Source organism: Quercus robur, chromosome 4 (assembly GCF_932294415.1).
Source record: "Quercus robur chromosome 4, dhQueRobu3.1, whole genome shotgun sequence".
Taxonomy (NCBI): Eukaryota; Viridiplantae; Streptophyta; class Magnoliopsida; order Fagales; family Fagaceae; genus Quercus; species Quercus robur.
This window is the reverse complement of record NC_065537.1, coordinates 85,655,957-85,799,307: the sequence shown is the minus strand read 5'-3', so window position 1 is coordinate 85,799,307 and position 143,351 is coordinate 85,655,957. Positions and strand designations below refer to the sequence as shown.

The following is a 143,351-nucleotide window of genomic DNA, read 5'->3' as shown; positions in this document are numbered from 1 at the left end:
GAAAATATAGGGACCAAAATGTGTTTTTCACCTTCTTTTTTATGTTGATGACATGATTATTACTAGAGATGATTCTGCAAATATCCACTCTCTTCAGCACTTAGTTAACATTTTGAGATGAAAGATCTAGGCACTCTCAGCTATTTTCTTGAGCTTGAGTTTACCTCATCCTTATGGATACTATCTTTCCCAAGCGAAATATGCTTCTGATCTTCTCTTCAAAGCTAGTATCACAGACAACAAGATCGTTTCCACTCCCTTGGAATACAATGCCAAGCTTACACCCTTAGATGGTAAATCTATATCAGATGCTACTCGTTATCATCAGTTGGTTAGAAGTATGATCTATCCCATTATCACTCGCTCGGATATTTCACATGTCATGAGTATGGTTAGTAAATTCATGGATGCCTCTTGTTCTGTCCACTATGCTGCCATTCTTTGGATTCTTTGATATGTCAAAGACACACTTTATCATGGTCTGTTGGGTTCTAAGACTTTATATTTAAATGTATTAGAACATCAATTTGTAATGTTGGCAAACCATGATCAAAATGTTTTAGTCTTTGTTTTAGGCTTTTTCAAAGTGTGTTTAAGTGTAAAGTTGGAATCGAGTGTTCTGCAGGATTTACTGTGTAAATCTGCATGGCTCGATCGATCGAGAATTAGACTCGATTGGTCGAAGCTCGTGTAGATTTTTTTTTGCAGAATTTTCCAACTTAGCCTAAGCTCGTTTGATGTGTAGGGTTTTATGTTTTGTCTTAAGTATAAAAAGGAAAACCCTAACCACGTTTTTGCTTGCTCTTTATGCTGTGTGTGTGAATATTTTGTGAGATTAAGAGGTGGTTGCCTTCACACATACTTAGGGTTTCCAAGATTCAAGATTATGTCAAGAACTTGGTGATCAATTCAGTTGTTGCATTCAAGAGCTTAAAGATACATAAGCAGGTGAGCTTGTGCTTGCTCGGAATTCAAGAAAGAAGTAGTCTGTGGACTCGGAGCTGTCACATTATCGTGGTAGTAAGTTTCCTACTCGAGGTAGCAATAGGATGTTAGTAGTCTAAGTCGCTATTGTGTAAACTTCAATTCTTTCATAGTGAATTTTGTTTTACCTTGAGGATAGCAAGGTTAAATCCTCCCTAGGGTTTTTACCGATTTGGTTTTCTTAGGTCATCATATTTTTGTGTTCTTTATTTTCCGCACTTTACATTAATATTATATATTTGTGTTAACCTAGATTTGTTAATTTACCTAAGTTAATCACTTAGGTAAATAACTAGGTTAATCTGGTTGTGTTTTAAGGAGTCTAAAAACAAACATGGTCTTCACTATTCTTCTTGGTCTTTTCTTGAGCTCCATGCTTATTTAGATGCGAATTGGGCAGGTGATCTGACTGATCGATGCTTCATCACAGGTTTTTGTTTCTTGTTGGGGACTTCTCTTGTCTCATGACATAGCAAGAAGCAGGATGTGGTTTCCTATTCCAGTACCGAGACTGAGAATCATACCCTTACTGACACCACTTGCGAGCTTGTTTGGTTTCGAAGTGCTATCTATATTGCTCATAACGATGTCTTCCATGAACGCACTAAGCACATTGAAATCGACTGTCACATCACTCGCCAACATCTCAAGAAAGGCAATCTCCAATTGCTCTCCATCTCCTTTGCCAACCAACCCATTGATATCTTCACCAAAACTCACTTGCCTGGTCATCTTCGAGATCTTATATCCAAACTTCAATTGGCTTCCTCCTTGCCACCTCAAGTTTGAGGGGGGATGTTAGTATATAGTTTAGTCTAGCTTAGCCCAGTATACCGTACTTGTAGAATACTTATATTAATTGTACATTACACATACTTAGCCTATATAAGGGTCTCTATTGTACAATGTTATACACATAAAATATACATCAATATATAGACTATTCAGTCTTTCTCTCTCTCTCTCTCTTTATATTATTATCAGTACCAATGAGTCCATTAGCTTGTAGAATAAGGGACAGTGACAGACTATGAAAAATGGGAGTGAGTCCAAAGCTTGGAGAGCACAGAGAAGACCAGGTAGAGTAGACTAGGGTGTTGTTTGGATAACGCGTTGCGTTTGCTAGTTTGCACGTTTTGCATTTACCTCCTTTTTTTTTTTTTTTTTTTTGGGTTTTCACGTGTTTCAGGGAATGCGGTTACTGTTCATGCACTGTTTCATGAGCAGTAACCGCAAATGTTGACTTTCCATGGTGTACAGTGCATCTGTGCACTGTTTACGGATCCACAAATTTCACTTTTCAGCAACTTTTTCATTAAAAATGGGTCCTACGGTACTATTCACACATTTAAAAATTATTTTGTTACAGTGTTTTCAATTTCAGCAAAATAAGTTCTATCCAAACAGACCCTAGGTCCCTAAAATGTGCGTTTGTATATTATTCCAAGATGTTTGTCACCAACACCAAGTCTCTCTTGGTTTTGTGGCTGCGCTAGCTTTGACTACAGCTTACAATTAATGCTAATGCAATATTCACGAAAGCACAAATATTATGCTGTGCGGGATGAAATCGTTTTTGACTTGTATAAATTTGGTCCTTATTCCTTAGTCCCTCCCAAAAAAAGCCAACACTGGTTCAAAATACCGTTTTTATGTGGTTGAAATCTCAAAATTGTAATATCGCATACCCAATTGTATTGAAATCAATGATGCAATCGATCCTTCATTGCTTATTGTATGTTAATGCTTATTATTTCAAAAAAATAAAAAAATGCTTACACCTAAGTTATATTGCAACATGATATATTTTTGTTACAAATTATTCACTCCACGCTTCCTCCCCATAATTCCACTCTAAAAAATCATCAAAACAACATGCTAAAGACTACCATGAAAAACCCAAGCCATAGTTGACATTTCAATGATACGACTATTTCCATCTATATTTCTTCGACAAACATGCTCAATTGAAGCATTTTCAATTGGGAAAAGTTTATCTCCATATCAATTTTCTTCCAACTTACCACATAAAAATTGAAAGGACTATCCATGTGCATTATTAGTCATATGATATTTTTCACGAGTCATGTGATTTAAAAAGAAAAAAGAAAAATACATGCAGATAATCTTATAAATCATCATGTAGTGGATTAGAAAATATTCCTTTGAATTGGTTTAGAGGAAAACTTTGTCTACCGGCTGTAGATACCACATAATTTCCAGATTGCAGGGAATAACCATACCATTATACAGCTCAACATCTTGTAGTCATATATATTAGTATATCACTACAACCGGGAGAGGATTGAATTAACTGGGAAGTAGGATACAACAATCGGAGCTCCGGATGGTTTTGATTTTGATTTGCTTTTGGATTTCTCTGATGACTCTGCTTTCATGGCATCATCTGAGACCTGTGACAATGAGGAGGGCACGAAACATTTGAAGAAAGCTGAGAAAAGTGCCATTGCGTTTCCCTTTTTTTTTTTTTTTTTGACTTAGAAGAAGTTTTTGATTGGAGTGAAAGAAGCTAGTAGTTTCTTTGGCAAAGAAAAGTTTGAAATGGATGAGAAATTAATGAAGTGTGATTGATGAGAATTTGAGGAGTAAGGTGCTCTATTTATAATTATAAATCAGAGATGGAAATGGCCAATGATTTAGCTTGAAGAACAAGAGACGGAGTGATATATGATTAATGCATTTTCTATTGCTAGTGAGTCCATGATGCGTGGACAGCAAGGAGAAGACCAAATATTTGTACATTCCTAGATGTTTCTCACTGGTCTTACGGTTTAATTTGTCCCTGCGCTTTGGTCACAGCTCAAAGTTAATTAAATATGTATATGAGATATTGGATACGCAATTCCTTGTGTGTGCCAGAATTTATCTTAAAAAATATTATATAACTAAAAGAAGTTTAGTTAGTGTACATCATCAACTATAGCATTAGCAACAAAAAAAACATATTGTTTGTGCTGCTATCGATGTGGACCGAGTAGCATGCTCAAAGGTGCTCAAATTTAATTTTTCATTATTGATACTAATCTTATTGTTTAATGAAAATATAACAACAGAAATTGATGCAATCAAGTTATTTATGACCGGGTGCCAAGATGACAAACAAGTGCAAGTATATTTAATATTTATATTGTTTTGATTTGTTTTCTTACTTTGACTTTTGAAGGTGGATCAATTGAGTTGATCCTTTGGAGAGAGACATAGGAGAAAAAAATTAGCGTAGAGAGCAAGGAAGAATGTACAAAATAATGTTAATAACCAACTATTGGGATAAAGGCAGTGGCACAGGCTGTTCCCTCGTACTCTATGAGCTGTTTTAAGCTCCCCAACGGACTCTGTGATGAGATGACCGGAATGGTGAGACAATTTTGGTGGGGGCAGGTCAAGAATGAGAAAAAAGTGGCTTGGATGAGCTGGGATCGCATGTGCCTTCCGAAGGAAAATGGGGGTTTGGGATTCAGAGACTTAAAGTCCTTCAATCTGGCTTTACTAGCTAAATAGGGCTGGCGTCTTCAAACGAATTACTCATCCTTGTTTGCGAGGGTTTATAGGGCCAAATACTTCCCCAACGGGAATTTTGTGAATGCTGAGGTTGGAAAGAAAGCGTCCTTTGCTTGGAGGAGCATAATGGCTGCTCAACATCTGGTCAAACGGGGCTTGAGATGGCAAGTTGGAGACGGTCGGAGTATAAGGGTGTGGCAGGACCAGTGGCTTTCTACCCGTAGTACCTACAGGGTTGTCACTCCAGAGAGACCTGGGAACCAAATTGTCATGGTTAAAGAGCTGCTGAGGGAGGACGGTTTGGAATGGGATGCAGAACTGGTGAGGAACCTCTTTTTTCCACAAGACGTGGAGGCAATCCTTAGTATTCCGATTAGTGTGGCGCCTGCAAGGGACAGAATGGTATGGGCTGAAGAGAAGAAAGGAAAGTTTTCTGTTAGGAGTGCATATAGGTTGGCTCGTGAGTGCATGGCAAAGGGGGACAGCTCTGGCTGTTCGGACCAGTCTATGGTGCATGGGGTTTGGAAGGGGGTGTGGAGCATGAAATTGCCAAACAAGATTAAACATTTTGTGTGGAAAGCATGTAACGGTATCTTGCCAACTAAAGATGCTCTCTACCGTAGGAAGATCACGGACACTAAAATTTGTGAGGCTTGTGGTTTGCAAGAGGAAACTGCCATGCATGTGCTCTGTTTTTGCAACCGTGGAACAGAGGTTTGGAAGGAAAGCAAGCTCTCCCTACCCTGCGTTATCCAAAAGTCGTGGAGCTTTGTGGACACCTTTAACAGACTGAGGACTAGCTGGGACGCTCAACCGGGGTTATTGGAGAGATGGGTTTCGATCTGTTGGGGCATTTGGAGGAGTAGAAATGATGTAAGGCACGGGGGAAAAATCAGACCTGGTCGGGTTATTGTGAGGAGCTCTTTGAATGCTCTTGATGATTTCCTTGTAGCTACGGAGAAGACGTGCAGTCCGAATGGCGTTCACCAGGCCAGTGTTGAATGGAAGCCTCCACCACTGGGTTCGTTCAAGGTAAACGTTGATGGCGCTCTGTTCTCAAGATCGAAACAGGTTGGCGTGGGTGTCTTGGTGCGCGACGAGAAAGGTTTGGTGATAGCTGCCATGTCTAGGAAAATGGACCTACCTCTCGGAGCGTTAGAAACAGAGGCGAAAGCTTTGGAGATCGGGGTAAGTTTCGCTGAGGACGTGGGGCTTAGGGATGTGGTGTTCGAGGGGGACTCGCAGCTGGTTATCAACGCCATCCACGGCATTGCTGATGCAGAGGCGTCGGTTCGGAACATCATTCTTGGAGTGCTGAGGAAAGCTCAAGGCTTTAGAACTTTTGATTTCTTACATGTTAAAAGGCAGGGGAATGCCCCTGCCCATTTGCTAGCTCAACATGCACAGAATGTTGAGAATATGGAGGTTTGGCTGGAGGACTGTCCCAGTCAAATAGCACATGCTTGTGCACATGATGTACTAGCCTTACATAGGGTTGAATGAAAGTTTAGTATTTTCCAATCAAAAAAAAAAAAAAAAAAAAAAAAACTATTGGGATAAATCTAAACACGCGCGCTTTGAATCTGCTAAAACCTTAACAAAATTTTGCGGAAAAAATAAAAAATAAATAAATTGATTAAGGAAAAAGAAAATGCACGCACAATGCATACTCATAAGAGTAATAAACTACATTAGAAAAAATAAATAAATAAAAGAGTTAAGGCTTTAACCTTTAATTTTTTTATTGATTAAAAAAAGTGAACATGTGTCATGACCCAAATTCATGGAACATGAATTTAGATGCATGACTAACTTGCTGATCTTACATGACTTAATAAACATAATTAATTTCCAAAATTAATTAAACTCCAAATAAACAATGCTCTTAATAAATCTCTTACAATAACTAAAATCCACAATTTAGAAATAATCTCCGAATACTGTAAAATATTTAGTGAAATAAAAATAACTAAAAATCCTTCAAAGCTTTAAGCATTACTAATTTCGCCTAAAAACTCCCACACTCTACTTTGCACCTTATGAAAAGATCCAAAGTTTCTGTTTTCCAATTAAACTTTAATCTGAAAAATTTCACCTCTAATAAGCAATTATATACAATACATAACAAAATAGAGTCAAGCAAAAGTATTTTGATTTCACAAATTCACTCTATGGTATCAAATATAGTTTTCCAAAACATATAATGAGTCATTTAATACATATGTAATCAAATCTTAAAATCATTCAAAAACACATACAGATAATTGATCAGAGCACAATGTTATATATACACATATCACATATTCTCACATATAACCCTGTGAATGGATACCAATATCTAATCCCTGCTACTGAGGGATCAACACTTATTTTCACATACAACCTGTGAGTGGACTTACACATATATTTGATCAATTCTAAAAACACTTATTTTGAGTCACATATCATGAAAGCAAAGTTTATACAAAATAGAATAATTTACTTAATATGAACAATTATTCCAAATACAGAGGCATGTCGAAACAAGTAATGCAAAAAAACTCTCAAATAAGGATGAAACAAGTCAATACATTATGCTACTATTATGCACACTTCACTGCTAAGAGAGCCCAATTAACAAAAAAAAAGAAAAAAAAATAGAACAGCAAGCACAACATTAAAAGAATCACCTTAAAAAGAAAGTATCAATCTTTTCTTTACTTTCCCAACATTTTATTAGCAACCAAACCGAGAACCAAATAAAATTGTAGCTCAGACACATATACACATATAGATAGATGAAAACGCATAGATATGTATAGATATAATACATAGGTAAGGTGACATGAAAGTTATGTTTGGAAAACCTTATAAAAGCAATGGAATCCTAAAAAGAATGACACTATAAATTTCATATAAAATGCAAAAACATATATTATTATCTATATTAAGAAAATATAGTTGGAAGCCATACCATAACTTCTTCTTGGTATGTTTTTGCGTCACAAGTTATCATTTTCAGATTTTCGTCCCAACCGAATCCACTCTTCTTTCTAAGCTCTTGAATAGTTGCCCACATGGACCTTAGAGTCCGCATCCGGTTCTCCACAAATACAGGGTGGCACTCAACCCCGAAATGGGCCGTTATCTCCTTTGCTACAAGAGCAAAGGAGCCGGCCCTAAAAGTATTAGAGGGCTTATTGCCCTTTCCAGCCTCCTCTGTTAGTATCTTTAGCATCATCTCATGCATAGGTGGCAGCCACCTAAATTGCTTGCTGCCGCTAACTTTTTCCTTACCCTTTGACATTACTACATATGAAAATAGTATAGTGAGAGTAGCATTTAGTAATTACACTCGGAACATGAATAACAAATCAAACACACATACAACCACGCTTATGAATGTGCACAACATAATGGAACATGCTAACTATGGAAATGACAATGTAATACCATCAAATAACAATGTAATGCTAAAAATACTTTTTCATTACATCACCAAAAGTCTATATTACATACATTGTCTTTAAAAAAAACAAAAAGAAAAAACACATTACAATCATAAAAATCTAAATAAAGTACTACTCTCCACTCCTGATATAATCAGACCACATGGCTTGGCATATCTCATCTCTCTTAGCATTCCATGATCTACTATCTTCGACGGACTCCCGATGGGATTGTGTTTCTTGTTGGTGGTCACTAAGCTCTACTTGGTTCATTGCATCTTCCATAATATGGTCATTTGGTTCAACCCCCATAATGTGATTATGAACCACACAACACGCTAACACTACTTTCACTTGGGTTGGGAAAGACCAATATGGTTCTGCATCCAACACTCGAAAACGTTTTTTCACCAGTCCAAACCCTCGCTCAATGGTAGTTCTCAATGAAGAGTGTCGGAGATTGAACAATTCTTGCGCATTCTCAGGAGGACGATCACTAAACTCTTTCAAGTGATATCGTACACTCCGATACGGTGACAATATTCCATTTTTATTACCATACCCAGCATCACCAAGATAAAATTTACCTACATATATTAAAAAAAAAACCAAATCACTACTATGTTTAGGAAAACACATAATATTTATTAAACTAACAAACCAAAAGGGTGAAGTAATCGTGTAATACCATTGGGAATTGAAAATCCCCCTGGCCTAGCAAATGCATCATTTAATACACGTGAATCATGTGCACTGCCTTCCCATCCAGCCAACACATAAGTGAACTTTAAGTCAAAACTAATGGCAGCTAACACATTTTGCGTGGTTCCATCTTTGCGACCACGAAATCTTCCTTGTATTTCAGGTGGCACAGATGCACGAACATGTGTACCATCTATTGCTCCAACACAATCCTAATTTTCGACAAACATAATGGTTTAAAATTACATAAATCTTCACAATTTACAAAAACACACAAGTCGCAATATTTACCTTAAAATATGGGTAAAACCTTCTGCTATTCCTTATCTCTGGAGGAGTATCTTCGCTACGCAGTCTTATTAGAGCTCTATATAATTTCAGGACCCCCCTAAGGACAACTTTGAAGTATCTATGAACAGTCTCAGTTGATCTATAGATCCGACCACCCATTACACGAAACCTTACATTATGACCAATAATGTGCAAGAAAATGAACACTTGCTCCGTAACAGACATGTGAACAGTCGGACGTACGTGCTCCCCCTTAGTGAGGGTGTGACATAAGTGGTGGAAAGCTATAGGCTTCATCCTAAGTTGATTCACACAATGTCTCTCACTTCCATGCAAAACACTATTTATGTATTCCTCTCTCTCGGCGGCATGGTTAACATAAGGCGCCCTAGGCAGATCTCTACGTCTACGTCGTAATTTCTTTAACAATGCAACCCCCACAAGGAGGACAGATGCAACTGAGGCAAGAATTGCGGCTTTGGTTTTTTTCTTCATCTAACAAAATCACAAACATTGTAGTCTAAGAGATATGTAAACAAGTATGCTATTGATTACACCATAAATAAAATCAGCCACAAACATATAACATCCAAACCATCACATTGCATTCTATTTACACTATAACAATACCATCACATTGATAACTGCACATTGATATAGCACAATACCATCACATTACATTCTATTTATAATCACCTATATACCCAAAGCACCTTCAATGAAGGTTTAAACACACACATATTGGTCTGCAAGAACATAATAACACCAAGCATGGGTGAAGCCCCAAAATTTTTACACAGAACCCAACTAACCAAATTCTAATAAAAATCACAGCAAAAACCAATCATGCATAACCAGTCAAGCCCCAAAAGAGCTTAAAAAAAAATTCAGACCACAAAGCAATTAGGAATAACCTGCAATCAGAAAAGCCCCAAAATTGATATATGCATCACCCATAAATACACAGTTTCATAAACAATGGATAATTAAAAAAATTGATAAATAACCTGCAATCAGAAAAGCCCCAAAATTTCATATGCATAATCCACAAATACACAGTTTAATCAACAATGGATAATTGAAAAAATTAATAAACCTGCAATCAGAAAAGTCCCAAAATTTTGATATACATTACCAACAAATACACAGCTATAAACAATGTATAATACAAAAATTAATAAATAAAAACATGTAAATAATTATATAAATATTTATATAAATAAACAACTATGAAATTTATAGTGTGGATCGGCGGTGAGTGGATCGGTGAGGTGAGTGAGTGTGTGAGTTTGATCGGACGTGTAGGTCGGAGGTGAGGTGTGCGCCCTAGGCGGATCGGTGTGAGTTTGAGCAGGTCATTTTCTCACCGTGGGTCTACGGCGTTTGGCGCGGTGGTCGTCTGGCAGAGCTCGGCGTGATCGGTGTGAGGTAGATCGGAGCTCGGCGTGACCGTTGGCTCTCGTTCTTTCTGTGTTTGGTTGGCCGGATCGGAGCTCTGGGTGGCTGGATCGATCGGAGTTCTCGGATCGTTGGCTCTCGTTCAAGCTATAAGCTTCGCTCGTTGGCCGGATCGGAGCTCTGGGTGGCTGGATCGATCGGAGCTCTCGCACTTCGTTGGCTTCGATCTCGCTCGTTGGCGTCGATCTCGTTCGTTGGCGTCGATCTATTCCGCGCTTCGATCTCGTTAGATGGCGTCGATCTCATTCGTTGGCGTCGATCTATTCCGCACTTGATCTCTCTCTCTCGTTCGATTGTTTTTTTTTTGTTCTTTCTCTCTCGCTCTCATTTTCTGTTCTCTGTTTTTTCTCTCTCTCTCTCTCTGCGTTTTGCAAGCCACGGAAATGAATTGAAGGGAAAATGAAGGCAGAAATTCATTTCCGTGGTCAAAGCTTCAAATTTCGGTCAACAGGAAAACGTTTTCCGGAAAATAATATTTTCCGTGACAGCCAAACGCCCTCTTTTCCGGAAATTGATTTCCTGAATTCGTTTGAAGCCGATTCAAACGCACCCTTAGTCATGGGGATTTTCTTCTCTTATATAGCACCCTTCAATTGGTTATGGCCTTATACTTGTTAACCATCTGGGCCTTTACTTGAGTGCCTGTCCCATAGGACATTCTCCTTCTTTTCTATGAGTTACACTGGCCAAGATAATACTGTTCTCCTGTCCCTTCTACATTAATGCGGCTGGAAAAGTAGCTCCTTTGCATTTAATGCGGCAGTTGTGGTTGCCTCCTGAACGTCTAGCATTTTCCTTTGATTTGGGACGATTTCTCATCATGTAAAGGGTGTGAATTGGACTCCCATTTGATGCGTCCAAGGAGACACTCCTCCTCAGACGCCCCTTAAACAAGCCCGGCCCAACAGGATTGGGCTGGGAGTCCTCTGGCCGTGTCTTCACTTTCTGTTATGGCTGGGCTCCGCACATGTTCCAAGGCCCACTGTTGACTGACGAATTTTACCCCCACAATAAGCTTATAGATTACATAGTAAAAAATATCCGATTGGTACAAAATTTGACACAAGTATTAAAAACGTAAAGAACATATAATTCAAATGTTATATTTTTAAAATATGTAGTAATATTATTTTTTTTTAAAGGAAATTGTAGCATTAGGTTACAATTAATTTTGTAACTAAACTTTTTCTTTTTAAATATCAAGGCCATGAAAAATTAAAAAAGAAAAAAGAAAAAAGAAAAAAAAGTTTAGTTACAAATTTGTTTGTAGTTAATGATTATAACAATACTCAATATTTTTTTTATTATATGTGAATTTTGACAAATTCACTATTAGATTACATTATATATATATATATATATATATATATATATATATATCCTCTATTCTTGTAAAATTTCCAGAAGATCAAAAATAAATAATTATATCATCATCAATCAAATGTTTAAATTTTAAGTTTTTGTAGTCTAAAATTATATATATAAAATAAGTTTGTGGATCAAATAGTAAATAATATCTGATTAATATGAAATTTGACCTAAGTGTTAAGAACATAAAAAATGTTCCATTTAATTGTTAGATTTTCAATAAATATAGTCATGTTAATTTTTTTAGTATGTTAATTTTTTGTAGTCAAACTTTATAAGTAACATATATATGGATAATTTATGTATCTTTATAGTCTAACCTTGTCCATATTGTAGCTAAATATAGCCAACTTACCAAACTGGCATGCCTCTTTCTAGGTTCGCCCTGTAATTGATTATCCTTACTGTAAGGGAGACAGTAGAAAAAAAGGCTTTTACAAATTCAATTGAATAAATGATTAATTGATTATCCTTATTGTATGGAGTACAGTGAAAATAATTTTAAAAAAAAAATAGCTTTGAAAAATTCAAATGAATACATAATGAAACATCTTTCTTCATGCTTTATTCCTCCAAAATCATCAAATCAATCTACACCATAAATTAAGACCGAAGCTTAATTTATGGTTTTGTGGTTGCGCTTGACCAAAGCTTACAAATGAATTACGTTATGTAAATGTAGCAGGTGGAAACCGTGGAGTCGTCAACAACTTGACTGGTATAGTCAGTCACGAGTATACTATGCCCTGGTTTGGCCCCTTTTTAAAGTTTATTTACTTATGTGCAAGCAAATCAACAAATAATATAGATGACAATTGAGGAGGATGAGGTTGAATCGGGTATCTTATCTCCGCCTCATCATCCAAAAGGAATGAGAAAAATCTACGTGGGGCAATTAAGTTAGGGTCGGGATGAGTTATGGTAGTGGACCTAGTGGTTAATTTAGGAAATAACTTGAGGGAGTGCAAAAATTACACATAATATTTGAGATCAATTTGAAAAGTACAATTCATATATGCAAATGCTAAGAGGTATATTTGAATGCAAGAAATCTAAAATAAAATAATTTATTTTCTTATATTATATATTTATCCAAAAATTGTCATAGTAAATAAATATTCTAATAGTTATTTTAAATTAAGTACATGATTTCACACTTCTTCAACCAAAAAAAAAAAAAAATCTATATTAATTTTCTCATTAAAGGGGCAGCACGTGCCTTCCACGTGCGACCAACCTAACCTAAAATAAAATTATTATGTATAAATTTTAAAAACTTATGATTTTTTTATCCTTAAAAAAAACTTTGTGACAACCATAATTTTTTTTTAGGCCCAACTTAACTAAACTTTAAATAAAATTTGGCAACAAACTTGGTTGTAAGTTAAAACTACAATTCTATTCAACAATTTTTTTATTGGTTGTAAATTTTAACAAATCCACAATTTAATTACATTTTCTTCTTATATTTTTCATACTTGCAAAATTTCAAGAAGATCAAAGATCAATAGCTATATCATCAGTCAAATATCTAAATTTCGATTTTTTGTAGTCTAAAATTATACATAAAAAATAAGTTTATGAATCGAATAGTAAATAATATCCGATTAACATGAAACTTGACACGTTTTTTAAGAATATAGAAAATATGCAACTTAACGATTAGATTTGCAAAATAGGTAGCAATATTAATTTGTTTAGTGAGAGTTGTAGCCTTGTGCTATAACTTAGTTTGTAACTAAATTTTGTTCTTAAACTTTAGTCCCCTTAACAATATATTTGTTCCTTACATAAAAAAAATCCAAGAAAAATTTTATTTAACTAAAATTTTAAAAGAAATGTAACTTACAACATTGATAATGAGACTATTATATAACAATTTCAAAATAATAAAATTCATAGGAGGAAATTGTAAGATTCTATGTGTTTGCATGTGTGTGTGTGTGTTTTTTTGTCATCAACATATGAAGTTCAATTTTTGTTAGATTTTGTATAATTTATGTTTTTAATGACCACCCTAAAAATAATTCCTGGAGCTACCACTTCTAGCATATGTAATCATAAAGCACAGAAGGCTTGTTCTATTACATGTAGGGTTCTCTTTAAGCTTGTTTCTCTCTATTCGTTTGACCCAAATTTCCTTGCAAGGAGAGTGCCCTGTAGATTGTAGTTGATCCTCTTTTGTTTTGTTTTGTTTTGTTTTTTTTTTTTTTTTTTTTTTTTTTTTTGGACGGTGGGGGGGAATTTTTGCAGAAATTTGTTTTTTTGGTTGAAGGATTGGCAATAATTTTAGGGCATGGTTCTTGCTTCTTATCTAGTTTGATATAGTCAAGAATAGATTTTTCTTTTTAAATTTTATAATTTTTTTTAATATCTTTTTAAGATAGATAAAGAAAAGGAGAAGGGGAGGTGAGATTCAAACTTACCACTAGACTATTACTTGAGCATCATATCTTTATATCAACCACTCTTAGAAATCTAGCTAAAATACAAATTGAATTTGATATATATTGCTTTTCCTTTATTTTCCCATCCTCTTTCGGTAAGATGATATAGTTTTTCATCTCCGAAATTGTTAATTCACATGCATTTAATACTCTTTTAAATAATACTTATATATATTTTTCAAAAAATAAAGTCAAGTTATGCGTAAATATAAAGACAAATAGTCACAATTACAATAAATTTGTGAGTGCAATATAATAAATTATTGAAAAATGCGTATTGTAAATCAAAATTGAATATTATTCTTGCCACAAATTAAATAAATAAATAAATAAATAAATAAAAGCTTTGACAAATTCAGATAAATATACATGGCAACATCTTCTTCATGCTTTATTTATTTACAGATCGCACTCTCAAATGAACAATCTACATACTAAGATGCCCATGAAAATCTCCAATCCATAGTTTACATATTCCCGTGCTTCCAGTCCCAGGAATTAGTTTCAAACACAGTTATAGATACTGCAGACTGCACGGAAATTGGAATAACCATACCATCTTCCAGTTTTAATATACCACTACAAGCGGGAGAGGTTAGAATTAACTGGGAAGTAGGATAGTACAATGGGAGCTCCAGATGATTTTGATTTGTCTTTGCCTTTGGGTTTCTCTGAAGAGTCTGCTTTCATGGCATCATCAGAGACCTGTGACGATGAGGAGGGCACGAAACATTTGAACAAGGCTGAGAAAAGAGCCATTGTGTATTCTTGAAAGTTTAGATCAGGTGAAAAGGCTTGTGGATTCTTTAGCAGAAGTTTGAAATGGATGAGAGTATAGGAAATTAAGATGCTCTATTTATAGTGATACCAATAAGTCCATTATCTTGTAGAGTAAGGGACAGTGGCAGACTATGAAACATCGGAGTGAGTCCAATGCTTAGAGAGCACGGAGAAGACCAGGCAGAGTAGGCTAGGTCCTTGCAATGCGCGTTCGTATATTATTCCAAGATGTTTGTGGTAGCGCTAGCTTTGACCACAGCTTACGATTAATGTTAATGGAATACTTAATTGGTGTACTCACATAAGCTTCATCCTTCTGATTGGTGTAATCATGTAGCTTCATTCTTCACATTAGGTGTTGAATAGTCATTGTTTACTGCTTCATCGGTTGGTCAGTAAAAGTCTCAATCAAAAACTATTCAAAGAAAATTTATTGTCCGCACGTTTTAATTAGGAAACATCAAAGATATAAACATGAACGATGTTCTTTGTTCTATTCAAGTCTACTTTCAATGTTTCTTTATGTTTGAATCAAATGGTCCTAATTCACTAAAGACTAAAAAGAGTGGATAAATGACATGCAGTTTATTAACTTTTTTTTTGGCTAAACGATAGTTTATAACTTTTAAAGCAACCTGATTGGTGTAATTGCATAAGCTTCATCCTTTTAATTGGTGTAATCACGTAGCTTCACTCTACATAGTACGGTATTGAATAGTCATCGTTATTTGTTATTGTTGCCGCTCATTAATAAATTATTATTTGTAAAATTCTTTATATATCTTGTTTTATTCTTTGACACTAGTTCACATTCACTATTTTTCTCTCTCTCTCTCTCTCTCTCACACACACACACACACACATAGGTAAAATTCAGAGAAAATTTAATTAGATTTTAACTAGATTCTCAATTTTATGTTTTGTGTTCTATTTAATTTTTAATTTTGTATAAAGTAAATTATTGAGTGTAAAAATTGAAGTGTCCAAATCCAATTAATTTCTAAATTGAATTTTAATTAGACTTCAATTTTCCACCTCATATTCATCTAAGTTTTTAATTTTTGTGGCAAGTGAATTATTGAGTACAAAAATCGAAGAGTTTAAAATCAATTATATATATATAATAAGAAACCATTACATATTTTAGAAATATATAGTTTAACAAAAGTGTAAGCTAATACCATATATAGTTTGAACTGTATAATTGTGATTATTTTTAATTGTACTAATGTATATACACAAATCTACACACTGATATCCATAATAGATACAATAATATTCACATTTTAACAAGTAAAATTGGATGTAAAAAAATAATGAAAATAGTAGATATATGAGAACGAAAACCGTCTTTCCAACTTCTCGCTAGCTTGCGAAACCGAAACTTGATAGTTATCATATTTTATAAATATTTAGGCCATTGAGCTACTAAAGAAACCCATCTTTTATTACAACGTACAGTGAGGGCATGCATCTCTTGATTGTCACTATGGAATCAATATTTTATTTAGTCGGTCATTAGGACTTTTTTTTTATGAGAATAGTCGGTCATTAGGACTTAAAGAGTACCTTATTACTCATAATCACAAACTAATTAAAGAAAATTTATCAAATGCGTTTTAATTAGTAAACATCAAAGACATAATATTGTGTCCAACTTTTCCAGTGTCATGTTTTTAGCAAACATGAACGTTGTTCTTTGTTCTGTTCATGTCTACTTTCAATGTTCTCTTTATATATGTTTGAATCAGAGTCCTAATCAAAGACGAAAGAGAATGGATATCCAAAAAAGAGTGGATAAATGATGGTTTATAACTTTTAAAGCAATCACATAAATTTTTGGGTGAATTCAAGAGACTTGAGCACCCACCTCTAGTTTTGCAAATGATCTTTATACCCAAATTGTTGAGTTGCATAGCTAGGAGGAATCACATAAAAAAGAAAAAAGGAAAAAAAAAAAAAAAAAAAAGAGAGAGAGAATAAATAAAGCCTCGACAATAGAGTGCTATTAGAAATTTAGAACCACAATTTTGACTAAAATTTTGACGTGACATATTGTTGAGTGTCTATTTATCACTTTCGCATGAACTTACTATCTTTTTTATTTTATTTTAATCATTATTTAGCCACATGAGGGCTGTAACAAAAATTTTGTCAACAAATTTTCTCTTTGCCTTATTGTTCAAAATTTTGCAATACAGTGCTGAAAAAAAATTTTATTATGCGATTTTCAATAATCTCTCTCACGCACACAAATCAGTAGTGCGCTGATTCATCTTCCCAAGCAAGCCGCCATCATAAATTCAGAATTAGCGTGGGAAGGAGTTCCAAGATCAATTTGATGTTGCGATTAGTGCATCCTTTTTGGAGTTCCGATATAATTTGGAGAACAAATATTAGATCAAAGTAGCAACGCTATAGAGCTTGGGAGGCCGTCAGATTGATTTGGCAAGGGATAAAGTTTGGAGAGTGTGTTGAGGTAGCTTCGGTCTCTCTGAAACTTTGTTACCTATTTCTTTGCCTAAATCTTTATTTTTGTCCGTGTATGGTCATGATGGATGATCAGTAGGACTGTTCACAGGTCGGGTCAGCTCAAATTTAGGCCTAACCCGAACCCGACCCACTTGGATCGGGTTGCTGAAAAATTGACCCGTACTCGACCGTGCATATGAGTCAAACCCATCGATTCGGGTCATCGATTGGGGCGGGTCGGATTCAACAGTTTAGCAGGTCTGTACCATGAATTGAGTCAAATTTTTAGATTTTCTTGGATTTTAATTTTTTGGGCCTTTCTGGCCAAAATTGATGGGCTTTCTAAATTACAAGGATTTAAAAGTTTTTGAATCTTGTTATATCATATTGGGCCTCTTTTTTACTTCATTTATTTTAAAATGGGTCTTCAAGCTCTGCTTGAAGCAATATCTGTCGAAATTAATATTTCCTAGTAGGCCAGTACCCTTTAAAATGGGCCATCAAGCTCTGCTTGAAGCAATATTTGTCCAAATTTATACTTCCCAATCCCCACATATTGACAATTGGTAACAAAAAATACACAGAGTAGCATGTAAAACCTGGGCACAGCAGCAAACAAATAAAAACACACAAACTACCATTTTTTTTACCACTTGTTTAACATCAATAGCATGTAAAACCTGGGAAAATATCAAACAAATAAAAATGAACAAATTACCATTTTTTTGCCACCTATTAAACATCCACACAATACAAGTAACAAATATCTTCAAAATTGCCTAAGCCTAAGGGCTTGGGCACTGGGCAGTACCTCAAAATTGCCTCAAGAAAACTCAGGCATATAAAAGTCGATTTGAACACATATTAAACTGGCCAACCATTCCACACATCAAATAATTTTCCAGATCCACACAGCAAGCTTGTCGTTGTTGTTGCTTGATTCAAAACTAGAAAAGACAAAATGAAGGCAATAAATTAAATTTTGCTCAAATATATGACACATTTAATAACACTTAATAGGCAAGAAGTTTGGAAGTTAAACATATTACCTAAGTCATGAAATTCATCTTCCAATGCCTTCCCCTCATCCTTTGATTTGCGAAAAGAAATTGGGACAAGGGCTTGTAGCCAGTTTTGAGTACAAACAAGATTTTGAACCATGAAAGGAGAGAGTGAACTTTGAAATTGATTAAGTATGCATCATCCGGTACTAAATACTGACTTAGAAGCAACCCTAGAAACAGGTACAACTAGCACATCCTTGATAATTTTGGACAACACTTGGTACCTATCTAAATTGGCTTTCCACTAGCCCAAAATCTCAAATTTCACATCCCTACTGCTTTCACAATTTTCAGCCAAAATATTTTTCTATCTTATTGCTACACCTTATAGACTTCTCAATCTCCAAGAAACACTCATATTGAGAATTAACCATTGCATATGGATCAGTACAACCAATTGTATCACTTTCTATGTGTGTCCTCTCACTCCCACTTGGTACTACCACATTTGGTGAATCAACACAAGAGTAATAATCATACAACCTATCTAAGGTCTTCCTCACCAAATCAATCATCTCATCAGCCACTTCATCCCCATACATTTTAGAAAAAGAAAACTTCAGAAACCTCATTTTCTTTCTTGGATCGAGAACCACAGCCACATACAAAAGATAATTAATTTATCCCCTTTCCCCCAATACTTTTCTAATTTATATAGCTTCCATTTTAGTTGTCATGTTTTTCAAGAGATGATTTTGAGATTTAATTTAATGAGTAATATTCTTTTGAATCACAAACATCTCATCAAAGAAGGTATTTGAAATAACATACAAAGAACTGGAGAACTTCTTTGTTACATTGTAAAAAAGTTACAAGAACCCCGCAAATGTCCTACAATTTTGAAAATCAACCCCACTAGAAGATCCCAAACCACCACTATTTTCCTTGTTCATAAAGTATGAAGAATAACTATCATTCTCAAAGTCCATTCGTAGGAACACTTTCTCAAATCTTTCAGTAATATCTAACATGAGGTAGGTAGAGTTCCACCTAGTAGGTACATCTAAACCAAGTAAACACTTGGATTCAATACCTAATCTCTCCATAAAACTCCTAAAAGTTTGATTTCTATTTGGTGAGGATTTCACATACCTCACCGCTTCACATACCTTAGCAATGGATGCACCATTTTCTTTCAAACCATTCCCTATAATCAGATTTAGGATATATGCACAACACCTCATGTGTAGGAACTCATGTTCTAAAACAATCCCCTTCCAATCTTTAGTTACTATTTGTAAAAATTTAATGGTAGCACAATGTGAGGAAGCATTATCCACTATCAAGGTGAATATGCCATTAACACCCCACTCATGCAAACACATCTCAATCTTTCTACTTATAGTCTCCCCCTTATGGTCTTCAATTTGACAAAAATTCAGAATTCTCTTATATAAGTTCCAATCATCATCAATAAAATAGCATGTGAGGGACATATAATTTAGATTTTGAATACTAGTCTATGTGTCTGTAGTAAGGCACACCCTACGACCCTTCAAGGTTTCCCTTAGTTTCTCTCTCTCAACAACATAAATGTCAATCACATCCCTAGCCATAGTTTGATGAGATGGGATATCCCTAGTTCACAACTTAGGTTGTAAGGTTGTTGAATATATTTGAAATTCATACATTTCATCTACTATAATCATTTCAGTGACTTTCTAAAAGACTCAACAATAAAGGCTATTGGTACAAGTTGAAACCTTTCCTCCCCATTTAGTTTGGGTTCAAATGCTAAGGTTTGTTGCCTTTTAAGTGCATCTATATTAGAGTTCTTAACACAATTTGGTACATGATTCAATAAATTAGTAGTACCACGCCCCTTATTATTAGCACGATAAGGTTTTTTGGCAATAATTGTAAACAGCCTTAAAATGACCCTTACTAATCTGTATTTTTTCAAAATGATCTCAAAAAGTAGATTCTTTCCTATTATTACCACAACCAACAGCTATCTCACTCACCTTACCTTTATCTTTAGGTTTAAGTAGAAGTGCCCTAGCATTAGTTGGAGTGGCAGTAGGTTCAACTTGGGCTGTAGGTGTTGTTTGGGAAGGGGGTGTATCACTAGAGGGTTTCATAACCTAAAGACATTGAATTTAAGTATTAACAAACTACCATAACAATAATACTACTAACCCAGTAACAAGAACACACATAAGTGACACAACAATAACAACCGGTCAAAGCAACAACAAAAACAATGACAAAAGTAACAAACAAGCAATAATAAGAAGTTAAAAGAGAAACAACTGAAGAGAACTAATATCTTATAGAACTCCTAACTATTACGGATTCAACCTTGAAAAGGAAGCAAAAAGAGTAGCCTACTTGAACAACTTTCAACTCCTGTATAAAATTAGGGTTTCAATTGTTTAAGTTAGGAAAGTAAAATGAATCAAACAAATGAGCAATAAAATACAATCAGATATAAAAAAAATAAAAAAGTGTTTGGATTTCATCTTTTTAAATTAGGGATTCATCTTCTTTTTTCTTTTTCTTTTTTTAATTTTTAAATTTATATATATATATATATATATATTTACAATGAAGATATAAGTATATTAATCATAAAAAAACAAAACAAGGAATAAAACTAGGTAGATACAAACAGGACCTCCACACGGTCCAGCCTACTCAGGAAAAAAGACGAAGAAAAAGAACTTAAAAAAACTAACTATAATGTCTATAACATGTAAACATGAAAATAAACACAAACGAGCACACTCAGAAAAGTGATAACTCAAGTCTTTGAAAAGTGATAACACAAATGAGCACACTCAAATTAGGGTTAATCTATGAAAAGTGATATCTCAAGTCTTTGACCCAACAAATCAAATCAAAACAATTAGGGTGTCATTTTTTAATCCAATCTCTTGGTCAGTTTTGGTCCCTAATCTTTGGTCCTAATCTTTAAGTTTTAAATCATTTGAACAAGATGATAAATCTATATCACAAAATAGAGAAAAAGAGAGATGAAAAAGGAAGAAAATATACCTGACTTGAGACTAAGAAGTTGAGATTGAAAGGCTAAGAAGGCTTAACCCATGATGGAAAGAAAGTAAGGCGAGGAAGCAGCGCTGTCAGGTGTGGTGTAATGCGGTGGCAACATCAACTAAGGTTTGGTCTGTTTGGAGAGGAATGGGTAGAGTGTGGAGTGAAGAGTTGAGACTAAAGACTAGAGAGAATGGAGATTTCTTTATGAGAGAGTAAGATGATGATTAAGGGTAACTGGCTAAGTCTAAGGAGTAAGGACTCATAAGGGAGTGGAACTGTGGAAGACTCTGATCTTGATTTGAAATTTACCCGTTTTAAATCTTTTGATTTGATTTTGGTTGATTTTGGCTTTTGCATGTAAGTTTTAGTTAGTGTGTAACACTTAAAAAGTCAGTGCTTTAGTCTTATCAATCTTCAGTCTTCACATGTTAACTGAAAAAATAATATATATTTTTTAAAAGTCTAAAACTATTGGTTGGGTTAGGTAATATAGGTTTTTAATTCCTTAACCCACTACCTAAATCGAATAATCGGATTTTGTTAGAGAAAGATTTGAATCCAACAGACCATGGGTTTCGGGTCCACTTGTTGGGCTTCAGGTTTGCCAGACCCGGTCGGTTAGGCGGGTCATTGAACCGCTGGACAACCTTAATGATCACACTTAAGGGTTACCAAATAGTCCATCGCCTAAGGCTCGATCCAGTAGCCCGAAGCCACACCAGGATAATTGATGGCCAGGCTCATTGTTATTGAGGCCCATGGGTAGCCCACTAACCCGGTGGGTTAGGTTGTAGGCCCAACCCATTGTCCAATTTGGTAACTCAAAATGCATAATAAAAAAAATATAGGAGGAATATAGGGAATTGATCTTGACACATTATAGAAGAATTTCTTATGATAACTCTCCTAACTACTAAAATACTTAAAGTAATTTTGTTAAACTTAGTTTACTAACTATATATTTTTAAGTAATTTAGCAACCTTGAATTAATCATTTGACATTTTTTTATATTAAAAGATAATAAAAAAAAAAACCATTTAAAGCCTTAATAAAGAAAAATTTTAAATAGCTTTCCATCTTCAAAACAAAAAATTAAATAGATTTTATTAAATTTAAAATAAGTTTTTTAATTTTTAATCCTTTCATTTAAAAGTAATAGATTGATTCTTGCCTTATAATTAAAAATAATAAAATAAGATGCTAACGTAAGCTCATGAGTAGCCTATTAGGCTTAACACGATAGCCCAGCTTGCTAAAGACGAAATGGGTATTGCCTATGGGTAAGGTCATGAGTTAGGTTTTCTCTTTTTGCCTAATCCAATTTGGCCCATTAACTAATTAACAACTCAGTATGTCTAGCCCATTGTGCCCATGTACCAAGTAAAACTGGGCTGAGACGGCCCTACTTGGCCCATTGTCAACCCTTAATCGCACTATTTTGTAGTACATCTTTGTTGGTCTTGATGAGTGATCACACTATAATATGGTATATTCTCATTGGTCTTGATGGGTGATCAAACTATAATATGGTGCATCATAATATATAAAGAGTGCGTTAGGGAAGCGTGTTTTGCACTTCCCATGTTTGTGTTTTCACGTTTTTCCTTCTTTTTTTTTTTTTTTGGAGCCGTGATTTTTGACTTTTCTTCAGTGCATAGTGCACACCAGTGGGTCCTGTGCACTATTCACGGGACCCACAAACTTCACTTTTCAGCCTTTTTTTTCATTAAAAATGAGTTTTATGGCACTATTCACATATTTAAAAATTATTTTGCTACAGTGTTTTCAGTTTTCAACAAAATAAACTGTATCCAAACGGATCCAAAATATAACCGCAATGAGTTGCTTCATGTATAAAACATTAATTTTTTTTTTTTTTTGCAATGAGTTATATCCTCTGGATAGTGTTATGACTCTTTGGTATAGATATATCTATTTATTAACAGATACATCCTTTCCTAAGCAAGATAGAATATATCACATCTACGATCAACATTTTGAAAAGAACATTTACATGCATCAACAAATTTTTTTAATTTTTTTTTAATGATACTGATAAGCTACTTTACAAGTTTATTTTCAAGAATTGTGTCTATAAATTATTCAAAAACTTCCTTCTTTTTAATGAATGAATGAATTTTAATGAGAATAAGATTACAAGTTACAAAGTCACCCACAAGATTTGTAAGGTAGCTTAGAACCTTATAAATCACTGTTCATCATACGATTTAAATAAATTCTGAACAAGAAAAATGGAAGATGAGTTCCATAATTTCAATTCTAAGAGCTTTCACATATGGTTTATAAAGTTTAGATAAATTTTGAAAGAAAAGTCACTTTTGTTTAAAAAAACATTTTAAGTTTCCTATACTTTTAATATACATCTCACGTCCTACCCTTTAATCTTTATGCTTTATTCTTTCTCTACTCCATATAAATATTCTTTTATTATTATTATTTTATTTATCTGTAATAGTAAAATCAAGCAAAAATAGAATTATCAAACATCCTCCCAAAATAAATATAGGAAGTTCAAACTATTTACTATTTGCTTTGCAACAAACGTCCAATACCAAAATCAAGCAAAATTAAAATTTCTACAACAAAAAGCTCAAGATAATTATAACCCCAATTAAACAAAATTATCAAAAAAATAATTTGGGTGTAATGTGTGGATGGAATGATCTTAAGCCCAAAGGATCCGATTTCAATAGATTCAATTCAAACCCACGTTATCAATAAGGTCACAAAGTGTAGAATTTATCACACAAATGACTCATACTATATGTATAGCCACATCACCAATCCCTTTGAAATGCAAAATGATATGGTTAGGTAAAGTAATTGACAGAAAAGAAAAATAGACAATTTTACAATTAGCCATCCGTAACAAAGAAATTGTTATTAATTTGCAACAGGTACATCATAAACACAGTTGAAATTAAACATTTTTACACCAAACAAGTACTACCTCAAAAGTCTAAAAAAAAAAACCCAAAAATTGCTCCATCAAGGAGATGATATGATATGATACACATCAAACATCTATAATATATATCATTTGTCACGTTAGACTTTATGTAGAGTCCACATCTCAAAAGACTCATAATTTATAGTCATACACCCCTTCTTCCCGAATCAGACTTGGTCAAAGATCTAAGCCTCACCAAGAACTTCACTTTCTTTTCCCACGTAGACCCACCACCACCACACCCACCACTTTCCTTCCTCTTCTTCATCCAACTCTCCGGCGACCCCACCATCAACACGCTCTCCGGCGACCTCCCTGCCGCCACCGCCGCCGCGTCATCACACTCCATCCCCTCCCCATGTCCCAACCCCAATATCTTCGCCTGCATTGCAGCCACAACGTCTCTCAACGCCAAGTCAGCGTCACCTCTGTTCCTCAGCAGTACCTCCCCAACCTGAGCCGGAGTGAGGGCCCCGCCAGACCTCAGGCAACTCTCCACCACCTCGAACACCGGGTGCGAATCCAAACCGAGGTAGTTCTTAACCAAGGCCTTGAAAGCGTGCATCCCGCACGTGCCGAGGCTGACGTGCACGTCCATCCTTCCACACCTCACCAATGCAGGGTCCACATTGTCTCTGTAATTCGTGGTGAACACTATGATCCTCTCTTCTCCGCAACACGACCATAGCCCGTCTGTGAAATTCAGGAGCCCCGATAATGTCACCCGCCCGCTCTCCTCCTGCTCGCCACGCGCCACCATCTCCTTCCTCTTCCTCATCGCCGTCGTCCTCGGTTTCATCGTTCTGTCCACCGTCAGATCCACCGTGCAGTCAATATCCTCTATCACGATAATCGACCTGTTCGTCGTCTGTATCAGCAAAGCTCTCAGCTCAGAATTGTCTGAAACTTTCGTTAGCTCCAAGTCGTACACGTCGTAGCAGAGATAGTTCGCCATGGCGGCGATCAAGCTCGACTTGCCAGACCCAGGTGGACCATGCAGCAAGTACCCACGTTTCCATGCACGCCCAACTCTGTGATAAAAGTCTTTGCCGTTCGCGAACGCCGTCAAGTCCTCCGTGATCTGCTTCTTGAGGTCCGGCTCGAGAGCGAGAGTTTCGAACGTGGAAGGGTGGCGGAAAGGGACGGAGACCCAGCCGGACTCGTAGGAGCCGTGGCCGTTGTTGGTGAAAAGCCGTCTCTCGCGCGAGACTCGCTCGAACTCTTCTGCACGCTTGGTCACGTGGTCGAGGTAAGGTGAGAGGAGGGTGTGTCGGTGGCGTTTCGGGAGCTTGAGAGTGAAGCTTCGCTTCTCTTCGAGAGAGTCCTGGACAGTGTCGACGTGGTGAGTCCAAGAGAGAGTGTGGTTCGAGAACGAGTCGTGGACGGTTTGGTTGGGCGCGACGGTGAAGGAAATGCGGTTGGAGGACTTGGAGCGAGAGAGGGTGAGGCGGCGGCAGGTGGCGGCGGTGGAGGGGTTGTTGACGGAGTTGAGGTAGAGGTTGACTTGGCGGTAGAGGTCGTTGACGTCGACGCCGCAGTAGCCGTTGAACTCTGGGACTTCGAAGTAAGAGTAAGGGGAGAAGAAGTCTTGGAGAGACTCGTAGAAGGAGTGAAGGAGAGAGAGGAGCTGAGTGGGCAAGACGTTTTGGAGGACTGTGAGAAGCCCCAAAAACGACCACATTTGCGACAATATCTCCATCTTGCTTAATTTGGCACTATATTTTGCTTTTGTTGTTTTTGTTGTTGTCTTTGTTCAATTGTGAGTTTGTCTCTGTCTTGAGGGTTTTATTAATGGTTTGTGGGTTTTGTTTATATATATATAGGGAGTGAGGAGAGGAAGATGACAAATTAGCTTTGAAGTGATAGTGTAGTGTAGGTGTGGTGAAGGGTGTTTTGGGTATTTAGGGATATGCTGCCATGTAAAACTTGAAAAGAGAAAGAGAGGCAAAGACACTGTTTTGAGGGTATAAAAAAAAAAAAAAAGCAAGCAGTGGCAAAGATAAAGCTAAAGATGAAGCCGACTGCTCTCTCTTTTGCTTTTCTTTTACATGTGGACGGTTCCAGTTTTGTGTTTTTGCTCCACGCGCACTTTGAAAGTGTGAACCATACAAAACCTATGTTTAACTGTAAGGTGCTATGAGAATGAGAGCATCCATGCAAAGCTACATTGTTTCCAAACAATTTGATAGAGGAGCATCTTATTTCATCATTGAAACGTATGTCTTTATTTGATATAAGGTTTATTAACTTTACATATAACCATAGCTTAAAGAAAAGATTAGAATGAAGATTGAGGAAAGTGTATACCTTTTATGTATGCCAATGAAAGCCAAATCAATGTAAAAAATTATGCAATCAAGAAGTAGTACAACAAAATTATTTCAAAATAAATATCAGTAGTTCATTTTGATTCTTAAAGCATGAGAGTTTTTCTCAATTTAAATTATTTCAAAATCAATCTAAAACTTTATATATAGAGAAAGTTGTGTGCACAATCAAAATTATCAAGAAATATGAATGAAAAAAAAAATGCAGCCTTTGACTCTTGTTTGTGGATGTACATTGTGTGGACAAATCACCTAAAATTCTCATGTGTTGTCTGTTCTTTCTTCTTCAATTTCTATTACTCTATCTTAAATTGAAAATTTTTATTTAATTTGATTGTACGGTTTTTGTCCTCTCACACCCATTGATAGATAATTCGTATACATATTTATAATTTCATGCATGATATTTACCATTTGTTATTTATTTATTGATGTCCATGTTTAGACCATGAAAGAAAATGCATATAAACTAGTACAATAAAGTATGTGAAAGAATCAATGCCCTTGTTTTTACACAGTTTCTTATCATGATTATAATGATTAATTAACTTTGTTATTGCAAAATGCAAACTTAATGAGTAACTTTATAATGCATTTTAAGGATGAATATTATGCTAGGGAAACTTTATATAATGCATGAATGCATAGAGAACATATATTCTACGCGCTTTATATTAGTAGTGTGGTGATAAAGGCCTGAGAAAGAGTAGTAGCTAACTAGCTAGCTAACATATAATATATATGCATGGATGACCGGCACCACTGCAGACAGCGGCGCGCATGTAAGGACACAGAGACACGGATGGCTTTTCACTTTAGTACTGATAATAAATTGGAATTTGCTTCTGCTTCCTTCTTTACCATTACCAATCACCTTTATCTTTTTCTCTCCTCGTAATTTGGGTTCTTGTCAGAGAATGTTCTTCTGAATAATTATGCTCATCATCGTAAGAGGATTAGGATCGATATTGACGTATACAATCATGTCCTGCTGATTATATACATAGCTTACTGTCCCCAAGTGAGCCCCACCTCAGTTAATTTCGGCGTTAATTAAGATCTTAAACTTCAACAAATTAAATAATTCTGAAAGAATAAAACTACAGAGCTTATGTGGTAAATTAATAAGGGTAAAAAATAAATAGTAATGTTAATATAGTATGCTCAAATGATAACTAATAATAGTTTTCGATCTAAATTTTGTTGTAAAATTGTTTTATCCATAGCAATATCAAATTATTACCAATCTTACTACAAACAACTTAAAAACTTGGTGTGAAAATGAATATAATTAGTATCTTTCAACAATATAATAAATAAAATTTTAAAACATTTTTTGATTGGTAATTTCATTAATTTGTATACGATCTTCATTTTCAAAAGTTGTTTATGTTATGTGCAATTGAGATGCTCCATTTCTTAAAGCTGATAATGAGAATTGTAAAAAATATTATAAATTTTACTACATAAAACTTACAATTTGATGTGGCAATAATTGTTATTGATGTATTTCAACTAACTAATAAATAAATGTTTGAATTGTGTTTTTTGGCTATCGGTGATACATTAGTTAGAAATCTTTACATGGTATCCTTAGAATCACCACTTTTAATATGGTATCCTTAGAATCACCACTTTTAATATCGTAGTTGTGACTTGAGAGCATGAAAGGATGGAGGAAAGGGAGGGCAATTTTGGACCATAATCTTTGGTGCAGCTTATGCGGATGAACGTCATGTTTGCTTCAGCGTTTAAAGCTAAATTTTGAAGGAAAATAAGAAAGATATCCTTTATCCCAAAATTAGTTTTTGCACGTTAAAGGGCATTTGGAACTTGGGAAAGGACCTAAGCAAAATTTTTTGGGTCTTTGAGGATTATTTCGCTACAATAAATGGGTTCTTTCCTACAAAATTTTGCTTTTGTATTTCACAAGCCACACACACATCTTTTTTTCATTTTTTTTTTCATTTTCATTGGGGTTGGGGGAGCTGAGAGAGAGAGATAAAATGGCAGCTCATAATATGCCTTCTTTTTTCCTCTTTGCCACTTGCAAATTTATCATCTTTACAGAACTATTCCTTTTAAACAAAGTTAATTTACACTTCTTTTACAACAAAAAAAATCACGTAAAATCCTTTTGAGAAAGTGAGCCCTTGACCATCTTCAATTCAGATTATATGCTCTAGCGGGCCTTCATGGTCTCAAATGCATTTTATTAGCTAGACTCTCTTTTAAATGTCTAGATCTCAGAAATGGTTGAAATTGAATTAAAAAAATAAAAGTAGAAGAGAAAAAGAAAAAGAAAAAGGGTTTAGGTTTGACATGGAAAGCCAAGAGTGAGGAGAGCAAAATTAGAGTATAGGTCAGCCTTGTGAGAAAGCTGAGCTAGCTCAATATGGAGAATCACGAATAAAGCCAAAAAGAAGCTCCACCTCGAATGTCAAAGATCAAATGGCTCAGATTCGGTTTTGGCAGCAGTTTTTGAGATCATTTATAGTACAAAATATTTGGATTTAATTCATCAAGAAAATAAAATCACCTAAAAATAAACAAAACATTTGGAGTTACATATCTATGCGGCAAAAACGAAGGTGACCAATCTAGCAATTGCACATGAGATTTTGGAGTTCAAGTCCATCCACTATTAAATCTTCATTTTGAGGCATAGAATGCTTACAAGAACATTAATAAAAAATATGGAAATGCTTGATTGCACAAACAGAATTTTCATCAAAGTAAACTTTGTCAGTATCTTTTTATCCTAGTCTCTTTTTTGTTCTCCATAGAAATTAAATGATAATAAATCTGAAGTCCAAGATTATCAGCCAGTTTTGGCCTCCAATTTATCATTGTAATTAAGATATCACATTTTATGTTAAGATATCCTTCAGACCTAGGACAAGAAAAACCAACTTGGCAACAAGTTCCTCTGACATAGCACTCAAGGTGGGGGAAACAAAGACTGACAAAGAGATTGGATTTGTTAGGTAAATTGTAAGAAATTACAGGGAATTTGAATTATAAAAGTCTTTTGCAACAACGAACAACCAGTCAAAACAGATAAGTTGAGGTGCTTGAGTAGTGTTGTGGAGTTAGTTAGCTAGGAAGTTCGAGGTGGAGACATTCATGGGCAGTGGGTGAATAAAAGCATGGGAATTGATTCCACTTTAATTTAAGCTTTCCGCTTTTTATAATGTTACGTCGAGAAAAGAAGCCATTAAAGAAGCTTTAGATGGGGGAATTTATCTATTGCATGATTTCTGAACTGAACATGGGAGAGGGTAGCCTAGCTAGCCTGGCCAGGAAAGGGGAAAAGGAATGGGGTGTGGGGGGGAGAGCCGGGGAGGGGGCGTGACTCATGAGAGTTTTCTTCTTTTACAAGGGGGGGTGTCTTTTTTACAAAGTGTATGATTTTAGTGAAGGCAACATAGTTATAATTCACCACAATGAAGATGTAAAGCATTTTAAAAGTAACGAAGTGAAAAACCAATAAAAAACATCTTTAAAGGAAAAATAACTCTAAAAATCCAATCTCATTGAAAATTCACTAGAAACAACAGATTTATAAAACCATTGCATAACTAGATTCTCTCTTGTAATCTCATCGCTTGCCTTCCTGCAGTGGTCCCCAAAGCTTTTGAAATCCTTCTATGTGAACACAAATGACCTTCATCCACAACTTGGAACTCTTGAAATCAACAATGACCCGCTGTTGAAGAATAAACTCGGTGGTTTCAAGGAATCAACAGTTTAGGCTCATGGAGAAACACTCAGAGAAATTCTAAAAGATATCTCATAAGGAAAAAACACTTTCGGAAGAGGGATTTAAAAACTCTATAATTCGCTCAAGGAGGTTTTTCTTTGTCAAGTTATAGATTGACTCAAGTTAATTAATTCAACTATCCAAATTGATTAATTATATCAAATTATATGCAAAATCGTTGAGGCACGAAAAAATCACTAAATAATCTAAAGTGTAGTAGAAATTAAATTTGACACTGTAATTTATTAATTAATGGGGAAAACTTTCACAAGGCAAAAATCTAACCAAGTGATTTTTAGATTACCACTCTCAAAAATACTAATCAAAATTAAGGGATTACAAGTATAAGGAATTTTACCCCAACTTGATCTATCCCAAAGTACTTACTTACAGTGGAATCCTTATGCCAATCTCAAATTGATCTTGATTTTTTAGAGATTTGTTCTCTTTGCACGAATCCCAATATATGACAATTAATGGCAACTTGAAGCTTGTTGTTGGATGTAAAGTTCTTCAATACATTTGAAGAGAATGAAGCACTTGGTCACCAAACCCTAAGGCGCATAAGAACGCAATAATTTCATAATAAGTATATAGATTCTCTGTGTAAGTCTTTGTGTTTAATGACGGCTATAAAATAATCCTTTTATATCATCTAGTAGTTTAGAGAATGAAATCCTAGATAGCCAAGTCACTATGGGCCGAAAAACAGATTTGGAATTTTTGGATCTAGGAAACTCAATAGATTGAATAGTATCAAGATGTATTGGGATTCATCAAGTCTCAATAGCAGCTTCTATCGAGCTTGTGTCAAGGTTCACAATTTTCAGCTTTTCACACTTGTTTCTTTGTGCAGTATTCATGTCTTCAATAATACCATTTGTCTTGTTTATAAAACATACTTTATGATAATCTAGAATCCACCTAAAACTACTCAAATACAAGTACAATGTATTTTGTCAAAGGATATGCCAACTACTGAAAAATATGACTTTAACAGTCTCTTAGCTTTGGTCTTGTATGGTAGCCTCTCACTCTCTCTCTGTATCTAGAGTTGGTATTTATAAGAAAAAAATAATTAAAAAGTTGGTTCTACAAATCTAGTTTATGGTTCACATGTTCTCAGTTGAGTGAGAAAATCACGAACTTTTTATCCAAAATTCACTTATGCCAAAGTGGTTTGGTTCCTGTGTGATTTCGTCAAGGCCATTCCTCTGATACAGTCTAGGCCACCAATGGCACAAAGAAGTAGTATATTATGATCCCCTCCTCCTTCCTCTCCTCTCGTTAAAATTAACTTTGATGGTGCAGTATTCAAAGAAACTGGAAATGCAAGAATTGGAGTGATTATTCGAGATTCACAAGGTCTGGTGATCGAATCCATGACTAAAAAAAATCTCCCTCCCACATTCTGTAGCAGCTATTGAAGCTTTGGTGGCAATAAAGGCTCTAAGTTTTGCTCAGAAACTTAATTTATTATCTATTATCTTGGAAGGAAGGTGATTTGGAGACTGTCATCAAAGCTCTTAAGAGTGAAGATGAATAGTTCTCCTCCCGTGGTCATCTTATTGCAGAGATGAAGATTTCTTTCATTATTTTAGTCTTTCTCATATTTGTAGACAGGGTAATTCTGTGACTCACAACCTTGCTGGACACGCTAGACATGTTAGTGGTCTCCTTGTGTGGATGAAGGATGTTCCTCCATACTTAAATTCTATTCTCTTAGCTAATTTTGGTTAATAATTTTTAATAATCTATATATTATATATAATAGCAGAAGCTGAGAAAGTGGATTTCTACAATTAAGGAGGCAGTGACAAATAGGAAAAGTGCCTATCCAAAATTCAGGCATGTTTCACTTTAAAAAGCGATACATTATATTGTTTTCAAAAGCTTAACACTGTTTGGCTGTGATTGTTTATATTAAAAAAAAAAAAAAAAGAACAGTTTAAAAGAAATAAAAAACGTAGAAACTAAAAAAAAAAAACCTAGCGATCTCTTCTGCTTAACATTTTCTCTCTAAAAAAAAAAACCCTGGCGATACTACAATACAGAGAAAGGGAAAAAGGAAAAAAAACCCTAGCGATCTCTTCTCTTCAGATTCTGCGATCCAGTGGAGATTCGTACGGCCAGACACCGCCATACCCTTCCAGACTTAGACCATCACAACCGACATTCGTCAAAGCTAAATACGATCAAACGTCCCAGAGGTTTTGAGATACGGAGATAGAGATCGGCTCTATTCCGACGAAAGGTACACATCAATTCTATGTGTTCATTCTTTCTCTTTTGGTGCTTTGTTGTGAAAATTGATTCTTACGGCATGGACAATAATGCAGAACCCTAGAATATTGATTCTTCAAATTTCTGTAGTAATTTTTCTGCATAATTTTGTTTTAGAACTATTGTTCGATAAATCTGTGTTGTGATTGATATATGTGATATATTCATTTAAGTTTCGGATACTGTGGCTTGGCATATATATAATTTTATATGGGTACAAACTTGATTCGTAAAAGCTATGGTTACAAATGCACACCGCCAATGAGATTTCTAGGTTTATTCAAATATGATATAACTTCTTTGTTTTATCATATAATAGTTGAAGCACTAGAATCTTTATTATGATTCTGATATATCTATGGAATTATGTGTTTCACATCATTCGTATGCTTTTATATCCTTAGATTAAATGAATATATATATATATATATATATATATATATAGATTCATGTGCGGATATTAACTATTATTTTTTAACTATAGGTTTTTTGATATCAGTTCATGATTATCTTTTTAACTAAGGTCTTTGGGTTAGAATTGATTTTTTTTTGGGTATTTGGGTTAGATTTGATTCTTTTTGGGATTATTTTTTTTTGTTAAAAGAGATTGAAATGGTGTTGAATCGCACGAATCACAGGTTCTTTACAAATACAATTTCTTTGTTTTCAGTAAATATAAATATTTGAATGGGGAAGGAATTCATGAGAGGCGGGCATTAAGAAGTGTAGCAATTTATAAATGAATATTTGATGTGAGATTCAATTCTGATGTATATTTGTGTTGTTAGTTAGATTGGATTGGTGTTTAGTGATCTTCTTCAACCTAACTTAGAAAAGTTTTTTAATAATAATATTAAAACATATTTATTCCGGCTTTTCCTACATCTTCATGCCTACTCTATTATTATGTAGGGTTTCCTTAACAATAAGAACACCATATAATGAAATAAATATGGAACCAAAATAGAGGTTTTCATATCCACTGAATATTTTTTTCAAAGGGTGAACAGAGGCAATATCAGGTCATATGGTGCCAATGTTATTGAATAGTAGTTAACCTCCTAACTTCTAAAATTCTTATTCCTTTTAAGATTGATATTAATCATGATTGAATTATAGTAAAAGCTGACAATTTTTAAAACTGCATTATTAGTCTTTTGAGGAAAATGACTTAGACGTGGTTATCTTGGTTTGATTGATTTTGATTTAGAATTGGCTTGAGAGAGACGGTGAACCTATTTATTTAAATTAGTAAGTTTTATTTAAAATGAGGTATGACTTTGATTTGTATTAGTTTGTATCTGTCAATCATATCTTTGTTCACTCAGAGTAAGACGAGTCATTGAAGTGGGATGATGTGAATAATGAATTAAGCAGTTATGTTAGTGTAAATACTTTCTTTGTTTAATTAAAGCAATTCACATTCAATTTTGTTTTGTTTGTTTAACTGCCTTTTGTTTATTTATTTTTAAAATACTTTCTTTGTTTTCATAATTAAAATTGTTTGTTCAATGTTGTTTAAGATCATCTTTTGTAAGAGCTGAATCTGTTTTCACCAAAATGTATAAATATTGTCTAAATTTGTTGGATTTAAAATATGCAAAGTTTATGGTTCTTTGTTTTGATGTATTGGTGTATTTCTTTCCTAATTGTTTAATTGCACATTTGTTAGTAGAATAGTGACTACATTTATCTGTAAGTTCATGGAATTAAGTTAAAGCACTAAATATATACTAAAATTTAGAAGTTGGCATTTACAATTTACCTTAGGCTATCGGTTGTTGCTGTTATTTTGAATGAGTATAAATATATACTAAGTTTACTTATTCATAAAAGTCACTGGTCATATGACATTGAACTATTATGTTTTATTTACAAAATATTTGAAGGTAAAAGCATTATCATACAAAATTGGTTGATAACTTATTAGCACTTTTGAGTCTGTACTACTTGGTTGTGGCCAAAGCTAATCAGATTTACACCCAGGTTTAATGATTGACATTGGGAAAGAAAGAAGGGAAAATTGATGGTTTTTGTGATTGTACTCTTTTTTGGTAATGAGATTAACCCCCTTTGAGAGAGTTAGAAAGATGAGAAAAAAAAGGATACCATTGGATTGCTTAAAATCTTTATGTATAAGATGAAAACAAAACATAATATTTAACAATGCTTTTACTTGGTTCTCTTTTAGAATAGCGTTTTGTTATTTCCTATTGGCTTTTCTTTTATATATGGCTGTTAGAGCCATTTTTGTGATGCCATCTCTAATCATCTATCTCTAATCACCAATGTTTTGTATTCTATGTTTTGTTAATAGCCATATTTGTAAGATGGATGGTTTAAGATCTGAATGTTTGAGGAGTAAAGTTATTTTGTAATTTTTAGTAAGTAAAATTATTGGTTTTTAATTTTAATTTTACTGTTATTTCCTTATTGATATATGTCTCTAATTTACTAGAATGCTTATTAGACTTTGTTTCTTTTAATTTTTGTACTGCTTAGGCTATTAGGCTCAGTTTATCGACAGGCTTTTTTAAATGTTGTTGTTAGCTTTGTTTATTTTGTTTACTCATTTATATTTTGTTGTGTGTATCTTAGTGTTTTGGATTGAGTGCCTATAGATGCTTTAATTTTATTTATTTATTTTATGAATAGAAGATTACATAATAGTGAGTGAAAAGTTTCATGAATTCCATTACTCGGGTGTGTGTATAATCTAATCTATCTCTGTGTAATTTTGAAGCAAAGCCTAAAAAATTTGAGGAACTTTAATGTAATCAATCTTAATTCTTGTTGTCTTATTGAGTGCTTATGTTTTGGTGCTTTATGTTTGGGCTTTTATGAAAGTGTTAAGAAAAAATTCAAGAGGAAGGAATATTTGATTAAATAAAGGGTTTGTAATATATTTCATTTATATAAACTTGCCATGTTTTCTGAATTTTAAATAATTATAATTAATTTTGTTGCAGCTCATTTTTTACTTTTAAAAAAAATGGAAGATGCAAGAAAAGCGCGATTAAAAAGACGGATGCTAATGTTTGAGAGACGATCCGGCAGAAAATGATTAAAATAAATACATTTTCCCCTATTGTTCTGTTGTTGTAAAGTAAGAAGTATGATGTGTTCAGGTTTGAGTACAAAGTAGATATACCTGTTAGGCTGACTATTATTTTAAGTTATGTGTGTTCAGCTACTGCATCCATCCAAATCTTCAACACTAGTTGATGGTGCCCAATCTGTTTCACCTGCGCTGATTCAAATAAAATCTGCCATTTTAGGCTCTCAAGGGAGTCTTTTACCTCCACAAGCAGTATTTTCTTTAGTTAAAATTGAAGTCTTTTGTTCATTGTGGTTCATAGGAATGGTAGATAACAATATCACATTTTTCAAGTACGTTTTAGATCTGCTGTGATTCAAGTTTATAAATTTTTTTATGAATTTTTTATTTTTATTTTTTAATCTATATTACTTTTTTCCTGTGTACCAATTGCTAATTTGGAACTGTTAACACTTAATTTATGCAAATTACTAAATTTTTCCTGTTGATAGATTTCTTAAATATGAAAGTCCATAGACCCAAATTTAGAACAAGGCTGTCAATAATTGAATATAATATAGTATTCTCTTCTGCATTTTTAGTTGTTGACAGACCAGGTCAGGATCCATGGGCACAGATAGTGTGTGTACGGCTATCTGCATAACCTCATTAGATTAGTGGATATATAAATGATGTTGTATTGAGTCATTTTGGTGAATAAGTACAACATAAGTGAAATTGAATGTTACTATTCTTTTTTTTTTTTTCTTCCTTTGATTTGGTTATGAACTAAGAAATATGAGTTAGTTCTGAGTGTTTTGGTTGGGTTGGTTTTGATTTAAGTTTTTTAGTTGGGTTAGTTGTACAGTGAAAAAACATGTCTGTTTATTTCAATGTAATTTGTTAGGATCCTTTGTAAATACCATCAAAGATTGGGTTGTGATGACTAAGAGTCTTTAGAATGTATAGTATATATTAAAAGCAATCAGCTGTATTTTCTTCTATTTATGAGATTTTAAATGATCCCGCGCATTGCACGGGTTAAACACTAGTATTCATAATATTCCTTCTTTAAAAAAAAAAAAAAAAATACTCTTTGACAAATTTCTAATTAACCTCACTCATATGCATTAATATAAACCCTTTTTCATTCTAATTCTGTCACATAGAATCAACTAACATTTAAAAAAGGGAAAACCAATTTGGGGCCTCAACTTTGGTCTCAATGCCGAAGACCAAATAATCTTGAGATCAAGACCAGGTTAGTCAAGACCTCGAGAATATGTTATTGTGACATATGATATTTTCATTTAAGTAAGAGCTCATTGGCTGTACACCTCCATGATTTCAACTTTAGAGTTTTATTACGCCAGCAATTGGAGTCCAATACTTTCTATAGTGCTCTTTATTAGCTTCTCTTTTGAAGAAAATTTACTGCAAATACTCATATATATCCTCCAAACAACTATATATTATAGACATTTTCTTTTTTCTTTTTTCGTCGATCAAGTACTTAAAAAAAGTTACAGCATTTTTCTTTAAAATAAAGTATAAAATTTAGGAATTTAGGTTATATATATCCAAATTATTATTTCATTAGAAAAAAAGGTTATGCATCCAAATTGCACATCAATATCCCTAGTTGTAAGATTGACAAATTCATGACGTTCAATTAAAAAGAAAAAAAGAGCAAAATTTCTTTACAAATGGGTGGTTATCCAAGTTTTGATGGTGGCTTGAATTATGATATAGCCATCATAGGGCTTTTGGATTATCTTCAATTGAACACTGAAGAGCAGTGGTTATATCATATTCTGATGAACCATGAAGGACGAGATCCATAATATGGGCCAATATTTTAGTCCTATTTCGTGATGGGGAATCCCGCTAGTGAAACTTGCAGGATCATAAATTGGACATTTTAATTTCCATAATGCCCAAGAAGCCCAATCTCCTCACAGTGTACAACTACATCTCATTGGTTTTTATTTATTAAACTTAGACTGATCCCCGGCCCAAAAAGAAAACAGATTTCAGGCAACCAGATATCAACAGTCCTTGATATCTTGATTGTTGGAGAATACAATGATCGACAATATCCCAAACAATGTGCTATGATTTTTATTTAATAACACAATTGTTTTACTCTAGTAAATTGCCTTTGTAACTTGAACCAATTTGCATGCCTTAATAAATTGCCTGCTCAAATGGAGCCATAAGCCATAAAACTTTCCAAAGTTCATCACTAGTTCACAAGTCTGAGAGTACATATATAAATTATCCTCCTAAGGTTTTCAATATTTTAAGAACTATATGTTATAATTAGCCAAAATTTGTCCTAAGGAAAGGTCTATTAGTTTTGTCTGTTGAGTGAGTAATAATATCTTTTATTAGAGACTTGATCGGCCAGAGGATGAGCCACACTCTCCCTCAACCATGTATCTTGCCAGTGGGTTTGGATAAGAACCTAAAATTATGAATCTTCATTTAAAAATTTTTTTTCCTACAACTCATTTTCACAATCCAATTGAGTTTCCCACTTGGTTTTTAATATAGAGTCCAAATGTACAATTAGTTTTACCAAACTCTATTGTTAAGATCACACTTAGGGCTACTTTGCTTACTAAAGTCAATAACCTAACCCTAAAACCCAAAATTCATTGAAGGTTTTTTATCATCCCAAAGTCAATAACCTAACCCTAAAACCCAAAATTCATCAAAATATCAAGGTATACCTCCTCAATATTTTGCTTAGATCATCCTAATCATGAAAGATCCCCAAACTTCAAATACCTAGAGAATACAATTGAACAAAAATAAAAATATTAGGAAAAAAATTCTTGGCTGCAGATGACTTTGATTGATTTGTATCAAAATTCAACTTCAATATTTAGGAACTCTCTCTTTCTCTAGAACTCTCTCACAACTTACGTTAGTTTTATTAGAGCATTTCCAGCAGACTCCAAATTTTTGTACTGTTTGGAGAGTAAACAGTTATATATACCTACTTACTTTTTCAAATACATTTTCCAATAGACTATTTATCTTTTCTCTATCTCATTTAAATATTATTTCTTCGTTCATTGTTTATTCTATCTTTAATCTATCTTTATTCTTTTTTTAATCTTTTTTTATTTATTCCCAACTATATTTTTATTTTCTAACTCTCAATGAATAAAAATTTTAAAATTGTGTTTGGTCTTTTTTTTTTTTTTTTTTTTCAATGGTTCTCTTGAAGCACTTGAGATAACAAATAATATAGTCATGAGTTAGTTTTTTTTATTCATTCCTTATTATTCACAAGCCTTTTTTTTTTTAAATAAAAAAAGTGATATATCTACAATATTTTTATAACAAATCACATGTAGTAAGTTCTTATTAGTTCTAATTTAAATCATAACTTAAATTACTTTTTTGCCTATTCATAACAACCAATAACAACCTATAATTTAAAATTTATTATAAAAATATTGAGAAAATATTATGAACATAACATCCCAAAAAAATATATATCTAATCATAAAATTTTTGTAATTATCATTAACCCAATTCTCCACCACACACGTACACACTTTTTACAACCCATTGTTTCCACCACACAAACTCCACTACAATCACAAACCAATTCTCCACCACATACCAAAAGTCAGAATAAAAAATATCTTCCTATGCGTTTGGATACGCGTTTGTCCATGCTGCATTTGTATTATCCCTTTTTTTTTTAATTGAGGTTTGCGTTTCACGTCGAACACGATACCGTTAGTAGGTCTCGTACACTGTATATAAAACTCATTACCTATTTGACTGGTAAATATTTTACAAGAATGTGTAACATTAGTAGATCCTTGAGATTCACAAATCTCTTTTTTAGCAATTTTTTTATTAAAAATAGACCTCATAATACTATTCACATAATGTTTTCAGTTTTCTTTTTGTTACAATATTTTTAATTTTCAGCAAAATAAACTGTTTGAGACAGTACTATTTTTTGTTATAGTGTTTTTAATTTTCAGCAAAATAAACTGTATTCAAACGAAACCTTCATCTTAAACTCAAAAACTCAAACACACAGAATTTTAGCCAAAAAAAAAACCAAAGAGAGGAAGACCAGGCAACAAAGATGGCGAGGAAGACGATCGTGGAGATCGAGTGCCAGAGGAGGCTGAGAAAGAGGATGAGGAGCGTGCAGTTCATAAAAATAAGAAAATAGATACTATGTGAGCGTTTGCTTTGGACGTTTTGCTGCTGAAACGCGTCTGCGTTTTGGACATGGGACCCACGCTGAAACGCGTCTGCGTTTTGGACATGGGACCCACGCTACAGAGTAACACAGTAAACGCGTCCCTTTTTCTTTTTTTTCTTTTTTTTTTTTTCTCACGTTTCAGGAGTGATTAGCCGTATATGTTGACTTTTCCACTATAAACAGTGCATTTATGCACTGTTTACGAATCCATAAATTCCATTTTTCACAATTTTTTTATTAAAAATAGATCCCACGATACTATTCACACATTTAAAAAATATTTCACTACAGTGTTTTTAGTTTCAGTTTTCAGTAAAAATAAGCTCAATTCAAACGGACCCTATGTACTATCTATAAAGCTAAATATTTAAAAGACTTTGACCTCCTTATAATATGCTTCTCTTCCAACTATGCATTGGAAAAAAGGGGACCTTTTTTTTTTTTTTTTTTTTTTTTTTTTTCCTGAAATTTGTAGTTATCTTACGGCCAAATGTTGCGTACACGTCTTTACCAGAATTAGGTGAAATTTGAAATTCTTAGCTCAAGAAAAATACACGGTCATCATTTCTTAAACAAAATGTCAATAGGTTAGAAAAAACTTAAAAACTACTTTTCCTTCAAAGACCCTGACCAACAATTCACAACCTGAAATATGCTTTGTAAATATAATTAAGTAAGTTGCAGCACATTAAACACGGCACTTTGATTCATCATCCATTACCAATAAGTCACGGGTTTGCAAACGCTATAAACTAATTAACTTTGGTTCACTGAAAAACCTTTTGTAAATTAGGCAGCATGCGTCCACTGAGCCGTAAATGGCCAATAAAATGTGATTTGGGACTGAATTAGATCAAAGTAGGATTGGGGCACCATTAGTGACAATCTCAAACTTAATTCACTAAACAAAAAAAATAAGATGGTTTCATATGAGCAGAGAACTAGGGCTTCTGTCTAGACCAGTGGGTAAAATTATTTGGAAACTCGGGTAATTACTGAATATTTGATTTAACCAATGTCTGTATCTGTATTAGGAATTTAGAACGGTACAGTGTTTCTACTTTCTAGGTATCACGGAGGCCACTTTCTTCCGTAACATTGGTGGACTGTGTAGATCATAATTGGCAAGCAAATAAATTGATGAGACAATTTGGAGCAACAAAATTTGATTCTATTAACAACACAGCTATTATACTATTATTATAGTAATATCTATACTATAAATTTCTCAATACTACCATATAGCTAAAATCTGGTAGCTCATGAAAACCAACTTACAATTTTTACATACAAAATCAAAACCACATATATACATCTCATTAACTAAACGCAAATTTCATCTGGGATACCACTAAACTAGTATATATTTATCTGTTAAGCAGAGGAAACCAACTTTCTTTAAAGTAAGACTGGTAAGAAATCATGAAGCAGAGAAGGACAAGCGCAAATCCAAGGCCCCAAGGAGTTCCCCCAGCTCTATGGAATGAGTCTCTCTCTGGCAGAGGAATGAATTGGTAAAAAGGGCTCCGTTCACTGTTGGAGAGGAAGTGCGCAACTAATAAAAGCAACAAGGGGGACACGATGAGAAAAAGCTTGAAATTACCAAACACGCTCTCTAGCACAGGCTCGTAGTTGATGTACCATGAAAAGCCAAGGAACATGAGCAGTATGAGGAAGACGAAAAGTAGATGTAAGGGCAAAGGAGACTGATGAGAGCTGGAAGAAGAAGATGAGTAACCTTGATCAGCCATGTGTATGTGCCTCAAAAACAAACCCTGGTATATTCCTAATACAATACAAATGTAGCTAAAAGGGTGTAATATGTGGTTGTGGAGTACATTGATTACGTAGTGGAGATGGTTTATATATATAGAATGTTAATTATGATATTTTTGCATTGTGAAGAAAGGGAAAGCGTTACTTTTTGACAATCTAGCCAGAGCCGAGGATAATTCCAAGGACAGGTGAGTTTTCTATGGCGGAGATTCACGTTATAGAAAGGTAACTCGTGAGGAGCTGACACGTACGACCGACATGGACCAAATATTGAGGTGACTAGTGATAAAAGTAATTAATTAATAAGACCAGATTCATTTTTTATTATTCCAGGCTTAGATCATGGTCAGGTCGGCCACATCAATCGTCAAGCTTCTTGTATATTCTAGTCATTTTGATATCATTTCAATGTCCCATCAAAAATAAAAATATCATTTCACTGTTAAAGAAGGTCCTAGTTCTATCTACTAAATTAATCTGTAAATCTAACCCCAAAAAAAAGGAAAAAACTTTAAAGGTTCTAAATTTTTTTTCCGACACAATCAAATGTCATTCAGTTAATACTAAACAAGAACTGAATGCCATTAATATTAAATTTAGAGGCATGATCTTTTTACAAAGGATATCGATTATTAAAAAAAAAAAATTGTGTTTTTACTTTTTACCATTACTCTTAAGTAAATAAATATTTATTCTGGTTGGAATAAATAAATATTTTATTTAAAAATAAAAATAAAAATGAAGGCAATTAATTTAAAGAATATTATAGTTGTATAAGGCGAATATCCATAATTGAAAATGGAATGTCTTTTAGTAACTCAGAATTTTGACTTGGTTTAAACGATGTATAGCTAAATGATGATTCTTGAATCGCCTGATGCATTGCAAGAATATTACTTATCCCTAAAACGACGCTTACATCCATATAAAATATATATAAAAAAAAAGCAATAGTGTTAACAAATTAATATTGATTAATTTCTCTCTTTCTACTAATTTATTAGTTAAAAACTCAAAGTTCACCCAAAGTGAATGAAAGTGGGATCCCACTCAAAGTAATGCCTACTGGTACTCTGATATCTTCAGAGCTGCACTCCACTCATTAGTGTTTTTTGGTACTGGTCTCTCACTTTTTACATGCATACATACATGCACACTCAACTGTGATAATCTTGCATGTGACAACCATGCACACTGATGACTCGGTCTTAATTCTTAAAGGAGTTAATATAATATAATATATTTACCCTATTTATTTTATAAAAGGATCTCAAATCTTAAAGTTTAAAGCATTTCATGCAGGCAGATGCAGTGGCGCCAATGGCCGGGAGGAAGGAAGGACTATCTTTTTAGGCTTTTAGCTTTTAGTCATTACATAATAAGACCAAGAGAGAACGTCCCACAGAAATAATTGAAGGTTTATATATCCACAGTAAAAAAGATGAATAAAAATACATAGAGGGAATCAATATAAGTGCCCCCAAACGGCTCTAAAATCACTAGGATAATCTAATCCGCATCAATATAACTCATTTATTCAGCACAAAAAAAAAGAAAAAAGAAAAAAGAGAAAAAAGAAAAAGATAAAGATAAAGACTAACAGTTTGATTGGGAGAATGAAAAAGTGAGATGATAGAAAATAGAGGAAGGATGAAAAAGTGGAAGGATAGAAAAATTTTTAGTTTTCTTCATTTGTGTTTGGTTGAGAGAGTGGAAAAGTGGAGGGATGAAATTTTTTTTGGTTTGGTTGAAAATAAGATTTGTATAAATTTATTATTATGTCCCTCTTAAATAAAGCAAAAAGTAATATGTAGGGACACGATTCTCAAGCGGCCCAGCGATGACGTTGGGCTCGCGCGTGATGGATCCCTCACAATAAAATTTGTAGAGAGTGGGCTTGAAAGGCTAGCGTTGGGTCATGGGGCGTCCATATAGGCCGGACCTTAGAGAATCCTCGACTAGAAAAGGTTTTCATCTGGATATTCAGGCCCAATAACTATATAAACCGAGGAATTGGACTCCTCGGATCATGTCCGAGGAGCACTAATGTACCTTTCCGGTTACCCGTCGATGGGTTTTCCGTGGTGGAGCGCGTATTTTATCCGGGCATCCTCCTTCTTGGAGATTTTTCCCAGGAAGCAAGATGGGGATCCTCAACTTTGTCACCTTACATTTTCTTTTATACTAGCCTACGTTCGTTGTCCTTCGTCCACGTGTAGGGTCAGTTTTTCCAAGACTGATATCTGTCCCGTCAATCCCATCCCAGCATTGTTGAGCATGGTTAATAAAGCCTAAGAATCCGGATCTGTTAGGTGTAGTGTTATGTCAAGGAAGGGTGTTAAGGACTATTTCCATGAGATATTTTCTGACCTCTCAAGCTCGCCTGTATCCCATTTTCGTCAGTGGGGTTCTGGGCTTTCCGAGGACGAAGTGGTCCTCGGACGTGTCTTTGAGCCATATCGAGCTCACTACTTTCGGGCTTGGGCCCTGGCCTCCTTTAGTTTGGGGGCCTGTGGACTCCCTATAAGTGAGCGAGCCGGGCCCGTAGATTCTTGGGCCCCACATAATATATTATACTTTTAAAAACAATTGTGTATAGATGAAAGTGGACATTTCAAAAAATAGCATAAAAATCATCCAAAAGTGTTTTCTTAAAAAAGTAATTAAAAAAAAAAGGAAAAGAATAAGAACCGGCGACGTCCTAACAAAACCAAAGTAAGAAAAAAAAAAATACAAAAAGCTAGCATTACTAGAGAAAGGAAAAATCAAAAGAAAAAAAAGAGATCTAGAAACGTTAAAAAAGGTGGGGGCAATTTTATCCAAATATTTTTCTCACTTTTCACTCCAATTTAGAGAGATTGTATTTTGAAGGGAGAAAACTTGTGGGCCCCACCACTTTTCTCTCCCCCATCCCCCTCTCAACCAAACACCATTCCCACTCATTTTCACTCCTATTTTCCACTTTTTTTTTTTTTTTTAATTCTCCCTAAAATCCACCTAACCAAACATACCAAGGGTGAAACAAATAAGTATGTCCAATTATACATACACATATAAAGGTCACTTATTTGATTAACGAACTAGCTAGGGGTAATATTATTGAGTACTCCAAAAGTACCATAAATACATATTTCCTATTCTCACATAACTATGAATTCCACTAATTAAATTTATGGTAGGACTCACAATTCATGTAAGAGAGGGGAGTATGCATTTATGGAACTCTCGGAGTATTCAATAATTTTCCACGAACTAGATGTTCATTATTAGCTAATCATGTATACAAAATTATGACAAACTTAAAAGGGTTTTATTAACTGATACTCTTAAAGAATTTGTTAATGAGTTATTTTAAGAAAGTTTTGATACTATTTTTCATGAAAAATATAAAAAAAAATTGTCAAAAAATCAATTACTTTTCTTTTTCCATAAATTTCTAAAAAAATTTCCTAAACTAATGTCTTTAAGACATCGGTTAACTTTTTCCAACTTTTAAAGATAAGTAAAAAAAAAAAAAAAAAAGATTTGTGATTTTATTGGTTTAGAATATTACACTAGCTGTATAGTAAACTAAACTACAATGTCATACATATATAAAATAAAAAAATAAAAAAAATAAAAAAATAAAAAAACATTTTGAAAATGAGAAGCTAAGACCTAGCCCCGGCCTTGTACCTTCATGATCATGATGATAAATTCAGTTGAAGGAAGGCCGATGATGATATTGATCATAGACTAGTTATGGATCATTATTTAGGTTTGGGCTAAAGCTAGCACCAGATACTTGTTTTCTGGTTCTGCTCCTCTTTGGGTACAAGTCTGTCCAACTGGAGGATGCAGTGGCCCAAACAGAAGATAGAGAATGCTGGCCCAAGATGTGCAAGAGAAAATAAAAATGAGGTGCACTGGTTTATGATATTGATGTCATTAAGAACGGTGAATGATATCATGATTTCAAAGCCATAGGCATCATCATTGTCACTGACTTGTCCTTTGGTTGGGGTAGGTGAAGTGACCCACTATATGTTATCCAAAGTCTTGTTTTAAGTTTTAAGTTGACCTTGGAGAACTTCTGCGATCTTCTATTTCTTTACACATGTTATCTTATCTCAGGTCTGTATTACTAGCAAGTAGAAACTATGACTAAAGAAAGAAAAGGTGCTTTAGTAGATTTCATCATGTGCATTTAGAGGAATGAAGTTCTAGTTACTTTTCTTGCATCCTGCTGCAATCATAGAATGCCACATCTAGTAAGATAGCAATTGTTGAGATATTCTTAAAGAGTGCACTACATATCATTCGATGTGGAATGTTATCAACAAGTAATAATTCAAAAGTAGTGCTAAACTTGGTGATTGTAATAATAAAAGTAGTCACAACCGAGGACAAAGCAGATGAAATGATAGACTCCACTACCACCTAGCTCATTTTAAATAGCCTAAGCATAAATTGAGTTTGGACCCCTCTTTCTGTGTGTGTAAACAAAATGGCAATAGCCTTACACTTGAGCACTTTGATACTTCCATTCCTATTAGTGCTAATGTCATTTATGGTTAGCTATACAATGGCAGATGCAGCCAAAGACAGAGAGGAGTGTGCACAACAACTAGTAGGACTGGCTACATGTCTGCCTTACGTTGGTGGTCAAGCAAAAGCACCTACACCAGACTGTTGTAGTGGTCTTAAACAAGTCCTAAAGGACAACAAGAAATGCTTGTGTGTCATCATCAGAGATCGTAATGATCCTGAATTAGGACTACAGATTAATGTTACACTTGCTTTGGGCCTGCCTTCTGTTTGCAATGCCCCTGCTAATGTCTCCCAGTGTCCTGGTATGCATTCAGCTATAAGAGTTGTTTTGTTCTAGCTAATTGTTTTTTTTTTTTTATGAAATTCGATGTAAGAAGTAAATGGTGAATGCTATAGAACTATATTGGTTTTACACTTCTTTAAAAAGAAGGATAAATGTCACTAGAAGTGGCTAATATTTGACACACTGATTTGATTTGTTGGGATGGTCATGGATGCAGCTCTTCTACACTTGGATCCTAATTCACCAGAAGCTCAAGTTTTCTACCAATTGGGAAGGAGTTCTAATCAAAGTGATGGTAGTCCTGCTCCTAGTCCTAGTGGTAATGTAACCAACATACATGAGTCTTCTTTTTCATTTCATTTTTTTTTTGATATTGTAGAAATCTTCTTAAATTTGTGGGTAATTTCTTTGGCTACAGGTGGAGGGAGTTCCGCGAGTGCCAAAAGTGAGGGGACTAGTGGTCAGGACAAGAATGAAGGTTGTTATGGTCAAAAGAGATGGTTTGGAATAGAGATTGTTATTGGCGGGGTCTTAACATGGTGTTTCATTAGTTCACACTTGTTCATATAGGCACTTGGACTGTCACCATTCAGTAACTTTGGCCTTGACTGCTGTTTTGTAATTGTTATACTCATGTTAAGTTCTTTTCATTTATTAATACTCCCTACCTCTATTTATCTCAAAATAATAATAAAAACCTTCCAACTCTCCCTTTTGAACTATGTTTATCTTATAAATTAGGGTATTGTATTAGTTGCCTCTTTGGACATTTAACTAATGGAAGCTATGATTGTTGTGAAAAACTGCCAGTATAAATGTACATGATCAAAGATTGAAGCACATACATTAACAGTATGCATCAAGTTCTGTTGCTATTATCTTTGTAGAAAGAATTGCTTCACAAAAAAAAAAAAAAAATAGTGTTAACTATATTATTTAGTCTGTCATAACTACAACAATAATTAACAGATTTTTGGATCTCGAGTTTTATAATATATCATAATTAGTATTATGAAACATATGCCAGAGATTTTTTTTAACCTTTTTCTTTCCCAAGAAACCTATAATATTTAAATTTATAGTGAGAAAAATATTGTAGTTTGCTGTTTCGGTAATGATGAGTCAGAAATTTATCATCGTCACTAAGCAGAGATCATCATTGACTCAGAGAAAACATTACGCATTTATTACGCTCATTAATGACGAAAAGTAACAAACGAAACAATGGTCATAGAATCAGCTGTTAACTTCAGACAAAGATTCGGTAACGCATTAGCCGTTGAACATAAATACAACAATTCATTGCCCATTGATTAGACACACAACTATAAAAGAGAAGGTAATAGAAGTTAAAGGTACACACAAATACTCTATGAAATCACTCTCTACTCATTTTTTCTCTAGAATCTTTCTCCCTTATTGACTTAAGCATCGGAGGCGGTTTGGCTGACACCACCCGGGCGTGTTACTCTTCCACCCCATTTATTCTTGCAAGTCCTAGTAAAACAGTGATGACCCAAATCACAATTTCGTCCATCCGCTATGACGAGGATCTCAACTGCTGATTTTTTGCATCATTAGTTTGGCGTTGTCTGTGGGGACGCTAATTATTCAAGCCATCTTTCTCAGTGACAAAAGAGTTCCTTGAAGTACGAGATGAAAGTAGAGACTGCACCTCAACAACAATCGCGATAAGAAGAAGGAGACACGAAGTGTTGGGCAGACCACAGGGAAAAAGAAGGAACTTCCAGATAGGAAACCCAAGTTCACTAACTTCACTCCTCTAATAATGCCAATTGAGTAGGTCATTATGCAGATAGAAGACGATCCTTCCCTGCAATGGCTGAAGCCAATTAGCACTCAAGTAGAAAGAAGAGACAAAAGCAAGTACTGTAGGTTCCACCAAGACCACGGGCATCGTATTGATGAGTGCAAGAATTTGAAAGATTAGGTGGAGACTTTAGTCTAGCAAGGGAAGTTATAGAAGTACTTCAGAAAGACAGAGCCCCACAGGTACCAATGAAAGGACAATCAGGACAGAGCTCCGGAAGTAGGAGATAGCAAACCTCCAGTAGGAGAGATAAAGACAATCTCAGGAGGACTAACAGCAGATGGAACACTGAAGTCCCTGAAAAAAGTACATGGGAGAGAAATAAACAACGTCCATTCACAGCTCCCTCCAATGAAGATGTCAAAGAATGACGAGCCTGATATTGTCTTCTCAGAGAGAGACAGTCGCGGCATCAGGCAACCTTATGACAATCCATTGGTGATCATGCTTAGGGTAGAAGAGTTCAACATCCACTGGGTGCTCATTGACAACAGAAGCTCAACAGATATCATCTACTTGCCTGCGTTTCAGTAGATGAAACTGGATAAGAAAAGGATCAGGCCTTTAACCTCGCCTTTGGTAAGCTTCACAGGGGATAGAATCATCCTTAGAGGCATCATCACTCTAACTATAATTGTAGGAACTTATCCAGCATAGGTCACCATGGAAATTGATTTCCTAATAGTTGATTGCCCTCCAACATATAACATCTTCTTGGGAAGACCTGCACTCAACAGACTAAGAGCAACAACGTCAACATATTACTTGAAGGTGAAGTTTCCAACAGCCCATAGGGTAGGAGAAATTAGAGGAGACCAAGTTCTAGCAATAGAATGCTATCAAGCTGCCTTAGCATCTAGAAAGAACCAAACATGGGTGATCAATGAGCTAGAGCCCATTCCCGAACCGTCATAAACACAACAAGAAGTTGAGATCGTCCCAGGAGATTCGACGAAAGTATTGAAGATCGGAACAACACTCCCAACTTCAGAGAAAGAGAAAATAATTTCCTTCTTAAGGGCAAACCAAGATGTTTTCGCCTAGAAACACGAGGATATGCCTGGAATTGATAGGAAGATCATACAGCATCGTCTTAACGTCAACCCAGAATGCAAACCTATACAGCAGAAGCGAAGAATATTTGCACCAGAACACAACAAAGCTGTAACTGAAGAAGTAGAGAAGCTACTAGAAGCTGATTTCATCAGGGAAGTCTTCTATCTAGATTGGCTAGCAAACGTGGTCATCGTAAAGAAGAGTAATGGCAAGTGGAGAATGTGTGTCGACTTCACAGACTTGAACAAAGCTTGCCCAAAAGATAGCTTCTCTTTGCCGAGGATTGACCAATTGGTAGACTCAACTGCTAGACATAAACTCTTGAGTTTTATGGACGCATTCTCTGGATACAACCAGATTCTTAAGGACGAAGATGATCAAAAGAAGACCTCATTTGTTACCAGCCAAGGCTTGTATTACTACAAGGTTATGCCCTTTGGAGTAAAGAACACAGGAGCTACATACCAAAGATTGGTAAACCGCATGTTCTCTCACCAGATTGGAATGAATGTGGAGGTGTACATAGACGATATGCTGGTGAAAAGCAAGGATGAAGCCAATCACTTGGATGATCTAAAAGAAACCTTCAACACACTACGTAAGTACAATATGAAATTAAACCCTACAAAGTGTGTTTTTGCTGTTGCTTCAGGTAAGTTCTTGGGATTCATGGTGTCCCAATGAGGTATGGAGGCAAATCCAGACAAAGTAAAGGCAATAATCGAGGTTAAGTCACCAAAAACAGTGAAGTAGGTGCAAAGCTTGATAGGAAAAGTTACAGCCCTAAATAGATTTGTCTCTAGGGCAACGGATAAGTGCATGCCATTCTTCAAGGTATTGAAAAAAGCTTTTCAATGGACTGATGAATGCGAGGAAGCTCTTACCAAGTTAAAGGAGTACTTGACGAAGCCACCTCTATTAAGCCCCTCGGTGATGGGAGAGAAGCTGTACCTCTACTTAGCAATATCCAACACTGCAATAAGTTTGGCACTGATTAGAGAAGAAGGGAACGTCTAGAAGCTAGTCTACTATACCAGTCACGCATTCCAAGGAGCAGAGGCAAGTTACCCAAGGATGGAAAAGATAGCTTTTGCATTATTGTTGCCTTCAGAAAACTTCGTCCTTATTTCCAAGCACACCCTATCATCGTTATGACAAACCAACCCATAAGAAAGACGATGAACAAGATAGATGCAACAGGACGACTCATTCAATGGGCGATTGAATTGGGCCAATTTGACATTGAATATTGGCCTCGAGTAGCAATCAAAGCCCAAGTGCTAGCAGACTTCATTGCAGAATTCACTTACCCCTATAAGGAAGAAGAACCTCCTATGGAAACATGGACGGTCCAAATAGATGGGTCTACCACGAAGAAAGTAGGAGGAGCAGGAGTAGTGCTTATATCTCTAGAAAAAGAAACATTAAAGTATGCAGTTATATTGCAATTCACAACAACAAATAACGAGGCAGAATGCGAAGCATTGCTAACAGAGTTGCAAAAGCTCTAAGTGTAAAGAATCTTATTGTCCAAGCTGATTCTTAGCTAATAATTGGACAAATGAAGGGAGATTACGAAGCCAAAGAAGAAAGGGTGCTAAAGTACTTGAAGATGATCCAACGACTCTCACAGTACTTTGACAACCTAGACTTTGTGCAAATCCCAAGAACTAAAAACACAAAAGTTGACATCCTAGCAAGATTGGCCTCATCAGACGACTACAATGCAACCTTCGAACTATGTATAAAGATAAGGGGGCAGTCAAGCACAGAAGGTGAGCAAGTTCTAAAGATAAAAGAACAAGACAAGTGGATGACTCCCATCATCTGTTACTTGAAAGAATGATGGCTTCCTGAAGATAAGATAGAAGCAAGGAAGATACAGATCAAAGCAGCTCGCTTCTTCATTAATGACAACGTACTGTACAGACAAGGATACTCACTCCAGTATCTAAGATGAGCCAGCTCAGAAGAAGCAGATTATGTGCTCCGCGAGATACATGAGGGAGTTTGCAGAAATCACACTAGGGCAAGATCCTTAGTAGGAAAGGTGCTCAGAGCAAGATATTACTGGCCAACCCTACAGAAAGACGCATACAACATCGTCAGAACATGCGATAAGTGTCAACGCTTTGCAAATGTCCAAACGAGACCAGGAGAGACAATGACACCCATATCCTCACCATGGCCCTTCACCCAATGCGGAATTGATATTATGGGTCCACTACCTCTAGGGAAGAAGCAACTCAGATTTCTAATCGTTGCGATTGATTACTTCACAAAATGGGTAGAAGTAGAACCAATGACAATGATAATAAAGGCTAAAGTCATAAGTTTTGTGTGAAAAAACATCATATGTAGGTTTGGAGTCCCACATGTCATAATATCAGACAATGGAAAGTAGTTTGACAATCCCAAGTTTCGAAAATTTTGCTAAGACTTAGGAGTCAAGAATCACTACTCTTCTCCAAGACACCATCAGGCCAACGACCAGACAGAAGTAACAAATAGAAGCTTGCTCAAAATTATCAAAACTCAACTTGAGGTGGCAAAGGGGACTTGGCTTGAAGAACTACAAAATGTCCTTTGGGCATATAGGACGATCACAAGAGTTCCAATAGGAGAAATACCATTTAGACTGACATTTGGCACTGAGGTCATCATACCAGTAGAAGTAGCACTGACGAGCTTCCGAGTCAAAACTTATGAAGACCAGAAGAACCAGCAGGAGCTTAACAGCAATCTGGACCTAATTGATGAAGTCAGAAAAGAAGTTATGAAGCGAATGGCTAAACATAAGGAAGAAATGGCCAGATACTATAACAGAAAGGTTAAGGCAAGAAGATTCAACACGGGAGACCTCGTCCTTAAAAAGGTATCACAGGCGCTCTTACTACCTAAAGTCTCTAGACGGCCGAGAATCGCCTCGACCATGGAACATAGAACACTTGAAGAAATACTACCAGTAAGGAATGCTTTACATTTCAAGTTGCCTAATCTTCTTATCAATATGTACGGTAGTTATTACTTTTGTCATTCATAGATCAATAATACATGAAAGCATTATCCATGCGTATTTATCAATGATTATTCATGAGTTATATGTCAATGAAAATATGTGCAACACTTAGGGGTCATCCTTGGGAGACGTCTCAAGGGCCTCCATCATTAAAATTCTAAATCAAAAGTTGTTGACACATAGCCACCAAAGTCGACTAAATCAGAGTTGTTTAAACACAACCAATATGATTGTCATCCAAGCACGAATAGACAAAAAAAAAAAATGGTTAACCTAAAGACGCTCCAATACCATGACTTTAAGTCACGAGTACAGTGCAACATTGTCATTCAAACATTACTCAATTAAGAGCTATTCAAACGCAGCTACAAAATACTAAGTTGTTCAAACATAACTAAGATTGTCATTCAAACATGACTCAATAAAAAGCTATTCAAACACAACTACAAAATACTAAGTTGTTCAAACACAACTAAGGTCATCATTCAAACATGACTCAATAAAAAGTTGTTCAAAGACAGCTAAAAAATACTAAGTTGTTCAAAACACAACTAAGGTCGTTATTCAAATGTGACTTAATAGAAAGTTGTTCAAACACAGCTAAAAAATATTAAGTTGTTCAAACACAACTAGGATCATCATTCAAACATGACTCAATAAAAAGTTGTTCAAACATAGCTAAAAAATACTAAGTTGTTCAAACACAACTAAGGTCGTCATTTGAACATGACTCAATAAAAAGTTGTTCAAACATGGCTAAAAAATACCAAGTTGTTCAAACACAACTAAGGACATCATTCAAACATGACTCAATAAAAAACTGTTCAAACATGGCTGAAAAATACTAAGTTGTTCAAACACAACTAAGGTCGTCATTCAAACATGACTAGAAAGCTATCCAAACACAACTTTCTAGTTGAGAAATCCAAGCAACGGAACTCTCCAACCAACCCTTGTTCAATGAATTCTTACTAGTTGAGAAGTCCAAGAATCATTCACCATGAAATGAAGCTATCCTTAAAAGCATGGTCTTCATTCACGGGAACCTATTAGACCAATGTTTAAGAAATAAATTTAAAGGAGAATAAGTGAAAAACTAAAAATATATCTACCATGCCATGCATATTGCCAAAAAATGAAGAGAAAAGATAAATTAAAAACAGAATGTAGAAAGTAATACCTTTTCTACCATATTTCAAGAAAAAGAAAATTCAAAAATTGAAACCTAATCTATGAGGTAAGATTTAATTAGGTAAGGAAAGAGATACTTACCATTATTTTTCATAGTTTTTGCATACTTTTTGTACCATAGATTTAGAAAAACATGCACTACTAAACTCTTGTCTACTGTATTATCAATTATCCTCAGGCTTTTGCATATAGAACTCAATAACTAATGAACTCCTATACTTGAAACCAAAGGGAAAAGCTGAGAGAGAACAAATCTGGTAATAAATTAATTTGAAGGGAATTGAGAATGGAGATGTATGCACCTGTAGACACGGGTAAAATCCTTCTGAAATAAATTTTGAACCTAGGGATGTGAAAAGCTTAGTCCACTCTTGACCAATTTCCACCTGGATTTTTTTTACTAAATAAGTGAGAAAAGGTATAAAAAAAAAAAAGAAAAAAAAATCCAAACAAATGGTTCACATTATTTAGGTCCATGAAAATGAAATTCCTCCTTTAAAATGAGAATTCATTAGGAATTATTTATTCTCTACTAGAAATATATTTTCCCTACACCTTTTTAACTCAACATATAAAGTTTAAACTATCTTCAAATAACAATTCTAATGAATGCATAATAATACTTATAAACAGATACAACCATGACAAGTAAAAAATTGCAAACTCAATGTACTGGAATGCCTAAGCAATTGTTAAACCATTACTAATTCAAATACATAGGCTCACCTCTTGCAGGAGTCATGAGGTTATTTGCATACTTTGTCAAAGTAATTAGTAGAACACAAACATTGAATTGAATTGGAATGGATTATTCAGCAAAAAAAAAAAAAAAAATTGGAATGGGTTATGATGTAAACAAAATTTTTAACCTTTTTATTTATTTATTTATGGATTTGAACTTGTATTTGAAAATTGAAAGTGGTGTAATGCGGTGAGTGGGTTTTATTTTATGTATTTATCTCCAAGTTTTGTCATGGCTTAAATTTAGGGTGTAAGGATATTTTTGAACCACATAAAAGTCTAGTCTAAAGAAGGGAATCCTATTATAGATAGTACTTGCCTCTACACATGCTCCTCATGGTTTTAGACTCATCACACGCACTTTGCATGCGCAATAACGTTCTTTTTTTTTTTTTTGGTTTAGTGTTATAATTTTTAAAAGTGATATATTAATAACTGTTTGTAATAATTTTATTTATTTTTTAAATAAAGAGGTAAGGTAGTGTAGAATAATGTTTAAAAATGAGGTAGAGATTGTGTACTAAGTTTTAGGCTAAATGGAGAAGATAAAGGAAAAGGCCTAAAACTTAGGAATAGTAAATTACTCTTTTAACTTGTTTGTGTTTTAATTTGTGTGAGGGTTTTTAGTATGCAAAATATTGAAACCCAAATAGGGAATCCTGTTATTAATAGTATAGATATATATATATATATACACACACTAGACTCATCACATGCGCTTTGCACATGCAATTATGGATACTTCTTTATGTTATTTATTTATTTTAGGTTTAGTGAAATAATGTTTGAAAGTGAGATAAAGATAGTTTCCTAATTTTGACGATTTTGATAAAAGTTTGAAAGACTAAAACCTAGGAACTCTTTTAAAAATAGTAAATTACTTTTTTAACCAGTTTGCGTTTTTAAATTTAAAATGATTAAACTAATAGATATGGGTATTTTAGATAGTTTAAGAATTTGTGTGAGAGTATTTTAGTACACAAAATGTTGAAAACCAAATAGAAAATCCTGTTATTAATAGTATAAATATATATATATATATATATATATATAGTTTTATTTCACAATTAAAATTAAGATATGGTACAAGATAATTGTATGGTATTGATGAAGATAATTGCAACTTCTTTTAAAAAAATGAAAAAAAGCAATCATCCCTGCATCTCAACGTACATTGAGATTAAAAGCATGACATCACTTCGACATGGGGTCCTATATTTACTCTCCACTTCTTGTCTTTTACCAATGATTGTGAAATACAATAAAACGAGAATTGACGTTAGTATGGGAATGAAAGCATTGTTAGTATGTGAATGAAATCATCAAATGATAGACAATCATTAATTATACTCACATCTTGAAGATGTGAAATAAGAAACGAAAAAAAAAAGTGTTAGGGTCATATTTTATGTAATTGGCTAATCCTTTAACAAAATGCACTTTGCTTGTAATTGGGTAGATCAAAGTTAGGTTTAATACATCAAGAAATATGTTGTTCAAGCATATCAAGTGTTCGTGTTAAAGACATGAAGATTGATCCAAGAAGCAAGTGAAGAAAAACTGTTTTACTAAACCTCGACAAATAGCTCGACAAATGGCATCTATCGAGATTTACTGGGCAAGCTCCACACCAGCTCAATCTATCGAGAATTACAATTTCAAAATTTCTAGGTCTGAAATTCGTCACAAGCTTATGTATTTGTTTTGGGTTTCTTTTCTCACAACCCTAGACATATATAAGGCTTATTTTAAGAGCCGCCATATACGGATACAGAGAATAAGAGATTTATCTTTTTTGAGAAAAGCTACTACATTTGTACACCATAGGGTTTTGTAACCAAATGTTTCGTAACCAAGTGTTTCCTGATCTTCATTGTCGATGAAGTGAAGAAATTTGCAGCCAACATCATTCAAGTTACTGGAATTAGTCACATACTGGGTTCCGTGCAAAGGGTTAGTCACAGATTGGAGATTTGTGCATCAAGGAAAGAAGGTTGCTACAAGATCAAGTTCAATTGGATATTGAAACAAAGATTCAAATGTAGGTTGGTATTTTGGGATAAGCCAAGGTAGTGGAAAGATTCCTTATACTTGTAACCACTTGATTGTTGATTAGTAGATTCTTGGGAGTGGTGGCCTTAAAATCACCCGATGGAGTTTTTGCCTTGTAAGAGGTTTTTCCCATTTGTCAACAAATCACCATGTCAATTTAAATTCCATTGCATTTAGTTCATTTGGTGATTTGTTGGTGCCTTCATGATTTGCATGCAATTGAACTTAGTTAATTAACTTCGGTAATTGAATTAATTAACTGGGGTCAAGCTATCTTAAACCAACAAGTGGTATCAGAGCGGACATACTTTGATTAGGTTTTAATCTTTGCTGTGTGATCCATTGAACCTTGTTTTCATGGAATCGAATTGCATGAAAAGATCTTTTTCTTCAAATATCTCTTGTGTTTCTAACATTAATATGCTCAAGGTTCTTAGGACATGCAAGTCAAAAAGATATTTGAAATTAATCATGATGATTATAGAAATAGGTATATCTGTGAATAGAAGAAGTGTAAACTGTCTCCAAATGTATCTCCACAAAGGTGTACTCCTCAGAAAGATAAAGGCAGGGATAAAACCGCTTGGTGATCAAATCAAAGAAAAGACCATGTCTTATGACATGACAAGTAAGCACGAAGTAGGCTTCATGATGCACTCTACTTTCAAAGTGATGAACACGTGTCTATGGTATCTTAACAGTAGTTGCTCAAGACACATGATTGGAGACCGCACTCTCTTTAAGAAATTTGAATCCGAGAAAGGTGGTAATGTCACTTTTGGTGATGGAAGCAAATCTCAGATAAAGGGAAAGGGAATCATATTTCTACTTGGGTTATCGGACATTGCTAATGTGTTGTATGTGGAAGGGCTGAGAGTGAATCTATTAAGCATAATTCAAATATGTGATCAAGACTTTATGGTGCTGTTTTCAAAAGGAAAATATTTGGTTTTAAATGAGTCAGGTGAGCAACTCATAAGTGGGATTCAGACACTAGACAATTGCTATAGTCTACTTCCTGAGGCTGAGTGTGTATGCAACAACATTCGAATGCCAAATGAAGATTTATGGCATCAAAGGATGGAACACGCTAGCTACAAGCAACTGTCAATTGTGTCAAAGTATGAAGCCGTCCTAGGGATGCCTAAACTCAATAAAGTGGTAAATATTGTATGTGGACCTTGTCAACTTGGAAAACAAACAAAAGCTTAACATCATGGCACTTTGACCACAGCCACTACAAAAGCTCTCGATCTTCTCCACATTGACCTTATGGGTCAAACAAGTATAGAATCTCTTGGAGGAAAGAAATACATCATGGTGGTGGTAGATGACTTCACCAAATTCACCTGGGTCATTTTGCTAAGATCAAAGTTTGAAGCTCCTCAACACATAGAGACATTGTGTAAAAGGTTGCAGATTGAAAAAGGGCTAAAAGTTAATCAAATTCAAAGTGATCATGGCAAAGAATTTGAGAACTCTCAACTGGAGTCCTTCTGCACAGAGGCTAGCATATCTAAAGAATTCTCAACCCCCATCACTTCTTAATAGAATGGTGTAGTTGAAAGGAAGAATAGAGTTATTCAGGAGATGACCAGAGCTATGATACACAACAAGGATGTGGCAAAAGACCTATGGGGTGAGGTAGTTAACATTGCATGTCACATTGTGAATAGAGTGTAGTTTAGACCAAGTACAAAGAAGACTCCATATAAGCTGTGGAGAGGAAGAAAACCAAATGTAAAGTGATTTAGAATATTTGGTAGCACTTGCTTCATTCTAAAGGACAAAGAGAATGTGGGAAAGTTTGACACCTAAAGCGATGAAGGGATTTTTCTCGGATATTCCTCCACTAGCAAAGCATACAAAATGCTAAACAAAAGAACTAGAAAGGTCATGGAAACTGTTAATGTTGTGATAGATGAAGCATCAACTTCAAAGTCTTCAGAAGATGTTGATCAAACAAAGTCCATTCTCCCTTTGACTCTTGAAGATGATCAAGAAGTAGGTGATTAAGACTCTCCTTCTCTTGCCTCACCTAGTACCACACAGATCTCAGAAGATGCTTTTACATCACTTCAGCCTGATGATCATTTGGAAAAAGAACCTTCATCCAGGATTAGACTGAATCATCCTCTAGAAGTGATCATGGAAAACATGAATGAACTAACCTTGAGAAAGTGTGCAATTGATAAATATGTGACTAACTTTGTTTCTTATTCATGTTACTTGTTTTAGGTTGAACCTACTAAGGTTAAAGATGCTCTTCAAGATGAAAGCTGGGTAGAAGCCATGCATGATGAACTTCATCAATTTCAAAGAAATGATGTCTGGACACTGGTACCTAGACCGGAAAGGGTGAATATCATTAGCACCAAATGAATATTTTGTAATAAGACTAGTGAGAAAGGGAACGTCATTCATAACAAAACTAGACTTGTGGCTCAAGGTTACACTCAAGTTGAAGGAGTAGACTTTGATGAAACGTTTTCTCCTATTGCTCGCATTAAGTCCATACGAGTATTACTTGCTTTGGCCTGTCACTTGAAGTTCAAGTTATATCAAATGGATGTGAAGAGTGCTTTTCTGAATGGATTTCTCAACGAGGAAGTCTATGTAGGACAGTCCAAGGGATTTGTTGATCCACACTTTCCAAATCATGTGCTTTATCTTAAGAACGCACTTTATGGATTGAAGTAAGCACCTAGAGCATGGTATGATCGTCTCACTAAATATTTGGTGTCAAATAAGTTGATCGAACATTGTTCATCAAGAAAGTTGAAGGAGAACTAGTCGTAGCTCAAGTCTTTATGGATGATAACATCTTTGGATCTACGAAAGATTACCTAGCTCATTCCTTCTCAAGCATGATGCAGACCGAATTCGAGATGAGCATGGTTGGAGAACTAAACTACTTCCTAGGTTTGCAAATTTGACAAAGTGACTCAAGTATTTTCATCTCTCAATATAAATATGTTAAAAATCTTGTGAAGAAGTTTGGTCTAGAGTCTGTTAGCTTTGTTAGAACTCCTATGAGTCCAAATGTGAAACTCAGTGTTGATTTGTAAGGAAAAAGTGTTGATCCTTCTCTCTATAGAAGCATGATAGGTAGTCTTCTTTACCAATCTAGTAAACCCGACATTAGTTACAATGTAGGAGTGTGTGCTAGATATCAAGCTAATCCTAAAGAATTTCACATTACTGTGGTAAAGCGTATTATCAAATACATTAAATCCACTAGTAATTTTGGAGTTTGGTATGATAAGGATACTAATGATGTTTTAGTTAGATATTTTGATGCGGATTGAGCAGGGAATGCTGATGATCATAAAAGCACCTTTGGTGGGCGTTTTTATCTAGGCAATAATTTTGTCTCATGGATGAGTAAGAAGCAGAATTTCATCTCTCTCTCTATTGCTGAGACAGAATACATCACTGCTAGTAGTTGCTGCACTCAACTTTTTTGGATGCAAAAACATCTTGTTATGGTATTTGTCAAAAACATCTCACTATATATTGTGACAGTACCAGTGCCATTAACATCTCTAAAAATTCTGTTCAACATTCTCGAACCAAACACATTGAGATCTAACATCACTTTATTCATGAGTTGGTTGAAGATGACATTCTCACTCTTGAGTTCATTCACACTGATGATCAAAAGGTTGATCTTTTCATAAAACACTTGGATTGTAGAAACTTTGAATTCCTACACCAAAACCTTGGTGTTGTCTCCTTGGAATGATTCTCTTCTCTTCCTTCTTCAAGCATATGGACTTCTAGTTTTTGGTTGTTTGTTTTAATGCTTCATTTTATGTCTCATGTTTCTTTAAAAAAAAGGGAAATTTTGAAAAATACAAAAATAGTGTGTTTGTGTATACTAGTACTTGTCTACCTTGGACGGCCTTTGAAATAAGGTTTTTTAACTTTGTATGTCTTATAGCTTAGGTAAGCATTCTCATGCACAACTAAGCAATGTGAGCTTTGTGGCTCGTTTATGTGATTTGTATGAATTAGTTAATCTTTTATCATTCATATTTTTATCACTCTTTTTGACTGGAAGGACTAAAATAATCTTAAGAGAAAGGCATAAATAACTATCTCACCACTAAAACTCATCAATCATAAAACATCTGCGTGTAATTCATAAAAGCCGCTTGGTAAGGTGTAGCACTTGGATAGCAAAAATAAGATGTTTGGCTTACATAATTGGGTAATTCTTTTCTCTCTTATATACCCATGCATGTTATGTCATTTTATGCTTAAAAGAAAAAATATGAAAAGAAAATGAAAAGCAAAAGGAATCAAAATATTTTTAAATATGGTTGCAAGCATGTTTCTAGGAAATGTGAGTTATATGATGTAGCTCAAAGGTAATGGTCCCCATCAAACAGTTATGATTGTGTGTGGATGTATTTGATTCTCTCATGTCATTAATCTTCACATAGTCTCTTATGCTTTCTTGTAGAAGTTTCATGCACAACATGCATACTTTTTGCTACTCTTGATACTATTGTATAGGTACGATGTGATTTGGCCATCACAAGGAATACATGTGGTAGTATAAGCTTACTTAACTGTCTTAACTTGTTTATGAAAATAAAATTGGCTAGACTTGTTTAGTGAGTGCTTTGATCTAGGAATACTTTGCATCTAGAGTGTTTGAGTGATCAACATGCTTCTTTGTTGTTTGGCTTGGTGTCTCTCTTGTTTGCTTTTATCCCATGTTGTTTTTCCTCCTTGAAAAAACTCTTTTTTGGATTCTCAATTGCAACTCGATACCTCCTCAATCTATCAAGAATTTTTGGGTTTTTTTCGATACCTCTTGATAGATAGCCTGATCCATCAAGCCTCTTCTCTAACGTCTCTGTCTGCTCAATAAATAGCTTGACACCTCCTTGATCTATCAAGCTAGTTTTGCTGTTGATACCTCTTTGATCTATTGAGCTTTAGTTCTCGACAGCTGTTCGATACCTTCTCAATCTATCAAGGTGCTTATTTCTATATATATTTAAGGTTCGACCTAGTTTTCTCTTCACTCAAATATCTCGATCCTTATCTCTTCTCTCTCGATCCAAACAATTTTCCTTCTAAAAAATCTTCCTTCCCACCAAGATTTCAGCCCATTCCAAGCTTCAATCCTTTGGTATGTGCTCTAAATCCTCTCTTTCTCTCTTTGTTCATGCATTTAGACATAGGTTTCCTATTTTTAGGAAATTTTTGGGGTTTTTAAATTATTTGTGAAATTTTTGGGTTGGGTTTTATTGATTTGTTATCATATGATCATGCATTGCTTTTTCCTTCATCTATTTCACATGTTCATGTTGTAGTTTGGATTGAGTTTTTGCTAATGATGCAATCTATTTTTGCACATAACATATTCATGCATTATCATGCATTGCACCTCTCTTTTCCTTCTTTCCTGAGCTTTGTCTTCTACTGTGTTTTTCTTTTCTTTTCTTATCCTCTTAGTTTCCTAACTATGGCACCTAAAAATTCAGTTCCTTCTAAAAACCCGATCATACGTCGTGGTTCTTCTTCTACTTCTTCGTCTTCTCTTTTTGTCCCTAATAGAGTGAGGTTTCATGATGCGAACTCCCAAAAGGATTTCGTTGAGAACTTTTGTGATCGGGAGATTCATTCGGAATGCTAGGTCATTCTGTTTGATTTCCCAGACACTCCTCTTCCCGATATGTATAGCTCTTGGGGTTGGGAATCTCTCTATGAGAAACCCATGAGGTGTCGTTGTGTGTTCATACAAGAGTTCTACTCCAACATGTATGCCATCGATACCTCTGTCCCTCCACTTACTACAATATTCATAGGCACGCATATCGTAGTTACTTCGAACCTTCTTTCCAGAATACTACGTGTCCTTAAGGTAGATCGTTTAGACTATCCTAGTCACCCTCGTCTACATAACATTCCTCGTGATGAGTTAGCCTTGCTTTTCTTGTGAGAAGGTCATGGTGTGGGGAGATACTCTTAATTTCTCCACAACCGAGTTTGCTAAGGGTCTAAGGATCCTTAATATGGTGATGACCTTCATTCTCACACCATGGTCACACTATAACACTATCATTGAGCCTCATGCTTGTTTCCTTGTTTCTCTCTCAGAAGATCTTTCTATATATTTTCCTTCACATATGATAGTATCTATAACAGATATTTATTGAGACACTGCTACACATGATAAGCTCATCTTTCCTTCTACTATCACACACATTCTTACACACTTGCTTGTCACCATTCCTTCTTCCCCTTTCTTTTACACCATGGGTGCCATTAGCAACAAATCTATTAGGAAGAGTGACACGCAGCTGGTGACCAAGCAGCCATGTGTAGAGCCTACTCCTAGTCAGTAGGATGAGGCTGCTTTCAGTGCTGTTTAGGATGCTGCCTATGCTTCTCGACCCTCTTTTTCATCTGCTCCATCCTTTTCTTTTGGAGTAAAGGCATCTTTTGTTGCCATCATAGATCAGCTTTAGCTTCTGCGTGCTAATTTTGGTAGTCATCTTAACCACATTTCTGATGAGATGTGTCAGATGAACACTAGAATTGGTTGCATAGCTCACTGACAGTCTCGTCTTGGCGGCTTTTCTCCTTCTCCCTCCCCCAAGCCTGCTAAAGATCTTTCAGATGGTGGAGACGATGATGATGATGCTTCTGGCTCTGAGTATGATTATGAGTTGACTGCTTCTCAATGATTCACCCTTTGTCACTCGTGACAAAAAGGGGGAGTAGTTTTGTATATGAAAGTAGTCATGGTGTTAGGGGGAGAGCTTGCGTAGGGATAGACTTGTTAGGGGGAGAGTTTATTGAGTGATGTAGTGAGGTGTTGTTGGATATTTTCTCATTACATGTACCATGGTCTTGACAATCAACCAAATTGTCATACAACTAATGACGATTTGCTATGAATTCAGTATAAGTTGACCTAGAGCTATGTTTAAACGGTGGGGGGGCTCCATTATGAACAGGTGGATGGGAAACTTGAGGTTGCTAAAAAATGCTACCTCATAAAAACAGATCTCACCATGGGCAAAGGCGCAAGCCTTTTCATTTGGACAAGGAAGACAGATTCTAGTATTGTTTGGAAATTGAAACCTATTCCTAAACCTAAATAATGTATCTGCGTCTAGACCACATGACTCTTTTAAGGGAAGGTCCTAACCTTAGTGGAAGAGGGTTTTGAAGACGAGGGTCTCGAAGCAGCTGTATCTACCTTTGTTTCCACAGGTTTATCACTTGTTGACGAACCCATCTCCAGCTCACTCAACCTAATGACGTCTCTCTCTTTCTCTTCCAAAGACATGTCGCACAACAAATGGTACCAGTTGTTGAGGTCTAAAAAGTTATAATACTGTACCAAGGCCCAGAGTGGCATAGTAAGTCAAACTTGATAAAAAATATAATAAAAGGCTTAAGCGCATAACAAGGAAAAAAGGGATGGTAGGCCCAAATCCATTAAAAAAGGATTTAAGCCCAAAACCCATGAAGGGATAGGCCTTAGAAACGAAAGAAGCAAGGAAGAAGCCCAGCTTGTCAAAATCAAAAAAATCAAAAACATCAAAAGGGAGTCCAGTGATAAGAACTAGGCCAAGATACCTAAGGACTGCTAGGGGCTTGGGATCCTTGAGAGATACAACAAAGCTGGGATGAGATTAAGACAGCTAAAAAAGAAGTGCCCAGAAACACGAGGAACGAAGAACAGATACATCCTTATTAGCCACCCAATGATTCAGAAAAGAATCAGAGAGCTTGGGGACTAACAATTCATGAACAAAGGGTTGGTAACTCGAGGAACCAAGAAAGAAGAACCACGAAGAGAAGCAGTTGGAAAAACTTTCAACCTTGGCAGAGATGGAATCAGCTCATTCGGGAAAAATGACAAAAGGAAAGGTAACCAAAAAGCTGAATTTGAAAAGGTGAGGTGTAGAAGCCTTGAAGGAAGAGAGATTAAGGGTCAGCTTTCTAGGGACACCCCAGAACAGAAAGTCAGCAAGAGGCTTTTGGGAAAAAACACCAAAAGAAAAAAGTTATGAAAAAAAAGGAAGGGACCAGCCGCCAAAGTTGTTGGCACAATATGGGCTCTGGTACCCAGGGGAGCGAAGGAGGGGAATCAGTGGTACCCCGGAACCCTAAGATGACATTATAAAAGGGGAAGCATCCAACAGTGGAGGGGCATTCAGAAATAGTTAATTAGAATAAAATCGTTGAGAAAACTCTATCAAAAAACTCAAAGAAAGTAGTAAAAGAAAGAGAAATATCACTCGGTATCCCAAAACAGCCACTATAGAACATACTTGAATTCAAAGGGATTCAAACTTTGCAAGTCTTAGAGGCTTGGAGAGCCATCTAAGTCTGTAATTTTTGAGCTTATTTGGACCTTGTAACACATCTTAGTAAGCACATTGTAATTCATAATTAAGAAAAATAATGAAATATCTCACATAATTTTAAGGATCCCTAGCATTTATTTTGCATCTTTCTTTATTACATTGCTCCTTTACTGTTTCTTACTATTCCACACATATATATTTCTTGTTTGCTAATATGTATGTATTGTAGGATTCTTGATTTGTGCACCACTTGGTTTGTAATAAGCTCATTTAGCTGCAGTGAACCAAGCTCAGTCCCTTGAAACAACAACTAAAAGGCCTAGGGTCCTTACTTTACTTAGGCCTGGACACTGTCTAAAAAAGGACCCTCACATTTTGGCGACTTCACTGGGGACTAGGTAAAGGAAAAGGAAGACACAGTCCCTTCGCAGAGCATGGCTCCAAGACCAAGGAACAAAAAAGGTACCAATGCCTCACCTGCAGCCTCTAAGCCCGTAGGAGAAAATGAAGTGGCTTCCAAACAGAGGAACGAGGTACCTCTGGTAGAACAGGAGGTCGTATCAGGACAGAGGTGCCCAAGATAGGAGCCAGACCCTGTGGCTCGAATGGTAGAAATGCTGAAAGATTTGCAGCAAGAGATTCACCTCCTCAAGGAAGGCAGGACTTAGGAAATCAGGGATAACGTCCCCCCAATGGTCAACTAGGACAAAGAAGGAGGGGGAGCCAACCCCTAGTATCTAACGATAGCAGATATCAATGCCCTTTTGGAGCAGGAAAGGGAAAAAATCTCGGGGATCCCCAAGCAATTTTCTCGGGACCCCCCATTCCCGCCATAGCTCCTTGGCAAGCCATGTCCCAAAGGATATGAACCCCCGAAGTTTCATCCTTTTAATGGAATGCAGGAGACAGGGAGCTATATCTAAGGGAGTTTGCTAAGTCCCTAGTGGACAGAGCATATACATGGTACACCACCATGAGGCCTAGGTCCATCAAGACCTGGGACAAAATGATGGAGATGTTCTGTGCAAAATATTACCCAGGTGAGGACAAGGTCACCTTCCAAAGCCTTTAGATGGTAAGGAAAAGGCCCAAAGATGATCTTGTCCAGTTCATTAAAAGGTTCGAAGACATTTCCTAGGACTGTTATGGAGACAATGAAGAAAAGGAGCTCGTGAAGACCTGTATCTCTAACAAGCTCTTTGACTACAAGCTTAACCTCAAAAATCTATATGTTACCCAGTTTGCTGACCTGTTACAAAGAACTAGAAGGACCGCATTAACCATAAGGACACCAACTTAGGAAGAAAGGAAGAATCCCTTATTTTGCAGGATTCATAACTATGTCAAGCACTCTACCAAGGACTGTTGGACCCTCCGTAGGCTTTTTCATAAGATGCTTAGGGAGGGAACCTTGAAGCTCACTCAAAAGGAACCCGAAATGCAAAGGAACCCTCTACCCAACCACAAGGAAAAGGGAGTGGTGGCTGTAGTGATCCATGGGAACCCAGTAGAAGCAGAAGAATCTAAAGCATCCTTCCATCCAAGCACAGTCAGGACCCTTCAAAAGAACCCTAAGTTTAGATTGCTATTCAACCAGTTGGGATTTGGGCCAAAAGCAAAAAGGGTGGCCATAGAATCCCTCATGAGTATAGCAGCAGATTTGAGGATGGAATGTTTCACAGCAGAATCCCATGCTAGTCGAGCTTACTTGGAGACAACCAATGCAATAACCTTCACTAATGAGGACATGAAGGTTGAACATCCAAATCATCGCAGACCCCTTTACCTGATGGCCACCATAAATGATGTTCAAGTCAGAAGAGTATTAGTAGATATAGAGGCATCACTTAACCTCATAACCCTGAGTACCCTAGAAGCCGTGGGCCTGACTGGCACAAGGATCCTAGGGGCTCCCATGGAGATAACAGGATTTGGAGGATCAGCAGCATCAATTGAGGGATATATGCAGTTGGCCTTAAGGGTAGGTCCAATAGTAGCCCTGACCAAATTTCATGTGATCAACTCAGAAGTTTCCTACCATGTTTTGTTAGGATGCCTATGGCTCCATAAGCACCGCCTTATTCCTTCCACGTACTATCAATGTGTTAAAGGGAGATTGAATGGAAGGCCCATAAGGATCCCTGCCAACCATAACCCTTTTAGCCAAGGAGAAGTGAACTTTGTGGAAACAATATTTTACAATGAGTTGGAACCAGATGATGAGAGCCCCATGCCGGGGACCCTAGGAGCACATATCCTTAAAGAAGAAGAAGGAGGGGGTACCCATGACATGAGAAACCTCTTAGACAGAAAAGGGCAAAAGAGGGAGCCTAGCTCCTCAGGATCTCTGGAATGTGTGGTAGTACGAGAACCAGGAGGAAGGTTAATTTATCATCTATGAAGGTGTGCGGGGCTTGAATGCATCATGCAGGAGGGTCCCGGACCATCGGATTGTATGATGGCTTAAGAAGAAATCCTACAGGACCTAATCAAGGAAGCACAAATTTAGCCCGAGGAAGAATTGGGAGAGATAAACTTATGGGCTAAGCTAAGATCCCAGAAACATGTTTTCATTAGTAGTTAGTTGACAGCATAAGAGAAGGAGCAATTAGTGGAATTACTCAAAAAATGTGGATGTGTTCGCATGGACCTATGATGAGATGCCTGGTCTGGATCCAAGACTGGGTCCATTTTCTCAATGGAGATCTAGGAGTCAAGCTAGTAGTTCAACCAGCCAGGGTCTTTCACACTAATGTGGAAGCTCAAATAACTCAACAAGTCAAGAAGCTACTAGCACTTTTTGCTTAACGCAGGCTCAGTCGTGGGCTTTAGTGACACAATTTTGGTAGGACTGAGAGTCTCAATGGCTAGGGATCTTGGGAAACAGGAGGCTGAGAAGCTTCAAGGTCCTGGGCAGTCAAGGGAATAGAAGACAGAATGGGTTGGACAATCTACATTGGTTGCCCAACCTCCTCAATCACACCACTACTAGGGGGCTCCTTTTCCATGCCTAGAGGAATGGCGGAGGGAGCTGTTGTCACTTCTTTCACCAGAGTCCCACCAGTCATGGGAGGAGGTACCTCCACCTGCAAAAGAAAAAGAAAAGCAAGTGGCAGAACATCACGAAACACATAAGTACACAGCACCAGAAAAAAATGGAAGCAAAAAGAAAAGGCACAAACAGAAGAAGGCTATACCACATCATCACCAGATGACTGGCTCTTACCTTTCTTGGGGTCTGACTTGCAATTGGATTGCCAAAAAAAAAAAAACCATTCATCAGTTGAAAGAAAAAGGGAGAGACACAGTAACAGTAATGAATTACTGCAAAATAAAAGAAAGAAGAAGGAAAGAGGCCTTGCCCTTCTCTTTCCCTCTACAAATTCTCCAATGATCTTTTGTTTACTATGGATACACCCAGGGGGTCCTAAGGGAGACTGGGGTCTAAAATCAAAGGACCTCGAAGAAACCTGGGCTGAAGAACTCATAAGAACCTGAGAGAGAGAAGACTCTATCTTAGTCTTCACTCAACTCTTGGGAATTAAGGGATGGCCAAGTTTCTTTCCAACTGTAAGGGGGCTCACTCTATCGGGTTCCTTAGAAATTACTAACTATTTCTAGGATCTTGCAGTCTTCCTCTTCTTAGTCTCAGTACCCTCAGTACTTTCTGCAAACTCAGCTCTTTTAACATTTTCCTGTTTGATCTTCTTCTCTGTACCTTTGCCTATTGGAATGGCAGCACCAATTGCTTCTACTACCCCTCTCTTAATTGGCACACCAGAAGAGGTACTAACAATAAGATCACACCCTGACCAAGTTTCCAGGAAATTTTGCGCATAACACACCCAACCACCCCTAGAAGCATGCCATTCCACAAATCCTGTCTAGTTACTTATGGCAGCAGATACAATGCTAGCAGCAGGGGGGGACAGGCGTCTGTTGGAGGTAGGAGCAGAGAGAGTATTAGGATCGGGAGCCCTCCTAATCTTGCCTGAACCAATGTAGTCAGAAAAGGACTCCTGGGCTCTTCTCCATAACCAACAAAACCACTGAGGCAAAGACTGCCCTCTAGAAGTTGGGCACAACAAACTAAGAACTCTTTCGTGACCAATAAGAAAAGGCTTGAGCCCTTAGGAATGGATCAAGAGAAGGAAGAGAAGGTACTATATCTTTAAACACTGGTGGGATGTCCAGATCAAAACCGAATTGCTGGAGTACTCGGTGTGCTGAGTAGTGGGTGTACCTGGGACCACTTGAGGAGGGCACTGAAAGCCATGAGAGACTAATACAAGCCAAGTAGGCCAAGCTGCCTTCATCACCAGGACATAGGTCAAAGGTATTCCCTGGAGAGTTGAGAAAAGAAGCCAATACAGAATCACAGGCAAACCTGAGGCTGAACTCCCGGGGAGAACACCAACTCAAGTGTCTTGCTTGATCAAATAACTCAACCAAATTGAGGCTACCACCTTTCAAATTAGCCCAACGAAAAATGGTGGGGTGGCTGTTAGTAGAACTACCACACTGACCCTTAATCATATCAGGAGATCCCTGGAACTTATCTTTTACAAATTTCAAATTTATACACTTTGCCAAAGTAACAGAAGAGCGGTCCCACATGAATACCTGGAGAATGACACAGTGAAGAGACAAAGTGATAACATAATAAGAATCGCCCTCGACTTCATCTCCATGGAGCAAATCCAATTGGGAGTAAACATGGCCCAATAACATGGGGCTAGAGGATACTGAGCACCCTGGACCAGTCTAATTGCCAAAGGGAAAAAAACAGACTTAACTTCATACCCAAGGAACTCACTAAACAAAAACTTACTGAGCCAGAGCGCTAGAAACCCAACTCGCCTAACTGCCTTATCTTTCTCTCGCGAAAGGTTCATGACCCATTTGCCCATTTTGGCTGGTTTCCCACTAGGAGAAGCAGTACGCCCACCAAAATGATTAAATAGCTTGTCCTCCACTTCGAGATCCTCATTGGAAAGATTGATGTCGAAAGGATTCTCTTCTCCAAACATCGGGAGGAGGAAGTTATTGACCACATCGTCCAAGGTGATAGTGAGCTCACCAACAGAAAAGAAGAAAGTATGAAGATAAGGGCATCAATGGCGTACCAAGTGTCTAAGTCCCTTGGTGTTTCTAAAATCTTCAAGGTTCCTGGAAATTGCCACTGCTTTCAGGATTCTGGCGCACTCCAGACAACCAACAAATTCCCCGTCAAAAAGTTCCCTGTCCACCCAAATGGGCCAATTGGTGATCTTCCCAGGAACGAAGTCAAAGAAAATAGGAACCGCCTCTTGAGATCCTCGCCTAATTTAGAGATCTAGAACCTTTCTTGGATCTGGAACCTGGGCAGAACTGGCAAAACTAGACTAACCAGAGAACACCCAGGTATGAGGGGAAGGAGGGGCCTCACCATGAGACACTAGAGGAAAAAATAGGCTAGGGGTGTGCCAGGGGTCCCGTAAAGGGAAAGCTGGGCGCTTCGTGACCCCCTGTGATTCGCCCTAAGCAGACCTAGAAGAACTCTCACCCTCAGAAGGACTGGAAGTACGCTCCCTCCTTTTTCGTGAGGAAGAAGAAGCCATAGAACAACAAATGTATTGGGAGAATAGGAAAGTCAAAGGAGTGAAGATCAGAAGAAGAAAGCAGAGAAGCAGATTAATTGGAAGGAAGAAGGTAAGCTTGGGAATAGAGGACTCTGGAAAGTGAAAATATGATTGACTGCAATAATGGCACAAAGAGCAGTTGGAGAAGATGATGTATGGAAAGGCATGCCAATTGCCAAAATTTAATTTTAAAGAGGAGAGTTATTGGCAGTTATTAATGGGAGGTACGGGGAACGTGGAAAGTGGGCAGGGGAAGTCTTTCACTCCAACATTCAAATGCCACGTCTCGCGTAAAGAGGGAGTTACAAAAGGAGAGAAGTGCAACACACAAAGAAAACTAGGATACCCGAAAGTAATGGGAAAGACAGGACCCTAAAGAAAGAAAAGGGGGAGTCCTGAGGTTAATTAAGATAATGAAGAAGGAATTCCTATAGGAATTAAGGCTCTAGTCTACTCACGCGTGGGCGTTAGGCAACCCACGAGCTCAGGGGGCTAAATGTTGAGGTCTAAAAAGTTATAATACTGTACCAAGGCCCAGAGTGGCATAGTAGGTCAAAGTCCATAAAAAATATAATAAAAGTTTTGAGCTCACAACAAGGAAAAAATGGATGGTAGGCCCAAATCCATTAAAAAAGGATTTAAGCCCAAAACCCACGAAGGGATAGGCCTTAGAAACGAAGGGAAGAAAGGAAGAAGCCCAACCTATCAAAATCAGAAAAATCAAAAGGGAGTCCATTGATAAGAATTGGGTCAAGATACCCAGGGACTACCAGGGGCCTGGGGTCCTTTGGACATACAGCAAAGCTGGGATGAGATTAAGACAACTAAAAAAGAAGTGCCCAAAAACACAAGAAATGAAGAACATATACATCCTTATCAGCCATCCAATGATGTAGAAAGGAATTAGAGAGCTTGGGGACTAACAATTCATGAACAAAGGGCTGGTACCTCTGGGAACCCAGAAAGAAGAACCACGAAGAGAAGTAGTTGGAAAAACTTTCAACCTGGCAGAGATAGAATCAGCTCACTCGGGAAAAATGACAAAAGGAAAGGTAGCCAAAAAGTTGAATTTGAAAAGGTGAGGTATAGAAGCCTTGAAGGAAGAGAGATTAGAGGTCAGCTCTCTAGGGACACCCTAGAACGGAAAGTCAGCAAGAGGCTTTTGGGGAAAAAGCACCAAAAGAAGAAAACTATGAGAAACAAGGAAGGGACCAGTCACCAAAGTTGCTGGCACAATATGGGCTCTGGTACCCAAGGGAGCGAAGGAGGGGAATCAGTGGTACCCCAGAACCTTAAGATGACACTATAAAATGGGAAGCATCCAACAGTGGAGGGGCATTCAGAAACGGTTAATCAGAATAGAATTGCTGAGAAAACTCTATCAAAAAACTCAAAGAAAGTAGTAAAAGAAAGAGAAATATCGCCCGGTATCCCAAAAACAACCACTATAGAACATACTTGGATTCAAAGGGATTCAAACTTTGCAAGTCTTAGAGGCTTGGAGAACCATCTAAGTCTGTAATTTTTGAGCTTATTTAGACCTTGTAACATGTCTTAGTGAGCACATTGTAATTCACAATTAAGAAAAATAATGAAATATCTCACATAATTTTAAGGATCCCTAGCATTTATTTTGCGTCTTTCTTTATTACATTGCTCCTTTACTGTTTCTTGCTATTCCATACATATATATTTCTTCTTTGCTAGTATGTATGTATTGTAGGATTCTTACTCTATGCACCACTTGGTTTGTAATCAGCCCATTTAGCTGCAGTGAACCAAGCCCAGTCCCTTGAAACAACAACTAAAAGGCCCAGGGTCCTTACTTTACTTGGGCCTGGACACTATCTGAAAAAGTTGTAGAGAAAAATGGAGAAAAAGAAAGAAGAAAGAGGAAGAAGAAGGAAAAGGAGGTTATAAATACTTCCCACCAACCAAAGCAAGGGAAAACGAGGAGTCTTATCGAGAGGAACGCCCACGTTCAGCCTATCAGCACACGACACATGGCGATGATGCATACGGTGCCGTCACAATGCATTAAATGCTACAGGTACGTATCTCAAGAGTCACATCCAGCGTAAAACGACCCTTCATATTCCTAAGTTTGTTAACACAGGTGTTGAAGATCACGAAATAGGGGGCAACTAATGGACAAGCTAAATTCCCATCGTCCAAAAGGTGCCTATGGATGAACATTAGACCGGCTAATTCACATTTAATGCTAGGATTGTTATAAGCGAAAATACCGGAGGACAAGACCATTGGGATGCCTTCGAGTCACCTCATTAAATCACCAGAAACATTACTAAGGGGTACTAAAACCACCATTAAGGACCCCAACGGCTAGGAAAGCAAAGGCCTATAGAAGTCATCCTAAAACCTAAGCAAAGGTACACATATACATCTACATTGATACTCAAATATCTCTTTAGCTCTCTCCAATTTGATATAGAACATGTGGATTTTTTTTTTTTTTTTTTTTTTACAAGTCCCAGGTCATGAACCAAGCAGACCCCTTTTGTCAAGTACTCGGCTAGGTATCCCAAACATTTACTTATGCCCATGGTCCCAGGTCATGTACTTTGAACTAACTGTGATGTGAGTCTTGGGTCATGTGCTAAGGTTATCATTTTTTTTTTTTTTTTTTTTTGCATTGGCCCAGGTACCCCCCAAATTTGCCCATATTTGGGTTATGTAATGTTTCGCAATTGTTTATTTTAGCTATAGCTTAAAGGAAAATAAGAAAAAGAGATTTCATTGAATCAAAGCAAAGTTACCATCTAAGGAACACAAAAAGGTGGTCAAAGATAGTAGGGATCACAGAATGTCCTTCTACCATGGGTTCCTACACAAAAGGTACTTCAACAAAATTCATAACAAAAGTAAAGAATGATGAAACACTTAATAGGTTGGAGAGTTGGCAAAAAGGTCTCGATGTACTGAGGTCTCTCCCCCTCTTTTTTTTATGCGTAGTACTATTTCAGCCACTTCCTATTTATGGGATCTGTTAGGACCGTCCCATCTTCCTTTGTGAGGTAGTAGTACCCACTATCATGGGCTTTTCTGATGATGTAGCGCCCTTCCCATTTTGGGGCAAATTTGGAGGGTCCTGGGAGATTTTTTCTTACGTGCTCTGCTGTTCTAAACACTAGCTGCCCCTTAGTGAAGGGCCTTGGGTGTACAGTCTGTGCATATGCCTTAGCCATCCTCTACTGGTGCCTCTAGCTTTTTCTTCTGGCCACTTCTCTTTCTTCCTCTAACCCCTCTAGGTCTGCCAATCTTCTTTCATTATTTGTGTCCTCGGTGCCTTCTTGGTTTTCTTCAAGCACTACTTTTAGCGTTGGGACGACTAACTCTACGGAGTTGATGGTTTCTGTCCCATAAACTAAGGAGATCCTGTGGCTGTCTTCACAGAGCTCCTGCATGCCCAGAGTGCATTTACCAAGTGGTCACTCTATTTTCCCCCATACTCATATTTCATTTTTTTAAGGATCTTCAGCATCATCCTATTAGTGGCTTCAGCCTGACCATTTCCTTGTAGGTAGTATGGTGTAGACCTTCCATGCTTGATGTAATATGCCTCAATCAGGTTGTTCATGTCTTTGTTTATGAATGGGGTCTCATTGTCACTAATCAATCTCCTAAGGACCCCATACCTTGTAATGATGTGTTCTCAAATGAAGTTTGCCACGACTACTCCAGTGTCTTTTTTTTTTAAAGGGATAGCTTCTACCCATTTTTTAAAGTGCTCGGTGGCTGCCAGGATCCATATGTAACCATTGGAAGGAGGGTTTATAGGACCTATAAGATCAAGCCCCCAAGTGTGGAAAGGCCACGGTATTGTCATATCTTGCAATACATTTGGATAAATGTAGATTGCATCTCCAATTACTTGGCATGCATGACATGTTTTAACCAACTCCTCGGAGTCTTTTTTCATTGTTGGCCAAAAGTACCTAACAGTAACAACTGTTTATAGAGTTTTCATTTCCATGGGTGACTTCCACAATCACTAGAATGGACTTCCTTAACTACTTCTCTGGCTTCCCTTGGCCCCAGGCATCTTAGGAGATCCTCGCTGTATCCTTTTTTGAATAGGATCCCATTTTGTAAGAAATATCTGACTACCAGTTTCTTAAGTTGGTGGGCTAATATCCTATCAGTTGGTAGGATCCCTTGAGCCAAGTATTCCATGAATGGAGTCCTCCAATCTTCCGTAACAAATACAGCATAACTTTCTTCCTTATCTACTAAAAGTTGACATCTTTGACATCTCTCCTGTACAGTTGAAGCCTCTTTGTTCATATTTGGCCATGCACTTCATCCTTCTGTATAGGCTGATTTTTTCTGCAACCCCACAGACCTAGCTGTGTAGTTCTTCCAATCTCAGCTTTCCTCCTTTCTCATTTATACATTTGGAAAGGATCCCTCCGGGCAGTCTCCTGTACAGCTCCCCTCCTATCAGAGTGTAATCCCTCAGCTCCTTGATACTTCCTCCATATCCTGCCTCTTTTATTTTTTCTTTGACCTCATTCCTCCAATCCTGCCACTCTGGTTCTTTAGAGAACATCTTTTTGAGGATCCCTATGATGGAATGTTCCTGCTTACTTACTCTTATCAAAGTGTCTCTTCCTTTAAATGGTACTTGGGATCCCAGGGTGGCTAGTGCATTAGCAAATCTGTTCTCACTCCTTTGAGTGTACTCTACGCTAAAGGTCGCGCTTTGCGCGTATGATGAGTCTAGTATATATATAGTTCTATTTCACAATTAAAATTAAGTTATGGTACAAGATAATTTTATGGTATTGATGAAGATAATTGCAACTTCATTTTTAAAAAAAATGAAAAAAAAAAAGCAATCCAAAATATTAGTAATCTGTTGTTTTTTTTTTTTTTTTTTTTTTTTCATAAGATATCTGTACAATTACAATTAAGAGATGATAACTACAAAATTTAATAAATTGTGAGAATCAATTTAATGACTTCCAAAATTTGAAGTTTATTCTTTCATACCTTCTTTTCTAGGTAGTGTTGATTATGCAGCTCTCTCATGAAATGGCTCTGGCAAAAAATCTACATGAGTTGTGTTTTTTTCCTTTCCAAAAAAAAAAAAAAAAAATATTAGTGCAACCAAACTTTAATGATGATTACCAATATTTAAGGTTTACTGTTACATACATTCCTTTTGCCTTCCATTCAAGCAGTATTGATTATGCAGATCTATCCCAAAATGGCTTTAGCAAAAAAACTGCATAAACAAAAAACAAAAGTGCATAATTGTCTATAAAGATGATGAAATGATCAATTTTGTAAAGAACGTACTAGAAGAGGGTGGGTGCTCCTAGTTACTGAGGGCCCTCCTAAAGCAGACTTTTCTCCAAATTTTTTATTTCTGTACTAGTTGTTTAGCAAACATTTCAAAAATTAATAGTGAAATGAGATTAAAAAAAAAAAAAAAGATGAACGTGATATTTATTTTTTATTTTTTAAACAAAAAGATAAACTTTAGAGATAAGGAAAAAATGTAATTTCTTTTTCGAATGTGTGTTTTAAAGTGGTGTGGTGATATAGAGAAAAGATTGGAATAAGGATAAGTAATTCTTTCTTAAACGAGTATTATGTTTTTTTTTTTTTAATTAAAAAAAGTGGAGGTACTTTATTTGGAATTAGGACTTCTTGAGACATGAGAATTTTTTTTTTTTTTTTTTAAGATGAACGTGATATTTTTTTCTTCAAACAAATAAAAATGATAAACTTTAGAAATAAGCAGTAACTATGATTATTTTTGAAAGTGTGTTTGAAAGTGGTGTAGTGATATAGAGAAAAGGTTGGGCAGGAAAAAAAAAAAGATGAACGTGGGGAAAGAAGGCTAAATTTTAGGAGTTCTCTTAGGTTTTTTTATTTATTTATTTTTAACTAGAAGTGTTTTATTCAGATAAAATAAATTAATAAAAAATGGCTAAAGTTTAGGGAATAAAAAGATGAACATGAAGGAAAAAAAAAACCTAAATATTTATGAGTTCTCTTTTTTAATTCAAAATGATAGTAGCTGTAAGTGTTGTAAAAAGTATAGATAAATTTGTTATTTATTTGACATTTATGACTCTATTTCGAAGAGAAGTTATAATTCGAGATGTTAACACTCCCAAAATTTGGGTTGATGCCTACCAACCCCGAAATTTGGGCTAATAGCAACCAAACTTTGGTGTGTTTACTGCATTTTACCATTTTTATAAAATCAAAATAGAACTACAAATCTACAGCCACACTATAAAAAGGGCTAAAGTTTAGGGAATAAAAAGATGAACATGAAGGGAAAAAACGAAAACCTAAATTTTATGAGTTCTCTTCTTGAATTCAAAATGATAGTAGCTGTAGGTGTTCTAGAAAGTATAGATAAATTTGATATTTATTTGACATTTATGACCCTATTTTTAAGAGAAGTTATCCTTCGGGTCGTTGACACTTTCAAAAACCCTAAAATTTGGGCTAATAACAACCAAACTTTGTTGTGCTAACTGCATTTTGCCAATTTTATAAAAGAAAACTAGAACTACAAATCTACAGCCACACTATAAATAAATGACATATTAATAACTCTATTTTGCACCCACTAGTTATACATTTTTAGACAAACAAAATGAGTCCTTTGAATAAAAACATATCAAAATTGTTGCTGCTTGCATTGTTTATAATTGTTACTACTTTCTCTATGAATGTAGAAGCTGACGAAGTTGAAATCTATAATTACGCAACTAACACCACGACAATTAGAGCCTATTGTTCAAACTCAATTCGTAATTTTGCTCCCTATCCCAAAGAAATGGCCTATGCTGTAGACAAATTCCTTCTCACTCTTGATGATACTCTAACTGTCACATGCGTTTTCAAATGGGTAGGGGAACAGACATTCTTCACGTTCGAGATCTACAACACTCAGAGGGACATATGCGTTACTTGTATTTGGTTTATTAGAGCTAATGGTCCATGTTTTCAAGACAAATTGTTAGGTGGTGAAAAGTGTTATACTTGGCCTTAAATGTATGCTTTTCCATGGTTTTTTGTAATAAAGAAGATTCATCGGATGAATAATAATAATAATATTTGGGATATTATGAATGTATGGTCTTTTCAAACAACAATTTCAAGAAGACCTTTATAAATATGTATGTTTGAGTTTGGATGAATGATATGAATAAGTATGAGGCCTTAAATAATCGGTTGGGATTATGCCTCATGAAATAGGTGTCACTAATTTGAGTTTGAGATGACTAATGCATCTGCATCTAATTCTTGTTATTGCCATGCTACATTAGTGGTCTCAGATAATGCACCCTCTAGAGCAATTATTGTTGGGCTTACTGACCTTGTACAAGACTTGCATTGAAAAAACAAATGATGTTAGGACATATGTGATTCACTTGTTAGGAATATATGTCACTATTTTATGTAATTGGCTTATCTTTTGACAAAACACACTTTACTTGTATTTGGGTAGATCTAGGATGTATTTAATACTTCAAGAAACTGTATTTCAAGTTCAAGTGTTGAAGATATGCAAGTTTGTCCAAGATTCAAGTTGAAGAAGTGCTGTTTATTAAAACTCGACAACTAGCTCGACAGCTAGCTATCCATCGAGCTTAAGAAACTGTTCCAGCCCCGAGGCTCGACAGCTGCTCGACAACACCTCGACAGACAGCTATCTGTCGAGCTTTATGAAAAACAGAATTCCAGTTCTGTTTTGACTCTAATCCGTGATTATGTGTTTAAGCCTTCTTTTCTTCTAACCCTAGACATATAAAATGATTATTTTAAGGGCCGTCAAAGTGTACACAAGTTGCACAAGTGTTGAGCAAAGTTTGTTCAAGTAATTTGTAACTGGAGATAAAGTTTTGCCCTAGTTCATCATTCTTGTGAAGAAGTTGTTGTGTATATATACCGTAGGGTTTTGTGACCAAGCATCTTCTTGATCTTCATTGTTGGGATGAACTGAAGAACTTTGCAGCCAATAACCTTCTTTAGTTGGTGATTGAAGTCGCATACTGGGATCCGCGCATTGGTTAGTCACGTACTTGGGAGCCATGCAGCGAAAAGGGAAATTGTCACTACAAGTCCAATTAGGTATTAGGGTAAGGGTTCAACTGTAGGTTGGTATAAGGTACTAGGATTCCTTTACTTGTAACCGCTTGTTGTGATAATAGTGGAATTTCGGGAGTGGTGACCTGAAAATCACCCGGTGGGGTTTTTGTCGTTAGGTTTCCCCATTCGTAAACAAATCACCGTGTCATTTATTTTCCGCTACATATTTAGTTATTTGGTGATTTGTTTGTGCTACCACACGTTTGCATGTTAATTAACTTAATTAATTCACTTGGCTAAATTAATTGGTTAATTTATCACAAGGGGTCAATTCGTTTTTGGCCTATGAAGTGGTATTAGAGTAGGCAAACTCTAATTAGGGTTTAATCTTTGCTGTATTGATCCATTGACCCCTGTTTGTCATGGATAGAGGACAGTCGTTAATCAGACCTCCTTTATTTGATGGCACTAACTATGCATACTAGAAAGTACGCATGAGAGCTTTCTTGCAGTCTTTAGATGAGAAAGTGTGGCAAGCTATTGAGATAGGCTGGACCAAGTCGAAGGAAGCCGGCCGACTGGGATGATGCCAAGATCATCAAAAATCTACTTCTGATCGAACAGGTTTAGGGTATGGTTTCTCTTCCTCTAATACTGCTTCTACTAGTAGTACTGTTTTTGTTCCTCCTAGCAATAATGTTGAAATTGAGAACAATAATGTTAAAACTATTTTAGTTAGTGAGAACTTAGACAAGGGAAAATCTATCTTAGGTGCACCCCCTAACCAAGATAAGAAGGAAACTAAGAATCCCGGGGCTAAGAAGGCTAACTCTCAAAAGCCTAAACAAAAGAAGTAGCATCTCTGTCATCATTGTGAAGTTGCTGGTCATACTCAACCAAATTGCTATAAGTGGCTTGCCACTCAACAGAGTAACGACATGATAGCATCTGGAAGCCAGAATTAGCTTCAATCCTCTCTTGCTCCCCTTGGAGATCTTCTCAAAGCCCTCATGTTCCTTTCGAACTTAAACGATTTTAATTCTTCCCCCTCATCGCCATTTCAAGGGTTTAATCAAAGGAAAGGTTCTTCCAGGGTGTGGAAGGAAAAGGGCTCCAAGTGATTCTATCACTTTTCTCTCTCTCTTTCTCTTCTTGTTTTTGTGTGTGCATTACTTGTGTGTTTTGCTTTCAAGTTTTGAGTCAGTCTAGTTTTTATATTTTGCATTGTTTAACTTGTTTTTGTTTGTTTTCAGTTTTGATTATTTTTTTAATATAAAAATAAAAAAATTGAAAAATCAGAAAAATACAAAAACAGTGTGTGTTATGTGTAAATTGGTACTTGTGTACCTTGGATGGCCATTGAAACAAAGTTTTCTAAACTTTGTATCTCTTGTAGCTTAGATGAGCATCTCTATGCACAACTAAGCAAGTGAGCTTTGTGGCTCTTGTTTGTAATGAGTAAGATTAAGTTATCTCTTGTACTTAACACTTCTTATAACTCTTTTTGACAAGAAGAACTAGAAAATCCTAAGAGAAAGGGATAAATAACTATCTCACCACTGTTCCCTACTAATTGTAATATGACACATGTATGCTTCGGCGTAGTAAAAGTGCAATGTCAATGACATTTGTGTGCTTCGGCATATCAAAATTGGAATGTCAAATGCTTACCATCATTGGGTATTTCTTTTCTCTCTCTTATATGCCCATGCATGATTTGCTTAAATAAAATATGCAAAGAAAATGAAAAGAAAAAAAATATCAAAATGCTTTAAATATGATTACAAGTGTGTATTCTAGGAGATGTGGGAGTTATATGATATACCTCGAAGGTGATAGTCCCCATCAAACAGTTATGATTGTGTGTGAGTTAGAGTGATTTTCTCATATTTCAAATCGTCATAACATATATACACTTATGCAATCTTGTGATGTTTTTCACACACAACACGCAACATTCTTTGCTACTTTTGATACATGTGCAGGTATAATGTGATTTGGCCATCACAAGGTTTTACATGTGTTAATGTATGCTCATTAAATTGTCTTGACTTGTTTTTGAAATATAAAATTGGTTAGACTTGTTTAGTGTGTGTTGTGTGTTGTGTGTTTTTGGGATCATTGTGCTTAAAATTTTTGTTGAGAGATAATTTTGAGAGCTTAAAATGTTGATTGGATCTTTGGTTGAGTTGCATACTTGATTGCATTCATATCTGTGTTTTTCCCTTCTTGAAAAACAATTTTTAAGCAATCTCGACACCTAGCTATCTGTCGAGCTCTTAAGGTATTTTCTTATGGCAATCTCGACAAATCCTCGACAGCTGATGGATCGAACAAGAAAGTTCCTGGATCCTTGCTAGCTTCTCGATAGCTGGTGGATCGATCGAGCTTGTTTTCTTGTGTCTTTGCTTTGTTTCTCGACACTTGTATCTGTCGACGTTGTTTTTCTCGACACCTACCTCGACAGATGGCTTGACACCTCTATCTGTTGAGAATTACTAAGGAGCTATATATTCTCTCTTCGCGATCCGGTTCTCACTTCTTCAATCTCTCTCAACCTGTCCGCACTTGTTCCTCTCCCAAACACCATCTTTCTCACTCCAAACCTCTTCCCAAGTGTTTTTTTTTTTTCAAGATTTTTCAAGTTTTCCTTCACTTGGTAAGCTTCTAATCTCCTTCATTTACATGCATTCATGTTTTGAAACCTAGGTTTTGGGGTTTTTGAAAAAATTTGGGGGTTTTCAAAATTGATGAGTTATTATTGAAATTTTGGGATGGGTTTTTACTTAAATGAGTTTCAAATCTCATGCATTGCATCACACTAGCATAATAACAGTATTATCATGCATTTAGATGTGTGCAAATTAATTGTGTGCTAGTAAGATTGGATTGGGCTGAGCCCTTGATGCAATTTCTTTTGCATATCACATGTTCATGCATTCTCCATGCATACATACTTTCTTTTCAATATACTTGTTATATTTGAACTGCTTTGGAGCTTTTCTTATTGTCTTTCTTTCTTTCCCCCCTCCTTTTGTTTACATTAGTCATGTCTATGGCACCTAAGCGTAAGTCAGCTCCGTCCCAGAACCCTTTGCGTTCTAAGACATCGTCTTCTTCTGATCCTACTCCTTCTCATATTTGGTTCTGTGATGAGGATACGCGAAAGGACTTCTTGGAGAACTTTTTTCAACGAGGTGTTCATTCGTAATGCCAAGTCATTTTGGCGGACTTTGCCAACACTGACCTTCCCACTATCATTCATAGGCGGGGATGGGAGTCACTGTGTGACCTCCCAGTCACTTGTCCGACCGTGTTGATCTAGAAGTTTTACTCCAACATGCATGGTTTCGATTTTTCAATACCTTTCTTTTCTACTCGGGTTCGAGGTACGCGCATTGTAGTCACACCGCAATTTGTTGCGGATGTGCTTCATGTTCCGAGGGTAGAGCATCCCGACTATCCCGGTTGTGAGTTTCTACGGACTGTGTCCAAAGACGAGATGATTTTCACTTTCTGTGAGCGTCCCGCAGATTGGAGTGTGGTGTACTGTCGCAGGCAACCAAAAATAAAACCTATACTCCTAAAAATATATGTAGTAGTGCGAGTAAGGATTGTTCCCACAAAGAGTATCTAGCCTAGTTTTATGCTACGTGAACAAGGAGGGGGGGGGGTTTGAGTATAATGAAAACGATTTTAAGAAAAACAATTAAGGAACAATTCAAATTAAAGTATCGAAATCAATCAAGAGAACAAACCTTGGTCCAAGTCAATATCCACCATCGGAATATTACAACTGATCATCGATGCAAGTATATATCAATTCACACTTTGAATATTCACCGTTGGAACTATTTTCCTATCTCTCCTTAGTCGTAGTTAATTAGAAAATAAGCAATCTAATAAACCTTAACTACCAAACAACCCAAGACAAGTGCTAAAGGTTTAATCTAGTAGCAGCCTTAAGAACTAGAGAGATTGATGAAGCTAAACAATACAAACACAAGCAGTTGCATTTAATTTAGTCGAGCATTCTTCCTAAGATCTAATAATTTATGATGCAGCAAATCATTAAATCTTGGTTGCTTCACAAGTTAGAGAGATCAAACAATTACGAATTTGATATCTAACCTAGCAGTAGATTGCAAAGAATAATAAACTAGTAAACCACCTAGTAATTAAACGAGACAATCAAGAAAATAAGCCTAGAAGAACATCCGATATTCAAAGCATAAATCAAACAATAAAAACAAATTAGATCTCACAGTTTTATTGATTTCAAGGCTTCAGTTTCCTTCGACCAAGTATAAAAGTTTAGCCACGCAAGGCCATGATGAAAACTCAAAGGAAAAAAATCAGAGAAGAGAGGAGAGAGAGGTGTGTGTGTGTGTAATTCCCCCTTTCCCAAGCCTACAAAATCTCCTAAAAATATTCTCAATAATAATATCCAAATCTAACTAATTAAGGAAAAATATTAAAAAGAAAACAAAGTCCTAATACAACTAGGAAAGTGGTGCTTTTCAGCTGGAAATTTCATGCACCAGATCTGGAGGCTTCCAAAAATAAACCACATCAGATACGCGTATTAGAATTCCAGGCAAAGGAACATTCCAGAACGTCAGCAGTGCAGGTGCAGCAACTTCAAGCCCGATTTCGACCTTGATGCATCCCATATCTCTCAAAACTCAAAACATGAAAATTGTAGAGCTTTGTCTTGGCGTTCCATAGCATCTTAAATCATCTCAATCGGAGCTTGGATTAGAGAGTTATGCCCAGATTACGAAGCAATGTCAAAGCAGTCTAGAATCACCCAATTAGCTACGTTTTGCACTTAATGCCTCCATTTGCATCCTAAATAAAAATATAATAATAATGAGTACATTTAGGCACCAAATAAATATAAAAGACTAAATATTAAGGGAGAAAAATATGACAATTTGCATTCTCATCAGGGTGATCTTCAGTTCACACCATGTCGACCTTTTGCTAAAGGTCCTAGATTCATGAACATGGTGATGACTTTTGTTTTGCACCCACTCTCTCACCATAACTCTATCACAGAGCCTCGTGCTCGATTTTTGCTTTCTTTATTAGAGCACCTCACTATAGATTTTCCTTCACATTTCATTCTTTCTATCTTAGATGTGTATAGGGATACGACTACCCGTGATAAGCTCATTTTCCCTTCGGCTATCACGTGGATTCTATGCCATCTTATACATCAGATTCTATTACTTTACACTTGAAAGGTATTTTTTATTTCAGTCATTATAAATATATTATAGTTAGTGTTTATTTCTACAATAGTACTTTTTTATATACATCAAGTTCTACGATAGTGTTATATGTAGTGTTTATTATAGTAGTATTTACATTAGGTTCTATTGCTACAATAGTGTTTATTTCGGTCAATTTGTATCTCAAAAGGCAAGAAAAATATATTTCAAATGAAATATATTATAATATAAAAATATTAAATTAATATTTATTTAATTAATACATAAATATAAAAAAAATGCCCCATTTTAATTCTCGCCTAAGGCTCCGAAATGTCTAGGGCCGGCCCATGATGCACTACTACTATAGTTTTTAACTTCTACCTATCTTTTAAAACCTTTGTCGACAAGAAATTATATACTATTTCTTCTCCTTTGATGCCTTCGGAAAAAGATTATTCCTATCTTCCAAATGTTCTAATATCTTTCTATCTCTAAAGGTAAGAAAAATATATTTTAAATGAAATATATTATAATATAAAAATATTAAATAAATATTAATTTAATTAATACATAAATATAAAAAAGACCCCATTTTAATTCTCTCCTAAGGCTCCAAAATGTCTAAGGTCAGCCCATGATGCACTACTACTGTAGTTTTTAACTTCTGCATATATTTCAAAACCTTTGCTGACCAAAAATTATATACTATTTCTTCTCCTTTGATGCCTTCGGAAAAAGATTATTCCTATCTTCCAAATGGATGTTCTAATATCTTTGTCACAGGGATGGACGTAGGATTTTTAACTAGCGGGGGGGGGAGTATAAAGAAGAAAAAAAAAAAAAAAACATCAATATAGTATTAAAAAAATTATAAATACATAAAATCATTATTTCTAAATACATTAAGATGCAATCATTTACCAACAAAGACAAAGACAAAAACAAAAACAAAATTTTTTTTTTTAATACTAGGTTGGCTAGGATTTTTGTTGTTAAAGTTAGTGCATTTTCAATGGTGGTGCTAAAATTTTTAGCTTTTAACACTTCAAAAAAACTACTTTATCTATTTTACCATTTCACTTTACAATACACCCAATATCAGATGTTCTATTTTTTTTTTAATCACTCTATTTAAAATAATATTAAAAAATTCATTAAAATAATAAAGGAAGAGAGAATTTGAGTTTTTTAATTGAAGGAACTGATATAATCTTAATAAAATATTGTATTTTACTTTTAACAACTTGGTACAGTCAATTGGTATTTATATCAATTTACTATAGTTGTAATAAATTTAGTTTTAATTTATCCAATAACACATGATTTTTTGGTTCTTTGGTGGTAAAATAGTTTTTTTTTTTTTTTTTTTTTTTGCTAAAATACAATCACCATTTGGAATGTTTTCATTGTTTTTGTTAAATTTTTGGGTTGTATAGTTACTATTTGGATAAGGCTAGTTAGACTTATTGACGAGAAAGGGGGCCTAACAACAAAAATGAAATACACACACACACACACACACATATATATATATATATATATATAATAACTAAAAAAAAAAAAAAATCGAACCCGGGGGGCTCGGGCCCCCACCTACGTCCATTCCCTGCTTTGTCATTCATTTAGCTACACTTCCTTTATTGGTTGTTTTTTTTTTTAATTTTTTTTTTAAAAAAGATGATGTGCCTAGAAATAGAAAATAATAATTGTTCATATGGAATCTTCATTTCTCTCTTCTTCTTCTTTTTTTTTTTTTTTTTTAATTTATTAAAGTGATAGAGTGTGATTAGTATAACACCACTTTTCACTTTCACATATGATCATTATTGATATTTTATAGTATACATTAATTACAATTCATTGTCTACAGTTATAAAAAAAAAAAAAAATTGTGAAATTGTTGTGTCATTAGACATACTGATTCTAAAATGGTTCTAAGATCTAGCAAATTGGATTGATTTACCAATTTGATGGATCTCCTTTTTTGTTATAAAGTTGAACAACAAAGCTTGCCATAAATTCAACCACTTAATATCAAAAAATAACAGAGAAATCAAAATTGCATTCAAAAAGGCTAGTACCTATCTTTATTAGGATCAGCTTATTTTTCCGCTGAAAAAAAGAAATTTATAAGGAGAATGACCGATAGAGTATAGAGGTATCATCTCTTTCCAAAGGTTGATAAATTTGACATGATAAATAGACCTCTTTCATATAATACAATATTATTCAGAATTATAAAAATAGACTAAAATAAAAATAAAAATTTCTCTAATAATGAAATAATAGACTCAAATAAAAATGATATCCATTGATAAATTGAATGAATGCTAATCTTTGCGAGAACTGAGAACTAGAGATAGGATAAGAGTATGAATGCTAGAACAATTTGTGACAGTGGGATGGACTATGCTTTAATGGAATAAAAAGAAAAGAGCCAGCTTTTAGAGTGCTTCGATCGGTGATAGTAAAACACGTAGATGCGAATAAAATTTAAACAAAGCATAGTTCCCAAACTTTGCATCAAATGATTCAAAGCAAGGCAAAGTAATCAACAATTTGGCCCTCAGCAGCACAGAAAGAAACCGTGTGGACCACAAAAAAAAATAGATTCAGAAAGGGAAAAAAAGTTTCACATATAAATATGATAATATCCACTTTCTTCTTTGAGGAAAGAGTTTGCACCTGAGTTTTCCACCCTTCAAGTCAGTTTCCACATTTTAAGACAGTTTTGCACGTCATTTTTGTGCCCTAATAATACGTGAGTTTAGTAAATTAAATAAGATGAATATATGCACTAAATTTGGCTTGCTTATTGAAAGCTCGAAAATATGTCAAAAAAAAAACACAAGAGCTGTTTAGACCCCCCCAAATAAAAGTTACGGCTCGATAGACTTTACACTAGCTTAATTCTAAGTGCAGAATAGTGTAAATGCGAGCGGAAAAAAAAAAAAGCTACTCTAACACATATTCATATAATCACATTGGTAAAATGAAATGCAAAAGAGTAGGGAAGAAGAAAGCAAATACAGATAACATGCCGATGTGTTATCGAAGAGGAAACCGAAGAACTCGGCGAAAAACCTCTCCGCCGCCCTCCAAGCGGTAATCGATCTACTAGACAATCAGTTGGGATACATGGGTTATCAAAAGACCCTTCAAGCCTAATCTACCCGTTGTACCTAAGCCCTCCAAGCTCCTACTCCAACAAGGCTTTTCGGAACCGTGTCTTGTCTAGCTCTCCAGATCCGGCAACAAGCTCCATGTTGCATCTGCCATCCTTGGCTTCTTCCAATACTTCCCAGCAGCACCAAAACCTCATTTGACACTCTGAAAGTGTGTGGTAAGTGTTTGAGCTATCAACCTCTCAATGGTATGGAAATGGAGAGGTAGGAGTTGAGGAAATCCACAAGCTTATGTGTAGAGATATATGGGTATGATAATCTCTAACTCTCAAGGTGTTTGGCTAGGGTTTTCTCTCAGAAGCACTCCTTAACATTTGTAGGTAATGTGAGTATATATAGTGTGGGTACAGAAAGTGTGTATCAGATAGTACAGTCTGGCAGAATAGAATGTTTTGCGAGTCTCCCCCTTTGGCTATTCCGTGACAAAACCCTAAAACAAACTCTACACTTAAATATGTGAGTTGGGAACAGTTGCCAAAACTCACTCACACCTAATTCTAGATATGTGAAACTCTTGAACCATACGAACAAGTTTCCTGAAAACAATATCGCAAAATGCAATCATTAAGTTCATTGTAAGCGGAAATCTTAGAAAGCATGTGGAGCAAGCACAATACAATTAAGCAAGAATGAATATGATAATGAAGCATAACTTGACCATACAAGAATAATCACTATAAATAGTGACTACAATGGGTTTGTATTTGTGATAGAGAACTATTTGGGTTTATTTGGGATTTGAGTTTGTGAGAGTGAATCTACGCCAATCCATATTATCCTAAATTTGATATAGTGAAATTCTTCGTCGTCGTTCATGGATGTAGGCTATTGCTGAACCACGTAATTCTTTTTGTTTTGTGTCTATTTTTTTTTTTTAATTAATTTTCTTTGTTCTATTGTTTGTTTGGAGTTCTTTTTTAAGCCTAAAATATTTCACAATCAATCTTGATAATTTTAGCTTCCGCTATTTTACAACAAGTAGATTATTACTCGAAGCTAACTAGACAATAAAAGCATGCTTTGGGATGGACAAATTAAACCGGATCACTTTACAACATTCCACTACCTGAGATTTGTCTCTAATCTCCTGAAAATTTTCCTAAAACCGAAGTTAACCATATGGCTTTGTGTTCATCTTTGAGCTCTTATAACCATAATTGACTCTGAATATTAAGAAGATCCTCTGACCTGAGCATAGAGTACTAGTTTGGCTTGAAAGTTGCTAGCTAGCTGCATCATAGATGATTTTATAGCCATGCTTTGGGAATACAGCTCCATCAGGATGCCAGTGATCATGCTAAAAAAACATTCTCTTCCCATCACCATGCCTCAAACCTAACAAGTCTTCTAGCTTCATTCCTCAGCTTTATTAAAGATCTCCATCCCATGAGCAATCCTGTGAAATGTATCTAGAAACTTCTCTCCTTTATGAGGATTTCGACTCATTAATTCCATAGAGTTTTTCCTAGAACTCATATATGAAAATAGCGCGTGTTTGAATCAATTTTAACAAAAGGTGCTGCAAAGGTGATTTTTCATTTTATTTTTTCATTCAACTATCTAGTGTGTATATAAGTTATGAATAACATTAGTGATACAAAGAACTCTTTACAACTATTAACATAGTCTGCTGTGATTGAAATAATATTTTTTTGATACAAGATAGAAGTCTAATCTAGCCTAATCTAAGTGTATATGTGTGTGAAGCTCCCTCCTAGAGACTTGAACCCCGACCCTTGCCTTCTACACTCCACAAACACTTATACTTGTGCATGACCATCACACCAAGGGTGTGCGATGATAATATTACTAATACAATGTTTATTATGCATCAATTACAATAAGTCATGCCAACAATTATAAAAACTAGGCGAAAATACCATTTTGATCCATATATTTTGCCGTCATTGTTAATTTGGTTCCTACATTTTAGTAGTAATCAATTTGACCCCTATTATTTTTAACTTGTAATCAATTTAGTTTTTACCGTGAACTTACTAACAAAAATTGACTGCAAATTAAAAACAACAATGACCAAATTAACTGCTATCAAAACGTAGGAACTAAATTAACGAGGGCTCCAAAATATACGAATCAAAATGATATTTTTGCCTTAAAAACTACTATGTTCCAACTCCTTTAATAGTTACAACAAAAAAATTTCTCTACCAAAGAAATAACAAAAATTTATAACAATTTCACAATATGACCAAATTTGCCTATTGTTTCACGCGTGGGTCATTCAAAAAAATTTTAAATTGTACTGATACAATGTAAAAGAAAATATATATATATATATATATATTGTTAAATTTTGTTGTGACCCAAATTAATTAATTACGGTAATTATAGATTTACATTGTACTAATCTAAAATATAAAATTTACATTGCTAGTACAATGTATATTATTCATACTTGAACATAGAACACCCATCATGAAGAAGAAGAAGAAGAAGAAGATCACCGTGAACGGTGATACAAGGAGCTATAAAAGAAAATTAATAATAAATAAAAAAGGAATTGCAAAATTTTGCAGCATGTTACTCTTGACAGTGCCGCACTCCGAGGACTGCATTTTGTCCTAGACGACTCCTCCTCCACGAGCACTAATCCTGCATTAAAATAAAAACGTTGATTTACGTAGATGCGTCTTAGTACTTTTTTTTTGAGATCAAACTGAATACTTTCATTCATAAAACAAAGAAAATATACACTGAAGAAAACAGAGCACAAGCTACAAGGAAACAGAGCATAACAGAAAACAAAGAAACAGCAACAACATAGACCACAGTACACAGGCAAAATTACATCATTCCTTCAGCTCTCGCCATGTCTTCAATCCAGTCTGGAAAATTTGAAATCCAGACCTGTTCCTCAGCAGAAAATTTTGCAATCTGTGCAAGCTCGTGGGCTATTTTGTTGCCCTCCCTACTAATATGTCTGATTCTTGCCTCCTGGAAGCTTGGAAGGATTTGCAGACAGCTTTTCACAATGTGGCCAGTCACACTTCTTACATCCTTAAACTCAATAGCTTGAATTGTCTGCAATGAGTCCCCTTCAAAAATGGTCCTTCCCAACCCCAAGTTTTTTGCTAAGATCATACCTTGCTCCATAGCAATTGCTTCTGTTTCCCCCACAGCTGTTCGACCCGATAGAGGAAGGCTTTTTGCTGCTACCACCTTTCTTTCCCAATCTCTAATTACAATACCCACTCCAGAATGGCCATCAACAGAGGGAACAGCCCCATCTACATTTATTTTGAAGAAACCCACAGGAGGCGGAGTCCATACTTTCTCACTTCTCTGAGGACTATTTAACTCCCAGCCCTTTATTCCTTTGAACTCCTTTATCATTTGGTTTGCTGTCTCCCAAATGTGCTCCTCCGACACACCATTTCCTTCATGAACAATTTGGTTTCTATTATACCAAATCATCCAAGCAACACCAAAAAAGATCTCCAAATCCCTCTGTGTTCCTTTTTCTAGTAAACATAAGGCCAAGTCCACAATCTCCATGTTGGCATCTTTCAAGCAGATTGGGCATTCTTCCCATTTGCTCCACACTCTTTTAGCAGCAGCACAATAGATGATTGCATGCTCAGTTGACTCAGGTTCCCCACAACAAACAGGGCAGGTAGGATCCACTTGAATTCCTCTATTCCTCATATTTAACATAGATGGGATGGCCTTCATGCAAAGTCTCCAAGCAAAGACTCTCACTTTTGCCGGAATGTTTAAGTGCCACAACTTTTTCCAAAGTGGGGCACATACATCTCCCACTGAGGATTCACCTCTTTCATGCATATCTACAATTTCCTTAGCTAAAAAATAGGCACTTTTCACCGTGAAGACTCCTTTTTTATTTCCCACCCATATTAGTTGATCCTCTTGTGGGCAGTGAGGGATTGGGATACTTAGGATTTTCTCCACTTCAAAACCAAGAAAGACTCTATCAAGGATGTCCTTTCTCCAACTTCTAGTGTCTTGATCAATCAAGGCTGATACCATGGGGAAGTCTCCAAAATCTTTCCTTGGGGAAATGGCTTTATAAGTCGTTGGGGTTGGTAACCACCTATCATCCCATATATGGATTGTCTTCCCATCTCCAACTCTCCATCTTGTTCCTTTTTGCAAAATCTCTATGCTCTTATGAATGCTTCTCCAAGCATAAGATGGGTTGCTGCCTATGCTTGCATTTAAAACATCCCCATTGGGGAAGTACCTTGCTTTATACATGCGCGCCATAAGCGATGAGGGATTTTCCAACATCCTCCATCCCTGCTTTGCCAGCATAGCCAAATTGAATGCATAAAGATCCCGGAACCCCATTCCCCCTTCTGACTTTGAACTACACATTCTTGACCAACTAACCCACGCCATTTTTGCTTCTTGGTTCTTCTGCCCCCACCAAAAGTTCCTCATCATCCCCTCAATGTCTTCACAAAGACCTTTGGGAAGTAAAAAACACCCCATTGTGTACGTGGGGACAGCCTGAGCAACCGCTTTAATAAGGATTTCTCTTCCTCCAATCGATAGCAATTTCTCCTTCCAACCGGTCATCTTTTTCCCCACTCTCTCCCTGACTTCATTGAAAATTTGTTTCTTTGATCTCCCAATCATCGAAGGTAGGCCCAAGTATTTTCCTGGCTGTACATTCTGCATTGACCCCAGCACATTCTTCACCCCTTCTCTTGTTTCTTCCTTAGTATTTTTACTAAAGAATACCGATGACTTTTCTGTATTTACTTTTTGGCCTGCTGCTTCCTCGTATTTATGCAGAATTGTGCATAGCTCTCTGCATTCTTGCTCCGATGCCTTGCAATAGACCACACTATCATCGGCAAATAAGAGGTGTGTAATTTTTGGGCTGCCCCTGCATATAGATATGCCAGAAATCTGCCTTCTCTTTTCTGCCTCCACAATCAAAGCCGTTAGTCCTTCTGTACATAACAGAAACATGTAGGGAGATAAGGGGTCACCCTGGCGTAGCCCCCTTGTAGGGGTAATACAACCATGAGCCTCACCATTTATAAGAATAGAAAAAGAAACAGAGGTAATACAGCTCATAATCAAATTAACCCATTTATTATCAAAGCCCATTTTCGACATAATTTTTTCAAGAAAACACCATTCTACTCTGTCATAGGCTTTACTCATATCTAATTTAATAGCCATATACCCCTCTTTCCCATCCTTTCTTTTCTTTAGATAATGCATTATTTCAAAAGCAACCAGGACGTTATCAGTAATTAGCCTACCGGGGACAAAAGCACTTTGGCTTTCGGAGATGATTGAGGGGAGGAATGGTTTCAGCCTATTTGCAAGAATCTTTGACACAATTTTATATGAAACATTACAAAGGCTAATTGGTCGGAATTCCCCTATCTTTGTTGGATTATTTATTTTAGGGATAAGAGCTATATTTGTCTTGTTAAGCTCAGCTATAGGGGCATTGAAATTAAGAATATTAAGAATAGTTTTTATCACATCATCCCCAATTACATCCCAATACTTTTGATAAAAGATAGCAGACATACCGTCCGGACCCGGTGCTTTTGTTGGGTGCATTTGTCGGATAGCTTGAAGAACCTCCTCCTTCTGGAATTCTTTTGTTAATTCTTCATTCATCTCCCTGGTCACTCTTCTCGGTATCAAATCTGCTACTTCCATTGCTCTGGTTGGGAATGAAGTAGAATACAGCTCTTTGAAGTAACTCACAGCAATGTTTGCTATGTCTATTTTCTCTTCGCACCACTTCCCTTCTTCATTCAGCAAGCCCCGGATTTCATTCTTCTTCCGTCTCTGAGAAGCTTTGTAGTGGAAATATTTTGTGTTTCTATCACCAAGGGCCAGCCATTGGATTCTGGATCTTTGACTCCACTTGACTTCTTCATCATCTAACATATCATTTATTTCCTTCCTTACTGCATTAATTTCTTCTCCTCTACTTCCATCCCTGTCATTCTGGATTAAATCTTGCAGCTTCTTTCTCTTCTCTTTTATCATTCTAGCATCATGCCTAAGGTCTGAATTGTTCCATCTTGTTAAGCCCTCAGCACACACTCTCAGACCCTCAGCAAAATCACTTGCTGTTTGAAAGCCTGAATGAAGCTTCCAGGCATCTTGAATTATCTCCTTGCATCTATCATGTCTAATCCAAGCTGCCTCAAATTGGAATCTTCTCATTCCCCTTCCTTGGATATTTCTTTGGTTAGTTAAAACCAAAGCACAGTGATCTGAGGTTGAATCCACTACATGGAGGACCCTAGCATCTTTGTAATGCTCTTTCCAATCTATTGTAGCCAGCACCCTATCAAGTCTTAGCCGAATTCTTTCCCCAGCAGACCTTTGGTTACACCAAGTGAACTCTGGGCCCTCATATCCAAGGTCTACAAAACCACAAGCATTTACTACTCTTCTAAAACCCTCCATCTGCTGTTGGGGTCTCTCTGGACCTCCCCATTTCTCAACATTTGATAAAATTTCGTTAAAATCCCCCAAACAAACCCATGGCATCTGAAATTGCGCATTTAGAAAATGTAGTAACTCCCAAGACTCCTTCCTTCTATTTGTATCCGGATTTCCATAGAACCCTGTGATTCTCCATTTGAAACCAGATGTAGGGTCAGTCACTACTGCATCTATATGATACCTAGTATAACTTCTAAGCTCCACAGATAGTTCCCTTTCCCATAACATGGCTATTCCACCACTTCTTCCTTTGCTAGGCACAATTACTCCATTTAATAAACCAGTCCTCACCATTATTCTTCTCATTCTACTTATTCCAGCTTTTGTCTCCATCAAAAAAACCAACTTGGGGCACCATCGTTGCACCATATCGCGCAACGCTCGAACTGACCGGGGGTTCCCCAGCCCCCGGCAGTTCCAGCTTAAGGCATTCATGGCTCCCGGCGGTGCTGCTCAGCAGACACCGCCGATAGCTCAAATGGTATTGTGTTACTGCCACAGAACTTTTTCTGCCTTCCTCCATCAACCATTTCCTCATCTGCCCAGAGAGTTCTCTTTACTCCTACTATATTACTAGCTTCCTCCCTTCCCACTTCAAACTCTTTGTTCTGACCACGGGCCAGCTTCTTTAGTTTCCCCTTTTTTTTCTGTGTTTTATTTTCCACATCCCTATTTTCCTTTTCTAGAGTAAGCCCAATATCCATTTTAACTGGGCTATTAACTTCCTGAAACTCTATATTTTTTCCTTCTACCCGGCCCATGTGGGTTATCCCACTTACCCCATTTTCACATTCTACTGTTGACATAAAGGTTTGGGCCGGCCCCATATTTTGGTTAATTTCTTTTCCCTCTTCACCGTAGATATATTCCTTTTTTTTCCTTGCTTCTATCTCATCATGTCTACTATTTTGAATTTGAAATTGAGATTGACATACCTCTTGCGTGGCGTGCTCACCTTCCTCTGACGTCATTGAAACAGTACTTCCTCTTTTTGCATTTCCAAGGTTGTCCCCGGATTGTGCACCGCCACGGGAATAGGAGTAGCCCCCGTCTTCCGCCCCAGACTGCATCCTTTCTTGCATTGCCGTGTCATTAGCTTGCTGGTTTAGAGGACTCCTTCTTTGTTCTTCTTTTGCCGATTTTGCTTTTCCTGCACCTTGAGCCCTTAACCATTCACCATATTGCAGAGCTTGATTTTGTTGGTCACTTCTCTTGCAATGTCGCTCATCATGCCCCATTACTCCACATCTAAAGCAGAAAACCGGCAGCCTTTCATACCGAAATTGAATGCAAAAGCTTTCCCCCTCTGGACTAGCAACCTTTCCACATCTTCTTAGGGGTTTTTCCAGCGGAAGATTCACCTTCACTCTCATGAACTTGGCTTGCTCTGCCATCCATGATCTTGTATCTACTGACATAAAAATCCCCAAATTACTGCCTATCTCCTTTCCTATCTTCTCTGTCATCATATCAAAAGGCAAACCCCAAATTTGTACCCAAAAAGGAGAATGGGTAAAAGAGATATTACTTGCCGTCATTCCCCTCTCCCATCTTTTGAGCAATAGAAGGTTATTTTCAAAGTTCCATGGCCCGTTTGTTTCAACCCACCTTAGCTGATATTCATTGGCAAACTTGAATTGAAGGATATCACTTCCAACTTCCACAATCCTTAAATCCTGGCCAATCTTCCAAACATTCCTTAGAGTATTCTTCAGAGCACGAAGGTTTTGCTTTCTGTCCGTCAACAGCTTTCCCATCAAACTCTGAGAACACTCCTCTATTACCTGTGCTCTGCCTTCTTCCGAAACTGAGATCTGCAACTCTTCTTCTTCCGTTAGCTGCATATTCTTCAAGACATCTATCAGCTCTTTCTCCATGATTCTGAACTTTACCGTGAAATTTGGATCCTTTCAAAGAAATTAGGCCACCTAATCAGAACTAAAAGCTCCGAAATAGGGCCTTAGAGATCGTTCCTATCAAGGAAAGGGAAAGAACACTCGAGAAAAAGTGAAAGAAAGTACTCGAGAGAGGAAACACTCCAACGTGGGAGAGAGAGTGATGCGTCTTAGTACTACACGCAATATATCTTTAAGACTTGATGGCAGAATCAAATTAAGGATAGAGGCAATACATTACTAGTCCTTTTTCTGAATAATTTTCAAGAAGAGGGATCAACTTACACTAGGAAGACAAGTAATCTTGAACCACTTCACAATTTCTCGTGGGATTCAGTACTTTTTTAGCAAACGAATTGCTGTTTCTAACTTTTTTACTCACTCAATTCATGCTTATGATATATATATTTCGATAGATGAATCTATCTAATCTAATCTAATCACTTAATAATAGCACAATTTTTGAGGTATGATATATATCAAATTCGGCGTACTTGGTGTACGTTCATTGAGACTGATGGTCCTTCATAGGACTGAACACGGGGTATAAAGGTTGACCAAAAGGATCACTTGATCTCAACCTTAAGTTTAGAAGGCTGCCGAGTTGTGAGATGCACTTGGCTGTTTCCTCCGTTGATTCTGAATGGCACGTGAGTTCCAGTCTCCTAAGGCTAGTGAACTTTTCCAAGCCACAATCCTTGGGATCATTGGAACCGATAAAAAGCCCCATTAAGGTCTGAAGTTGGTTTGTTGAAGACGCTACTCTTGATGGTTTCTGAATGGACACCTCATTCATATAGAGATGTCGAAGTTTCTTTGCCTTCCAGATAGAACTCGGCAAAGTGGTTATATTAGTATACTTCAAATCGATGGTCTCCAGGCACGGTAGATCCCCAATTGACGCGGGACAGGAGTCAAGACATGTCCATCTCAAGCCTAAGTACTTTAGGTTCCTCAACTCACCGAGTTTCTTAAGTAGCTGAGGTTTGTAGACACCCTCGAGATCAAGCACCTTCAGCAGGACACGATCTCTTCCTTTGACAATTTTTTTAAGCAACGAACCAATTTCACTATTGGACGTACCTTGTTTTTCAGCTTTGAAAGAAATATACGCACATAGGTTTTCCGATATGAGATTTCGAGACACCGAATTGATCTGCGAGCCTCTGAACCTTAAATATTTATGAATCTACAGATGTACATTCTGACCTGCAATGGTGGACGTGTAGAAATCCCTCCTCCTCAGCTATTTGGCAAGAAGAAGCCATATCTAGACACTAGTTCCTCCAAATATATCTTGGCCTTATCTTCAATGGGGACGCTAGCCTCATCAGGTGACAATTGAACAAATCCCTCCGCAAGCCACAACTGCAACAGCCTTCATTTGGGGATCTCATATGCCTTGGGAAAGAGAGCCAAATAAAGGAAACATGGCTTTAACGCAAATGGAAGTTCATTATAGCTCATCAAAGCTACAATATTTAAGAGAGCTGATTTATCTTCACCAAATTGTAAACGATCAATTACTCTTGACCAGTCACTTAATTCTATGGTTGACAATAGTCCTCCCAGTAGGAGGATTGCCGGAGGCAAACCCTGACATATTCCCAAAATTCCTTCCCTAAAGTTGTTTAAGTCTGAACTATTTTCTGGTGATCTACGGCTGCCTACATTCTTCAAGAACAATACCCAACTCTCCTCTTCAGTTAACTGCTTCAGGTTCAATGGACAACTCCATGGGTCAGCTTCTGATGCTACATTAAAATGGCAAGTAGTAAGGATGACCCTGCTTCCATTTGTGGCGTCTGCAAAGGGACGTAAAAGGTTGAACCACATATCCTTCGTGCACACGTCATCCAACACCATTATATACCTGAACTTCATTAAAGTCTGGAAAACCTATTGACGTAGCTCCTTCTCGCTCATAAGCTATATGTCCTTCAACAAGCATATCGGAATCTATTTGAGTATGATGAGCAAGAGATCCTTATATGCAAACTCTTCACGGACATGGACCCAGAGACGGCATTGGAAGTGCTGCCGAATGTCTAGTATCTTATAAACATGCCTTTGCGAGAGCTGTCTTGCCAACTGCTTCTTCACTCACTAGTGAAATCATACTGAGGTTTTCCTCAGTGCCGTCCCAAAGTCGAGATACTAGCTCCCTTTCGGCATCTTCACATCCAACAAAGTGCTGAAACTTCACTGGTTGGATAAAGGGGGTCGCCTTGCATCTCCGCAAATGCCCTGGATACAGCACTAAAAGAATGTTTGAAAGAGAGAGGAAAGGGAAGGGTATAAAAAAGAAAAGAAAAATAAATAAAAGACTTCGTTTCCATTGTTTGGTTTATGTCCAGGAAAGTTTTATATAAATGGATGCTCCTTAACATTTATTCATTAATAAGATGGACTCCAAGTCCTGCTTGGCGTTGATACCCATTTTTGCAAATTCATACCCAAAAGTTCATGAAGAGAAAAGCCCAAGAAAACCGCAAGAGATGGGTCAAGGCATGAGCAAAGAAATAGCAATTGGGTCATATTCCAAAGACCCGAAGAAAGAAGAAATTAAAAGGGTCAGTAGGCGCTCAATGCAACAAGGGGACAAGGATAAACTCCAAATTCTACAAGGCTAACACGGTGAAATAATGCCAAGCCATAGCAGCAGAAATAAGACAAAGCCACAGCAACAAGAAACGCACAAAGAAATAAGACAAAGCCATAGTGGCAAGACACGCATGAAGAAGAAATAAGACAAAGTCACAGTGGCAGGAAATGTATGAAAAAATAAAACAAAACCATAGCGACAAGAAACGCGTGAAAAAAAAAAAAAAAAAAAAAAAAAAAAAAAAAAAAAAAGAGAGAGAGAGAGAGAGAGAGAGAGAGAGAAACATAGCAAGGCTAGGAGCTCTATCGTCTTGCAACCCAGCCAATGTAAGAGAGGCAAGGCTCATGACTAAAGAGAAATAGAGGTGTGGTTTGATGGAGGGAGGAAATGACCTAGATTTGGTATCCCATCGAGACCACTTTTGAAAATATGCCTTGTTGGGAAGGAATCTTTACCAAAAATGGAAGAAGGTAGCTAGGTGAGAACCATCTGATGCATGCTAGAGAATGAAGACAAAGAGACTTAATGAGAGAGACAGAGACAGAGAAGGTTGTTGTGGCCAGTTGGCCGTTACCCAAAAAGACAAAGAAGTTTGTCGTAAAGCCAAGGTAATAGAATTTAACCCACTACTAGCAGCCAGAAGGTAGTGGAATTGAACCCACCTACACATGGCTAGAATACTGCGTTGTGGGTATTGGCTAAATGCCCACGGCAGAGAAAATGGTTGGTGAAAACAAGGGTAAAGAAGGAAAATCACCTAGGTTTGATCTTGGGTATAAAAGGAACAGTACCCATGAATGTGGGAACTACGACAAGAAGAATGAGAGAAAGGGGAAGAGTAGGAACAACAATAATAGTAAGCTGGGCAATTAGAAAAGTAAAAGGAGATAGTTAAAGAAGAGAAAGAAACACTTGAGAGAAAAAGAGAGAGTACACACGGGAAGAGAGTATAGCATGCATCAATAGGGTTCCTTTCCCTCCCTCAAACATAAAACCATACTCTTTGCAATCTCTTATGGATGGCTATTTTTACTCACATTCCAAACCACTCAACTTTGTAGCCTAATTGGGTAACAAGGTTGTGTGAGTTGGATTTAAGCTATTTTAGTCAATATCCTGCTGAGAACATCTTTTCTTTGGATTCATGATTATGTTGGCATAAACTTTATATATTGTTTTCTAACACGTGTATTAGTGTGTTTAGCTTTAAGTAATTCCGCCATACATGTATATATATATATGTATATATATAAATTGTAGTTCATATCCTATTGAAGATATTTTCATTTTATCATTATTTCTGCTATCATTAATATTCATTACTACGGCTAGCTCTACTTTGGACTAACTGTTATTCTACCACGAATTCATGTCTTGTTTGGAGTGCTTTGTCTTGTGCACAGGCTAGTTCCAAAGGAATCTCGCGAAGAGAGCCAAGCCCAACTCCCTTACCCTCTATAGAAAGCCTTAGCCCAAAAGCACAATAGATGATTGCACTTATTTATGCATGGTGAAACAAGAAAGAAGGCTTCATATTGGGAACTCAATAGCCATGGCTGCAAATATTTATGCAATTTTAACCAAAATTGATAATGGAATAGTACTAGCTGTGGAGGTGATTTGGTTAAAAATAAAATAGTAAATTAGAAAGTACGCCCCTAAAGTTTGACATTGGTTGAATTTTATACCTGAAGTTTACCTATATTAGCAAAAGGATCCACTCCATCAATATAATTGGATTTTAATTATTTTATTCCATCATTAAAATAATTGCACGAAATTGCAATCCCTTGATTGCCTCGAGGCTTTACTTTAGCTTTTTAAGAGCAATTGTTTAATGCACTTCAGAGCATTTCACAATGCTTAAGTTCCAATGCCTTTGTAATATTTACCTTGTGCGGTTGTTTATTTATTATATATATATATATATATATATATATATTTTTTTTTTTTTTTTTTTTTTTGGGTGGGGAAAATTTATCTATTTGAGATCAAGGATATTTTTTACCTTTGGTGCAGTGAAAGAAGCAATGAGGGCTTGACTAGTGCATGAAAGCTTGGGAGATGGGGATTATAGATGAAATTTTTGAGGGAGACTCTCAAGTCATGGTAAACTCTCTCTACTAGACATGACCACTCCTCCACTAAGCATCTCTAATAGCATTACATTTACAGGGCCTTTACCACCAAGATTTTTAGACCCGGACCGTTCATTGAACCGTAAAAGGAAGAGGTTCAAGGTTTTTGAGGTCGAACCGTGATGATGTCATAATTAATTTAATAATTAATTAAAGCCTAAATATAGATATTAAATTTATAAAACTAGCAAAATTAACAATATATCTATATATGTGAGGGAAATTTAATGATTTTCAAACATATATTTAATAATTAAATAAGAAAGTTAATAAAATAAAATAATAACCATGAAAACATTAAAATTTATGATTAATTTTTGAAGTAAAGTTGAATACCTTTGAAAGATTTTAATTATAATTTTTTTTATTCCTTGTAAGAGATGGATAATTTAATTAAGTAGAATAAAATTGTATTAAGATTTTTTTTTTTTTTTAAATGCTAAAGGGTTGGACTGCACGGTTCTCACCGGTTTGTGCAGTCCAACCTCGGTTTAGAGGTTCACGGAATTAACAAAAAATCCGGTTCTTTAGGCTTAAAAAACTGGTTTTCATCCCGATTTTCGGTTTTCACATTTCGACCTCCCGGTCCGGTTCGGTTCTGAAAACCTTGTTTACCACAACTCTAGCAGTTCGATAGGACTAACTCTCTTTCGTTTCACGGGATGGCAATAAGGCTGTGCATGGACTAGCTCAATGTGCTAGAGGTCTTTCAAACTTTAGTGCTTGGATAGAGGAAACACTATTTATTATTGAGCATTTGGTCACTCAAGACGTACTGTTTTTATCCTCATCTGAATAAAATAAAAAGTGAATGATAAAGTTAGGTAGGATAGGATATCACAAGCATGATGAAAATTATCTCCAGTGTATTGCTTTCGAGTTTAAGTATATATAGGCACTTGTCTACCTTCCTTGCGTCTTTATAATTTTTTTTTTTTTGGAAACATAAATCTCTTGTAATTAGTTTATTTCTTTAAAGGATGTTTTGTATATCCAGGGACTATATTCTAACGAAAAGATCGAAGTATTCAACAGAGGTTAGAAATTGGTGGTAGCTAGTATGTATTTTCACAGCACAAAACTGGAATATTAGATATACTCAAAAATACAAAGATGGAATTTATTAAACTGTATGAATTTAGATGAAAGAAAGTTCACATATTGAAAAGATATAAATTAAAGAATGAGAATATTATGAGTAAGTAATATTCTCATAATATTTTGAGTTAAACAATTAAACAATTCCATTCCTCTTAGTGCTAATGTCAGTTATGGTTAGCTATGCAATGGCAGATGCAGCCAAAGACAGAATAGTGTGCAAAGCAACAGGTTGGGCTGGCTACATGTCTGCCTTGCATTGGTGGTCAAGCAAAAGCACCTACACCCAAACTGTGGTACTGGTCTCAAACAAGTCTAAGGGCAACAAGAAGTGCTTACGCATCATCATCAGAGTGATAGTAGTCCTGCTCCTTCTAATCAAAGTGATAGTAGTCCTGCTCCTGCCCCTAGTCCTAGTGGTAATGTAAATACATGAGTCTTCTTTTTCATTTCAATTTAATTACTGTTCTTTTGATATTGTTGAAAACTATTTAAATTTGTGGTAATTTCTTTGGCTACAGGTGGAGGGAGTTCCACGGGTGCCAAAAGTGAGCGGACTAGTGGTCAGGACTAGATGTGGTTTGCAATGGAAATCGTCATTGGTGGGGCCCTAACATGGTGTATCTTCAGTTCACACCTGTTCCTATCTATTGGAAGTAACTTGTCCATGAATCGTTCTAAGTTTTTACTCTTGTTTTATGTTTCTGCCCTCTCTTGGGTATAAGTTTGTCATGTCGTGGTCCAAATTTTAACTCATGTCTAAAAGGAATTGAGGCCCAAATAATACGAGAGAATGCTGGCCCAAGAAGTGTAAAAGAAAAACAAAAATGAAGGACAGGCAGGGGTCATTTTGTGATGTTGATGTCACTAAAAATGGTGCATAATACCATAATTTCAATCTGAATCTATATAATATGAATATCTAAAAGTGTAATATTTATTATCACTACGCTCATGAGTGCCCACATTTGTATAGCATTTTGGTCCATTTTAGTTTCATTTGATACATTTTTGTCAACTTCTATTCATTTCGGTGTCCAGTTTGAAGAATGATAAATTTGAAATTTATAATTTTTAGTAGTGCCAAGAGAAATTAGGAAAATAAAATGCACTATAAAAATAATTAAAAGAATATGAACCAATTCAAAAAATAATAAAATCAATGAAAAGCACCAAAAATAATAATTTTATATATTTGTAAAGACAGAAAGATAAAAATTACTTTTAGAAATTGTTTAATTTTTAGGGAGAACAAATTATCTACAATAAAATTTTGAGAATAAATTATACATTATACTATAATTTGGAAGTACATATAATAATTATGGAACTTGGCTCACCACATCATGTACTGACTCGTTGCGGTCGGTGGGGTTGGTGACTATGACCTCAGGGAAACTTCTGTGATCTTCTATTTCTTTACATAGCATCACCTATGCCCCAATCGAACAGTGTTACTAGCAACTGTGACTAAAGAAAGAAAAGATGTTTGGTAGATTTCATATTGTGCGTTTATTAGAGGAATGGAATTTTAGTTACTTTTCTTGCAACCTGCCGCAATAATAGAATGCCACATCGAATTAGATAGCAATTGTTGAGCTATCCTTAAGAGTGTATATCGTTCAATGTGAAATGTTTTCGACAAGTAGTGACTACTGAGGGCAAATGCAATGATACAAAATGGCAATAGCCTTACACCCAAGCACTTTGATACTTCGGTTCCTTTCAGTGCTAATGTCAGTTATGGTTAGCTATACAATGGCAGATGCAGCCAAAGACAGAGAGGAATGTGCACAGCAACTAGTAGGACTGGCTACATGTCTGCCTTACGTTGATGGTCAAGCAGAAGCACCTACACCAGATTATTGCACTGGTCTTAAACAAGTCCTAAAAGACAACAAGAAGTGCTTGTGTGTTATTCATTCAGTTAGAATGATATCTAAATTGTTTTCGTTCTACATCACTATCACATTGAAAGCCAACTTGTGCCCAAATAATTATGTGTGTATAATCTTATCAATAGAATGAAACTTCTGTACACATATACTCAATTCCAGGATTCACTACTTCAAGGATCCTACCTAAGAACAAAACATGACGAAAAAAATAAAAATAAATGAAAAACATACATATTCAAATATCCAATCTGTGCCAAGACTATATTTACAAATTTTTTTTTGGAATCTCAACTATTGGAAATATAATTACCTGATATTTTACAGGTTTCCTATTTCGAAATGTCTATAACTTCATGATATGGTAAACAACCTTGAGAAAAAGTGCAAAGACTTCATGGTATGGTAAGCAACCTTGAGAAATTAGTGCAAAGATGAAATCAAATGTCTTATTTATGATTTTACAACACTCACCAAACAATCCTTTTGTTCATGGAACTCATCAAGTTAAGAAGTCCAAGAATCACTTGAGAAAGCCACATATTGTTGTAGAAAGCTGGCTATACAAATGTACTTGATAAAAGCCTGAAACACCTGCATTAAAATGATGCATCAGGTTCTACTATTACTATCAGCAGAAAACATAGCTCCAAAAAAATAAGGATTTGTCTTGACTGCAATATTTAGTCTGTAATGACAATAACAATAATTAATAGGCGCTTGATCTCTATAAAGTATAGTTTGTGTTATAAAACATGTCAGAGGTAGAAACTTTTTTTAGCTCAAACCAACCAACAATATTAAATCAACAAAGTGAGAAAACTTATTTTGTTGTTTAGGTAACATATAGTAATATTTTCCTTACAAATATCAAGCAACTTTTCACAATAAAACCATGATGATTGAAAATTATATTTTATTATAAAGCATGATCCCATAATGATTTAATTTTAGATAACAAATTGGGATACATGGTATTATCCGTAAACATAACAAAAAATTGTAAGCTTATATATAAAAAGGAATTGAAGCAAAGGGAATACCTGTACAATAAGGTGATTCCTACGGCATGGTTACCGGATTCAATTCCCCAAGTAATATTACCTTGTGCCAATTTGACTCTATTTGCACAACAGGTAAAAAAAAGCACATCAAATAGATCGCGATTGAAAATACAAAGATGGAATTTATTCAAATTTAAGAAATTAGATGAAAGAAAATTTCTTTTGCTTAACATGCAAAGATATAAGTCAAAGAATGAGAATATTATGAGCAGATAAAGGGGGAAAAGAAAAGAAAAGAAAGGTGATAGTACCAGTGAGTGAGTTATTGAGTTGTTGAACAATTGCAGCACCCAAAAGCTTTAATTAAGTCCCACTTCTTAAGAGTAGGTTTCTTTGGTTCTTCATCTGAAATTTCTTCGTTTGAAATTTCATCATATAAAATGAAAAACATAAAGATTCAAATATCCAATCTATGCCAAGAACATATTTACAAATTTATTTGGAACTCAAACAGTTGGAAATAATATTCCCTGACATTTTACAGGTTTCCTATCTCAAAATGTGTCTATAACATCATGGTATGGTAAGCAACATTGAGAAATTAGAGCTAAGATGAAAGCAAATGTCTTGTTTACGATTTTACAAAATTCACCAAACAATCCTTTTGTTCATGGAACTAATCAAGTTAAGAATTATCTAAGTGCCAACAATCTTCATATATGAGAACCTATTAGATCAACGTTTAAGAAATAAATTTAGAGAATAAGTGAGAAAGTAACAAATTTTCAACCAATCCATGCTTATTGCCAAGAAAATGAAGAAGAGAAAGATAAATTAAAAAGAGAAGGTAGAAAGAAATACTTTTTCTACCATATTTATGAGTGCCAGGAGGTGGGGCAGTCCAGCACAAAGCTGGGTTGGATTTCAGCTGAAATGCAGTTGATAAGGGCACCTTTGTAGTCCTTTACAGTTCTCCTAGCAGTTTCCCATATTTGGATGGGAAGTGATGAGCTTGACTCATGTACAATCTGATTCTGGTTGTACCAAATAGGCCAGGCTGTGACAAAAAAAAGTTTCCAAGTCTTGAGTGGTGCCATTGGTGATGAACTGAAATGCTAGATCAGTAAAATCCCCAGAATTTGTCTCCTAATCCACTGGACAGTTTAGACAACTGCTCCACACCTCTTTGGGAGTGTCACACTGTATGAGGGCATGCAGAGTACTTTCAGGGCACAAGTCACAAACAGGACAAATACCATATGTGCTTACTCCTCTGGTTCTTATGCAATGCATAGTGGGGAGGGCATTCATGCAGGCACACCAGGCGAAGATTCTGATCTTTTCTGGGATGTTGAGGTGCCACATCCTTTTCCAAAGAGGGGAGCGAGGATCATCTCTTGAGCTTTCACCCTCATTAGATGGATGAATGATTGGAAGTGCTATATAATAAACACTTTTGACAAAGAGTTCACCTTTCTTGCTTCCAATTCATATGATTTGATCATCTGGGAGGGTGTAGTTGAGAGGGATGTTTAGGATGATGTCTGCTTCAAAGGTAGGAAGGTTATTCTAACAAAATCAACCTTCCAACACCTTTTATCTTCATCAATGAGCGCCAAGACCCTGGGGAAATATCTTCAAATAACAATTCTGATGCATGCATAATAATACTTAGAAACAGATACAAGCATGACGCAAAAATTTACAAACTTAATGTACTGGAATACAAAAGCAACTGTTCAACCATTACTAATTCAGATACGTAGGCTACCTCTCACAGGAGTCATGAGTTTATTTACGTACTTTGTCAAAGCAATTATCATGTATCTCAATGTAAGTATGGAATTAGAAAGCACTACATCACCTTATACATGGGTTATCATTTACTCTACACTTCTCATCATATTAGCACGTGAAATGGAACAAATCAAGAATAGATATTACTATACTAGTACATAAACTGACAACAAGAAGTCATATGGAATGACAAACAATCTACAAGTAAAAATCAAGTCTTAAAGTGGTGAAAGAAGAAACGAAGGGGAAATGACAAAAAGGACTAGAGATAGAAATTAGGATATTGTATGAGTTGCCTCTTTGGATGGTTCACTAAAGGAAGCTATGGATTTTTGTGAAAAACAGCCAATATAAATGTACATGATCAGAGCTTGAAGTGCACACATTAAAATGATGCATGAAGTTCTATTGCTAATATCTCTGTAGAAAGGATTTCTTCACAAAAAAATAGTACTAACTATATTATTTATTCTGTCATAGCAACACCAATAATTAAAATATTTTTGGATCTCTAGTTTTATAATATATGATAATTAGTGTTATGAAACAAATGCCAGAGATTTTTTTTTTTGTTCTTTTTCTTTCCCAAGCAACCTATAATATAAAAATTGATAGTGACAAAAATATAGTAGTTCGCTGTTTCGATAACATAAAGGAACATTTTTCATTTTATTGGAATTTATCAAATGATTTAAAAAATTGAGCTGTGTTTTCAAAGAAGACCAAGCTACTAGAAAAAATTGCAAGTCATTATTATTATTATGATTTTGATTTGAAGATATAACAGCAAGTTAGGTGCTTACATATAAAAAGGATTTGAAGCAGCAAAATTCCTATACAATGAGCTAATTCCAGCAGCATGGTTGCAAGATTTAATTCTCCTTGCAATATTACCTCAATATCACCCTGAGCCAAATTTTACTCTGTTTAAATAATAGTTGAAGCACATCAAATACATCATCCCGTCAACTCAATTTGAGAAACAAAGATGCAATTTATCAGAAAGAATAAAATGATGAAGGAAAAGTCACAAATTTTTTTTTATTAATATGCAAGTCATAAATTAAAGATCGAAAATCCTAAGAGCAGATAAAGGGTAAAAAAAGGAAATGCGAAAAATACCAGTGAGTTAAATCAAATAAGCCTTGGTATCCATTCCAACACCCCAGGACCACAAAGAGAGGAAGTTCATGTTTTAAAAGCATCAGTCTTTCTCATTTAGGTGAACAGTCTTGCCTTCACCTTGAAAGCCAACTTCTGCCCAGAAGAGAATTTACTTATACAACATAATTGGAATTTTTTTACAAAAAATGAGGAAGAAGGGTTCAATTTGTGTAAAGACCTTATAATTTTACTTTGGAACTCAAATTGTTGGAAATAAAATCATTTGTTCCCTTCTGTCTGATAGCTTTTGTTGTCTAGTATTCAATTTAAAAGCCATTAGAAAAGTTAGGAACTCCTGTTCTTGAGAATAGAAGTTGCTAGATTTTATTTTATTTTATTTTTGGATAATGAGGCAGAAATTTCATTGAAACCAAGCCGAAAACTAGCAACACATATACGACAGCAAGTCTGAACCAGCAAACAGAGCACTAAGACAATTACAACTCAGGACAACAAAAGAATGACACTTGACAACAGCAACACAAATATACCAGCAAGCATGAACATATCAGGCAGAGCACTAAACAAAAAATTCCAACAAGGTGCTAGATTCATATGATATTTCACAGGTGCCATATCTCTAACATAACTCCATGGTATGCTAAGCAACCTTAAGAAATTAATCCAAAGATGAAAGGAATGCCTTCGTTATGAAGCAACAGAACTCTCCAAGCAATCCTTGTTCAATGAAGTCTTACTGGTTGAGAAGTCCAAGAATCATTCGCCATGAAATTAAGCTATCCTTAAAAGCAAAGAATACTTTGAGTGGTAACACCAAGCTAGAGCTTTCATCCATGATAACCTATCAGACCAAAGTTTGAGAAATAAAAAAGTGAATTAAGTGAGTGAAGTAATAAGTATTCTACCATGTTGCAAAAAAATGAAAAAGTTTTGAGAGGAAATGAGAATCCATAGCTGACCTTTGTGACTATCGCTTTGTTATTGTTATGGCCTATCATATTGCAAGAAAAACAACAAAAATAAAGAACATTCACTCCAAGTTTCTGTGTGGAAAGCATTAATTAGGTAAGGAACGAGATAGTTACCATAATTCTCTCCAAGTTTGTGTAAATTTCGTATAGGCTAGTTGGAAAAGAAAAACATTCACTCTTAAACTCTTGCCTGCTTTAGTATTCAATTCTCCCCAGGCTTTTGCATATAGAATCCAATAAATGATAAACTCATCAACCTGAAACCAAAGGATAAAATTAAGAGAGAACTAGATTAGTATTTGATAAATTTGGTTCTGTAGTAACTAGCTATATATTCGGACCTTATTTTTTAGTTTAATTAATACTTACATCTTTACTGAGAAACCTGTAGAAACACTGGAGTTAAAATCCTTCCAAAAGAAATTCCAATGTCTGGGATGGGATGTGAGCATCATAGTGCACTCTTGACCTATATCCTCCTGCATTTTTCAAATATTTGAGAGAAGATATACAAACAAGTTTCCAATCATATGTTTCTTATTATTTTGGTTCACAGGAATTAAAATCCTCCTCTTCCTCTCCCTTTCCCATTCAACCGATAAAGCAGAATTTCTTCAAACAAGCACTATGATGCATGCATATCTCTTTTGCTATACAAACTGGTGAAACAGCTCCCGCATTACTGGGTAAATATCTTTGGATATTTAGAAGGAAAAAAAAATGTACAAAATATCAAACAGGAGAAGTAAAAGTTGCAAATCTAAAGTCCTAAAATATACAAAAGCAGTGGTTAAAAGTTATAGCCATTATGATTTTAGATACGTTTGCTCACATTTCATAGGAGTCTTGAGGCTATTTGCACACTTTATGAAAGCAATCATCCCTGTATCTCAATGTACTTTGAGATTAAAAGCACTACATCACTTATACATGGGGTCCTATATATTTACTCTTTACTTCTAGTCCTGTACCAATGTATGTGAAATACAAGAAAACAAGAATTGATAATTCAGATCTTGAAGATGTGAAAGAAGAAATGAAAGAAAAAAAGGACAAAGAACACTAGATAGGGAGGTTAGGATATTGTATAAGCTACCTCCAAAGATAATTCACATGAGAAAGCCACTTAGTTGTAAAAAGCTGGCCATACAAATGTACATGATAAAATCCTGAAACACCCGCATTAAAATGATGCATCAGGTTCTGCTAGTACTATTAGCAGAAAAAAATGGCTTAAAAAAAAGGATGTCTCGACTACAATAATTAGTTTGTAATGACAATAACAATAATTAATAGGTGCTTGATATTTGATGTTATAAATAATATCAGAGGTAGAATTCTTTTCTTTTAGCTCAAACCAACCAACAATATTAAAATCAACAAAGTGAGAAAACTTTTAGTTAGTTCATTGTTTTGGTAGCATTTTCTTTCTAAATATCAAGATACTTTTGAAAAATAAAACCATGATGCTTAAAAATTATACTTTATTATAAAGCATGATGTCATAGTGATTTAACTTAGATAACAAATTGTGATACATGGTATTATCTGTAGACATAACAGAAAATTGGAAGGTTATATATAAAAATGAATTAAAGAACAGAATACCTGTACAATGAGCTGGTTCCTATGGCTTGGTTACCAGATTCTAGTGCCAAATGCAACTTTGCCTTTATTCAATTCTCCTACTAATATTAACTTGTGCCAATCTTGAATCTGTTTAAACAACGAGAAACAAAGCACATCAAATACATCACCTCTTCATCAACCCAGTTGAAAATACAAAGATGGAATTTATTAGAATGTAAGAAACTGGATGAAGGAAAATTGAGCAGATAAAGGGGGAAAAGGAAAAGAAAAGAAAGGAGATAGTACCAGTTAGTGAGTTGTTGAGTTTTTGAACAATTGCAGCACCCAAAAGCTTTAATTAAGTCCCAATTCTTAAGAGAAGGTTTCTTTGCTTCTTCATTTGGTTCTTCTTCATCTGAAATTTCTTCATTTGGTTCTTCTTCATCTGAAATTTAATCACCAAGAAATACAGACGTTGAGAGAGAATAATGGAGAAGAAGAATTGGGCTTTTGGATTTTTTTTAATCGAAGGTTGGGAATAAAATGGTGACTTTTATATACCTGGCTCTTCTTCTTGCGTAGACAGATCTCCTTCCAAATTGGGAATGCGAGAAATTTTATGCCAATCTTCCCCGATTTGCTTCTTGCATCTTTTCAGTAAGATGGGACATCCTCCAATTTCTAGTGTTTGCAAAGAGGTAAGGGCACCGATTCCTTCTGGCAATGATTCCAATTTAGGGCAATACCAATTTGTGTAAAGACCTTATAGTTTTATTTTGGAACTCAAATCGCTGGAAATAAAATCATTTATTCTCTTCTGTCTGATAGCTGTTGTTGTCTAGTATTCAATTTAAAAGCCATTAGAAAGGTTATGAACTCCTGTTCTTGAGAATAGAAGGTGCTAGATTTTATTTTTGGATAATCAGGCAGAAATTATATTGAAACCAAGCCGAAAACCAGCAACTCAAATACAACAGCAAGGCTGAAGCAGCAGACAGAGCACTAAGACAATTGCAACTCAGGACAACAAAAGAATGACTCTTTACAGCAGCAATACAAATACACCAGCAAGCTTGCACCTATCTGACAGAGCACTAAACAAAAAATTCCAACAAGGTGTATCTCGGCTAATAGAATTATATTGATCTATTTGTTCTACGACATCAGGAAATCAAATCTTGAGTTTGATCTTATTGTATCTCGGCTAATTACAATTTAATTATCTTAAATCCCCATCCCACCCCTTCATAAAAAAAGTATCACTACCCCACCACACAAACACAAAATATAAAAGAGAAGGGAATATCTGGATAAAATGTCTTTCCTCAAGCTAAAATGTCTCAAAAAAAGTACTATGATGCAAACACATCTTGTTTGCTATACAAACTAGTGAAACAGCTCCCACATTACTAGGGGAAGTATCACTGGATATTTAGAGGGGGAAAAAAGGGACACACAAAAATTATACCAAGAAACAGAATTAGACAGGATAAGTAAAAGTTGCAAATATAAAATACTAAAATATACAAAAGCAGTACTTAAACCATTACGATTTTAGATAAGTAGGCTTACCTTTCACAGGAGTCTTGAGGCTATATGCAAACTGTATGAAAGCAATCATCTCTGTATCTCAATGTACTTCGAGATCAAAAGCACTACATCACTTACACATGGGGCCCTATATTTATTCTCTACTTCTTGTCTTGTGCTGATGCATGTGAAATACAGTAAAACAAGAATTGATGTTAGTATCTGAAGATGCAAAGATGTGAAAGAAGAAACTAAAGAAGTAAGGACAAAGGACACTTGAGAGAGAGGTTAGGATATTGTATATGAGTTACCTACATTGATAAATCACTTGAGAAAGCCACATATTGTTGTTGAAAGCTAGCTATATAAATGTACATGATAAAAGCCTGCAGCACTTGCATTAAAATGATGCATCAGGTCCTACTGTTACTATCAGTAAAAAACCTAGCTATAAAAAAATAAAAAATGAAAACAAGGATTTGTCTTGACTGCAGAATTTAGTCTGTAATGACAATAAAAATAATGAATCGGTGCTTGATCTCTATAAAATATATTTAGTGTTATAATTTATAAAACAGGTCAGTGGTAGAATTCATGTTTTTTTAGCTCAAACCAGACAACAATATTAAAATCAAAAAACTGAGAAAACTTAGATAGTTCGATGTTTCGGTAACATATAGTAACATTTTCCTTGTAAATATCAACTTATCAAAAGCTACATTTCAAAATAAAACCATGATGCTTGAAAATTATATTTTGCTACAAAGCATGATCCCATAGTGATTTAACTTAGATAACAAATTGTGATAAATGGCATTATCTGTAGACATAACAGAAAATTGGAAGCTTATATATTTAAAAAGGAATTGAATACCTGTACAATGAGCTGAATCCTATGGCACGGATGCCCAGTTCAATTCTCCTAGCAATATTGACTCTGTTTACACAATGGGTAATGAAAGAAAGCTCACATTAATTTTTTTCCAAAACATAATTTAAAAAATGAGAATATTATAAGCAGATAAAGGTGGAAAAGGCAAAAGAAAAGAAAGGAGATAGTACCAGTGAGTGAGTGAGTTGTGTTGTTGAACAATTGCAGCACCCAAAAGCTTTAATTAAGTCCCAATTCTGACAAGCAGGTTTCTTTGCTTCTTCGTTTGGTTCTTCTTCATCTGAAATTTAATCACCAAGAAATACAGCCGTTGAAAGAGAACAATGGAGAAGAAGAATTGGGCTTTTGGATTTTTTTTAATCGAAGGTTGGGAATAAAATGGTGACTTTTACATACCTGGCTCTCTTTCTTGCCGAGACAGACCTCCATGCAAATTGGGAATGTGAGAAATTTTATGCCAATCTTCCCCGATTTGCTTCTTGCATCTTTTCAGTAAGATGGGACATTCTCCAATACCTAGTGTTTGCAAAGAGGTAAGGGCACCGATTCCTTCTGGCAATGATTCCAAATTAGGGCAGTCCCAAATTAGAAGTGATTGAAGAGATATAAGTTTGCAGATCCACTCCGGTATAGCTATCAAACTAGGACAGAACTTAATTTCGAGATTTTGTAGAGAGCTGACATATTGAAGCCCCGTTGGGAGAGAGACCAACTTCGGAAGTCGACGGAATTCCAAAGAGAGAAGGGTCGTAAGTCCTTGCCATTCCATCTCATCCCAATCATTGGATAAATCAACCGCCTCAGAGTTCCAAACATGCAGATGTTGAAGTGCCGTAAGATATCGAATGCCTTGAGGAAGAGGACATTTGTCTAGATACAGAGTACGGAGAGAAATGAGATTTCGTAGGCACTCCTCTGGCAAAGCTTCTTCCGTGTTCCCTATACTCATGAAACTTAATTTGGATAGAGGGGCAACAATTGTAGAAGAAGAAGAAGAAGAAGCAATTGATGGTAGATTCCCTGAAGAAGTCTTGTTGTTTATCATCATCCTCTCTAATGACTGCTTCAAGCTACAATTAACTAGGTTCAAACTTTCGAGATATGGAAACAAAGGAAAGGAAGTCAGCTGAGGGCAATCCCTGATATCTAAATCAGAAAGACGAGGAAATGAAGGAAGAGAATCCCTCCTTCCCCGCCACCATCCCTTTAAATTAGGGCAATACCAAATATGGAGTGTCTCCAAAGATGGGTAGAATAAAGAATCACTGTTATCTCTCTCTGAATCTGATATGTGCTCTAAACAATCCAATCTGTACAAATGGATAATTTTGAGAGAAGGCAATTGGTCCAACGGTGGAAGATATTGGCATTTTTTACATGAATATAATTTAAATTGGACAAGATTTCTGAGGGACAGAAACCAATGTGGAAATCTCACTCCCCCGTACCGCTCTAAACTCAATGCTTTGAGATTTATATGTGGTTGCAAGGCTTCCAGTGACATGTCATCATCACCAGCACCCGCCTCATCAATGTCTTCTTCTACCCAATTTAAGTACAAGCTATCAAGACGTTGTTTCTCTTTCAAATTTGCATCCTTATACTCTAATGCGGCATCTTTTCCGTGTTTGAGATTTTCAATAGACAGATTTCCTCTTAGCTCATTTAGCCTGTTAAGTTCCTTCAATCCACCGTTACTCCTAGGCACTGAATCAATCCTACCCTTACTCGTCACAAATCTTGTCAATGTTTGTAGATTAGTCAATTGGCCCAGTCCATTTGGCATATGAGTCAAACCCGAACACTCATCAATCTCAAGAAATCTGAGGTTGACTAATTTGTTAATATCTCTTGGCAATTCTTTAAGTTTAGAACACAAAGAGAGTTTAAGTGTTTGTAAATTGTACAACTTGACAATAGAGTTAGGAAGCATCTCAATGTCTCTATTCCCATAAAGATCAAGAAATCTGAGGTTGACTAATTTGTTAATATCTCTTGGCAATTCTTTAAGTTTAGAACACAAAGAGAGTTTAAGTGTTTGTAAATTGTACAACTTGACAATAGAGTTAGGAAGCATCTCAATGTCTCTATTCCCAGAAAGATCAAGAAATCTGAGGTTGACTAATTTGTTAATATCTCTTGGCAATTCTTTAAGTTTAGAACACAAAGAGAGTTTAAGTGTTTGTAAATTGTACAACTTGACAATAGAGTTAGGAAGCATCTCAATGTCTCTATTCCCAGAAAGATCAAGATATCTTAGATGCTTCAAATTTTTTATAGAACTTGGAATAGTTTTAATCCCCGTCTTATGCAAATCCAATAAGCGTATGAACTTAAAACTAGCCACAATTGCACTATAAGTTGAACTATCCAAATTTGAAGCAACATAGCTTTGTTGACATGGCAAAAGAAATGTTCTTATCTTACTTGCTTTGAATAATGAGATTGGGATCTCCAATGATGAGTACAACATATCCCCAAATGACGCATGACGAATTTTCTCATCAATGACTTTCTCTTTTGAATAAATGGTGGTGCTCTCTGATCCTATTACTTGTATTGCCATATCATGCATGAGATCATGCATTTTGAATTTTGATATATTGCCAAGTTCATCTTCTTCAACATCTTGAAAGAATGATCTCCAAAGCAAATCCATAAAATACTCATGCCCAACATCTTCTGGACATTGCTTTTCGTTATACAATTTGATGAATCCTTGTGCCATCCACATATAAATCAAACTTTCCTTTTCAATCTCATAATCCTTTGGAAATAGACTACAATAAGCAAAGCATTGCTTCAAGTGTGAGGGGAGATGATTGTAACTCAACTTTAGTGTTGGTAAAATGTCATCTTCATTCTGAGGTATTTTCGAAAGTTCATTGTCTTTGAATGATAACCACTCTCTTTCAGATTTTTTAAAGTACAATAAACCTCCTATTGTTCTAATTGCAAGCGGCACCCCTACACAGATTTTTAAAATATCCTTCCCAATATTTACAAAACTTGCTTCCTTCGGTTCTTCCCCCTCTTCAAACGCCATCTTCTTAAATAAAGACCAAGCATGTTGTTCCTCTAAACCCTGTAACACGTGTGGTTGACTAGTTCGTGAAATCTTTGCCACTTTTACACTCCGTGTAGTCACTAAGATTCTACTGCCTTGTGCACCACCCATTAAAATTTGTTTCAATTCACTCCATTTTTCATGATCCTCATTCCACACATCGTCCAACACAAGCATATATCTCTTTCCATTAATTTCTTTTTGAAGATTATTGACTAACATGTTCTTTTCAAGGTCTTTTGGTTTCTCATTTTTTACACACTCCAAGATTTTCTGAACAATTATTTTCACGTCAAAATTCTCAGATACACACACCCACAATTTTAGCTCAAAATGGTTCTTGACTTTTTCATCATTGAAGACAAGTTGAGCAAGTGTGGTCTTTCCTAGTCCTCCGATACCAACTATCGCAAGGACAGAAACATTCTCCTTAACATTGGGATCCAACAGAGATCCAATAATGTCCTTCTTATCCTCCTCCCTCCCAATAACATCTTCAGCACTTACAAGGGAATGAGTCTGCCTTCTTGACTCATTCCTGACTTGTATCTCCAAGTGAAACTGCCTTTCCGCAGGCTCTGCATCTAAAGCAACTAGCCTCTCCCTCATCTCCTTAACCTTATGACCCATTCTAACACCATATGCAAGCTGGTTATATTTGGAAAAGAAGATGCGTACCTCTCTGGCCTTCTTGTCACGGGTCATCACTTCCCGTCGCAGGGCCTCAGTGGAGATTTCATCCAGCAAGTCATCCGCATCACACATGGCATCCTTAAGCCTTTTCAGCCACTCTTTGATCACTTCACTGCCGTGCTGCTTCGCCTCTGCATCCAAAATCACAGCACTGATTTTGGAAACTGTCTCCTTGAGTTTGTTGATCTCGTCTTTGACACCCCAGATGAGCGCAACCTCTTTGAGTGCCAGGTCGCCCGCCTTCCCAATGATTTCCTTAGCAATGTCGAACAGAACTCCTTCCGCCATTTCTTGAATTAGAGAGAATTGAATGAATGCAAATTCTGTCTTTGTGAGAACAGAGAACTGGAGGGTAAGAGTAAAACCAGAACAATCTGTGAGAGTGGGTGGGAATGGACAATTCAGGTGCAATAAAAGAAAAAGACCATGCTTTTTGAGTGCTTCGATGAAAGTAAAACGCGTAGATGAAGGATGCGTAGAAAAAAAGCATAGTTCAAAGAGTAACTCCATAAAATCGTCATATACACATGCACTACTGACTACTGGCCGGCTCAACAAATTTGGGCCTTTGATTATTTCGGAAAACTAAACCCAAAATATTCTCTATTTTAAAGTGTAACTCCATAAAATAGGTTGTTATTCATTTTTCAATGGATTTTTTATATCATAATTTTATTTTTGCTCATGAATAGTAACTCGTCAAAGCTAATAAATTACTGTTTATTTTTCAAATATTTTTTTTCTTTCGTAATAATAAGATATTAAATAAAAAAATATTAGAAAATATATAATTATTAAAAAATAAATAAATAATACGTAAAAAAATAATATTTAAATAAGATAAAGAGTAGGTTGAAAAATACATTTGAAAAGATAATTAAGAGTTTCTGTTTATTTTTCAAACGTATAAAAATTTGTCTAATAAGCTGGAAATACTCTTAAGCAAAAATTTTAGCGAGTTTTTTAATTTTTTTAAATATTAATTAGATAATATTTATTTAACTTTAAATTTTTTATATATTTAGAATCTACTTATCATTTTCTTTGAGATACAAAATTAAACATTTATAATTAAAATAAAACATGATCAGTAATAGAAAAATTATTAATTTTTTGGAATAAAAAATTATTTATCACATAACTTAACAAATTAATTTTAATACAAAATATATTATCCTAAACTTATATTTTTATTAAATAAAGACAACACTCTACATATAACAAATTAATGACTTTATAAATGGATGGAAAAAAAAAAAAAGCTAAAAAATAATAATAATCACTGGATAGTCTTTGATGTTGGTTGAAAATAGAAGCACTAATGGAATGCTTGATGTAAACGTGTAACTATAGTCTTGATGTAAACGTGTAACTGTAGTCTGTAATTGACATGGGTTCTGACTTTTGATAACTCTTGCAGATCGACATGATAACTCATAGCATAGAAAAAAGTGGAATGCTTCCCAGCAATAAACGTGTACAACTTGTAATTTAGAGAAAAATATTAAAATTTTTAAAAGTCTAGTAAAAAGACTTGGGTGGTGACTATGACTAGAGAGTGTTTAGTTCTAGTTCCTTAAAAAAAATAAAATATAAAAATAAAAAGAGAGAGAGAGAAAGAGAAAGACCCAAATCAGTGAAACTCGGCAACAAGTAAAAAAAAAAAAAAAACTTGCAGCAAGAAGAATAAAGAGAAAGGAAGAGCAAATAGAAGCAAACCTGAAGAATGAAGAGTAGCTAGCCAACAACGAAGAATGCTATAAAGAAAGAATCAAGATGGAGACTAGAGAGATGCAAGGTGGGCAGGGAACTGGAGGGTAAGAGTAAGACTAGAATGATCTGTGTGATTAGGGATGGAGTAGCAGATTGACCAAAAAAAGAGACCCTGCTTTTTGAATGCTTGGATGATAGTAAAACACGTAGTTGTAGGGTACAAAAAATGCACAGTTCCCCAACTGGCAGCAATAATCGAAAGGAGACAAAACACCTCCACTGGCCCTTTGAGCAGAAAGAAAACCGTGTGGACCACAAGTGTTCCCACCTATGCCATTATTGACGCAACCGACACAACCTTTTTGGCACGCAGTGGTTCTAGTATAGATTGTTCGAAGTCGCAAGGCCCAGTTGGGTTGATTTAGGAAGGGCAAAAGCCTAGTCCAAAACATCTCTTAATGGGCTTGAGAGTTTTTGTTGAAAGGCTTTTCACCTGAGTTTTCCACGCTTGTTTTGGTAGTACCAAGATAATCCACTCGGCAGTTTCTCAACTTGCCATTAGTAAAGAAAACCGTGTGGACCTCAGCACCGAAAGAAAACCGTGTGGACCACAAGTGTTTCCTTTTCACTCTTCGCCATTATTAAAGCAACCTTTGTCAAATTGTCATATACACATGCACTACGACTGTAGTTTTTGACTTCTATCTTTCTTTTCAAACCTTTTCTGAGTTCGCACAGAAATTATATACTGTTCTTGTTGTTGATGTGCACTAGCTAGGTTGTCCGAAATTTCAAGGCCCACTAATTGGAGTTGATTCGGGAAGGGTAAAAGCTTAGTCTAAAACTTATCTTGATGGGCTTCAGTGAGGCCTATGACTTTTTTAAGGGTTAAGTAATGCCCATGGCTGAATTGGGGATGGGGAAGATGATTCATGATAGCCTTTTTCACGTAATGATGATATCCACTTCCTTCTTTCGGGAAAGAGTTTTCACCTGAGTTTTCCACACTACTTGTTTTTATAGAACCAAGATAACTGACTCAAGGCAGTTTTGAGTTTTCACATTTCAACATAGTTTTGCATATCATTTTGTTTACTACTAATAACTTTGTTTATCAAATTAGATAGGTGAATATGTGTACTAAATTTGGCTTGCTTATATATATAAATATAATAAATATAATAATTTATACATATCTAATGTATTGTAAGTTTTTAACGTTGAAAAATTAATTTCATAGATATTATATCACAAATAAAATTAACAACTTGTTTTTATCAACCAAAAAAAAAAAAAATTAACAACTTGACTTGCCAATACACTAATAACCCAATGATATTCTACCCTTGGTTTTTTTTTTTTTTTTTTTTGCTGTTGATAATTTTATAGTTTGGAGAGCATGAGAATTTAAATCTTGGATGTATCAATCAGAAACATTAGGAATTGCCAACTAATTGAATTACAAAACATTACATCCTTGTTGATAGCTATTGTTTGTGGATTTGATCCCGTTTGTAGAAGAGTACGTAGTTAATTAAGGATTAAAAAAATATATATTGTTGCCAATGAAGTATGGACAATGAAAGTAGCCTTTGTGCTATGCTGAGTTTATTTTCCAATTTATTTACTTTATTTTTTAAGCAAAATAAGTTAATCCAATGAAACTAAACTCATCAACAATCCTTAAATAAGTCAATTAAAAGCTTCTTGCTTAAGTTATATGTTGGTTTTAAGGAATACAAATCCTCTTTACCACCTTTTGAGTTCCACCATTTGCAACTTGCCATTTATTTTTTTCACTTTTTATATAAAATAATCAAAATTAAAAAAAAAAAAATCAAAACACATGGCATGCGTACCATGATTGGTGGGAAAAAAAAGTGGAATACAAAAAGTGATACAAAATATTTTTTTTCGATTTCAAATAATATCAATCAACAATTTTATAATGCATTAAACATCTTTGATTACAAATTTACGATTAAAAGGAACAATCTCAAATAAACCAAGATCAAATTTAGGGTAATTTCTTCCAAACGAATATTCCAATATCTTTTTGTCATTTATTTATCCACACTTCCTTTCTTTCTTTGTTTTTTGTTTTTTGTTTATATAAAAAAGGAGAGAGAGACGAGATGCCCTAAAGTAGAAATAAATAATTTTTTTATGGAACTTGAAAGCTCGGATTTGTGTTAAAACACAAGAGCGCGCTTGTTTAGACTCCAAAAAAAAAAATTACCGCTAAATTGCTTTTACTCTAACTTAGACTAAGTGCAGAACAAGAGTGAATGAGCGCAATGAATCGATAACTCTACCCTAAGCCATATTTATCCATCATCAACAATAAAATGAAAGTTTAAAGAGTAGGAAAGAGAGATGCAAACACAAGATAACACCGAGACGTGTTATCGAAGAGGAAACCAAAGAACTCAGTGAAAAACCTCTCCGTGATCCTCTAAGTAGAAATCGATCCACTAGAGAATAAAGTTGGAGCACACGAATAAAAAAAGGCCCTCTAAGCCTAGTCTACTCCATGTACAATTGAACCCTCCAAGCTTCTGCTACCAACTGACTTCTCGGAGTCTTGTCTTCTCTAACTTTCTAGATCTCGCAATTCAGCCCGATGAATGGCTCCTTCCAATACTTCCCAACAACACCAAAATATCACTTTACACTTAGTATGGGTGTGATAAGTATTTGGACTAGCAACCTCTCAAAAATCTAGAGATAGAGAGGTAGGAGTAGAGGAAAACTATAAGGAAATGTGTAGATAATTGTGGGCATAACAATCTCTAACTCTCAAGTGAATTTTCTAGGGTTTTCTCTCTGAAAAACATTTCTTACAATTTGTGGGTTATGAGGGTATATATAGTATGGATAAAGACTTAGTAAAGCAAAACACAACTTTTTGCCAAACAGAGACTTTTGCGGGTTGGCCTTTCCAGCGAGATAGTTGTGAAAATGACAACCTAACACAACTCTTCATCTTCCAGTCATGTGCTCTACACGTGGCTCTTTCTCGGGTTGCTTCTCGCGATACAGTCACAAGCCAGTTGTGAAATCCACTTGTTCAACTTTTGAAACTTGATTCTTCACTAATCTCTCACACTCATCCTTTACAATTAAAACCACATACATATAGGGAAAAATAATTGAAGAAATTACAATCAAATTTGACACGGAATTTAAACTAACACAATATAATTGGAAATCACAACTTTACAAAGCCTTCATTTCTCTTTTTTTTCACGACTTACTAAAGTGATAGAATGCGATTAGTATAACATCGCTTTTACATGTGATTATCACTAATATTACTTTTAGTGTACATTAATCATAATCCATCATCTATAGTTATAAAAAAGTTGTGAAATTTATTGTGTCATTATTAGATATATTGATAAATAGTTCTATGATCTCGCAAATTGGATTGATTTACCTATTTGATGGATCTCCTTATTTATAAAGTTGAACAACAGAGCTTGCCATAAATTCAACCACTTAACGTCAAGCATAGTTCCCCAACTTGCATCAATGATTCAAAGCAGAGAAAACACCCATTGGACCTCAGCACCGAAACCGTGTGGACCACAAGTGTTTCCTTTCCACCCTTCCCATTATTAAAGCAACCTTTGTCAATTGTCATATACACATGCCCTACTGACTACTGTAGTTTTTAACTTCTATCTCTTTTTAAACCTTTTCTGGGTCCACACAGAAATTATATACTGTTCTTGACTAGCAAGGTTGTCCGAAATTTCAAGGCCGACTAATTGGAGTTGATTCGGGAAGGGTAAAAGCTTAGTGTATGTTTGGATCCACGTTTTCTTGCGTTTGCTGCGTTTTCTTTTTTTTTTTTTTTTTTTTTTTTTTTTTTTTTTTTTTTTTTTTTTGTTTTCACGCGTTTTGAGGATTGCGGTTACTGTTCAATGAACAGTAACCGCAAAAGTGGACTTTCTGCCGTGAACAGTGCACATATGCACTGTTTACGGACCCACAAATTTCATTTTTTATCAATTTTTTCATTAAAAATGGGTCCCACAGCACTATTCACATATTTAAAAATTATTTTGCTACAGTGTTTTCAGTTTTCAGTTTTTAGTTTCAGCAAAATAAGTTCTATCCAAACACACCCTAAGGGGATGGGCTTCAGTGAGGCCTATGACTTTTTTAAGGGTTAAGTAAGGCCCATGGCTGAATTGGGGATGGGGATGATGATTTCATAATAGCCTTTTTCACATAATGATAATATCCACTTTCTTCTTTGGGGAAAGAGTAGCACCTGAGTTTTCCACACTTATTGTTTTTGTAGAACCAAGATAACCGACTCAAGGCAGTTTTGAGTTTTCACATTTTAACACAGTTTTGCATATCATTTTGTTTACTAATTATACCTTTGTTTATCAAATTAGATAAGATGAATATGTGCACTAAATTTGGCTTGCTTATATACACAAATATAATTTTCAAGGAGAGTGATGGCAGACAAAAATCTTACAACAATTTATACATATCTAATGTATTATAAGTTTTTGACGGTGAAAAATTAATTTCATAGATATCATATTGTATCACAAATAAAATTAACAACTTGTTTTTATGAACAAAAAAATAATAATAATAATAACTTGACTTGCCAATACACTAATAACCCAACTACATTCTATCCTTGTTTTTTTTTTTTTTTTGATAATTTTATAGTTTGGAGAGCGTGAGAATTTAAATCTTGGATGTATCAATCACAAACATTAGGAATTACCAACTAATTGAATTACAAGACATTACATCCTTGTTGATAGCTATTGTTTGCGGATTTGATCCCGTTTGTAGAAGAGTACATAGTTAATTAAGGATTAAAATATATATATATATATATATATATATATATTATTGCCAATGAAGTGTGGACAATGAAAGTAGTCTTTGTGCTGCACTGAGTTTATTTTCCAATTTATTTACCTTGTTTTTTAAGCAAAATAAATTAATCCAATGAAACTAAACTCATCAACAATCCTAAAATAAGTCAATTAAAAGCTTCTTGCTTAAGTTATATGTTGGTGTTAAGGAATACAAATCCTCTTTACCATCTTTTGAGTTCCATCATTCACAATTTGCTATTTATTTGTTTCACTTTTTATATAAAATAATCAAAATTTAAAAAAAAAAAATCAAAACACATGGCATACATACCATGATTGGTGGAAAAAAAAGTGGAACACAAAAAGTGATACAAAATATTTTTATTCGATTTCAAATAATATCAATCAACAATTTTATAATGCTTTAAACATCTTTGATTACGAATTTACGATTAAAAGGAACAGTCTCAAACAAACCAGGATCAAATTTCGGGTAATTTCTTCCAAATTGATGTTCCAATATCTTTTTGTCATTTATTTATCCATACTTCCTTTCTTTTTTAATTTTTTTTATATATATAAAAAAAAAAAGAGAGAGACGAGATGCCCTAAAATAGAAAATAAATAATTTATTTTATAGAACCTTCGTTTCCCTTTTTTTTTCACAACTTATTAAATTGATAGAATGCGATTAGTATAACATCGCTTTTACATGTGATTATCACTAATATTACTTTTGGTATACATTAAACATAATCCATCGTCTATAGTTATTAAAAAAATTATGAAATTTGTTGTGTCATTTTTAGATATATTGATAAATAGTTCTAAGATCTTGCAAATTGGATCGATTTACCTATTTGATGGAACTCCTTGTTTATAAAGTTGAACAACAAAGCTTGCCATAAATTCAACCACTTAACGTCAAAAAATAGGACAAACCAAAATTGCATCCAAAAGGTTAATACCTATCATTATTAGAATCAACTTTTTTTTTTTTTGGCTGAATAACAAAAAAAAAAAAAAAAGAGAGAACAAACAAACTTTATAACGAGAGAACAATAGAGGTATCATCTCTTTCCAAAGGTTAGTTAATTTGGCACGATAATTAGACCTCTTTCATATGATACATTATTATTAAACAATTTGAGAGCAAAACTCATTTCATAGTACATACCCAAATTGTCATAAAGTAAAAACATACAAATGTCCACAGGAGGACCGTAAAAAACAATTAAATCCTAGTCAAGATCTGAACCTTTTTTTAGTTAGAGCATCAATGCATTTATTTGCTTCACGAAAACAGAAATTCATCTTCAATTAAAGAATTTGACTTGCGAGAGTATTGCAATCCAAAATAAGAGAATCATGAAAGAAGACATCACACCCAAGGCTTTCCTCTTTTCATATTCATCCAGTGAGCATGGTCCACAAAATCTACCAGTCCAAACTTTTAGCTTGGTTCAGACATGGGAGCAAGGAATGGTAGTTTTTTAGAATCTTTATTAGGGGTTGGAATCAGAGGTAGTGGGACCCTTCAAAGTCCTAGATAAGGAGAGAGATGGGCTCAATTTGAAGCCTTCAAAAGCGCTCTACATCTTCTTGATTCCAACAATATATAACGGACAAACAAGGCACACCCAGATGCACCTCCCACTCCTATTCCTTAGTCAATCATCCTCTACTAAAAGACAAACATACCCCCCGATATTTTCATCGAAGAAATGTTCTTACATGGACAGCACTGTCTTTTGGTCTTCTTATTCTGAGTCTGAGAGTCCGTAGCTCACAGACTCTCACAGTCGGTGATATTGATGACGCACATTCTCCAAACAAAGGAAAAAGAAACAGAAAATAGAAAGAAAAAAAAAAAAAAAGAGAACAAACAAACAAACAAGATTGCTTTAGACGTTTCTCAAAAAAAAAAGATTGCTTTAGACGACAGAAAAGGAATATAGTAGTATCATATTTATTGGTCTACTTAGATTCTTTTTTTTTTTTTTTGCTGAATATTGGTCTACTTAGATTCAGTTATATATATTCACACAGTTGACAAACAACGTCGGTTTCTCTTTTGGGTAACCAACGAAGGTTGTTCTGCTAACGTTTTGAGGGGCTCTCGTTGATGGGTTCTGCTTAGCTTATCTCCTGTGTCTGTATGTTCCTTCTGACCCTTTTTCGTTTTTTTCCAGTTATGTAGAATTCGAATTCCATCTGGGTTTTATAGTTTTTCTGTTATTATATATATAGTTTGTATCTGGGTTTTTTTTTGGTGCGATAGATGAAGGGCATGTTTGGTTGATGATTATTATTGGTTTTTAAGCTATTGAAGTTGTAAATTTAATAGCTTTCCGCTTTGGGTGTTATAAGGGTACAGTCAGTTTTTCTTTTGCTTATTAGACTGTTGAATTTTACATGAGGATTTTTATGTGGGTAATGCTTCTTTTCCTGAATTGGGGTTGGATGAGGCTCAGAGGGTTGCATAGTTAGGATTTAAACAACACTATACTTTAAAAGTTTTTGTCTTTTGGGGCTGTCCAATATAGTCTGGACTCTGGAGGGAAGGGGGTTACTTTGATGGCACTATGAAAGTTATTCAGAAAGTTTCCTAGGTTCTTCACTGGATATGATTAAGCTATTAGCGTATATGAGGAACATTATATGAATATAACAAGTAAAAGCTTTGTTAAATTTGAGAACCCTGTGTTCACCAAATTCAATAGAAATGGTTCCTTCATTGTTTTCAATTCTCTAAATTTGATATTTCAGATTTTGTTGAGTTAATTGGAGTCCATATGTTCTGTATCTGTATCTGGTTCAACGCTGTGTGGAGCTTTAATTGGTCAAATCCATTTCTTACATTATTCATGTGTTGTGAAAAATTATGCATTTGAGTATTTGAGCTTCCTGTCCTATATGTAAATCATGCAAAAAGAAAGTAAAATAATTTATCTGTTAGCTAGGCTGGACAACAGGGGAATTTCTTTGATTTGCCAAAAGACTTGCCCAACATTACATCAATGTATCAAATTAGTTGTTAGCAAAATGAAGGGCAGGTTGTTAGCAAATTGAAGACCAAGTGAACGACTTTTATTTTGGGCGTAGATTAGGAACAAGATGGCATGTCTTGTTTTTTTAAACATATGAGATGGGATGTAGCTGAATTTGAGGAGAGGAATGCTGGAAAAAAGATAGGAACAGGATTCGGTCCCTTTGTTAAGATTATTTTAATTTTGTCCTCTCTTGCAATTCATTAGTCTCAAATGATATCAAAAATATTTCTTATAGTTGGTAACAGAGCATCATTGTTAGTATGTTTAATTGGCAAGAGTGTCCTGAAAGATATAGAGGCTTGAACATAAGCCATGAAGGGGACGACTTGTTGGCGTTCACATGTAAGTGTTGAGTTTGAGAGATTGATTTAATAGTTAATCCCCAAACAAAATAGCCTAAGATTTTGAAATGAAGTTGTATCCAATGTGCGTATCAAGGCGTCATTGAAAGGCTATCCAAAGTGTCAATCTTCCCATATCTCCTGCAATGCTAGTACTTAATGCAGGACTATGTGGCATTCACATACTTGAATGGTCTAGATTTATTCTATTTCTGCATCATGCTTAGCATCTTGTATGTTAGGAAGACCATTCCCCAAAAGAAAGGCCAAAACGTTTATTCCCACCCCCTACCCCCAAAAAAAGAAAAAGAAAAAGTTAAACTGCAACGATATGAAGGGCGCTTCACCAATTCCAATGTAGCCCTCGCTCTAGCACTGCTACCCTTAAAGGGTAGGGGTGGTTAGTGACTCCTTGGGTTTGCAAGCATGTATACTTTCATTACCCCTTGAGTCTGCTCTCCTTGTATGTTGGCATGTTTTTTTATTATGGTAACCCGTGTTACCTTCAACTTGGCTTAGCAACAACTATGTTTGGAATATTTAGGGCATTTAAGAATTTTGCTGGGTATGGTAAAATTCTCATAAACTCATTGCATGGATGACAAAGTATAATCATCTGTAAACCTAGTTCTGATTTGTTGGAAATAAAGGAGAGATATTACTTGAGTTTTCTTGAAATTCGCACAAAATGAAATTACCAATAAACAATTATTAATGAAATAAACTTTAGAGATAAATTCTCTCTTTATTGCTTATACTAGTGAGATCTCCAATAAGAAAGAAGTCTAACAAATAGCAACATTATTCGCTTGCTTAAAAAAAGTACCTTTTTTATTTTTAAATTTCCTTTAGGCAGCTGGACATGTAAATGTTATAGACACATTATGGATCCGGTAGCACATTGAATTATATAAACGGAAATATCATAGTTTGTTTAATTGTTAAATTTGTTTAAAGACATTAACTTCAGCCAATTAAGGTAATGGTTAAAAGCAATGAATTAAGATTGAACAATAGAAATTCATCACTAAAGCTCAGTAAGTAGCTAAGCCTGTCAACTTATATGAGAAAGTCAAATGACAATTAATTTATGAATATATTATTTCTAGAGTTGATGTGAATGATCATTTATTTTAAATTAGAATAAAATTAATAATTTTTTTATATAAAAAAAAATACTCCAACATGATTACTCTGCTAAATTGCTATTTATGCTTGTTCTCTCAAGCTTCAGTTCATATTTTGCAGGTTCCCATTTGTTAAAAAAAATATCATGATGGGAAATAGTATTGAAGATGATGATGATGATTCGTTCACTAAGCCCCTTGGAAGACGGTCCGTCATTTATTATGGCATGGGTCACATGCTCAATGATATCACTGCTGCCTGTTGGTTCACTTACCTCTTATTGTTCTTGACAGATATTGGACTTTCTCCGAGGTATATATCTTATTACCTGGCCAGCAGTTTATAAATCACATTACAGTTGTTAAAGATGTTTTCTGTTGAAATTTTGTTCACATTATGTTGAAAAAGAACAATACATGGAAGGAAAGTGGTGTTTATCCTGGGTAATGTTGAATTTGGTAATAAGGGATTTATCAGGTACAAGTTTTATATGTTATTTGGGAAAAGTAAATCTGGTGATATTCTACCAGAGTCAAACTCTTATTCTTTGCAGCATGATGAGATTTTAGTTTTGAGATATAGTGAAGTCAGTAAACAATTTATATCAAGCACACACTAAGGACACTACCTAGAACTTCTTGATTTCCTTATGTCATCAAAATTGTTCTTGACTAAAGTTTTTTGTCTGTTGCTGCATTGAGTTCTGTTTACCTCATGGTATAAATGAATTGTTGAGCTCCTATAATTTCTTTTTTTGACATTGCTGTTTCATTTTATAGGGATGCTGCTATGGTTATGCTTTCAGGTCAAGTAGCTGATGGATTTACAACCATATTGGCTGGTGAACTGGTACATATTTATATTTTTTTTCTGTTTTTTTTTTTTTTTTACTCACAAATTGATATGCTAAACATACATATCTAGATACTGTAAAATTAAAACAGTAGAATATTATATCTATCTAGTCCATTTTTTGTTTTGTTTTGAATGCTTTTTAATATCCATCATTGTTTTTTCCTTTCTTCGATTTTCTTTTTTGTTATTTAATTCATTGGAGCCTTCACAATGGTGCTCAAGTTTGAGTCTAGTGACAAGTTAACATGTGTTTCTTATACTTCTTACATGTGAGTGTTTGATTCATTTTGCATTGCTTGCTTCTAGTATAAAGTGAAAGAAAAATAAAGGAAATAGCAAGCACTTTCTCTAATTTGTGATTGGGTTTACAAGAGGGTTTTACACATGTGAAACCTTTTAAAAAAAAATGTCTAATATACACTAACAATATTGAACAAAAGGAATTAAATTCTATATGTTCTTCAAATCAGTTTTTTTAGACCTCATTTACTAGCTCTATATAGGCAAATGGTTTCAGAAGAAAGTACAAATGCAGATGTCATGTCTGATTGATATGTTTTCATGTCCTACACAAGATTGTATGCACGTATTATGATTGCCTAGGGCTAGGTTTTAATATCCAGTTATTCTGTCTCCTAAATGATTGAAATTCATTTACAAAATTTTTGTTAAATACATAAGCTCCTATTTTTGGTTGTTTGGGTGATTTTGAGGGGGGGTAGGGGTGGGAATTGTGACCTTAGCTTGCTGGAAATAATTCTGCTTCCTATTGTTTCCATGATAGATTGACAGGTTTGGACATTTCAAAATATGGCATGCTGCAGGCTCTGTTCTGGTTGCCGTTTCATTTTCTTCTGTTTTTGGTGGTTGCGTACCTTGTAAGATCTTTGGTACTTCTTCATCAACATTGGAAACTGTTGGCTACAGCTTGTTTGCAGCAATCTTCAATGTTGGTTGGGCTGCTACTCAGGTTTCACACATGTAATAACCTTCTCAATCTACAATTTCCAGTTGAAACATGCAAATCATCATTTCTATTTTTTTATCCTATATAAGAACAAGGGAAAAGGCACTGCTGCCACTCCTTTAAGTGGTTATTATTCTGTGAACACTCATAATTTTTTGGGCATTTAATTGAAGCCTTATTGGTAACAAATGGCTATTTTGTTTTATTTCTGAATTTTTGTCTATGCGGAGGGACTAGCCTGAAAGTTTGATAATTTAACAAAAGGATGATCACATAAAACAGGGGGTCCTTATGGAAATTCCTTAAAGCATGGGGCACCAGTGAACCCCTTCACCTGGCCCCTCCACATTGATGGAAAAGATAAAAGGAAGAAACACGTGTCATTGGCTTTGGAAGTATTTTTCACTTATGCTATGAACCTTAACTGTTTTGTTGAAGGTCTATGGTGAATTGCATCACACTGAATTCAACGAGTAGAGTAGTGCTGACTAGCTGTCGAAATGCATTTACAATGGTCAGCTTCGAACTGAATTCTATTTGGTTGTACTTGTCTGTATGTTGTAACATGGTACCAATGAAGGTTTTTTTTTTTTGGTAACTTTTTTTATAGATTGCCAACCTCAGCCTATATGCAGTTGCTCTAATAGTCTTTGCCGTCACCAAAGCAAACACATATGCTGATGTTGAAAATCAGGTATGTCCAAAGAATTTTTGATCTATTATTAAGAGTTTTCCTTCTGGATTTTAATCACTGTATTCTACCAAGCAGTATCGATGGATTGCATATTCATCAATTTTTGTTGGATGCTGCTTCGTGGGCATATTCCTTTTTGGAACCAAAGAGCCAAGGTGACATAAATAGTCTTAATCTTTGAAGTTTCTAGGAAATGTCTTTATAATGCTTTCTTGATGTGTTGCGACTTGCGAGATAAAAAATTAATCTTATAGTACCACGACCTGTAATAGTGTTATAATTCTTAATTTTGTTTGGTTTAAGATAAGAAAAATGACTATGGGCGTTTAATTTCAAGTTTTGTTGTTTTGCCTTTGGTACTAGATGGATAAAGACCTCATTTTTTCACATTGTCTAATTGAACCATTTGGTTAGAAACTAGATGCGGGAAATTCCAACACCATCAATATAAGGGAAATATTTGAAATTTTAGAAAGTTTGGGGGTACCTCGGCATACTTAATTACAATAATTATTTACTTCTCTTATGTAGATCCAGGGTAGGAGCACAAGGAAATTTTCATGTTAGGATTGCATGGGCTTACTGGTTCAAGCGAGTTCTATATTATGAAGTTGCTATCGTTTATGTGCTCACCAGATTAATTGTCAATGTGTCACAGGTCAGTGCTTTTTCCTGTTAAGTGGTGTTCATTTTAACAAACAGAAAAGAACTTTATATATTATAACATCATATGAGGAGCTGATATTTTTAAGAATATCTTAAGCCTCCAAGAAAAAATGTCCTATGACAAATGGGCTTCCCTACTGGAAAAATCAGTCCACTAATATTACAAATTATAAAAGAAGCGATTTCCCTAAAATTGGTAAGCTATCTTTGTAGTTCTGATATCAAGATGGCTTCTTTTGTCAGGCGTATCTTGCATTCTATGTTATTAATGATCTACGAATGGCCCAATCAGCTAAAGCTCTGGTACATGCACTAACCTTTCCAATTCATATTTCTTTTAATCTTAAAAATATTTTATTTGGAAAAATGATGCATGGCTAATTCTTTCAAATTGATGGGAGCAGGTTCCTGCCATCATCTACACTTGCAGCTTCATTGTATCTGTTATTCTACAGGTCCCCTTGTGAAACCCACTTCCTTGGTTGAAAAACCGTGTTTTCTACAAATTCTTTATTTATTGATACCTGACCTTTTCAGGAGATTGCATGGACTGGCCAACGCCTGAAGGCCTACTACACTGCTGGTGGCATTATTTGGATGTTTTCTGGTGCAGCAATCATTTTCTTACCTAGAAGCATGAGTGCTTTCATGTACATAATATCAATATTTATTGGTGTAGCAAATGCTTTGATGATGGTATGATCTAATATTCTGTTCTATTAATCTTTTCTTCATTTCAAGTTATTTATTAGTCCATTTCACTTCTATGACATTTTAAGATAAGTGAAGCATTGTCCTTATTGTTGAATTTTCTTATCAATAAAAGAAAAGGCATTGTCCTCATGGTTGATGGAAACCAATTAGATTTGAGAATCAAAATATTATGACACGATAAACAACCAGCCTTCTAGGACTTGTTACAGCAATATGACAACCTTAGTGTTTATAAATCTTCCTCTGAATAGTTATGCTTCATAACAGATAATTTTGCTAACAATGCATTAACTAAAGAACATTTGTATTCTTCTAATTGGACCCAAGCTTATTGATTTGAGTTTGACAATGATGATTCTAATAACAAATTAAGCCAAAAGCCCAAAATTTCCCAAGTGTATTGAAAACAAGAGAATTTTTAAGAAGTTCCATCTAAATTAGTGAATGATTTGAGATCCTAACACTGAAATGTCTAAATGAAGTTTGAAAGAAATCAAAACTATAGAACTTATGTGAAAAATGAGTACTTTACCTAATAGGTTGTATGATGTAACATAGTCTGTGAACTACCAGTCCACACACTTTACAAGGACAGTTGAATCTTAAACATTGTCTAAATGTATTAATGCTAACAGAAACAACATAAAAACGTTCCTGTACAATTACAAATGTATTAATGCTAACAGGGAACTTGATATTTCACATAAGATTAGGTCCTCTTTAAAGACTACACTCAAGCCATTATTGACTTCTTATGATTAATTTCAATGAACTTGTATAAAAATTTTCCTCAATTACTATAGGTGACTGGAATAAGCATGCAAAATGTTCTAATTGGGGAGAATCTTGGTGGCTGTGCATTTGTTTGTGGATCATTGAGCTTCTTGGACAAAATATCATGTGGGCTTGCCTTGTATGTTCTTCAGTCTTTCCAAAGTAAGTTGTTTGAATCTTCAGTCTTTGCAAAAGCTTTAAAATTAGGGTTCTTTTATATGATTCTAGGTGCTTTGTTACATGCTTGATTATTACATACAAGTATGTATATTTATGAATGAATGGAGAGGGATCTTGGCTTATATTCATTAGCTGTTTCTCTAGATCCTACTATCCTAGATCTTTTCTTTTGAGGGATGGAAGATCTAAAGAGAAAAAAAGAAGAATTTAAGAGCAATAATGGATAATACTATTACAAAATCCAAAAACGAAAAACCAAAATACACCCTGGCCGTGTCCTGTCATTTAAAAAAAAAGAAAAAGAAAAGAAAGGGCTGGACATGCTTGCAGCTGTGCCCCAGAGGTGTCCATGCTTCCTAGGGCTTGATTCTGGCTTTTATTATGCTAAAGGGAGATTGAGAAAAGATTCACTCACTATTTGAAATTTCACATGCCAAAAAAGAAGATCACTATCATGAATATCATTTTTGTTTAAGATGATCCACTATTTATATTTTATTTTTGGTAATGTTTTTGTTGGTCAATTATGTTACTGACTAATTAGACAACCATTGAAGCAACCAACAGAAACAATCATGGAAGCCTTGTTAGCTTTAGTTTAAGTGATCTGCCAGACAGAGAAATTTTACTTGAAACATCACTTGAGCAGGTTTGAAAGTTTGAAACTAATTTTCCAGACATGGGATCTCTTCTTGTTTTCTGATTAATTCCTCTATTAATTGTTGCCATCTTAATTTTCAGAACTCATCAATAACACTGATATTATTTTTTGTGTCTGAGAAAATTCTTGAGTTCTTTCTCAAATGTCCATAATGGTTCTTAGTTAAAAATTTCTGTTTGATATTTTATATACTCCAATGCAGGTTGCTCTCCAGAACTTCAGAGAACAAATGCAATAAATGTCTATATTTCAGTTACACGGTTTGGTTTGGGTCTCTTACCGTCATTTTGTGCACTAATTGGGGTGGCAGTTACGTACAGCATGAAACTCCATACCCCTTTTTCGAAACCTATAATGGAGCCGCTGTTGGAATAGTCTGCAAAAGGCCAATTTACTTTAAACAACACTAATTGTAAGATGTTGGAGCATTTGCTTTTGAGTATTTACCTGAAGCAAAGCTTTATAGCACACATTTCTGTAGGAAAGGAAAAATTTTAGATAGATATGATGGAGAAAGCCATGAGACTTTCTTATTCTTTTTTATTTCTTTCTATGAAGTCATTTTTTTTTCAAGACCCTTTTTTTGCTTATAGGACATTATCATGTGTATAATCAAGATCTTATATTTGTTAATGAAAAGTCTATTCATTGAACTTATACATATATGAATGATACTCTCTTTCTCCTAATAGAAAAAAAATGCTACATATTGTTAGGTATTGTTATCAAATAATGATACCTATTGATAGTGAAGATTGACTGTGTTTATATAGATTGGTACTACCTTGGTATCGATAAAGCAAATGAGGTTCAAATTGATGGTGCTAACTCCCCTATTTACCTATGCCCCGAGTGAGCCAAGTGATGCCCATTGCTTGGTGAATGAAATGGTGAATAACATAACGTATTACCAATAATTATGCTCTGATTCAATCTCCGTTATATACGACAGAGGTGCTTGCTTATGCTAACTTTTGTGGCCTCATTTTATTTGATAAATTAGGTAAGATCACAGTTTCCTCACCTTCTGTTTGGGGATAGCCTAGATTATGTAGTTTATGCCGGAAAATAAACTGGGTCTTGTTATATCAATGGCAGTTTGAGGCAGCTCCAAGTAGAGGAGAATCAGATGTAATTTGCAGAATGCTTTGATTCACTTCTTATAACCCTGCTTAAGCTGCTGAAAATCTGCAGCAGCTGGATACTAGTTCAATGGGGTGGTTGAAGCTATTTTAGCTTATTTTAGGATTGTTTATATCAAACCCTATGCTCTGCAAGATTTGTAGGGAGGGCCCAAAAGAATGTGAAAAAGACAAGCCTTGTGTATCATTTGGTCTGTCCTCTAGATTTTTGGTTCTTTCTTCTTCTTTTGAACCACTTTTGTTTCATGGTGAGGTTATTTTTCTATTTCAAGTGAGCTGTTGAGTGTTGATAATATTAATCTCTTTGGATTAAAACTTCCCTAAACTTTTATCGTTGCCCTTACCACAGATTTCAAGGGAAAGAAGTTTAAAATATGGAGTTCCTCCTCCCACAAGTATTGATTATCCGAAAAATTCCTCAAGTGCATTAAGCAAATTATAACCAAAAGCATGCATGCATGAGCACTTGTAAATTCAGGTTGACATAGGGTTGAGCAATAGAGTACAAAGCATTAGATTGAAGAAGAACTGAACGCAATTATTATAAGCTATGAAACAATTATTCTACTATGAACAATCAGATTCATCTCTCTTTCAAACAAAATTAAACTTAAAACATATATTACATTTTCTTGTTTTGGAACAACAGAGGGTAATGTTTTTTCATATCCTCCTCCCCTTCCCATGTGATCCTCCCATTTGAATGGTTCCACATCTTCACTAATTTCACAACTTTATTAGACCGTAAAATTTTTTCCTTATTCCCTTCAAGCAATTGAGCTGACAGCTTCACATTAGATAAAACCTTGCCTCCATCTACAGCCATACTCACTATCGTCATATATGTAAATAAAAAAGGAAATATGTACGCAGTTAGCAATATGAAAGACACAAAAATGTTTCAACAAATGCTGATTAGAATACACAATAAAATTTTATTATTTAAGAACAAAATATAATTATTTTATGTATCCTGCTTATACATAACACATATCTCTCAAAATACGTGAGTCCTATATATCATAACATGTAAGTTTCGTTCAATTGTATGATCCATATATTACATAAGAGAAGTATTGGGTAATCAATACATTAGGCAAAAATTTTAACTCCAACCACTTGGACTTCTAATACTAAATTTTAAAAAATAAAAAATAAAATAAAATATGAAATTACTAATTACCTTGGTCACTTTTGTTATCTTCTTTTGCAACACGAGTCTCAGTATTGTTTCCACTCTACATCAAAACATATAATTCACAAAATTGATTCAAAATATATCAAATTAACAACAAAAAGAAAAAAAAAATTGTATATATATATATATATATATAAACCTTGAGTTCCTCGTGTTTCAAAGCCACATCCTCATCCATAGGAACTGCAGGCAAAACATCATAGGTTTCTTTGGGGCCAAGTAACTCACTGTTACTACTAGAACTGTCACCAATCTATAAAGACACAAAATCAGATACATATTGGTCCAAACAATCGAAGTCCTTGAAAAAATTAAGCTAAAAAAAGAAGACAATAACATAGCATAAAGTATACCTCAGGGGATGTGGTATTAGAAGCTACGTCCTCTTTGTCTTCCACAGGTAATCCAATCATATCAAAAACCACATTCTCGTAGCCAGGTAATTCATACTCATCAAAAACCATGTCCTCGTCCACAGGTAATTCATTCAAATCAAAGTTCAGAACCATACTTGTTTTTCCAACGTAACAGTCTAAACACACACAGTTAAAGTTATATTTTGACATACATATTAAAAACACACTAAATCCTAAAAGTCCAGAATAAAATAAACTAACTTGAATACTGAATAGTGTTCTTGAAAGAAAAAAAGAACATACCTTGAATAGGGTTTAATTTTGAGAGAAATTGTGGGAATACGTAATAGAATATAAACCCTTAAATCCGAGTATCTCTCAATGAAAATATTGTGAAGTATTTAGCAATTGAAATATTAATTTATACTCTCTAACTCTCAAAGCCTTTTCTTCTAATAATATCTTTATTCAGACTCACTCAGGCACTGATACAATGTTTATACGTTGGAAAACTTATCTTATAAAATTGGCTTATGTAATGCCCCTTTAACAAGATACTTTTTTTCACATGTAGGATAAAAATTAGAGTTTGTCAAAATGTATTCAACGATGTTAATAAAAACTGATCTAGAACGTAACACACACGTAGCCATAACGAGAATTCTACAGGAACTCATTGTGATTTAACGATCGATGATATTTTTTTTTGTCCCATATGATACCGAATCAATCCGTAATTCTTATTTATATAGTTTCATTAAATTAAATATTATATGAGCCAATATTGTTGGGTGGACATTAGAATTGGCCCACCAAAGTACACAACTGAAGCCCGTTAGACTTTGTATGTCCTTTTTACATGGACTACTATATTCCAGTGGACAATTTTTTTTTAATGAGAAAAGAATTTCATTAATTTTTGTTTTGTTTTTTAATTAATTTATTTTTATTTTTATAACTTGATAAATCTATATATGCTTAAAAACTGATATCACTTTCCCGTTATCCCTTTATCTTCCTTTATTTTATTTTTTGTTTTTCTTATTCTCCACCTCTTACTTTAAATTTAAAATTCTTTTTTCTATTATATTCATAGATTTTTTTTTTCACACACAAAATGTTATTTCTCTCTCTCTCTCTCTCTCTCTCTCTCTCTTTTCTTTCATTTTTTTGTGGAATTTTTTTTATATTTTTCTTGCATCTCTACTTTAGGTTGATGAATTTTTGTATTATTTGGAACTCTACTTTGGATTGATGTGATTAAGTTTTGTATTCTTAAGTTGTTATCTTTTTATTTTCTTCTAAAAAAAAAAAAAAATTTCACTGATTTCATAGATGTTATCATATTGCATTATAGAGATGGTATATAAGAATATAATGTTATTTTATTACATAACATGACTTGGACAATTTGGTGTTTATTACTATATTTTTTATTTTTACTTTTTTTTCTTCTCATATTATTTTCTATAAATTTCTTATCATTCTCTTTCACATTCTATCTTGAAAAAGTGGTTATTCTCTTTCTCTTGATTTTTTATTCTTTCTTACAACTCTACTCTATATTGGTGAATCGTTGTGATTTTTAAAACCCTATTTTGGATTCATACATTTTGGTATTGTATTTTTTTAATTAGTTCCCCATCACAAACAGTCTCTCTCTTTACAATAAAATGTAGAGAATAAATTATACATATTTTGTATAAGTTTGATATAAGTTTTGATTATCATGACAATCTCTTTTAAGGTAACGAATCATTTGAATAATTTATTTAAATAAAAATTACACACACACACACATATTTCCTTAAATGCATTACCAACCTCATGCAATTCATTTAAAAGTAACAATGTTAAAACAAATGAATAATTGTCCTAAAGATTAAATTTGTATATTCATAGCTTTTATATTTAGAAAGACTTTCACCTAAATTTAGCCATATCGAGGTGAATAAAATGCTACATTAATGTGGCTTAACAAAAGCGTAACAACAATAAATGTTATACTTAAAATTTAGGCGAAAATATAATGTTAGTCCCTAAAGTTTACCTGTTGAGCGCTTTTGGTCCTTGAACTTTCAAGTGAGTATTGTTGGTCCCTAGAGTTTATAAAATAAGCATTGTTAGTCCCTCCTTCAACTTTTATTGGTGGAGTTGTGATGTGTAAAATTTTTTAATGACGTGGCAACAATTTTTATTATTAACAAATTACATGTCAGCAATCTCCCATGCTCTCTGTCATCCCAAGTTTTTCTTTTTCAGCCTCAAGTCTGCATTTGTCTCAAACGCCATAGATGGCTCCGGTCAGTACCTCACTCCCTCCTCTTGGTTCTGCTCCCAACCCCTCCTCCTCATCACCAACATCAGCAACGACCTCAAACAAACTCAACGGCCATGAAAAGCAATCAAATGAATACCTAGATTCTAATTTAGTCCATATTTTAAATCGCCCCTTGTGTTTTTGAGGTTTTGTGAGCTTAAACCTGTTCTCTAACAGACCCAAACTTTTTTATTATGTATGAGCTTGTTTCCAAAGAGACCCACTTTAAGATTTATAGCCAAATTTAATTTGCCGTAGTTGGGGTTATTGGTTTTCATAAGAGATGTTTTGTAATGGGTTGCATAATTCAAGCTTAGATCTTGGGTTGATCTTCTTCTAATATGGATTTGTTGCTCTTTACGGAAGTTCAGTTTGTTTCATGGAGGTTGAATTTGTTACACCGGTGAATGGTGGACATGAAGCACTGGCCACTGGGATCGAAAGAGAGAACTTGGGATGGGTGGTGTTTTTGCCACATCATGTAATAAGTTAATAATAAAAATCGTTGCCACATCATAAAAAAAAATAACACATCACTATTTTAATAGACACATAAGCAATAAAATTTAACAGAAGTTGATGGAAGGACCAATTGAGGTCATTTTTTAAATTTCAGGGACTAATAGCGCTCATGTGAAACTTTAGGGACTAAAAGCACTTATTAGGTAAACTTTAGGGACTAATAATGTATTTTCGCCTAAAATTTAATTTAGATATTACAAGTTTGAGATTTATATATATTTCTTAACAAATTAGGATTTAGATTAGGTGTTTTCAACCCTAACATGTGTTTTCCTATTATGTAAGTGCATAAAAATAGATCGAAGTGGACCAAAAGGAACTGAAGTGATTTGAATGGACCGAATTGGCAAATGGAACAAGTGGACCAAATGGACTAAATAGGAATGAGTTGAACCGAATAGGATTGAATGGACCAAATAAGAACGAATGGACTGAATAGGATCGAAGTGGACAGAATAGACCGATGTGGACCGAATAGGACCAATGTGGACTGAATAGGACCAAAGTGGAAAGTCTAGACCGATTTGGACCGAATAGTATGAATTTGAACTGAATAGGACCAATATAGACTGAATAGGACTGAAGTGGACAGAATGGACCGAATAGAACCAAAGTGGATAAAATGGACCGAAGAGGGAAAAAGTGGACCAAATAGCCCGAATAGAACTAAAGTGAATCAAAGTGGACCGAATAGGACCAAATATAACAAAAGTAGAAAGATTGGACCGAATAAGACCAAAGTGGACAGAATGGAGCGAATAGAACCGAAGTGGATCAAAGTGGATATAATGGACCGAATAGGACGAAATAGAACCAAAGTAGACAGAATGGACTGAATAGGACCGACGTAGACTGAATAAGACGGAATGGACTGAATTGGACTGAATAGGACCAAATTGGACAGAATATAATCAATGTGGACCGAATAAGACTTTTGAATATTTATCATTTTTATTGCATTTTTAAGGCTCTATTTCTAATTTCTAATGTGTATTTTAATATTTTATTTGTATTTTTTTTAACTCAAACTAAAGAATATAGTCCAAATATAATAAAATTTTATACCTTTCAATCCAAAAATTAAGAAATAAAAATTAATTTTTGAGCTAAACTTGAAAAAAAAAATACAAAAGAATCAATTTAAGGTCCAATTAAAATGGACTGAAGGGGGACTGAAATTGACTGAATTGGACCAAGTAGAACAAATTAGACTAAAGTAGACCTAATTAGACGAAATTGGACCGAATGGGATTGAAGTAGATCTAATTGGACTTAATAGAAATTGTTTAAATTTTAGGGAGAAAAAATTATCTTCAAAAAATTATATATTATATTATAATATAAAATAATTATTTATTCTCACACATCGTTTGGGTCTACGACTAGGTAGGATAATAGTGGAAGGAGGACATTGCTTCTCATAAATAAAAGTAGGAAATGTAATACAAGATGTGTCAAATACTCAGATGTTTAATACAATATGTACATTAATTAGCGGTTAGTTGTTTAGAACCTGTTGCTCCCTATCACCAAAGGCTAACGTGATATAGCAAAATTTGGTGTAGAAAAAATGATCAAGAATGAAATTGTATGCCAAGGTCGTTCAAAGGGAGTGTCCTGTTAGCTCCGAGCACTCTCAAGTCTCATCACACTTGCTAAAATAGCATTTTGTTAAGTATAAACTAATTAAACACCATAAAAAGCTTCATGCATCAAACTCAACAATTTAATGAGCAAAATTAACAAATGAATGGTATTTCAATATATCTCTATTAAGGAACTGTCCATCGATAAAAGTTATGACATATTTTCTCTCTCTCTCCCTCTCTCACCACAAACCATTTTGACCTCCACACAGAAACAGAGTCGATTGCGTGCCAATACCCTAAAAGGTCAAAATTTGCATTTTTTAGAACATGAAAGTAGAAGAAGAGAAATTACATTAAATAATTTTATTTGTCCTAATCGCATATTGGATAAATCATTTTGCTGGCCCAAGAGTTTAAAATCTCAAAATTGCCATTTTTTTGCTAAGTTTGACCAACCCTAAACGAGATTAATCAAATATTGACCAAAAATCTAACAATTTAATCATGAAGAATTTTTGCCCACCTTAAATATCATGAATTTCCCTTTAAAATCATAGTTCATTGGCCCATATTTGGGTTGAAATGGAAAATATCATGAATTTCCCTTTAAAATCATAGTTCACTGGCCCATATTGGGGTTGAAATGGAAGAGATATTACAAAAACATAAAAAGCCTTAACTTTTGGTGACGTGTGATTATAATTTCATTTCGATTAAATTATAATCAACGACTACCAATTGGTTCAAGTGATAAGTCATTGGAAAAGTTACATGATGAACTTCGATTTTACATACTTGGATGGCCAAAAATCCCCCCAACAAAATTTTCACAACAAATTTTAAGTGGTAGGTTGTTATTGTTGTTATGGGTGGGCAAAAAAGTAATTTAATAAGTTGTAAATTCAAATTAAAACCAATAACAACTTACCACTTATGATTTGTTGTGAAAGTGTTGTGAAAATGTTATGGATGTAGCACTTTTCTAAATAAAATGGATTTGCAAAAATATTAAAGTGGGAGTTTTATATTAAAATGTGGTTTTCCACTATTTTTCTGATGCCTAAATCGATCGATTTGGACAAAAACCAAGAATATTTAGAAAAATAAATATTACAACCTTTCCATTGTTATGGGTGGCATAAAATTAATTTAAGTTGTGAATTCAAATTGAAACTAATAACAATATATTACTTATGATTTGTTGTGAAAATATTATGGATGTAACACTTCTCTAAATAAAATAAGTTCACAAAAATATTAAAGTGGGAGTTTTATATATATTAAAATGTGGTTTGCTACTATTTTTCCGATGCCTTTGGTATGCAAAATCGAAGGATTTGGACAAAAACCAAGAATCTTTACAAAAATAAATATTACAACCTTTCTATTGTTATGAGTGGGTAAAAAATTAATTTAAGTTGTGAATTTAAATTAAAACCAATTACAACCTATTATTTATGATTTGTTATAAAAATGTTGTGGATGTAAAATTTCTTTAAATATAATGAATTTACAAAAGTATTAAAGTGAGAATTTTATATTAAAATGTGGTTTTCCACTATCCTTCGGCATGCTAAATGGAAGGATTTGGACAAAAAGCAAAATTCTTTAGAAAAATAAATATTACAACCTGTCCAACGACATTTTACACAAACACAACCAAAGCGAAGGTTAGTAAGCCCATAAAGGAAAGTTCACAAAAATGGAAAAGAAATGTACAATATATTATCTTTCAGTTTAAAAGCTATTGTTGGGGCCACTCCTACACTGCCAGTAGGCCTAAAGGAATAGGGGGCTGTGGCTAGCTAATTGTCCCCATTTTAGAATAAGTACCCCACGTCCTTCATCATTTTCACAACCAACAACTATCACATATCCTACCTAACCTCTACAGAAATCTCTCTACAACTCTCCGCACTCTCTTCTCCTGTTTAGGCTAGCCTCTAAAACCATTTGTACAAAAAATCACAGCAGCCTTTTTCCCTAAAAAGCCTCCCTTTTTTTCTCCCTTTTCTAAACTGGGGTAGTCCAATTTATCATAAGGGTAATTGCATCAACTTTTTTTTTTTTAAATCTCGTCTATTTTACACAAAAAAAAAAATCTATTTTTACTATTTTATACTATTACTTTTACAAAACACTCACATCAATCCATTTATTATACACTATATTTTATATAAATAATATTTTTATATTAATTTTTTACAAAATACTCACCACTACTTTTACAAAACACCCGCATCAATCCATTAGTCATCTTATTGTTGTTAAGGGTGTGTGTGTTTGTTTCTAAAATAAAAGTATTACTCTTCCTTCCAAGACATGACACAAGATGAACTATCCCAATATTATTACTTTCTTCTTCTTCTTCTTCTTCTTATTATTATTATTTGTAAAGGAATCCCAATATTACTTTGAGATTGATAATGCTCGCATCACAAAGACTTCATAGTCTTCTCTGGACAATATTCAAGTGTTACAATAAACACAAATGTAAGAATCCCCAACACCCTATCAAGGTATGGGGATCCCGGTAACAAAAGAATAAATATGAGAATATAAGTCTTCCTTTCAATACATGCCTTCTAAAACCTGGAATATGACCGTTCAAGATATAATTCTCCCAGTTTATGCTACCTACGTTAAATCCAAAGTCCTCATCTCCTCCAATGACATGTCTTCCATCAATTTCTGGGTATTACGATTGTCAAACCTAGTAGCAAATCATTTGTAACCGTAGCTCAAAAAATTATTTGTAAGTAATAACTAGAGAAAAGAAACAATGTTATGGGCTTAATTATAACATTAGTGAAGTAAGCAGAAATAATTTTTAGCAAACACCCAAAGTGGAGTATGGATTGCAACCATCTTGGACTTTCTAAAGACTAATTATGTCTATAATTAGTTTTATTTTGATTTAAGACCAATAACAATCAATTTTACCTTTGATTTGAATGGTGGTTTTAGAGTATAGTTTATGGAAACCTATTGTTTTTGTTAAGTCTCACCCATGATAGGTGGACTTTAGAAAATTACTTAATTTGGCTTTGGAATTTCACATTGACTACTAGAATAATAAAGATGTGCACTAATAATACCAAAGATGCATGGTAGTGCCATATTGAAAAAGAAAAGTAGGGAGGTGTGCCAATCACAATGAATGAGGCGGTGGTGTAGCTAAATTTTGTTTGTGGGGGGCTTAGGAACAAAGTTTTGTCGTGTGAGAGAGTTAAACACTAAGCTTTGTCTAGACCCTAGTCATGTGTAAGTGTGAAGATATCAGTATCTTTAGGTGTGTTAGGGTGGTTTATGTTTGAGAGCTTTTTTTTTTTTTTTTTTTTTGGGTTGTGTGTGAGAGTGTATGTATGGTTGTAATACCTATTATTGATAATCAATTTTGGTTGGTATTGCCAAAAGATATAAGCTTGGAGAGGAGGTTATTCCTTCTTTTGTAGATAATTGGAGACATACAAGCCAAGTTTTATAAGAAGCTTTATAATATATACCATTTTAATTCATTCATTCATGATTGCATGTGCGAGTCTTTTGAATTCCTTATTCTGATTGTATTAGGATTATAGCATCATGCGAAAGGTGGCTATTTTCATATATAAGCCTCTAGGTCAGTTTGTGTCAGGGAAGACTACTAGGGCTGAATGTATAGAGAGCTGTGGCTACCTCTTTGATTTTCCTTAAAGACGGTTAGTTTTATTTTATTTGTCTAGTTTAATATTTAGTATTTTTATTCCTGTGTTTTATTTCAATTACCATGAGTAGTTAAATTTATAATTAGGGTTGAGAAGGAAACC

At 35.2% G+C, this 143,351-nt stretch overlaps 6 protein-coding genes across 43 annotated transcripts; 2 read left to right on the top strand and 4 right to left on the bottom strand.

The window, feature by feature from the left end:
• Window positions 1–24,387: 24,387 nt before the first annotated feature.
• Window positions 24,388–26,292, bottom strand: LOC126724152 (AAA-ATPase At4g25835-like). Its single transcript, XM_050428494.1, has one exon. The coding sequence runs from the start codon at window positions 26,179–26,181 to the stop codon at window positions 24,628–24,630; it is 1,554 nt and encodes a 517-aa protein (XP_050284451.1). The 5' UTR covers window positions 26,182–26,292; the 3' UTR covers window positions 24,388–24,627.
• Window positions 26,293–46,153: 19,861 nt separating this feature from the next.
• On the top strand, window positions 46,154–47,574 carry LOC126724151 (non-specific lipid transfer protein GPI-anchored 14-like). The gene is made up of 3 exons (XM_050428493.1): window positions 46,154–46,743; window positions 46,942–47,043; window positions 47,143–47,574. Exons 1-3 carry the CDS (start codon window positions 46,398–46,400, stop codon window positions 47,292–47,294), a joined length of 600 nt encoding a protein of 199 aa, XP_050284450.1. The 5' UTR covers window positions 46,154–46,397; the 3' UTR covers window positions 47,295–47,574.
• Window positions 47,575–89,726: 42,152 nt separating this feature from the next.
• On the bottom strand, window positions 89,727–95,408 carry LOC126722835 (uncharacterized). Its single transcript, XM_050425975.1, has 2 exons — window positions 94,025–95,408; window positions 89,727–93,980 (listed from the first exon to the last, which is right to left on the bottom strand). Exons 1-2 carry the CDS (start codon window positions 95,406–95,408, stop codon window positions 89,866–89,868), a joined length of 5,499 nt encoding a protein of 1,832 aa, XP_050281932.1. The 3' UTR covers window positions 89,727–89,865.
• Window positions 95,409–103,367: 7,959 nt separating this feature from the next.
• LOC126724148 (putative disease resistance protein RGA1) lies at window positions 103,368–116,294 on the bottom strand. Of its 36 annotated transcripts, none has more exons than XM_050428472.1 (15): window positions 112,584–116,292; window positions 110,190–110,326; window positions 109,935–110,073; window positions 109,668–109,775; window positions 109,156–109,228; window positions 108,892–109,024; window positions 108,429–108,538; window positions 108,174–108,316; window positions 108,048–108,079; window positions 107,738–107,929; window positions 107,086–107,220; window positions 105,037–106,886; window positions 104,478–104,571; window positions 104,206–104,283; window positions 103,368–103,756 (listed from the first exon to the last, which is right to left on the bottom strand). In XM_050428472.1, coding segments are annotated over exons 1-4 (3,792 nt in total). In that variant the 5' UTR covers window positions 116,099–116,292; the 3' UTR covers window positions 103,368–103,756; window positions 104,206–104,283; window positions 104,478–104,571; window positions 105,037–106,886; window positions 107,086–107,220; window positions 107,738–107,929; window positions 108,048–108,079; window positions 108,174–108,316; window positions 108,429–108,538; window positions 108,892–109,024; window positions 109,156–109,228; window positions 109,668–109,774. The 36 variants fall into 36 exon arrangements, 35 of the variants coding, with proteins under 35 accessions (XP_050284429.1, XP_050284432.1, XP_050284425.1 ...); XM_050428475.1 differs by having other exon boundaries at window positions 107,086–107,217; window positions 107,826–107,929; XM_050428468.1 differs by having other exon boundaries at window positions 107,086–107,929.
• A 7,975-nt stretch (window positions 116,295–124,269) lies between these two features.
• LOC126724147 (uncharacterized) lies at window positions 124,270–133,072 on the top strand. Of its 3 annotated transcripts, none has more exons than XM_050428453.1 (13): window positions 124,270–124,534; window positions 127,025–127,216; window positions 127,684–127,753; window positions 128,544–128,740; window positions 129,165–129,240; window positions 129,337–129,420; window positions 129,496–129,575; window positions 129,952–130,078; window positions 130,330–130,389; window positions 130,491–130,541; window positions 130,624–130,782; window positions 131,604–131,736; window positions 132,618–133,072. In XM_050428453.1, exons 2-13 carry the CDS (start codon window positions 127,050–127,052, stop codon window positions 132,788–132,790), a joined length of 1,377 nt encoding a protein of 458 aa, XP_050284410.1. In that variant the 5' UTR covers window positions 124,270–124,534; window positions 127,025–127,049; the 3' UTR covers window positions 132,791–133,072. The 3 variants fall into 3 exon arrangements, with proteins under 3 accessions (XP_050284410.1, XP_050284411.1, XP_050284409.1); XM_050428454.1 differs by having other exon boundaries at window positions 124,270–124,538; window positions 127,005–127,216; XM_050428452.1 differs by having other exon boundaries at window positions 124,272–124,538.
• A 1,079-nt stretch (window positions 133,073–134,151) lies between these two features.
• On the bottom strand, window positions 134,152–135,284 carry LOC126724582 (uncharacterized). Its single transcript, XM_050429063.1, has 4 exons — window positions 135,109–135,284; window positions 134,895–135,008; window positions 134,741–134,795; window positions 134,152–134,388 (listed from the first exon to the last, which is right to left on the bottom strand). Exons 1-4 carry the CDS (start codon window positions 135,262–135,264, stop codon window positions 134,180–134,182), a joined length of 534 nt encoding a protein of 177 aa, XP_050285020.1. The 5' UTR covers window positions 135,265–135,284; the 3' UTR covers window positions 134,152–134,179.
• Between the last annotated feature and the right edge of the window lie 8,067 nt (window positions 135,285–143,351).

Excerpts from the sequence above, each read along its gene's own strand:
- LOC126724152 (XM_050428494.1), bottom strand. The coding sequence starts at position 26,181 with ATGGAGATATTGTCGCAAATGTGGTCGTTTTTGGGGCTTCTCACAGTC.
- LOC126724151 (XM_050428493.1), top strand. The coding sequence starts at position 46,398 with ATGGCAATAGCCTTACACTTGAGCACTTTGATACTTCCATTCCTATTA. Across the intron at positions 46,744-46,941 it reads TAATGTCTCCCAGTGTCCTG|CTCTTCTACACTTGGATCCT; the intron begins GTATGCATTCAG and ends TCATGGATGCAG. Across the intron at positions 47,044-47,142 it reads TCCTGCTCCTAGTCCTAGTG|GTGGAGGGAGTTCCGCGAGT; the intron begins GTAATGTAACCA and ends CTTTGGCTACAG.
- LOC126722835 (XM_050425975.1), bottom strand. The coding sequence starts at position 95,408 with ATGGAGAAAGAGCTGATAGATGTCTTGAAGAATATGCAGCTAACGGAA. Across the intron at positions 93,981-94,024 it reads GCAGAAAAAGTTCTGTGGCA|CACCGCCGGGAGCCATGAAT; the intron begins GTAACACAATAC and ends TCTGCTGAGCAG.
- LOC126724148 (XM_050428463.1), bottom strand. The coding sequence starts at position 116,098 with ATGGCGGAAGGAGTTCTGTTCGACATTGCTAAGGAAATCATTGGGAAG. Across the intron at positions 110,074-112,446 it reads TCGGCAAGAAAGAGAGCCAG|ATGAAGAAGAACCAAATGAA; the intron begins GTATGTAAAAGT and ends ATTAAATTTCAG.
- LOC126724147 (XM_050428453.1), top strand. The coding sequence starts at position 127,050 with ATGATGGGAAATAGTATTGAAGATGATGATGATGATTCGTTCACTAAG. Across the intron at positions 129,576-129,951 it reads TTTGGAACCAAAGAGCCAAG|ATCCAGGGTAGGAGCACAAG; the intron begins GTGACATAAATA and ends TCTCTTATGTAG. Across the intron at positions 130,390-130,490 it reads CCCAATCAGCTAAAGCTCTG|GTTCCTGCCATCATCTACAC; the intron begins GTACATGCACTA and ends TGATGGGAGCAG.
- LOC126724582 (XM_050429063.1), bottom strand. The coding sequence starts at position 135,264 with ATGGTTCTGAACTTTGATTTGAATGAATTACCTGTGGACGAGGACATG. Across the intron at positions 134,796-134,894 it reads TGAAACACGAGGAACTCAAG|AGTGGAAACAATACTGAGAC; the intron begins GTTTATATATAT and ends GTTTTGATGTAG. Across the intron at positions 134,389-134,740 it reads AGATAACAAAAGTGACCAAG|TGAGTATGGCTGTAGATGGA; the intron begins GTAATTAGTAAT and ends ATATGACGATAG.